Below are 122,898 nucleotides of genomic sequence, written 5' to 3'. Positions count from 1 at the left end.
AGTTACCATACTGGCAAAGCTGGCACCTTGGATACAACTTTAGGGATAAGAAATAATGGCCACAGTAGCTGCCTGTGGGATCAGGAGGGGAGCCATTCCTGACGGAGGAGGGGAGCCATTCCTGACGGAGCAGGGAAACCCAACAAATATTCATCACCGTCATCTAAGACATGAGGAAGGAATGCTCTCAGCAGCTTAGAAAAATAAAAGGAATATCAGAAAGTATTTAATAGGCTTAGGGCACTAATTGGCATTATATTTAAATATTCTTTATGAGGAAGAAGGATTTGAGTAAGCACAGTTCCAGCCCTCCCTACCTGTCTGCCTGGCACCACAGAGCTTTCATGGCAGAGAAGACAATGTTTTAGCAAAGCACAAATCTTATTTCATTATTTCAGTAACATTTAATATTTGGTAACAAAATATCCTAATAGAAGTGGGTTATGTTGAACAAAGTATTTCCAAGTAGGCACCACATTTTGTGGGCACACTGCTGCTATCTGGGTGTGTATTTATACAATCCTCAGATTTCAACCAACTCCCTTGGCAGTCAGCACTAAACCATCCATGAAGGTAGGGGGAACCCGTGTGATCACCTGGGGACTATGCCAGCACACATCTTAAGAACAACCAAAAAATCCAAAGCAAACCTTACAGTTGCATTTTTATTCAGACATTTTCCAGTGATAGCTATTAGGCTACAGTTTTTATGATGCATACATTTACTAAGTACAACAACAGACACTACAACAGATCAGAGTTCAGGTCATTCTGACAACGTTTTGGTTTTCATCTATGTACTGTAGTGGCATCGAGTGAAAAACCTATGTTTAAAGGCTTTTATTTATCACATGAAGTATCAGCATCTTAAAAACCCAAATGTTTATTCATAGTTTTTGCATGGCATTTGAAATGTGTTCAGTTTAAATCACAAATTACACAGACCTTCAGATTGCAAATGCTGGTGTTTCCAAACTGGAAACTAATGGTGGTGGATATCAATCCACCTTTCAACACTGAGGTTGATCTTATTTTTTTTCCTGTGATAGAATTGATTAATTGCATTTAATAAACTTAAGCACTTCCATGTTTCATCCCAGGATGCAGTCTGAGAAGCAGTTTTTCAAAATCTGGATAGAAAATGGTGACCTAAATATCAGAATAAATGATCACTGGAATAAAAATATGCCAAACTGAATGAGGTAATTATTGTGCAAAATCTCTGGAATAACTGTATATATTTCTAAGGGGGTCACTGACAAGTATTTTTCCAGCATATGATAAAATCTCTATCATAGCAACAGATAATAAATTAAAATACAAAAAGATATGTCCACATTAAAAGAGTGTAATGATGATTTAAAGGAGGGGGAAAAAAAAAAGGTGTTAAAAGTAATTCTGCATTATGTTCCATGGCTAAAGAGATAATTAGTCCTAAGGTGAAAGATATATTATACATTGACACTAAAATTTTACTTCTGAAAAGTGCATGTAAAATACTGCCATGTAAAACGTTAGATGAATTACCAACTACACATCTATTCCAACTTAAAAATATTTTCCTTTAAAACATGTCAAGCAGCATATACTTTTAATGTGATATAAAAGTAATACCAGTCAAACCACTGAGTTTAAGAATAATACCTACAAATTACTGAACACTACTTTCTTTAAGGAAACAAGATACAAATAAGGCTTTTTACAGGTAAACAAACTTAAAAAATAAACAAAAATACATTTAGCCATACATTTAAAGCACACTAACGCTGAAGTAGTGGATATGTTTCCTGATCTACAGTATGAACATACTGTAATGCCAATTGTTTGGTTTTCGATGGGAGAAAAAAAGGGTAGGTTAGCATGGTCTCACATGCTTTCTTTTCTGACCTTGTTACTGGTTACATTCTCACAAGTACAGTACCCGGTAACAGTCTACATGATACCTTCTCAGAGCCACTTGGCAGTAGCCATAGCTTCAGAAATCAAGTAACATTTGAAAAAAAAAAATGAAGTGTTTGGTATGCCACGTACAGAACAAGCTAAACAACTTAGCAAAGACCATTCAAAACATTTATGCAGTGCAGTATAAGGTTCTCAGAAGTACTGGCATGATCCATCAAACATAGTATGGGGCATACATGTTTGAAAATAAGATGACATGAGCATCTTAAAATGATACTGACAAAGTTCAGGTTGTCTTTACTACTGATTTTAGCAGCCACACAAACAGCATGTCTACCTCTCAAGTAAAACATAACTGAAATGTTTCAGCCTGCTTAACAGCAATAATTTTCTATGCCTTTGCAGGCAGATTAGTACCAAATAGTCTAATAATGTATCTCAAGATTATTTCTCAATATTAAAAAAAAATTATGTTAATGCTAAGTTGCTAATTATTATAATACATAAAAAATATTGCACGATGCAATTGAGCAATGTGTGTGGCCTTTTTTTGCATGTATATTTGTGCCATACACCATAAACTATCTGTTTTAAAGTTCAGAACTGGAACTTTAAGCAAGGCGTCTGCTCTTACATTGCACATTGTGAAATGTGAATTCTAAATAGCAGATCCAAGATGTGTGTGAGAGAATAATCTTTCCAGTAAGATGTGCAATATCCAAAATAACTCAGTTTCTCATCATGCACTCTGGATCTCCAATCATTACATCAGCATGAATCATAGTCAAATGACAGCATCATAGTCAAAACTTACTTAACATTCTTGCAAGTCAACCATTCAAAGAATGAGAGCCTTGGGCTACTGCAGAAATTTTTTATTAAAGGTTTTCCTCTCAAATTCCAGTATGAAAGAATATTTTCTTCTTCTTTTTATTATTTTTTTTAATTTTATTTTTATTTTTTGTTTTAAGTGGCCACAAACCAAAAGTATTTATGCTCAAAATATACACTGTGATCTCTGGGTTCTACAAACAAAGAAGAAAATCTAAATAAATACTAAAATCATTATTGACTTCTGTTAATTTTCTTCAAGATGCTGTATTTGTAGTTAACTACTTCTAAAAATAACTAAACATGTAATTACCAGTGTGCTACTTGTGCTTAGTTACCATTTTCCTCTACAGGTGTTACTTGATACCATTTGCAAAAATCCAGTTAAAATAACAGACTGCATCAGACTATAAATAAAGTTGACAACAAAAAATGAAGTATCTTATTTTTAGTGCTTAGCATGATACTGTCATACATTTGAAAGAACACAATATGCAGCAGCAATTTAGTATGCTTGGTAAACCACATACTAACAAATGAACACCTAAGTTATAGCATATAGTGAGCTATAAGACCTATCACTAGAATTTATGTCAAACTGACATAAATAAGGAAGTAGTTTAAGAAATAATTTTCTATATTGCCAGTTTGTGTTTCTCCGTTCCAGTTTTTACAAATTCAGTGTAACAGGCTCCCCAGTGACTGTGTATTCTACTACAAAATGCCTTACTTTTAAGTCCTCCATGTTCAGGGCTGTGACTGTCCCTGTTGGTCCCTGCCTATGAGAAAATTACATATGGAGTTTAATTTACACTATTTAAATATGTTACTAAAGATCTAAAAATGTCTCTAGACTGCTGAAGACACCATTTTTCTCCAAGCTCCATTTCCATATGCTGGAAATGTATGGATCAGTGATGTCCTCATAAATGTAAAGACTTGAACACAAATTTACACCTTTCTATTAGCTTTCAATCTGTGGTGCTGTTGCGTAGTTTTCCAGCTACTTTTACTACACACTTGGGCATTTTGAGACTGTTCAGAAAATGTGTTTTCAGTGGCTTACTGTGTTTTAATGGGTAAAGATACCAGGCAACTGATTCTCCATCTAACACTGATGGCACATCCTTGGGATCAGACACGTGATATGAAGCCCAGGCCTAAGCTGGCTGGGATCTGAATGGTTTCTAAAGCTAGAGATGATGGATTAAAAGGGAAAGTAACAGGAAAGATGTGTTTAGCATCCATGAGCAACTGAGGAGAGTCCTTCCTGTCTCGGAGACGCATCTGCAAAAGTAAGAAAGCAATCACATTAGCGTTTAGCATGGATAATAACCATCTTGCAAAGAGGTAGTGTTTCATCTGTGCTTACAGACACATGAGTGTACACTTGGAGAGTTGGCATACACGTGTTTACATACACAGATGTGTAAGCACAACACTCTGTCACCTTTCAAAAATCTAGTACACACTGACAGGGGAACTAACATTTTCATGCAATAAATTGCAGTCGCTTAAAATTTTTAGGACTGACAACCCCTTTTCAACATAGCTGAAAAATGATAGCTAAAAAGCTATCAGAATGTATTTCAGGACGCAAACTATTTTGGCTCATCACACAGTTTCTGAGAAATGGTCAGAGGACTTTCGATTAAAAGATGTAACCATACCTGTATTGTACGTATAAATGACACCAAGACTCTCTCTTCAAACTCATTAACTGGAGTATACAAATTCAGAACTTTTACAATCTGTGAAGAAGAACAAACATTTTTAGGTTCACTTTACTGATGCACCCATAGTTAATAATAATAATAATAATACACCTTTTAAGTTAGCTATTTTAGTAACAAAATTATGTACAAGTATTTGTTATTTTTTGCTTTACTGATTCATAACAGAATTCTATCACCTGCTTCATGCTATGTTATGTGACTGCCTCCTTCAGAACATGTGTTCTGAAGCATGGTTTAAAAAAAAAAAAAAAGTGGAACTTCTCTGTAGAAAATCTATGCTTTTATAAATAGAAGTCTTCATCTGTTTCCTGAGATACATTGTATCCAGCTAATGGATACAGTAACTTAACACTTTTGTTTGCAGACTCTGAGACAACATCTCTGTGTGAACTGTCAATTAACTGGATACTAGCTCTGATGGCAGAAAGATTATTTCCTGGTACCCTAGGCAGAGCAGTCTCGAGTACAGAGATCTCTTTGAGTGAAGAGTTTTCTCCAAGGATTTTCACAAACTGAGAGACTATGCACAGTACTACACACTGCACAACCTATTGAGATTCTTCCCTTTTCTTCAAAACTTATCTTGAACATCAGATCTCAAAAAGGTCTGGTCCTTTTTTGACTCCTCCAACTTAATCTAGTTTAGTTGTACAAATGCAAAACAAAGTAAGAAATCCTTGATCCATGTATGACAGTAGTGCAAGCAGGCAAAGCAAACACCATCAGAGCAGAGGACTGATCAAAAATGACAGCAGAACAGACAATGAGACTTTGCCTGATTACCTGGGCAGTAGTCAGTGCATTGCACATTGAACAAATGGCTTCTGCATCTTCATCTGTTTTCTTTTTCACTTGCAACAACTGTGCAGCCTGGATAAGGGGTTCAAGTGTTTCTTTAGCCCCACTATTCATCAGATTTTTATCACGAAGCCATTCTTCCAGTTGACTCACATTATATCTGTACAAAGAGGTAAGAATATCAAGACATTAACATGTGGTTATGGCTAAATCAAAACTACAGGCAATTTCTCCTTGCCAGTGTTTCTTCCTTGCCCTTAAAAGCTTTTCTTTCACACTCATCATTTTGCCTTCACACTCATACCTCCCATTTAAGGCAGGAAACTTTGTTTTTCAAAACCATTAGAAAATATGACCAAAGACTTTCATTACCTATTTTTTTCTCATATGCTTCTGTTGCTATTAATTGTAGAAATGTGATAAACGTAGGAAGAAAAGCAAATGAGATTTTGTCCATACAAATATAGTAAGGCTTTCCATTGTGACATGACATGAGGGACTGGAAGGCCCTGGCTAATTTCCTGGCATGTGCCAGTAGAACACATTTGGACAACTGATGGCAAATGCAGGAACAGAATAAGATGGCTTTACTGCAGGATGCAACAAACTACAGTCTGGATGAATACACCAGGTATCCACTGCACCACTGGCATACAAAAACCAGCAGGCATGGCTAAAAGCTGAGGAAGCATCTACTAGCATTTCACATACAGTTCTGACTCTTGCTTGATTATGAAATACTTTTGTTTTGCTTCTCTGTGTAGAAAAATAAATGCTCCAAATGTATCTGCTATTATGTTTGGCTGTATCAAGAGTTCACCAAGATTTCCAGCAGCACATTCAAGAGAAGTATGACATGAGCTCTCCCACCTTATCTGCATTCCTTTGCTCCATGAGCACATGTCCTTGCGCAGAAGAAGATTGTTAAGCGTTACAGCCCCAATGATGTAGAACATCTGCTTGACGACCTGTTTGATCAGCTCTGGATCCATTCCATGCTGACACATCACTGAATGGAAGGAGTTCAGCTGCCGAATGATGGAGTCCAAAGTGTAGGTTCCTTCATCAGCAATGCTGGATGTTCTCTTCCGCAGCCCTGTTGGTTTCACCCCCGAGACACCTTGGATAGTCTCATGCTCCAGCATTCCTGAAACTACATGTGATTGATGACATTATTGTAACAGCTGAAACCTGCTGATTCATGAGCATATTAAGAAAGACAACAAAACATTTACACAGAAAGCGCAGGCTGGGCTTTCTGCTGGCCACAACATGATTTCCAACAACTTTGTGCCACTATTTTTGCAAAATCTACATATGCAGGGTTTTTACGAAGATTTGGGCACTTGTGTTTGAAAGGAAAGTCTAAGTCTAGCCCAGTAGCAGAGTCAGCAAACTAAGAGCTCTTCTATTCTTCTAAATGTTGTGGCCCAAAAGCATGATGAAAATCTGTGTAAGAGTACTTTCTGACAAGAAAAATCGGAAGTAATTTTAATGAAAACAATCTCTCTGAGCATCAGCTCATCACTACTAGCTATTTCACTACTAATTTCCATGGGATGTTTTCCAACAAACAGGGCGACAAAATATCAGACTATCCCAACAGTTTCTTGATGTAAATGCATGATTTACATCAATTTATTCTGTCACTGCCAGAAGAATCAGCCACTGCTTAGCTTTCCCTCTAAGCCAACCTGTCTAGTGTAGTCCTTGCCACCTGTAAACAGAATACCAGAAGAACCACTAATGAAACTCTACTGGTTAGAAAAGAAATACAAGATAGAGTATATTACCACCATCACAATTTTCCTTTTGGTTGCAGAGTGAGAAGTGTAAGGAACTCAGCCTGGCCTTACCAATCATTGGTTGCAGAATGTTTTCCAACACTCGGACAAGTTGTTGGTAGATCTGAATAGCCAAGTCACTCAGTACTTGTCTGTATTCCGCTAGATCAAAATTGGTGAGGCAGTGTTCGTTTTGACGAGGTGTATTATGCTTCATAAAGCCCTGAATTCATAAAATAAGAGAAATGACTGCTTCAATGGAATACAGAAATATTACACAAACTCAGTATTTGGTTTTTTGTCATGACAAAAAGGACAATACTTCCATAATAATAGCTACAGCCCCTCAAAACTTTAACTTCTGATTGAGGCTAATGCTAGGTTATGCCATACTATGGTTGAAGGACTGAACATGGCCTTTTTCATAGGAAGTGCAGTGAATTACTCCTAAAAACATAGTGGTAGCAGCCAGATTCTTCTACTTAAATCTGAGCTGGCACTTTTGGGAGCACAGTGTTACCTAGCCTCTGGGCCCCCAGCCTGCAACAAAAGGAAGCTGGTTCAAATCTTCCCATTCTTTCCACTGATGGCATCACGATTATTCCAAAAACGGTAGTCATTTTAAAAGACTTTGACTAGATTTTGAGATAAATCAGGAATTTGTTAGAGAGTAGCACTCAATACTCCTATTGTAGAGCAAAAGAAACCACTGAGTAGAAGCACTGCTTACCTCTTCTCCACTGTATTGCTTCAAGCAGTGCAAAAATCGGCAGGTGTTAGATAGCCAGAAGGACACTGTTTCAAAGTCTTCACCTCTTTTCTGATGATTAAAAATAAACACATTCAACAGACTAGCAGGTAGAATAAACCAATAAATTGTTAGACAATATAAATCATCTTGTAGCTACTCAGATTCCGATGCTTTGAGAAACTTTGTGTATTTCAGTAACATATTAGACAAGCACAGATTTGGGCAAGATACCATTAAATGCCCTCCTTGTTTCCTCTAGTGTTTTGCAAGAACTTTCAGAATATGATTTCCTCCACAGATATGATCTTTCTGTGTTTTACAGACCCATCCTAACTGCTCTGTGCAGAAATCACAGGGCAATGTGATTGTGCTTCCAAAACAGCCGTTCTGTGGCACAATAGCTTGTGAAGGGAGGATGGGAATGATGCAGAGCCAGCAGAAGGAGCAGAGAACAATTCGGTTTTGATGAATGCCACATCATAACCATTTTGGCAGACTGATATGGAAGAAAAAAGACAAACCCTAGTAATATACAGCACATGTATATTAGTATATGCTGAGTAATTAAAATTTCTAGAACTCTGTAGCATGCGCTGCATTCACTTAAAAATGTCCAAAATTTCCTATGAACATTTAACCTCCTGCAGGATCATTTAATAAACATTTTTTTCAAAACATGTAGGCTTGATTAAATGCTTGTCTTTTGAGCACATCTGTCTTGTTTAAAAAACAAACAACTTCATGCAGCATGAAGCATATTTATGCTTTAATAATGCCTTCGAGATGCCCCTGGCCTAAACTCTCCTAGGCAATTCATTGCAAAGACTTTAGGCAGTAACAAATTGCCATCAATGTAATTTGGAGGAGAAGCAAATAAGGAAACCTGTGAACCAGAACTGCAAATGAAATACTTCAATTATGCATTCTGGTGAAGATTAACAAAGACTTTGACTACATGCAAAATGTTATAAACATAGATTCAGAGGAGGAAGACTATTTAACATAAAAAGAAAACAGTTCCTTTTCCACTAATTCAAACCATTTATGGTATTATATGGATAAAATGCTATGGATTATATGGATAAAATCCCTTGCTTGTTAAGACAACTTTTTTGTGACTTCAGTGGAAGGAGTTTACTAATCAGAAATCCAGAGTAAATTCATTGAAAGCCTTTTCCTCACTCCTCTACCATAAAATCAAAATAAAGATTTAAAATCAAAAGAAATATCTAAATTAACATTTTTCTAAACCAAGCAGACTAACTAACCTTCAACACTTTTTTGATGCCATTGATCGTGGAAGTCAACAACGACCGCACTTTTTGGTCATCATTAAGGTAATCCGCATGGCGTACACACATGAACAAAATATATGCTGGCAGTCCTGGAATCAGGTTGACAGCTACCCCACGTGGTTTCAGCTCTTGGGAAAAAAAAACACACATGGTTTTTAAGTGTAAAGTAATTGGACAATTTGATATGAGGTAGCTGTGATTCCCCAGTTAACAGTACATATATATTTATATAATATGGCCAGTGAAAACTAAGAACAAAACTAAGAATAGCCGCTTTCCTGGCAAAATATCAAAACAGAATAAAACCCCCATAACTATCTGCTAAAAAAACGTGCAGACACATTAATGCTCACCAGGAAAGATGATTAGATTATAACAGACACTTAAGAATTTTAGATAAAACGAAGGCTGCCCAAACCAAAATAGGCTATTCATCTCATAAAGCAAACTCTGTGTTCTTGTCATTCATTTTTCAGCACGCGTGGGAGCAGAGGAGGCCACAAATGAGAAAGACGCTTACCTAAAATAAGATTCTTGACAAGTTTTTGTTCATCCTCCTTCTTATATTCCAACATCCCTTGGAAGTCTTTTTCTTTCCGTGGAATGTTAACTGGACGAATAGGCTCATCAATGATTTGACCAGGTGATATGTTCTCCATCTGGCCCACTTCAGAGGGAAAATGAAAAGAAATTTTATGTTTCCAGTGAAACTCAATGCATAGCAAAGGAAACTACATTTCTAGGGAAGAAATCCAGCATAGACAAACGTGGGGTTTTTTGGTTCAGGGTAGTACTTAACAACAAAAATCCTATTAAAAAAATGATGTTGATAAATGTATCTTGGAATGGCATTCTTCCTCTGAAGAAGAATGGAAGTGTGTGAATAGCATCCATTAATACAAACTTACTGCCGATTTCCTAGATTTTATCACATGGAAGGACAAAGGCAAAGTGATAGTTATTTATCACTTAATCCCAGACTCATACTGCAAAGGTCACCATCAATTGTTCTGCACAATGGCAGAATATTTTTTTAGGTGGTATGGAATATGGACTGTTCCCTTGGTTACTTTGAGTCAGCTGCCTTGGCTCTGTGCCCATATGACCTCCCACCCCAAGCTTACTGAGGTAGCAGAGAGGGACAAAAGAGAAAGCCCTCACACTGTGTATGCTCTGTTCAGCAACGGCCACACACCAGTGTGTGAACAACACTGTTTTAGCCACATGTAATACATGTGTAATACACATGGACAAAACTAAGTTTTCAGAAATGTTTTCCCACTCGGTATTGGGTATGAATACTACTGTGATCTTGTCCACAGTAGTAACCAAACAATATCGAAAGGCTTTTTAAAAGCAAACGTAGTTTGAATAACCTTTCAGAAGGATGTACGAAACATCCACCTTGCTACATACAGTGCCTCATGGTATCCTATTCAACAGCTACACTCCACCTGATTAGGTTGCATGTTTGTTTTTGAAAAGCAGAACTCAGCTTCTTCCCATGGAAGCTACACACTCTCCCGACAGCCCTTCTTGCTGCATGCAGTTACAAATTACTGCACATCCTGTAAGTGTGCTAAATGTGTGCACCTGTCCAGTGGGAAAGAGAATGCAAAAAAACAAACTGAAGCTCAAGGAGAGCTCCCATCAACTAAAGGATAATATACTCCTGTTAACCCAGGTTTAACCTGGTTCTTGTTACCACTGAAGACTACACAGTCACTGCTTTCAGTCTTACTATCCAATAAAACAACTGATTAAGCTGTAAGCTTGTTTCTGCAAAAAGCAGATGACAGTAAAAAGCTTCTGAAAGGTTAGGAGGACCAGGATTATTTTTAAAACGAATTAATACTTAAACTTTATAACATTTTTAATTGTTTTCAGCAATTAAAATTACTTTATTTATGCAGAGACAAGATAAACTCTCAGTCTCACCAGTTCTAAAACCCTAAGTCAACTCACACTGATGCTCATAGAATTCTTTTAGTCCATATCTCAGCATACTCATATTCAAATTTGGCCAGCAGCTCCAAAAGGAAATATCAAGCAGAGACAGTCTCAGCATTTTTTGCTCCACAGAGAAATTCACATTCAAAGGAAACCTGGGTAAGTTACTTCTGCATGGTTCATATTTAGTATTGTTTTTGTCTTGAGAAAAGCAGATACTGTCTTTGAGTATATAAACAGCACAGGTAACATTCCCTTATGTTCACGTGATTTCTACCTTCAGAGAAACATCAATCTTCTTTACACATCACTTCAAAATATGGCTTATAAAAGGAACACGCTGAGCTCTGAGTGTACCTCCTGTTTCTGCAATCACTTAACAAAGGCTAATGCTACTGAAGACTACATGCCCTCCCAACTGCTAAAACTGGTAGATATGATGACAGTGGGATCAGAAAAAGTAGACCGAAATCTTTCTCTCAAAACACAAAAATACCTTCAAGTTCACCAATCTTCTTAGTAAGTACTTTCAACTGTTTCTTTAACTTGCGAACAGTCTTGTCCTGCTTTTCAAGCTGCTCCATTAAATCCTGTAAAATAAAATAAGAAAATGATTAAGTTATGAGAAAAATCCCATAATGTGTGACAGAGACAAAATCAGTGCTGTTAGAATTACAAGGCAGTGAAGAAAGCTGAACAGTGGTGCCATCCTCTGGCTAAGGTTTGCAAGCTGGTACGCTGCCTATAACACAGGACAAATACTGCAAATGTTATTAAATTGTGTGCAGCATGACAAAGCTCTTAGGCAGGTATATTCTGCAGACACACAGAGCTAGGTTGGTTCTTGTGGCAGAAGACATTTTGCTACAAACACATCTCCCTAGTGCTTCCTCCCTGCCTTTTCAAGCGCCTCACAGAAATAATTTTCTTTATTATTTAACAGCTAGCCTGTATTTCTGCATCATTTATTCATGCCTTCAGGACTAACTCCTTATTCAGACCTATCCATTTTATAAGATGACAAGAGAGAGCTCTGCAGAAAGACCATAAGTTGCACTCAAATCTACCAAAACCTTAGATCCAAGCATACGTTTCTTGCGATGCTCTGCCACTTCTCTATTTCTTGCTGTCAGCACATTTCCTTACACTGAAACTAGTGTCATACACCCTTTTTATTCTCTACCTGAAAAACATCTAGCACCCAAAAGTCCTACACTTCCAATAAACGTATATTTTTCTCCCCAGAAATCTATTTTGGAGTAATTCTGTGACCTATGATAGTGCATTCATAAAGTAATCATGTAATTAAAAAAGGGGAAGTCTTTCTGAGGGAAGCAATACCTCAAGCTCAAAACACCTGAAAGTCGTTCCAGGTTAAGGGTCTGAAAGCAGTTTAAAAGAAAAATGCTCTTTCATAAGTGAGACTCTTCATGGCACTGGTAAGAATGTAAGGGACCATGAGCTCCTTGCATCAAAAGCATTATCCGGGAAACAAGACTTTTTAGTGCAGCATAGGAAACAACTTAGAATTAGGAGCAAATTGTTCTTAATTATGTAGGAAAGTTTACAACCCAATATAAAACATTTGAGCAGTAAGCTATTAGGCCTGTTGAAAGAACAGAATCAAGGCCATTGTTGACATTCAAAGTAGCATTCGATTTTACAAAATAAATCCTCTTAAAAACACGATACACTTCTTGTCAGATATAACTATTTCTCCTGGAATTAATTACAAAAAAATACATTTAAGTCCAACAAACTGTTTCAAATGTACCAGTGAAGGGGTATGAATTCTGAACAACAAGTATTCAAAGTTCTTTCTATGATTCCTGCAAATAAATTTAACAGATTTCACATCTTATTACTTATGTTCTTTCAAGCTTACATATGGTGCTCTCTCTAATTATTATGGAAATACTATTTAAAATTTTATCCTCCATATTTTGCATTCTTGAAAAAATATTAAAAGGTTATGTAGTTTGATTCTGATAGATTTATTCAGTCCAGATTTAGGACTGAAGAGAGATCTACGAACAAATGCAGGCTATGTCTGGACTGCAGGTATTATCCACCTTGATAGGCAATTATATGACCAGGTCTCTGTTTTGCTGGGCTGAATTTACATGTATCAAAGTTTTAAACCAAAGAGTGGTTCTGAAAATTTAGCATTATTTACATCATGTACAGTATTAAGCAATATTCAAAAAGAAATGCTTTGCTCACAGTGCAAGCCATATTAGTAACAAAACTGTGCATCAGAAGGAGACACAGATTACACAGAGGACACTAAGACTAACAAAAAAAAAAGCAGTGAGGGAAGTCATTGGCATCGTGTAGCTCTCTGAAGGGATTTCCTTTGAAAGAGAGAAAGAGGCAGCCTGGTTTTCAATTAGTGCTCCATAAAAAGCAAACAAGACAACAGAGAAGCAGGATTCACGTGATCTACATACAATCATCCGTTTGTAAAGTGAAATCCGGTACGATTGATACTTCTTGGGATCATCTGCATACAACTTCTCATAATACTGTAAAAATAGGTACAGGATTGTTTTGCCCTTCCCTTTGAAACTTCAGTAAGCACTATATAAATTAAATTACATTAGATTAAAACAAGATCAAAAAGCTCTAATTTCTAGGTAGCCTTGTCCTTAGTCATGGTGTTCATGACAGCCTTTCCAAGAGAGAAGTTGGTGTAGATGAGTTGCAGGACAGTCAGATCTTTTAAAAACAGACAGTAGCTAATACTGTCAAAACCTGGAATATCACCTTTGTGAGAATCTCGTCAGGACACTGGTCTCATGCTAATCAAGATGGAGTTGCAGTGAGTGCTGCAGTTCTAATATCACATCTGGCATGCCTGTAAATTATTTCCACTCTAAGGCTAGGAGTGGACAAGAAGCATATACCCAGCTTGGAGTGGACTTGCAATAGTCAAACATCAGAAGTGAAATACTAAGGAATGAGTCTATATTTAACAAGTAAAATCACATTTGCTGTGGTTGAAAATAAAGAGAACTTCTCTGGGATGTAATTACATGACTGCGTTGTCTTGGGAATGTGGAATGTGATGAGTAGGTCTCTGGGGGGAAAAAAAGGGCTAAATTGTAACAAATGACTAAGCAGCAGGAGGGAGCTGTCAGAGAAAACTCCGCCATTTACTTTTGTCAGTGGAAGGCAGCTGCTGCTGAGGCAAATGTATTTTCAATCAGTTATCCAATATCTGTTAGCTGAATTATCTGATGCTTTCCTCAAAACCTTTGGCACTAAGACAAGAGCCTGACAGTGCCCACTTCTGTGACAAACAGGAGGAAAGACTACTTCTTGGCTTGTTTAGAGGAAGTAACGATAGACAATAAGCTAGGATTTTTCTTCCTGAAGTAACATGGTTCCCTTTACCAACAAATAGTGATAAACCAATGATATTCCAACAGCAGCCTCTTTGGAAAATTTCCCCAGGAATTAAATACCCTGCATGTGAGGAATATACTCCTTTGTGGGAAAAGGTAAGGCCTGCACATGAGGAATATACTCCTTTGCAGGGAAAGGCAAGGAGTTTCACCCAGAATTTCCTTCATATTACTAAGTGCTTCTAACCATGTTTCTTTTTCTGGTACTACTTATTTCTCCAAAACATACTGAATATCTGGAGCTCATAGCACAGTGGATTATCTGTGTTGCTTCAGGGAGGGAGAAGGGAAACAGGAAGAGAAGTGACGTTAAATAGTTGAAGAACTACATCAGAGTTTTTCAACGAAATGAAGAAACGAATATATTTCAGAAGAAACAACACTACTTGGCATTTTTTATGATTTCCCTGGATATCAACATTCTATGTAGTGATTAAATTCAACAGTTGAAAGCTGGGATTCACGAGCTTTCTTCATGCCACAAACTTCGACCAAACTCCCTGAGACATTATTACTTCATCAGCAATCTGAAGTCTCTCTGTAGCTTACCTACAAAGGAAGAACTGCACTCATGAAATTTTTTGCAGGAGGCTGCCATCTGAAAACTGGTAAGAACTTAACAGGCACAGCAAGTCTCTTAGTCCCCATGCCTGCTCCTGCGGCATCATTTCCCTTACCAAGTTCTCATTAGTCAGTCTGGTGATCTCATGCTGTAGGCTGGCTTCAATGCGGGCCTCTGGAGGCAGCTGCAGATTCTGTGCTAGGAGCTGCTGCTGGCGATTGTTTTCTTCCTTCAGACTTTGGATCTCACCTCGCAGTGATTCCAGTTCATTCTCGTGGCTCTTCTTCTGTGACTGAAGCTGAGACTCCAGCAGCCTAAAGAAGTTGAGCAACAGTTGTGTGAACATGCTTAGAAAGTTACATCCCCAATTCTCCAAGGGAGTATAAAGCTTTAGCTGCTGCTCAGGAACAATTAGCCATGGCTTGCAAAGGAAAATGAAAAAGGCAGAGTACTCTTTAAACCCTTCAGTATGCCTTCTAATTAAATTAAGTTTGCAGGATCAAAAAGTGGAGAGAAACTAATTGTGACACTCCTTTGCATTTCCTTTGTGATTGAGCACATACTGTGTATGGTGCCACTGCAAACATGCAGCGACAAATGTAATGCTGTCTTCACAGATTGTCGCTGTTTTTAAAGGGGCTTTGAAGAGGTTTTACTTCTAATTAAATCAAACAAACTGTGTAAGATGAAGAAGACACTGTTCACTTAAACTAGGACTCTGCAATGTTAACAAAGGGAAATCTTTTCAGAGTTAGCTCTGTTCAGTTAGAAACCATTTAATTGCAAACGCACATAAATAATCTTTATTTTTACATTAAAACCAACACTTTACAGAGGGTTGTCATTAGTGTAGGAAAGGTTAGCAACAGAAACCAAGCTCAGGCCTGGGATCCAGGAGCTCTATTTTATCCTGACAACTGATTCACTCTAATCCCTTGAGCACATCACATCTCAAACTCTTCTCATGTGAAATTGGGATAACAAGCACCAGCCTCCTGCTGAGCAGTGCTGTGGAGATCTACTCCTGCTTGCAAGGCACTGTCCAAGTGCTCTTACTCATCACTTCATACATACACACACAGGAAGTTACATTACTAGTGACTACTAGTGTTTAATTAGACAATCTTTCAGGGTTTAAATATGCATAAGGTAGACACATTTATTAGTAACACGCACGCAAGGGCAAATAGCCATTTACCTGCATTGCTCTGTCATTTAATAGAAAGCTTCTTGTCTCTATGGTGCTAGGACCAGAAACAAGAGGTGCAGAGCAAACACTCACATCCTGCTCTGTATAACACTTGCTCTATGTTAGATCTTTGCAGGCTTACAAAACAGTGTTAGGTATAGAATTTGTTAGCACAAGAAAAGGAAAGACTTTAGTTAGCAGCATTCATTGCAAAATAACTCCTTCTGCAGTTACTGCTGCCAAATGTGTGTACTAAGAGCAGCACTGGGAGTCTACTGAATTAGCTGCCAGTGCTGGACTAGGAGCCATTCTGGAAGTCTGGGACACGTGTTGATAGGGGGCCTAGACGTGCAGATGTGCTCTGAGCCAGCACTGCCTTTCCTAACAAGGCAGATATTGCCTGTTACGTGACCAGCACACAGTCTTTGCAGAGATTGCAGCAATTGCACTGAGGCTTGAACAGTGCCACAATGACCTGAAGATTACTTCTGTTGGTTGGTTGCTTAGTGACTTACATTTTGAATCTGGCACGAAAAGATGTGGGACAATAATGTTCAATTTACTGAACTTGAGCCACAATAAGAAGAGTGAGCCTCATAACTAGGTGCAAGTTAAGAGTATGCCGAAGCTACTCAAACAATAACCTTTTAATTACTAAGTACTTGAGGCTGAAAGCCTGTAAGGTGCATTCATTTTGATACCCAATATAAAGGGAGACAAGTAACACATGGTTACAAATCTTTTCCATGTGGGGAGCTTCTGGTATTTTAGTCTACTTTTGTGCAAGTTTTCTTATGAATTATGTGCTAGTTGTTGTGCCATCATAACTTTTTAAATGATAAAACTTGACAAGTAGAAAGGTTTGAAGACTAAGTTTGACAAAACTCTTTAATTTGTATACTTAGTGATGAATTTGTTTCTAACAGTTAAAGCCATACTGTAGCTAAAGCAAACCCATAGCAAGGGGCACAGTCAGCTAGAAAGGAAGATGCATATGAAGAGGAAAAAAACATTCTGAGAAGTCTGGTAACCTGTTGGCTTGTTTTAACCCTTCATAAACCAGCCAAAGTTCTCCGTCCTCATTCAGCATATGATAGTCCTGGGGAGATTGCCTTTCAAAAAAAGCGTTTAAAAAAATACAAGAGATATGTGATGGTGATGAGATGACATATTAAGGACATTACACAGTAAGTTACAGTTACTATAAAAGAAAACCAAAAACCGGTCTGAAAAACCTTAGCAAATTACTTCTCTTGTTTATACATATTGCTTCTTAATGAGGAAATTATCTTCTTGATGTTAGCCCAACTGGTTACAGCATTTCATGCTGTTACAATAATAAATCTATTATGAAAGATTATTGTGGGCACTGCTGGACAAAAGGTAACAAACCAGCATGGGGAATGGCACCCAATTTGAGCAATATAACAATTAAAGGCTAAGAAGATTCACAAAGCTTGATTTTTGCATTTCTGCATCGCCTCCTAATCCTATCAGATATTGCATACCACAATTTTACTAATCAAATAAATTTAGAATCCCAGCTATAGGTTTTTTCCTAAGTATCAAAACTTACATGGATGAAACTTACTGCATGTGATACACACAGTGTATGTCACAGCAGACTGCCACAGATCATAGGTTAAAGAAAGAGAAATTGTACCTGTTTGTTTCCTTCAGTCCAATATATGCCTGTGCTATTTCTCCTTTGTCTTTCATCTTTTGTACATCCTCCAAGAGGATTGTAGCATCTGTCATGGTATTCTGGAAAAAGAATGATGATTTCCAGGGTAAATTCAACAAGGCAGTTGTTCTTTCAGTCCATGTATTCATCACTTTACCCATGTTGAACACTAATCCTTGAGCAGCCACATTAAAATTAGCGTACCTGAGCAGGAGTTCAGGACAAAATTTCTATTTCATTTAGTGTATCTTTTAAAATGAATGCATGCAACATGGTCAAATATCTGTCTGTCTCATAAGCAGTACATGTGTTAACCTCTTTCCATCTGTTTATTGTGTCAAAGGAACAAAATTTATTTCAGGAAATTATGAATTTGTATTTTGTTTCAAATTACCAGGAACAGTTGCTAATACTGAAACTGAAGAAGTATAATTTGGCAAGCTTAATTCTACTAATATTTCTTAAACACAGCATTACATGTAGTCCTTCAAATCTCTTAAGTAAGATCTATTCCTCACTTCATGTTTCAAGCAGTCTGGCAAAGCAGGAAGTAATTTACAAGGGCTTGAGAATTTTTAAGTTAGATACTGTCACAATACAATTTTTTCCCTGTTTTGAATGTTTACTTGGCACTTTTGCTTTTTCTTCATTTAGCCCTGAAATACTTAGCAGATGTTTACAGTCACCTTTGCCAGTCTCATCTGTGTCACTGCTGTGGAATAATTACAGTAGAACCATAGGACTCAAATGAACATACGAGGCAGAATTCTGATTTTTTTTTAACTTTAAAACTAATCAAATGTTATTTTCCTGAGTAAAATTTTGCAAAGTATTTGCAACTTTATGGACATAAAATTTGGAGCCTAGGTCTCTAAGTATCTAGTATGATTTGTACTACCTAGTATGAAAACCAGTAAAACAGATAAGCTCCTCAAAAAATTATTCCCAAAATCCTTATGAAATCTTTATGATTTTTCTACTATTATTTTATTACACAGTTAAACTGCTGTATCTCACCTACCCATCTACTGACATGAATATATTTATTATTTCTGTACTAGTGAAAAGAAATGCTAATTATTATCACAGCTTCACAAATTTCCTACCTGCTGTAGTTGTAATATTTGAATTAACAGCCTTCATTTAGAGCCAGGTCAGTTTCTCATACTCCTAAATATTATGAATTCAACTATATTTTCTTACTAAACATTGAGCAATTCCTATCTAATTGCTATAGTTTACAATGTGAGTCTTCAATGTTTGTTGCATGCCAAAGATAACACTATAAAGTAAAGTATTTCTTCATATCATAAACTTTTTTGTGTGTTACAACTTACGGATTTTGCAAATTAACAAAGACCTGATTCCTGAATCACTGTGCTGCTCTTCACTCTACAAACACAGCCAGCAAGACACATTGATTGAGCTGACTAGACCAGTTCCTGAGTTTTTCCTTTCATGTTCCGGTTAACACAAACCAACAGTTCAGAATTGCTAAATCTGCTTGTTTTGAAGTAACTTGTTCCCTTGCATGGTGTGGGAAGATGGGGATGGAAGGGACATGGGATAATGAGAAAGGTTTTTCAGTAACAGCAAAGTGCAAGAACAACTTAAAATGTATGTAGGTTACTGAGAGGCAGGGAAATGACAGCTCCAGTACTGTTCAGGGGTTTTTAGCATTTATGAGTTGTGGTTTATAACTGTAGAAGAAAATGTGTACCTTATCCTCCTGGCAATCATATTGGTAGGCAAGAAAGAAGAAAAACAAATCATTAAAAAAAAAAAAAATCTGTTTATGCTGCAGCTGCTCAACCTAACAAGCAGAAGCTATCTGCAAACTGGCTGCCAGCCACCCCACAGGTCACCTTCAGATTTTCCCCATACTGGTAACTGCTGCAAAACCAACACTTGTATCCCACCATTGCTGAGAATAAGCTTCTCAAAGATTTACTTTCAAGTATTTTTTTACAATGTTCTAAACATCACAGAAATAAACCAGGGTTTTTTGCTTTATGAATAATCACTTAAAACAAGGTATGTTTTAAGTCTTCATGCATCACAGACTTTCAATTTATTCAGGACAAATATAAACATAACGTTGCAGTAGCAAAGGAAAGATGACACATCTGGTCATTCCTTGCTGTGGTTATGAAACACTAGATAGCTCAGTTCAGGGGAAATGGCTATTTCCTGGATTTATGTGATAACTTTTCAGGTTGAATGACTCTTATTTTCAAAGCTATTACTTCCCTAAGTATCTCATCAGAATTAGAGCTTTTTAGAAGATGTGCCTTTCAGTGGTTGTAAATCACCCTTCTCAGCAAAACCACATACCTCCTCTCAAGCAATAATATTGAATTTATCTATCTTCATAGGTCATCTTTATCAAATGTTATTGATTTACAATCATCTATGACCCTGCAAGGATTTAAAAAAAACTGCTCCTTCTAACTCCTACTGAACTATTAATTAAAAAGAATTCCTGAGTACTACTGTGAATTTTTGCAGTAAACTACATACTCACTAGAGAAATGATACTACTCCAAATGAGAATTATCTGTGCACTGTTAAAGGAGTCTGTGGAGATCCTGGCTAGACCACTGCTATGACCATACCAGCCTGGTATGATCAGTATGGTAACTTTATATGAATGCTGGCAGAGAAACCCCAAACTGGTTTATTAAGAGAATCTCCCATTTTGGATGCCACAATTTGTTTACTAACAATGGATCAATGGATTACACTCAGAAAGGCTTTCAAACCTAGGCCATTTTTTCTGCCTTCTCAAACACACTGGTAATTAAATAAAGCACATCAGTGATGCAATGTAACTTTATTACACAGTGCACCTGCACAAATAATTCACTGCATTGTTTACCTTGGGTTGAATAGCCTCTTTCTGGCTAACAAGCTGAGACCTCAGGATGAGGACTTCTTCCTTGCGTACTTCAAGCTCTTCACTTACTGAAGTCAGTTGGTCCAGGAGGACTCTATATGCAGGGGCACCAGGAGCAGTTACCTCTGGAGATCGTGTTTCTGTGAGAGCCTTCTGCAGCTCATTCAACTCATTCTTCAGTTTTTTGTTCTCAGATTCAAGCTCCTGACGCTGCAATAAAGAACAGGGACAGTTCTGTCACACAGGAGCATTCCAATGTGCCTATAAACTGCAAGTACAAAACTATGGATAGAAAAGGTAAAAACAATGAGTAACTGCAACAAATCCACCAATCCCTCCCGTTATCACTGGCCTCTTGAATACAGTGAATAGAGCCTGGGAGGATTTGAGTAACAGGGCTAAACTTTTTTCTGAAGTGCAAAATCATGTGGATCATACAAATTTGATGGAAAAAAAAAGACAGTTTTTTTCCCCTCTTATTCTCCCTTTAACAAAAGAAATAAAGTTCACAGCGAATAGTGGTCAGCAAGCTAAGAAGTTTCTGCATCACTAAGTAATATTAGGAAATACTTCTAGTTTTATTGGTCTAAGGTATGCATTTATTTAAATATGTGTTTGGAAAAGAGGGTGTTTGGGTTTGGTTTTGCAGCACGTTACAATTTGGAATTTACCCCAAGGAGTAAATTACCACACTACTCAGAATTTGGAAATTAAATGAAATTACTATTTACAGAAGTAGGCTAAATATAAAAGGTAACAAACATACACAAATACAGACATACATACATAATTAAACAATAACCCAGCTACCCCCCTGTGCACAACAGCCCAGACCCTCCCTTTACACTGCAGCCGGAAGGCCACACTGCCTTACCTCCCCCACTGATAACCCAAACAATGGCCAGTGCAAGAGAAGTGAAAGCAAAGTGCAGAAGGGAGCAAAGAGGGAAAACAGTGTAACTTCAAATATATAGCGTTTGCAGATGAATGGGATGGGATAAACATGTTTTTTTGTAGTATCTTATCCAATTCCTCTGGGATTGTCCATCCTCCTAAATTCTGGAATTCTCTGGAAAACTTTTTATTTATCATACAATATTCAAACTATAACAGAGGGCTACATGTATCACTGTATTTTTGCTGAAATTAATTTGCAAGCTGTAGTAAACTTTTCAACAGAGAACTCCTGGTTTAGGGGATCTTTTTGTTCTACAGCCCCAATTATACATTCAGTTACACCTGAAAAAGGGTAATCCTACAAGAAAATGATTGCTGGGGATTTTTTGTGCTACTTTCTTCAGCTAATATTCTGAAACAGGAGGGATGATGTAATTTTCTATGCTAACACTACAAAATAACAGCAACCTCCTTTTTAGAATTACCTTGAGTGACTCATACTCCAACTCTGCACCTCTTATTGGAGGCCTTTCTTCCTCCTGTAAAAGAAGGAAGACAAATGTGAAAAATAAAAAGCCAGTTCTTTCTATTCCTTAATTTAGTTGAGGCAGGAAAATGAAAGGGACTTGAAATTGTTTTCCTGTAAAACTGGAAAACACTCATTCTGGTACTGCTGAGTCCTTTACTTTGAATATTGGCATTGTCTTCTTTCATTTACTTCTTAATTTATGTCACACAATTGTTTAATCTAAATAAATTAATGTCACTGGAAATGAAACAGAGCAGGATGAATCCCAGGATGTTCAAGAAATTCACTGGTGGAAGAGTAATAAGAAACTTTTGCCAAAGCTTGTGTCATACCTTTATAAGTAGTTAAGGAGATGAATCAGAGAAGAATTTCAAATCAAATCTATTAAATACTTCTAATCCCACTGCTTTGTCTCTGCATCCTGTTTGAAATACTTCTTATCTGCCTAAAATGAACAATCTCTCATTCTCCCCATCATTTAAGCATATTTCTGTATTGCTATTCATTAATAAAAACAGCCAGGTTTGGGTTTTGTCTTTTTTAACACAAAGTCCAAGCACTTTTTGTTTCTGTTAACTTCCAGAGGTTCTCAAGGACCTTGGAAAACTAAATAACCAGTCTCTAGTACTAAGTACCTGGCATAAACCTTGATGTTTAATAAAGCAAGTACTAGATGAAGATAAGGATTTAATAAAAGGCAGTCAGCATTCACACAGCTACTATTTAACAAGGCATCAGCATTTGTTCAGCTACAAGGAGTCCACCTTAGCTTTAGCCCGGAGAGCTTGTTCTTCCTTTCTGTCCAGTTCATCCTGCAGGGATTGCTTTTCTTGCTCCAGCTCTGTAACCCGTTTCTGCAGCTTGAGGAACAGAGACATATCCAATGGTGCCTTTTTTTCACTTGGTTCCTGCTTTAGAAAGAACAGAAGTAAGTGAAGAGGTATTCCCCTTCCCCAAGGAAGCACTACAGTGAGTAAAGATGGGAAACAGATTGGGGAAAGAGAGGAATACAGAAATGTTACTTGATTCTGAGAGTTGACTATCGACATCTAAAATATTTCATCAGCTGTCAAATGCTATTTTAAAATAAGATCTACTAGTATAAAACATATCTAAGACTAAAGCCTAGCAAAAGAAAGCACTAGCGACTACCTAGAAGACAAGAGGTCTATAATGAAGCATACCTTTTATTCTTACTTGTTTGGAGGAAGAAAGGAGAAAAAAAGTCTGTGGTTAGACTCACCTAGAAAAAACTGCCAATAGAGGCTGTGGGGTTTTTTAGTTTTTAATAATTTCTACAGTAAGTTTTTCAGCTACAGAGAAATCTCTCTGCTGGTTGTAGATTTAGTGGTTAATTTAGCGGGATGTGACATAAAAGATAGGTACCAGAACATAACACTTTAGGTTTTTTCCTTTTATTATCCTAATTATCCATCCTGTTCTCAGCACTTTTTCACTATTTTCTGGGCAAGGACCAGCATTTGTAATCTGAAGGTGCATCAGAAATTATCCATCAGCTATTTTGTACTTTATGTAGCCATAAGATCAAAGCACTTATTATGAAGTGCACCATAAAATTTTGAAGCCTAGAAAAAGAACTAGAAAATTAATATTAATGACCCGAGTAGACAAGCAAGCACAGCCATTTCCAATTAATCTCTTTTTACTCTTGAGGGAAAGAGTCATAAACCACACCAATAGCTCAGAGGAAAAAAAAAAAAAAAAAGAAACTTTTGAGTTTTCTGGGTTTATAGGTTTGTATTGAGATGGACCCTGTTTTTTTAATGTAGTTTTGCATCATTGATCTATACTGCTACTCTAGAGTCAAACTAAGAGTTTGAAATCTTAAGGGGTTAAATAAATACATATTTAGTCTTCTCAGTGCTGCCTTTATTCACACTCATGTGAATTGTTTTTTTTTTCATTTATATTCTAAAATCCAAAACTGGCTCTAGAACTGCCATTCAGTAAGCCTGTTAGCCAAAGGAAAAGACATTTGGCTCATATGTGCAATCCAATTACATATAGCTGCACTGTCTTCTTCCTGATTTCACATGAAGGTAGGAGCATCCTTCTGAAAAAATCATGCAAGGTGAAAAATGTAAGTGGGAAGGCAAATTATGAAAGAGCCCACAGAGAATGTGTCAGCATCAACACGTCAAGATGTCTGCATCCATAGTAGAAAATTTTCTGTGGAGGCTTTCAAAAACAGTTATGACAACTTGCAAAAAATCAGCTGTAGAGATAACTAACCTTGACAGAGGGTAAATGGAGTGAGCTGTGCCCTGGCTCACAGTTAAGATCTCTAGAATGCACAGGAAAAGCTTTGTATATGCAAACTGCCAAGCAGTCAGACCACCAACTGTATAGCTATCTGCTGTGTTAGCAGTCCTGCTTCTTTGGGAGGGGCCAAAGCAGGGAGTTACCTTGGAAAAATACTAAGGATGGCTGGAGTTGCACCACAAATTACTCATTATTATTATTATTATTATTATTATTATTATTATTATTCATTAGCTGGATCAAGACAGTCATCTTTCTGAAAGCTCTTAAATATCCTGAGACTGGTATCACTGCACATGCAAAGGGATAGTACATTCTTGGAGTTTTATTTATCTCTGTGGAACAGAAGAAAAATGAATCTGCACAACAATGTGAGGTTCTCTCCCCTAACAGGGAACTCATTTCATGTAGCTACTAAGAATGTGGATAGCCATCTTGCCACTTTTAATCCTTGAATGTATACAGACTTTTCAGTAAGTCTCACTGGTTTCCTGTGCTAAAAGAGTGATTGTGCTTACAAACACTGGCAAGCAAATATTTTACAGATGTAAACTCACTGGATGGCCAAGTATCTAATCTGTATTTACTGTAATACAGAAGAATTCAAAGCATACTTTCACAAAGTCTTTTTATATAAGACCACAGCTAACTAGAGAATGAGATGTTTTCATAAAGGAAATTGAAAAAGACAGATTTAAATCATCAGATATCTCAATATAAGGATAGGCTGTTCAAAAGCACATATGAGAAAAAAAAGACTGAGTTCAGGCATTGTCAATGAAAAGTTGTAGGGCTTTTTTAGCATTACCTCCATCCTCACTGGTAAGTCATCTGCTTCTGTGATCTCAGAGCTAAAAGTATATTCAGATTCATTGCTACTGTGAGTTGAATCCGTTCTTTTGTGTCCAGGCTTGGGGATGCTCTGGAGTGCAAATGAAACAAATCAATACCACTATATTGTTTTTCCTGTGACTGTCTCTTCACTGCTTCTAATTTAGATTGTAATATTTGTGTTATTTCACAGCTATCAAAACTTAAAAGTAAATATTTTTAATTCTTTCATGACATGTAATGTCATGAAAGATGAAATGTAGTTCACAATCAAATCTATGGAGACACGTCAGATCCTACACCATTGAGTACTGCTGCAGAAGGAAGAATCAAGCAACAATGCAGCATTTTGTGGGAAAGAAAAGCTTGGAAGCACAGGCAGCAATTCTTCCTGACATAAAATATTCCTAGAACTACTTAAAATTTAGTACTGGATGAATGCAGTACAAACAACGCCACCACATGTGAATAACATCAGAGTAAAATAAGGGTGGCTGGCAGGTGCAATACCATGGCAGAAACTGAGCTTTTGTCACAAACAGGAAAATTAAAATAAAATTTTAAGGGAAAAAAAATCAACTACAAATTTTAAATGTATTTGTTTTGCCTGAGCAAATCTAATTAATCAACATTTAAAAGGACAAACCTGTGGTGGTTACAGGTCACCACCACACAGCTGACACCAGAATCAGTTACTAACTTCTACCACTAGATTCTGCCTAAACACATTTGTGAACAGCTTTTGATTTCTGCTGTTTAGCCACTCACCACCATTAAGTTCATTTCATCCTTGAGATCATCATATCGCTCCTCCAAACGGCTGAATTCATTCAGCAGGTTCTGGTACCGTAACCGTTCATCATTCAGATCTAGCTCTAGCTGTTTCGTTTCCTCCACTAGCTTCTTTTCCATTGTTTCTGCCATGGAGAACAGAAACCCAAAGTGAGAACTTCAGTTCTACCTACCATGCAGTACATCTATCCAAGGTGCAGACACAAAGCTGGTGAAACGCTTTGCTGTTTGAAACTGGTGTGTGGTATTTGTGCCAACATTAAGCCAGACATAAGAAGGCCCAAACCCTTATTGTGGTAACTACAGAAGGGTTCACTCAGTCAAGTCAGTTATTCTGATGGTGTCTTGCATTAGTAATTCAAAGAGAGAAAGAAGGGGCATTAGCCATGTTCTGCACTATGTGGAAAGCAAAATGGAAGATGCTCTACACTTCAAGCTTGCTAACTCTCCTCATCACAGCTGCCTCCATCACAATCTTCACGCAGTCACAATATTGCTGCAGTAGATTAAGTGCATTAAATATCAGAGCCTTCTTACGTTCTACAAAAAAAAAACCATTTTGTAACAGTCACCTCACCAAAAAGACCCCAGACCCTTAATACTTCACAGAAACGCAAACTAAATAATTCTGATGCATGTGAGTTCTTAAAACAAAGAAATGAAACTATTATAACTAAAATGGAACGTAAACTAAGGCAAAGTAGTCCAACCTGTGCAGTAGAGTGTGGCTTTACAAGGTAACATGATGTAGAAAACCTGAGTGATGAGAACACAGCCAACCTGTTATCTCCCTCGCCTGGTCATGGATGCGGCGGTTCAGCTCCTCCTTTTCTGTTTTCAGTAATGTGTTCTGCTCTTTTAGCTCTGATACAAGCTACAGAGAGAAGAAAATATTTGACTCAGAATGCAGTTCATCTTTCAGCAGCAGCTCTGGCAGCAACAACATCCTTGTTGAAAGAGTTTAAGTATTTGAACTGTTCTTCAGAGAATCAGTGAACTAAGTTACATCTTCACTTCTGAAATTACATTTCTGAAAGTCCCACTGCACAGTCCCCTGTATGTTCTGCTCTCCATTTCTGATCAGATGGCAGAACTGCCCTGAAACACTGTGCCATGGTATTTTTCAGTGAAGTCCAGAAGACGGAATTTATTCCTTAAAGCAGCAATATTCCTACAATAAGTACAAATGTATAATGCATTGCACTGGGTATACTCCATAATCTAACATCTTGCCTCTGCCCCAAAGTTGTGCCACTTTAACCATGCTCAGGTTTACCAGTTACTCATTTGTCTCCAGTGATGGTTACTATGCATTTGCTTTGCTTAATCAGTTAGTATTTTTCCTTATATTTATCTGATCTTGAAATGTGTCACTGCAGCATTGCATAAGGATGGAATGGCTCTCCCTCTATTCAAAATCTGCACCATTATCTGCAAGTGATCTTGACAGGAAAGAACCTGTTTGATATGTTCATGGTTAAAGCAAAGATAAGGGGTTACTCAAAACCTGTTGAACTAGACAGTGCACAGATACATGTGTTTAATAGGCTATCTGCTTCAATTAGGGAGGATATAAGCCGGTAGTTTTGAATACTGCATATGGTACAGATTTCTGATAGGGGTGATTGCACTCTCTAGGTAGGTAAGATGATTTCTTTTTATGAATGTGCTACCTCTGACTAATTGAGGAAGATTAAGTATTTGGCTCTGCAAATACTCCCAATACCTGAATCTGAATAGATTTAATACACATATTTACATATGATATACAGACTGAGTATATTGCTCTACCACAGGTGTAGTTATTTAGGTATCAAGCCTATTCAGGATTGTACATGTATAACATTGCTGAAAACGCTGTAAAAATATCAGGCTTGCAACTGAAGCAATTAAGCCTGGGCAAAAGCTGAGTTGACACCAGGCCTCTGTAAATCCCCTCACACATCTGTGACTGCATACTTGCCTGCTCAGTTTCATGTTTGTATTTGTCTGCCCGTTCCTCAATGGTCTTCTTCTCAGACTGAGTTTGTTGCAGCTCCTTCCGGAGCTTGGCGATCTCCTCCTGAAGGCTGATGACACGGTTGGTCGCGTTCTTGGCCTCCTCCTCACTCATCCGAAGCCTTTCCACATCACTCCGCAGCTTCTCTGTCTCAGTACTGTATGTGATCTCCAGGTTGCTCAGCTTCTCCAGTAGAGACTTGTACTCTTTGTTCTTGTTTTGCAAAACACAACACAGGCACAGAAATTTGTGAAGCAGTTCTGGTTTAAGGGAGCCTTCTAGTTCCCTACAGAATATACCCAGACACAGGAACAAAAGAGCACCTTCCCCATTTCAAAAGACTTTCAGTCTGGTTTTGCAGAATTGCTTAACAAGGTTAGGAACAGTCCAGTCTCTAAGCCTGCACATTACCACCCCCAGTTATAATCAGACAGGGAGCCCACATACATCAAACATGATCACCTCACCTTCCCCTTGAACAGAACAACTGACCTGCTTCAAATGAAATATTGATTTTAAAGCAGCAAATGTTTTCTCTCAGTACTGCTGAGAGGTACAGATGGATGCTTTAGTGTTTCACTTCTGCTGCAGCCTTCCTTTCTCTTCTACCAATGTTCTTCAGAACAAAAGAGAACTGATACCTTACAATGAAAATTCAGTGCATTTTTCCATGAATGCCCCCAGTGCTACAGAGGAAGGTAATATGAGATTTCACAGAATGACAGAATGCTTTGCTTGGAAGCAATCTTTAAAAGCCATCTAGTCCAATGCCCCCTGCAGTGAGTACAGACATCTCCAACTACATCAGATTGCTGAGAGCCCCATCCAGCCTGATATAGATGTTGCTGGGGATGGGGCATCTACCATTTCTCTGGACAACCTGGGCCAGTGTTTTACCATTATCAGTGTAAAAACGTCTTCCTTTTATCTACTCTAAATTCCCCCCTGCTTCAGTTTAAAACCATCACCCCTTGTCCTGCTAAAAACCTTGTCCCCGTCTTTCTTATAGACCCCCTTTAAGTACTGAAAGGCCATAATAAGGTCTCACTGAAGCCTTCTCTTCTCCTGGCTGAACAATCCCAACTCTCTCAGCCTGTTCTCACAGCTCCAGCCTGCTGATCGCTTTTTTTGGCCTCTTCTGGACCTCCTCTAACAGATCCATGTCCTTCTTGTGCTGAGGGCTCCAGAGCCGACACAGAACTGCAGGTAGGTTCCAGCACAGAGGAGCAGAATCCCCTCCCTCAACTGCTGACCATGCTGTGTTGGACAGAGCCCAGGATACAGTTGGCTTTTTGGCCTGCGAGCACACATTGCTGCCTCATGCCCAGTTTTTCATCCAGCAAGGTCTTCCCTTCCCTGAGGGCAGGGGTTTTTTACCTGCTCATCAATTTTTCGCTGCAGCTGCATGATCTTGTTCTCCAAGCCAATGTGAAGCTTCTTGTAGCGTTCTACAGACCGAGCCTCTATCTTCAGTTTCTTTAGCTCCCTCTTGGCCATCATGCGTCGGTAACAGCATTGCAAGTAAACAATCGCCTTCAAGGTCCTACGGTAGTGCACTCGAGCCAGCCAGCCTCTTATGTTTTTCTGAATGATAATACACTTGTGCTCCCGAAGCATCTACAGGGCAGAAAACACACCACAAGGCATGTTAGAGCTGCAGACTCCACCTGCTCAGTTAAACTGATTCCATCATGAGAGGTATAAAGGTGATGCACAGATAGAGGCACCTTAGCCTGAGAAACTTCTAGTGGAGAGTAACAAGAAATTAACGTGGAATTAATTTAACACACACACCACCACCCCCCCCCCCAAAAAAAAAAAAGAAGGAAAGAAGTAAAAAAGAAGATAAGAATAAAGTAGATGACAAGGAATAAAATGGAAGGAACCAGAAGGAAAAACATGGAGAGAGAATGGAGGCACACTGAAGACCCAGGCATTCCTTTGTGATGATGTCAGATCCAAGCTAATTACAAAAATATATGGTACTTGTTGGAAAGATTGTAAATATAATTTTTTTTCTACTGCATCTTTTACATTGAAACATCTCAAAATCATTGACATGCTACATAGGATTCATCAATATGAACCTTAAAATGCAATGCAGCTAGTCCAAGCTAGAACCCAGAGGAGATTTTAGCAGCTATTAAAAATAGCAGCCAGTCTAGCTGACCAAGTTACTAGTTCCAGTCAGTAATGAAATAAATACTTCTGTTTTGAGGTTTTTGACATATCTTAGACTTACCATCATGGAATAAAATAAAATCTCCATTTATTCTATTTGGAAAGTTTATATTGTAATAATTTAAACTTATTTCATGAAAGACATTTCAATCATAGCTTTGAGGTATTTAAAAAAATCATAATAATTTTAAAAATTTAATATATAGCTAAAACCAGTCAAGAAAGCCAGCAACCTTCATCAGTGTGATAGCTGGGCACTTCCACTAGGAAGAGTCTACCACTTTTCTTTGGATCCTTCCCCCATTGATTGAATCAGAGATCTTCTAAGTCAGGAGTAGCTGAATCCCATCCAACCACAGCTATGCTTGGAGAGCCTGCCCAAACCCAAAGGCTTCCAGAGCTCTGAGAGTTTCAGAGTTCACTTAATAAAGCTTCTGCAAATGAAACAGTTTATTTTAAGGAACAAAGCTGTTTAAGATCTTATGCTACTTCTTCAATTTAATAAAGATCATATGCAGTTCATATTCTTATGCTGATTTACCACAAAGCTGATAAGACAAACCAGTACAGAAACAACATTGTCATTTTCTTCATGCTTCTTAGCAAATGAACTGAAATGTGTTAGTGTAACATTTCCACATCAGTGAATTTAAAAGGTTCACTGGTGAAGATGTAAAACTGTAGGACATGCAAACTTTCTCCCTCAGCATTTATTTTTGCTGAACAACGAGACTCGAAATACCAGCACTCAGTCCAACAGTATAACAAGGTAAGGAAATAGCTCTCTCAAAAGTACCACAAGGTCAAAAGCCAAAGTCCTGACTGCATGTCATGCAACTAGCAGTCCCGCCTCCTGCCTTTTCCTTACATGCTAGAACAGGCTACCTGTAGGTACCTGAACAGCTCAAACACAACTAGCTTTCAACAACATTATCACCTCAACTTTGAAAGCAACCAGTCCCATAAAATACCTCCATTGTCCAGGTAATGTCCTCATCTGCCAGTGAATCCTCACACCCATGCAGTCCAGTGAGGAAACAGGTCACTCCAAAGTGAGGGCAGAGGATCAGATGAGTTACTTAATTTACCAGCTATTTCCCAGGAAAGCTTCTGTGAAAGCCATGGAGAAACTAAACTCCTTGTTGATCTGAGAAGCACGTCACAATGTAACCTCTCCCCATGATGTGTGAAACAGATGATTCAACTGTTCTAAATTCCTTGGACTGGTCATGTGACTACAACACATGCCCTCTCTCTGACAACAACAGGCACCTTTCACAACCCTGATGAACAACCTGTGCACCATGTATTACTTACAGAGCCACCACTCAACCCGAGCATGCTGTCACAGGGCAACCTTTCAGTTTCACTCACTGGCTATCAACATGAACTCAGAACAGCCCTGTTTACTTTCCCCTGGCAGGCAGAGCCTGTGCTTCTCTCCCTGTTGATTAGCTTTAATACAGTTCCACCTTAGGAGGACAATATATAAGCAGGACACCACAGGTGAGCTTGTCAGAACTTCATGTGGTACCACCACTCGAGAGCAATGCTGCCCGACAGGCAAGTCTGACCACCCTCTACAGAGACCCCTCCAGAAATGTGACATCTCTCTTCAGAGGGAATATAACAGGTTTATAACCCTGTGCTACAGGACAGGCAGGTGTGCAATCCTCACACAACTAACTTCAGGCACACAGAATCATCTCCCATTTTCCTAAGGATGGCTTTTAGTCCACGTACTGCTGTGACCTATGTTTCACTTAGTTGCATCTGTCAGATCACTGCTAAAAATACCACCATACCACACAAGGTATGGTGAAAATGTTAAGAATTCCAACAAAAAGGCAAGTATATATCCACACCAAAGAACAGTCAAGTCAATCAGAGGGATCTTATTACTTAGAAATTCTTCTCAGGGTTTACTTTTTTCCTAACTGCACGGTGGTATTTTATTTGTGCACTGTACATAACAGCATCCCCACAAAAAGTTCCGATTCCCAAGGGGACGCTAGGATGCAGTTTCATCCTGGAGGTATATGGAATTAAAGCTAGAGTGAAGAATCAAAACATGATGGTTTCTTACCATTTGGTACTTGAGCCTGACCATGTAACCCCTTAGGAGAGCCTGAAGAGCAATAGTAGCATCTTGCATGCGCTGGTATCTTTTGCGGACCACATACATGCGCTGGAACTTCTGAATAGTGATGGCAGCCCGTGTTCTCCGCAGGAACGTGGCATAGCTAAGCAAGAGAAACATTATACTTAATACCTGTGATTATTTTCCAGTGCTTGAATACTATTTATTTTTCTACATCCTGTAAGTTGTATCCTCTTACTCAAGAGCTACATTTTCCACTTCAGGTTCTTCCCAGTTGTCACTGATCCAGCATATTTACTTGCTATTCTACTGTACAGCAGTACAACAAAATGACAAATTAACAGAAACCTTGCAAGGTTTTACAGGGCAACGTTCTCACTTCCTCCAAGAACTGTGTTACAGAACTGACAAGATAAACTCAGTTTAATTTGTCACCAACTTTTCTCCAGCTATAAAGCTATTTCCACTATGCCACCTTCATGATCGCCTAACTTCAACTTGTAGAAAATGCTTTTTTCTTGGCCCTCTCAGCAAGACAATTACAAAGCATCTTGATGTAATCCTCTTTCCAAAGGCTGATCCTTACAGTCTTCATAATCACCTTGTCTTTTGAACTATGTGACCTGTACTCCTGCCCCTTTCTCTGGCCTATACATGACCACTCCTCAGAAGGCAATCCAAACAAATGGCTGTGACTGATGTATCTCCTTTCACAACTGCACCCTGGATGAGGAACAGTTTCTTCAGGAGGACAGACAGACCCAGCTAGGAAGGCACATGGAAACTGGACAATAAGGACTCAGCCAAGAATCCTACTTTACCTCACTTGCAACGTATCTCATAGTACTCTTTGTACTCTGCTCCTACTAATGAAATACTGTTCTGAGCATCATACAGCCCAGGGTGCTACTGTCCTCTCAGGAAGGTCAAAACCAGACAGGACAGACACACTCATTATATTCAATTTCCTTCATTTCTTTGGAAAATCATTTCCTCTCAGCCAGTATAGAAAGGAGAGAACAAATGTCTCATATTTAAATGTCCTACTTAAAGGGATGTGAATTGAGGCTACCATTGGTTTTCCCACAGGCGCTGCTTACCATCGTGCTTGGTAGCCTCTGACATATCTCTGGATGGTGATGGCAGCCTTCCTCATACGCACGAACTTCTTCCGCATCAGCCAGCCCCGGATTGTCTTTTGGATGCGGATACAGGCAGCTCGCAACTTATCTGCCCTTATTTTTTCCAGATAGGCTACTTGGCCAGCCCGGAAAAATATTTTTGTCTTACCAAACTGGTACTTATCCTTGTCCTGTTTTCAAAGGTAAAAAGAGAATCAGTTACAGCATTAAATGTTAGTGAAGAAAAAGAAGAAAAAAAAAAAAAAAAAGAACCCCCCCCAAAAAAAAAAGAAGGACTAAATGAAAGTACAGAGTACAGTTAGTAAAGAGGCAAAACTATCTGCATAGTATTTCAAGTAAAACCTGGACTTCAATTAAGTAGTGGAGGAGAGTATTTTCTGTATGATTCTTTTAACAAATCAATACAGTAGGGCCACAAGCATGGCCTAAGGGAGTAACGTGAGATTTCTACCTAGACAAGAACACCACACAGATTACAAGAGACGTGGAAGGCTACAGGAGGTGATGAAGGAGCCCAGAGGATGAAAGCAACACAGCACATGCACAATTTCCTGCTTAAATTGTAGGTGAGCTCTCATCTTCAACCATATTACAGAGTACAAATAAAACAGCTGGGGCTTCAAACATGCATGCATCGTCTACTGCACCAAGATTAAGTCAGAAAAAAGCATCTTGCTGCCGCTGAAACATCTCTGAAATGTCAGAACTAAACCAGAAAGAGAACACTATTCTGTGTTTTATAGGCTGTGGTACTCCTTGGACAAAAATACTGAGAACATAGAAAGGTACACTGAAAAAAAAAAAAAAGTAATTTTGTGGATTGTTTGATGTTGAGTTAAAAGCAACAGTAGCCAAAGAGCTACAGCTTAGGATATATTTAACAGCAGACATTAGAACTATAAATACGGACACAGGCAGGTAAACAAAAAGACTTTAGCTGAGTTCACCCAGTGACACAGAATTTAAAAAGCTGAGCCCCACCTGCCTGCACAGTATTGATTTTTTTGTTTCCATAAACATCCTAACGTTGGCATTGCACTTAGGTAAGGTGAGCTTTCTGGCTTTCTGTCTCTTTCTTTTCCTACCTGACACTTCTAAGTCTTAATTAACCACCTTCTACTGAGAGCTGGCTGGAACCATCCCTTGAGAGACTGCCTGTCCTCTGCTGTTCATTGCTGCTTAAGAAATCCCAAGAAACATCTCAGCTGAGGTGCAATGCCAGTGGTGTGGATGGCATAGCTCGGGAATGTAAAGCTGCAACTGGAGGCAGGAAGCAACGCAAGAGGCTGCCAAAACGTGAGAACAGCGACAATGCTAAGCAGGAAGACAATTCCATGAGGATGAAAGGAGAGAAAAAGGTCAACTTCTGCACAGGATCTGAAAAGGAGCAGTGTGAAGGACACCAATATACACAAAGACAGAAACACTTCCACACTGGAAAACCTCCAGATAACTATACCTTCCTTAAGGTGTGGCTAATGCATCTTGCTGTTAAGCAAGGTAAATGCTCACTCTCAACCCATCCACATTTAAAATCATCCTGTCCTGTGATACACTGGGAAACTCTAGTTCCTGTGCTAATATTGGTGGTTTAGTGCTTTGTACAAGTACTGAAACAATGTGGCTACAAGGGAGTAAGGGAGGCTATCTTTACTCCTTCAGATCCCACATGCTCTCAGCACTAAGGCTAGTACCAGAATCAGCTTCTCCAGGACATTTTTACACGTCTGCTTTCGGTCACTAAGGACATCTCTCTGCTTCATCAGAACACGGTAACGGCTGAAGAACTCTTGGTACGTCCACCTGTCCCAAAGACAGAGTCCATGTCAATCCCAAAATTGAGTAATTCTCTTAAAAAGATCTGCAACTGAAAACAAGCTAAAAATCTGCGAACACACCTGGAGGGGAAGCCAGCTGCACTGATTCGGATGGTCTCCAGGACACCACAAGCTCTCAGCTGCTGCACTGCCCGCTTTTCATCAAATCTACATAGGAACAAAAAGAATCTGTGGGTGTGGGACTCATTTTGCATTACATGGGGCCTCTGCACACACCCAGGACAGGAGTGGCACAGAGAGGAAGCAGGGGTGGGATGTGATGGTGGTTAACGAGTTCAGTTAGTGCTTCTGCAACTCAGCAGTAACAAAGGACAGTCTGCCTGGGGAACTGTCCAAGAGCATTGTCTGCTGCAAACTGCTCGTCCTGCTGCTTCCCACTGGCCTGCCCCACAGCCATGGGTGTCACAGATTTTAAGCAGACTTTTGAGAAGTGCTCTAAGCAAGTTCATATATGAAAAAAAAGGTAAGAAGTAAGACATCAGAATCTGTAAAAGCGAATTGTAGCAGATGTCAAATGAACTGTGCTAAATGCCAGTCACATTTAAAACAGCTAGCACTGAAAATGCTGCTTTTTCGTCTCATATATCACCAAAAAGCCAAAAAAACCCTGTCAGGAAGTATTTCACCCTTTATTCCTCCCAAAATATCACCTGCTGTTGGTACACATACAGATGTATAGTGAGTCCATAACACGAGAAAGATGACAGAGAGCTTCACGCCTGAGCGAGCAAGGTTCAGCAGAACCTCAGTGCTCCAAGGCCTCAGGCAGCTGCCTCCCATGCACAGGCTACAGGAACCACAGACAAATCAGCTTACGTGAAGGGAAACTTGAAGTCGTTAGGCTTAATACAGCGCACGTAGTGTGGAGTTGTAGCGTTCAGGGTTTCCATCAGCAGATGAAGAGAGTTTCGAAACTTTTTGAGAAAGAAAAAGGGAAAAATATCAGGGAATAGCCTCAGTAAGCTCAGCCATGTTGGAGATAATCTCAGGAAGCAGACATAAGGGATATTTGCTTATTTGTAATAATGCCTTTGGTAATAAACAACAGCTTGGTTTTGTTATGCAATAGATTTTAGTTTCAGATGCCATCTCTGGGTGAACAAACAGTGAGACTTTTAAATGTTAGGCTTTACAGGAATAATGCTCCCATACCAGCATGTAATAAATTACAAAAGCATGGGATAGAGACTGAGTTATTTTCAGCTTCTGTTTCATCTGCCCTAATCTTTGTCTAATCTAATCTAATCTATTCATGACTAATCCCCATAGCATATTACTAACTAGACATTTGATTTTAAATAAATTGTAAATAAAATTTAAAATCAACAGAGTGGTAAAAGAAAAAAGCTATCGGTGTCTTCAGCTCCACTGATCCCAATGTCAGACCTAGAGAAGTGAACTTTGAAAGTCCCATATCCAAGAGTCTCATGAGATTTACTTTTAAAGAAGTAAGAGGACCACAAACACCTAACATACTGTAATAAATCCTTCTAACCACAGAACACCCTAATAGATAAAGAAAACTATGAAAGCACATCTTAGATGCTTTAAATATATTGCTGTGAATTTCCCTCTTTCTGTTGAAGAAACAGAAGGTCGTCTAAGACAACCTCTATTTCAACACTAGCTACAATAAAAATCACTTTTGCGTTAGCTTTCTATAAATTCACACGTGAATATAAATGGTTGATTGACAGGAGCAGTATGACAACATCCCTATCACTGCAACTCATAGTTCCAGCCTGACAACAAAATTGTGAGGCCTCTACCAGCCTCAGATTACTGTCTGTCTGCAAAATCAGAAATGAAGTTCATCTTAAAAAAGATAACTGTTCTTCTGCATATACTGCAGAATGGAATCTGTAGCTGGTACCATGAACACATGCCAAGCAGATTTGAATTCTGTAGAGCAGCATGAATAACCATTCATGTTTCCACCTATAGCTTGACACAGCTTGCTTGGGAAAGATTAGAGAGAAACTATGAATATCCAAATCAAACATTCTCTGAATTCCCTGATTTTCACTTAGCCATGTGACTGGTTCATGGCACTGCACAGACATTGTGCTAACATCTTTTTAGGGGACTGACAACCACCCAAAACAGCAGACAAAGCCCAGGCATTTTTGGTGATTTTATCAGAACTCCAAGCACCCAAGAGATGTGGCTGGTTCATCTTCAAGAAATGGCAGGGGACCCTGATACAAAGAATTTACAGTCCCTGACAGCTAATTTATATTCCAGGCTGTCCTACAGTAATATAAAAAGAGTTACCCACATAGACTTCCTGGAAGCCGCAGGCAAAATAAGAATGCAAAGTGGTACAAGCTGGCAAGTAGATAAAATCTGAGTACTGAACAGTATCACAGTGTATCAGAGGTTGGAAGCGACCTCCAGAGATCATCAGGTCCAACCCCCCTGCCAGAGCAGGTTACTTAAAGTAGTCTGCACAGGAATTCATCCAGGTGGGTTTTGAAAGTCTCCAGAGAAGGAGATTCCATGACCCCCCTTGGCAGCCTGTTCCAATGCTCCGTCACCCTCACTGTAAAGAAGTTTCTCCTCATGTTGAGGTGAAATCTTCTACGTTCAAGTTTGAACCCATTGTTCCTTGTCTTATCACTGTGAACACCTGAGAATAGCCTGGCCCCCTCCACTTGAAACCCACCCCTCAGGTATTTATACACATTTATGAGATCCCCTCTCAGTCTTCTCTTCTCAAGACTAAACAGCCCCAGGGCTCTCAGTCTCTCTCCACAGGGGAGATGCTCAAGTCCCCTAATCATCCTCGTGGCTCTCCATTGGATTCTCTCCAGCAGGTCTCTGTCTCTCTTGAACTGGGGAGCCCAAAACTGGACACAAGATTCCAGGTGTGGTCTCACCAGGGCAGAGTAGAGAGGTAGAAGAACTTCTCTAGACCTGCTGGACACACCTTTCTTGATACATCCCAGGATCCCATTGGCTCTCTTGGCCACAAGAGCACATTGTTGTTCCATGGAGAATTTGCTGTCCACCAGCACTCCAAGGTCTTTCTCTGTGGAGCTGCTTTCCAGCAGGGCAGCCCCTAACCTGTACTGGTGCATGTTGTTATTTCTCCCCAGATGTAGGACCCTGCACTTGTCCTTATTAAACTTCATGAGGTTTGCCTGCACCCAGCTCTCCAGCCTGTCCAGGACACGTTGGATGGCTGCACAGCCTGACAGGGTGTCAGCCAACCCCCCTTCTAATCTACTTCTGGCACATATAGATGGTTATTTTGTGTTTAGCCCACTGATAACTGGAACCAAGTTTTCTGGGGACCTGAGTCCAACAACGTGGCACACAATCAAAAAGAACCAGTGTAAGATTTTCAAAGCTCCTCAGCACCCAGCATGCTAAATCTATTTTGAAAAACTTGAGTTTTGGGTTTGGCACCACATGAAGAACTGAGCTCCATAAAACTGTGACCTAAAATGCACGAGTAATTAGGATGTATTTGCTTAAAACTGCTGTAAGTCATAATCAGATGCACCTATCTCAAAATCACAAGGGATCACAAGAAGCATCCGCACACCTTGAGACCTATGAGACAGAGAGAGGTTGAGGTTATTTAATGGAGCTTCATCTTCAACTCACCTGATGTCCCACAGTTTTCTTATGCTCCTTACTGGCTTGACCTGGCCTGGCCTTGGCTGGTTTTACAGCTGTCCGAGACAAAGGCACACGCCCTGAAGGGGTTGCTGATGTTGGGCTGAGGACCTTCTCCTCATCCTTGAATAACTCTGGCAGCAGCTTAAACTGGTATAACAGCAGAAAAAAAAGAGGATAAGAATCCAGGAGTGATTGTACTCATTTGTGCTTAAGGTAGGTCGAATCCAGGCTCAGTTTTTGTAAGCACTAGGTTTTTCTTGAAATCCATGTGGGGACAAATGCAAAGAAGCATTCAAGCCAGTAGGATAGTGAATGGGCCATGACTGAACACTTGAAATTCTGTGGGTTTGATCAGTGAGTCTCCTTCTGAAGATAAAATTCTGATTTTTTTTTCTCCACAGAGCCAGCAATAGCTTCCATGTGAAACTGTTAGATACTGAAAGCAGCTTCGTAAGTACCAATTGCAATTATATATGGCTGCTTTGATCTAAGAAGGAAACAACAGGGTCCTCTCATATTCCAGTGGTGCATCACACTCCTTTGAGGTTGAGAAATATCTAGGACACTGAATATGCCAGCAAGCAACAAAGAATATTCCTGCTTTATCACTGCAAATTGTAATAATCAACTTAAAAGAGGAACCATCAACAACAAAAAATTAGCCAAATTTATCTGACTGAAGATCTACTCTCAGGCCAGTGGGAGCGGAGGAAAAACCTGAAACATCTTTCCAAACATCACACAGGGCTGCTGCTTCTCTTTTTCCAACAGCTACAGAATACACCCATATATAATAGCTGCTTTGAAGTAACTTATAACTAAAAATAACACCAGTAGGTCTTTCTACTCACAACTACAGCACTTCAGAACCATTGTAAGAGTAAAGAAATCTGAACTTCTCTACCTGTCAATGAATAATCTTTTATCTAGCATCTGTGCATTTTCTCCCAAGAGATAGGAGCAATTTTCAGTACTAGAAAGTGCTTGGGCTAAGTACAACCTAAAAAATAAAAAAAAAATGGGTTTGCCTTGTAAAACTTGGTGAACATGCACAGTATCCAATGAAACATGCTGCACAACAAAATGGTACTTGTGCTCTGTGGTTGTGCCAGATGGACTAGCAAAAGGCATCAAATGTTCCTCAGTAGCTCCCAGCACAGCAGTCCAGCATAATGTAAGAACTATGAATGCTACAAAGGTATCTTAAAATCCTGAACTAAAAAAGGAGTATCACAGCTTGGATTTATCTCACCTGAGTTTGCTGGATTAGGAACATGATCACCTTAGATTACCTCTGTAGCTGGTGGAAGAATGACATTTCCAGAGGGTGATTTAGCCCATCTCCTTCCACTGACTCAACAAAGAATTCAGGACAGCTGGGCCACCACCATCTCACTCTGCTAGCTGCCCATAGTCAGATGGAGTGAGTCAGTATGCACAGGCATCCAAGCTACAGCCTTTTCATCCCATACAGAAACTTCCTTGAATGCAGTCTGCTTTGTATGAAACTCCTGGTGTTTTCACACACCAGAGGTGGGAATGGGGTCCCCAGGGTCTGGATTGCAACCGGATAACTCTTCTAAACTATCAGTAAGTAAGTCTCATTCCTTTTTTCCAACCCTGGGAAAACCTGCCTGTAAAATTGGGGAAGTGCATTTCAAAGGCACCATTTTCATAGACACTGCCTCAGTCACTGCATGAAGAAGAAAGGAGCAATGTGTGGTTAACAGGAGAGCATTGCTGAGATGATCCACGCTGTGGGGACATTTTTGTCTGGATTTGGGGTTTAGCACCTTATCAATTTTCCTTGTTTTGCAGAACAGGAGGAGTGTTCAAAGAAAGGGAAAACACTGATCAAAGGGCAGATAATTACTGTGGTAGAAAACAAGTAAGCATTTTTACCCCTGTAATTTCTTTAGACAACAGACATGCTGCTAACAATCTTACAGATCATTTCTTTCCATACAGAGCCACAACAGAAGATTTTAACATCATGCCAGTAGCAAGCATAAAGGCTGAGGACTGTTGTGTCGCTTTCATGATACATGCATGGAAACTGAACTAGTTCAAAGAGGTCCTGTGGGCTGACTTATAGAGAAGGCCAAAATAAATAGGTAAACACAACAGTGCCTGCCAAGAGCAGTGTGTCATGCACTGTGGAGGGCAAAGAAGCATTCAAGCTGCATGTGAAGAGTGGACATGGGCAGGATGGCAGATGATGCATTCCATTTAGAATTACCTTCTGTTGAGTGTGCACAGCAAACCCAGAAAAGAGCAACAAAAAAAAAAAAAGATAAAATGAGAAATGCAATCCCACTACAACTACTACTGCTGGAAAATAAAAATTAAACATTCTTTTCTGGAAAATCTGTTTCTTCACAGTTTAATTTTTTTTTTTTTTAAACACTGGTTTTAGTAAAACTTACCTTTGAAACCATTTTGCTTCTTAGTGTTTAGGCTGAATTGACTCAGTCTGCTGAGCCTCCCTGAGCTGTTGTCATGCTCTGATGGCAGCTATGTCCCTTCCTCAGTAGAGCACCTCCCTTGGAGCACCCCTGTACCTCGGCCCTGCGCAGCACACTGTCATGCTGTGGTAGAGCTGCAGCCACCTGCCTCTCACACACACAGCACCTGACTTCACCCAAACCACTTCTCAAACACTTCTCACATCAGAAAGTCTGCTGTGGTTTTTCATTACGTTACATGTCTGAATCATTTACCCTCATATATCTGCTCAGAATAGAAAGAGAAGTGAAAATTGTTGGTTTTCCTGATAGAACAGCATCATTTTAAATAGAATCATAGAATGGTCCAGACTGGAAGGGACCTCCAAAGGTCATCTAGTCCGACCTCCCCGCAGTCAGCAGCGACATCCTTCACTAGGTCAGGCTGCCCAGGGCTTTGTTGAGCCTTACCTTGAACATCTCCAGGGAAGGGGCCTCAACCACCTCCCTGGGCAACCTGTTCCGTTGTTCCACCACCTTCATAGCAAAGAACTTCTTCCTGATACCCAATCTAAACCTGCCTTTCTCTTATTCGAAGCCATTGCCCCTCGTCCTTTCACTGCAGGTCTCTGGAAACAGTCTCTCTCCATCCTTCCTGTAGGCCCCCTTCAGGTACTGGAAGGCTACTATTAGGTTTCCCCAGAGCCTCCTCTTCTCCAGGGAGAGACAGCCTGTCCTTAATACCCAGCTTCCTGGGCCATTACAGCTAGCACACTCCCCACAGCACAATGTCAAGTCAATTGCCTTTACATCTCAGAAAAGCACAACTAGCGTTTTTGCCATTAAAAAAGGCAGACAGTGCCACTGAAGGCCTGTTCTGTAATATTTCTTCACACAGTATTTTTCAATTCAGATGTTATCTTTCTCTCACAGATATCAAGAAGGCAAGACTCTGTAAATTCTGGTTTGTGTCCTTAGGGTCTATACATTGCATTCCTTTCTTCATTATGCTTCTGGAACAGAACTTGTTTCTCCTCCAGAAATTTTTTGCTCAATTGTCAGGCCATAAACAAGCAGCTTCTCTTTTCAGATTACAAAATTAAGGGCTTAACTGTTAACCCTTCTTATACTAATATAGTATCTTAGAAGTCCTTGATGCCTTTACATAAAATACATTAAAATTTTGTGAAAAGTAAAAACAAACAAACAAACAAAAACCCAATCAAAAAAACCTCAAACAAACCCACCACAACCCCCCTGAAAGCAAAACCACAACCCCCAAAATCAAATCAATAAACAAATAAACAAAAAACCCAAACAGTGACTAAATACAGACTGATATTACATGGAGCAAAACTAGGTTACAGGACTTTCTAAATTCATAAAAACAGCTACATAAAATACAAACTATGTTCAATTTCAGTTGTTCTGATATTAAGGGTGCCAAGGATTAAGGCTGGGTAGGCCACTACACAAACAGACAGATGCCATTAACCCCTCTCCCTTCCCAGAAAGGAAGAACAAGGAAGAGACTTACAGGTTGGAAAGACAATCTAAAACAGCTTTAAAGAACATTAACAATTAAAAAAAATTATAATAATATTAACAAGAAAATTATGAAACGTATACAAAACCAATATTGAACTCCCCCAGAGTCAAAACAGGACTCAGCAGGAGATAGGAACCGGATTCAAGAACTGGATTCAGGAACTCAGGGATTGTGATCAAAGGCAGAAGAACAGAGTCCTCTTAGTACACCAGCCATAGAAGACTTTGACGCCTGTGATCCCTCAGCTGTATACTGAGTATGACAAAGATGAAATGGAATACCTTGTTGGTCAGTTTTGGGTCATTTATTCTGTCTGCTCATCCCCACAAGTGTGAGTTATACTTATTTACAATCCTTTTACTTGCAGCACCCCAACATGGCACACAAGATTTAGCAATGGCCTTGATCTCCACAGGAGCAGGCATAAGCAAAAGCCTTTCTGCATACTAAGTGTTAGTAGTAACTATAAACATCAGTGTTATTGCTTCTAGAAGCAGACACTGCCTGCAAAAATATGCCATTAACTTCAGAAAGTGCAGTCACGTAGAAGAGAATGAGCTGAAAAATAAAATCACTGAACAGAGAGTTGGTTGTGTTCTAGCTCAAACCAGGACAAAGAGAGAAATACTTCCCAGGTTTATAAAAAATGTTATATGATACTTAATTCAAGGATTCCTAATTGCAGCAGAAAAACGTAATACTAACCTTACTTGATTTTAGGACCTTAATTTGTTCTTCATAAACTGTGTCTTTATTCTTTTCCAAAAAGCCTTCACATTGATATTCCACCTGAAAACCATAATTTTACAAAAACCTAAGTGTTAAAATTATTTAATAAGAATATTTTGCGTATAATTCATCAGCTGTAACACCCACATTTAAAACAGGTAATTCTTGTGGATATTGAAAATATCAGCTCCCAAGTGCACCCTTGCCGAATACAGACTTTCCTCAAAGAGGGAATACATTTGATCATACAGAAATTATGTGAATGCATTATAACAGATATACTTCTCTGCTGAGAGATGCTGTGCTACAACAGCATGATAGAATGGTGACAGTAAAAGTGGAGAATCAAAGCATGTGCTGAATATCTCCTTTGGCAAAGCAAAAGGCTGCAAAACTGTATGCAATCCAGATAAAACTGAGAACAAAGTACCTCATCTCATTAGCAAAGAGGCAATAAGTAGATCTGCCTGTAGCATATGAAAATGCCTCATTTGTACTCGGGAAACAGTATTTCTACCAGAAGCAATAAAGAGTCTGAATGTTGTGGCAATAACACTTCTCTATTAGGGCTACAGAGTTGCCTGGACCAAAGAACAGCTAGAGCATCAGAAAAAAACCCATAGTATTTATTTCACTTTCCTAATTCAATGCTGAACAAAACCCACAAATTATTGTCAAAAGCCTGTATCTTAGAATCTGGTGTTAATTAACCTAAGTGTGCTAACTCTCACAAAGTGTCTCACGCTAACTCCTCAATCTTGCAGCAGCAGAAGTGCAGACTCTAAAATACAAGAGCAGACCTCCTTAGCAACTCTGTTCTTTCAGAGCAGTCAGACAGACAGCTGTTAGCAGCCCCTCTCCCAGTGCAGCCATTGATCAGTGTTTACATGACAACACAGCCCTAGATAAAAAACAGGTTCTTGGGGAGGAAGAAGGCAGGCAAAGAATGTCTATAAAGTCTCTCCACAACTGAAGATCCACTGAACACCACCTCGGGTACCATTAATGTTCTCACTGCCACGAGAGGGCAGCAAAATCTTTGCCTTCTCCCACAGAAGACGATCCGAAGGCATAGCCCTTACTAACCTGCCAGCTACAGCACTACTTTGTTTCCTTCAAGATGTCTGTCTGTATGCATTCAAGCTCACAGGGAAGCACAAATGCTTAGCAACGACACATCAGAGCTTAGAGCTTTGCCAACACCTGCTTGGAGCTACTTTTCCCTTATTTTGGCACTCAGCCTAGGTGCAGTGAAGCCTTGCTTCCAAATATCAAAGTTTAGCCTAATGAACAGTATGTGAAATATGTATGAAATCCTTCTTGTTCTCTCATCCACCAAATAAAACAGAACTCATGAATCCAAACCAGTACAGAGATATCCTTGCTGCTTTCATTAAGACTAGACTCAAACCAAACAGGATCCTTCTTCTTGGTGTAAATCCAAGAACTTGGGAGAAATGCAAGGGAGGCAGATGAGGGCCTCCAGTCCCCAAGGCAGCACGTACAGACCTACTGGTAAGAATCCCACAGCTTCTCAGAACTCTTTTTGACAAAGCTGACAATATTCTTTGTATAAGGGGACAATTAACTTAAGCATGATTTTAAACTTGTTTATTTTAAGTGGAGGAGTTGCTCAGTTTGTTGATGCGTCCTGGGAGCTGAACAATGCACACACTCCACATGGATGACCTTGTCCAGCTTCCCTCCCTCCCTCCTGTTTGCACATTAAGATGACAGCAAAACCAACATCATTCTGTTGTTGCTCTGTATTTGCAGTGAGATACATGATTTGTTATTTTGTGTAATTCCTTAGTATAACTGGAACTGATATAATTATGCTGTGAATTACATGCACATTAAGCTCTTATGTTTTCAAAAAGAACGGTTGGTGGTTACAGGACGTGACAGGAGTCAGGAGCTCTTGTTTGTGTTCCTGGCTCTGCACAGCTGCCAGGTGAACTTTCTTCTCCTGCTTGAGTGTACAGGCAGGCACATATTTTGCAAGGAGCTGAGTAGAGCCAGGGATGCCACTGCCCAGTCACTGCCCACACCAACCACCCACCCTAGGATCCCCTCCCATGCACACTATCAGCAACATCATCCACACAAAGAGGTACTAGAGGAAAAGTCCTTACCTTGTCAGCAAAGTGCTTGATGATAAAAGCCTTATTTGACATACGTGGTTTTTCAAAGAGGGCACATTTATTCAAATGAGTATTGTAGAGTTTTTGGGCCCAAGTGTCATCTGAGCCTTTTGGCATCTACAGAAGAGAGGACACAGTCATTCATGATGTCCTGAAAACTTTCAGTACCAAAAGAAACTAAGAAGATGGGGAACAATGTTTTGTGGTTTGTATTCAAACTTCGACGCCTCAGGTTCCAAGCACTGCCATAAGCAAGGAAGCCAGTAACCATTTGCCTTTCTAAGAGTCCAAACTGGGGCAGCCAGCTGCAAGTGTACCTGTTATGTGGCACATCTGACACTAGTAACACTTCCAGCATCACACATCTGAAGGCAGGGATCCTAGAGCTGCATTGTGGGACTGAAGAGCATTTCAGCAGGTCAGAACTCACCCACCATCATAGAGATGGCTTGTGACACCACATGATACACAATAACCCCAAGACGGGCTTCCCCTCCAGTAGAAACCACATGCCATCCCCTATACATGGCTTGGCATTAATTAAACTAAGGTCAAAGACAAAAGGTGAGATATCAAGTGAGAGGCAATTTGGAGAAATCTGACATGACCAAAGAAAGTGAAAGTTGCCAGAGTCAAAACAAAGGTTGATCAGAGACCCAGAAGTGGACACGTGATGGAGAGGAGGAAGAAAAAAGCATGACTAAACCCATTTTTTCTCTTCCTGTAATTGTCAATTCTGTTTGTACAATCTCCAAATCCTTTTAATAGCAGAGTGTCAAAATGATGGCTGTACATAGATGACATTTCCCTGTGTGGCCACAGAAGCAGGACAGCTGATGACCTCTTTCTTTACGGAAGCTCTTGAACACACACCTTGCACTCCTCATCCAACAGATCCAGAATTCCCATTTTGGCCTCTATGAGGTTGATGCAGGGCTGATTGTCATAGAAATCAATCAAGGTCCATGGTATTTCTTCCTTCATATATTCTTCTTGTTCCAGTTTAAAGACATGCTATAGGGCAAAAAGGAAACAGGGGGTTTGTGAAATAAAATGTAGAATAAACACATCGAACTCTCACTTGAATTCATCTTGGCACACTAATCCAGGCTGTCAAGTTGACACACTAGTTCAACTGAATAAACCCTTTAAGATGTAAGTGCATGAAAAATAAATTAACCTTTTTCCTGGCCTAAAAACAGAGACTAAATTAAAGTGTTCATCCATAGCAAATAAGGTCTGTTTTCTCCCATCCTTTTACTATATTGTCCCACAATTACTGTAAGCTCCTTTTTCTTATGAAAAAAAAAAGGCAAACCAAGCCACAAAACCCAGAAAAATCCTCAAGTGCAAGATCAGCAACTTATAAAGCGGGATGTGCCATGCATTTATGATTTTGAAGTGATGAATACTGATCTATTTCAAGTAAAATTTCACTATAAATACTTCTGTATTTCCTTGTAAAAGAACAGAGCTCCATTTTCCCTTAAATGGCTGTTCTTTTCCTAAGATGACGCACTGCATTAAAATATACTCCTGCAAAAACCTGCAAGAATCACTCTAGGAGCATTAGTACAAGAAATTCTTCAAGCAAAATTCTGTGGAAGATTTATCTGGTATGAAGATCAGTAACAATCTATGTATGTATTCAACCAAAAATATTATCACAAAAAGCCCACATAGCTTTAATGAAATGTGCAGAGGAGATGAATTAAAACTTGAGGAAAAAAAAGATTATGCTACACAGGCAAACTGTGGTCTTAATAGCATGAGCACTTTTTGGGTTTTGCCATAAACACCTGGAATGGTGGAGCTGCCTCTGGAGCTCAGGGCACAAGCCCACAAACACCAGCTTGCAGCCCTTTGGCACACATCTGCCGGACAGCAGAAAACTACCCTGACAAAACGGTTTATCCCTTTTATTTCATTAGCCTAACACCATCCTTTCCAGAGCAGTGCTCCGTAATGGTGCCCGTGGGAGCCATTCCCACCCCAGCGCTTAACGCCTGCATTACACGGCGAGAGAATTCCTGATGGAACATCAACAGTAGCGTCGTACCTACAAGTCATACCCAACCTAGGTCCTGCAAGAAAGCATAAAACCATTTCTCCTCTGTGAGGCAATTGCGTGGTGAAAAATGTCTTCACAGTTAATCTCTCTCACAGGCTGTGGGTGGTCAGGCAGCAAAAGGGTGGCCAGGCAGGCTGAGGAGATGAGAATGGCAGCTGGCTAGTTCCCCATCAGCTGAGCTCAGGGCACCCTGGGCCACACATGAAGACCTGCTGGCTGCCGCCACAGATACAGGGCTTTAATTTAAAACAACCTCCACTCTGTGTACCTCCATGGCAGCCTGCAGTGAGTTCACCTATACCAGTACTGGGTTTGGTGGCTTGGCCAGGCATCAATTACAAATGCCCCATTGCCAAGTCCTTCATGAGACAAGTGCTTACAACAGCAGCACCACAAGGAAGTGAACACAGGGACAGTGATCTTAACTAAAGAATCATAGAATGGTAGAGGTTGGAAGGCTCTAGTAAAACCCTCTTGCTAAAGCAGTTTTGCCTAGACCAGGTTGCACAGGATCATGTCCAGGTAGGTTTTGAAAGTCTCCAGAGAAGGAAGCTCCACAACCTCTCTTAGCAGCCTGCTCCAGTGCTCCATCATCCTCAAAGAAGCTTCTCCTTATGTTTAGGTACAACTTCCTGTGCTTGTTTGCCCATTGTACTACCACTGAGCACCACTGAAAAGACACTGGCACCATCCTTCAGAGCCCCACCCTTTAGATATTGATAAGCGCTGATAAGATCCCCTCTCAGTCATCTCCAGGCTAACAGTCCCACATCTCTCAACTTCTCGTTGTAAGAGAGACAATCCAGACCCTTCACCATCTTTGTAGCCCTCCATTGGACTCTCTCCAGTAGCTCCCTGTCTCTCCTGAACTGGGGAGACCAGAACTGGACCCCGTACTCCAGATGTGGCCTCACCAGGGCAGAGTACAGGGGGAGAAGAACCTTCCCTCAACTGCTGGTCACACACTTCTCAATGCACCCCAGGACACCGTTGGCCTTCATGGCCACAAGAACACACTGCTGGCTCATGGTGAACTTCTTGTCCACCAGGACTCCCAGGTCTCTCTCCACGGATCTGTTTTCCATCCAGTCAACTCCTAACCTGTACTGGTGCATGGGGTTAATCCTCCCCAGTGCAGGAAAACCTTTACAATTCTTACAGCAACTAGATTTTTGATGCAGAGCTGAGAAAACTCCAGGATCCCTTGTGTTTAGCAGTTACGACATCCCACTTTCGCAGCTGAACCCATTTGTAGCACTACCAGCACAGAAAGGGCACACCAGGACTGGAAAGCCCAGCCTCCGCTCCAGCACCCAGCTTACTTCCCGATCCACATCCCTGCCTGGGAGGAAACATGGTGCAGGAGGATTCGGTCTTTTGAGCACACGCTGCCATGGAGCTATGTTCATAAGGAGAGTTCAAAGCTATTCCCATGCTGCAGCACAGCCTAGCAACAGACCTGGCAGAAATAACTTGCCTCATCATTATGCAGGTAAGATATATAATTACAAACGTCACTAAGGCTGAGGAGAGAGGGAGAATCATGATCTCTCTGGAGGAGGGGGAAGAGGCGTCTCATGCCACACGTCCATCAACAACTTTGGAATGTGGCTGAAAACCCTCAAAAGATGACACCAGGACAGGAAGCATGAGTGGCAGGTTCCCAACAACAGAGCCCTGCTCTCTGCTGCCTGCACACAGGCTTTTGTTGGAGGTCATGGAGGCACAGCAAACTCCAACCTCAACTGCGGTGTGTCCTCACTGACAGGCCATCTCTGGTCTTAATTGCCAAGCGCTGCTTCTGTCTTATAATTGTTGCTGTGATCGGAATGTCAAATAGTCCCAGAGCAGTGGTTAGTCACAAAATCTATTTCTAGGAGATAGTCGATCTCTCCCCATCCCCCAAAGCCCACAGCCAGGACAGCTGGTAATAGACTGAAGGAATTCATCGCAGCCACTGGGGACCCAATTAGCAGAATGGACTGGGATGAGGGGAAAGGCAAGAGGAAATGCCGGTCAATTCCTACTTACCATATTGAACTGCTGCTGCAGTTTTTCGTTGGCATAGTTGATGCAGAACTGTTCAAAGCTGTTGATTTCGAATGTCTCAAATCTAAAATAAGCAGATCATCAAAATTAGTAGTGCAGTGAAAAAATAACCAGATTAAATGACCCTATAATTTTTAATTCCCTCCCTCCAGTCACATTCATTGCATTATTCCAGACAGAAACAACCTCAATCAATCAGTGAAGCACACAGAAATGGCAAATGACAGTACATGGGCAATTTGGTGAAGTTTCCTCTTCAGGCAGGGATGAGGAACACAAGGAAGGGACTAATGTTCCTAGAAAGCATGTTAGTCATCTTTGTCCCCTCTAAAGTGCCACAGTGGAAGAACCATGTGTGATGGTTTTAAAGACTGTCTTTTCAATTTTTTCTTCTCAAAGTTCAAGCAGAGAAAGTGTGATGGTTTGAAACTGTCTTTTTAATTTTTCCTTGCAAAGTTCAAAACAGAGAAAGTGAAAGAATGTAAATAAGTCACTATTGGGTGTAAGAAAGCAAAATAACGATTGTCTAAACACTTCCATTGGATAGATAGAAATGTTTAAGAACTATTACCCAAAACAAAGCAGGCATTCGGCACATTCTGCGTTCTGCAGTGGGGGCAGTTGCTGGGCTGTCTGGCTGCTGTTTCTTCTTCTCTTCTGGCTGAAGATAACACGTACTGACCTTGGCAGCTAAGTTAACAACCTTCTGCTCTAACTAAACTCTGCTTCTCTGTCCAGGGGGGTCTGGGGGGGAAGCTCCTGGGAGAGGGAGGCCCCCTTTGGGAGGGTCCCCTTGGGGGGGAAGCAAAGGGAGCTTGGTTGTGCTTTTCTATTGATTGTATATATTTGTAAGTGTTGTGAATTTTGTATATTTGTACATATTCATTGCATCTCATCTGCTTGTAAATACAGCTTTTCATTTGCTTCCAGACTGAGCTAGCCTGGTTATTGTTGGTGGGGGGGGGAATTTCAGCTCACACCGACACAGAAAGCTAAAGAATGTAAATAAATCACTGCTGGGTGTAAGAAAACAAAATAATGATTATTCTAAACACTTCCATTGGAGAGATAGAAATGTTTAAGAATCTTTACTCAAAGCAAGGTTGGGGAGTTCATGGAGTCTGACTCGGCTTGCTTGCTGGGCTTCAGTCTGGCTGCTACTTCTTCTTCTTTTCTGGCTGAAGATAACACACTGACCTTGACAAGCTAAGTCTAACAGCCTCTCTCTCCTTCTTGACTCTCTGCCTTCAGCCAGGGGAGTCTGGGGGGATTCCTTCTGGCCGGGGGGGAGGCCCCTTGGGGAAGGCCCCATGGGAGAAGCAAAGGGGGCTCGGTTGTGCTTTTCTGTTGATTGTACATATTTGTAAATGTGGTGAATAGTGTGTATTTGTAGATATTCATTGCATTTCATCATAGATTGTAGATTTGCTGGTAAATACAGCTTTCATTTGCTTCCAGACTGAGCTAGCCTGGTCACTGTCAGTGTTGGGGGGGATTTCAGCTCTCACACACTGTTACACCATGAGATGCCAATTCCCTTGTCACTTTCTCCAGTGCAATACATAAAGGAACTACCAACAGCAAAAAACTGAAATCTCACTATAAATGTCAAACTTGAAAGTCAAGACAAAGATCTTAGACAGCATGTCAAAACTAAACACCTACTTCCTTCAGCATAAGCTGCATAAGCAGCTGCTAAGGGCTTGGGGTTTTATGTATTCTACGCAGCACTGCATGGTAAAGACAAAGATACTTTGCAGTAAGATAATTACATAGGAGTCATCACACCTCTGACAAAAAGACTCACCCATAAATGTCCAACACTCCAATGAAAGAATGCTGTTTTACAGTAGCGTGAAGGGCTTTGTTCACATGATCTACAATCCAGTTGAAGAGATTAGCATAGATATGTTTGGCAAGTGCATCTCTGGCATTGATGGCATGAAGTTTAGAAATTGGCTTGATGTAGGTTTCAGTGGCAGTTGCGAGCTTCCTATGGCAAAGCCAGTGGGACATCTCTTCATACTCCACACCCATGAGGTCACAGAAGATGGTGAGGGGTTCATGCTTGGGCTAATAAAAACAGCCTCATTAAGTCGTGAAACAGTATTATTATTAGCACTCATGTAATCATAAGAACGGCCTACCTGCAGTGATCCAACAATAAGCAGCATCAGCAACTTCCTCAGCTCTTTCTCCTTCAAAACGTAACAGGTCCCCTACCCACTCATCACCTTGACATTGCTTAAGTAAGTTGGTGAATCAGTTTCCTGAATGGCATTTTACTATACTGGTGTTCACCAGTATGACCCCCACAGTGAACCTACGACCTTCACAAAAATGAATCACCTAGCTTCACAGGGATGGACTTAGTATTGAGAATTCTTCTAACTGCCTGCCTCAGTTTTCAGTGAAGAAATAGAGAAATGCAGGACAGAACAACAGCTGTGTACCTGGGACAGAACGGTCCAGTCTGTCCCAAGTACCCAGCTCCTGAGCAATGCTCTCATCTGCTCAGATACAACCACAGCAGGGAGTGACAGGCCATGGGGCATTACAGCCCAAGCCAAGAATGAAGAGGAAGGGCTTCAGCATTCTGGTCTCAGTATTTAACATACTATTTCTCGGTAAATTCCGGAGATAAATATTAGGAGATTGGAGAACTTGATTTATGTCCTCTAACTCTCAAATCAGACTGTACAAGCAAAAAAAATAGCCTTTGTTTAACCACCGGGTAAAATCAACTAGCAAGGCTTGCACACACGGATTTTTATGCAGTTCTCAATGAGTTCTGATACTATACCTCACCACTAACAAGCAAACCGAAAGCTAGAAATTTAGGACAGACAGGTCTTGCCTCCTAAGGAACTCCCCTAGTGCTACTTCCTCATCACATTCACTTTGCACCTGATAACAGCACACTGACAAGCAGTGTCTTGATGAGGACACATTACAGCGGACTGTTACTACATGCTCAGTAGCTTGAGGGTACATCAAGTTTATCTTTCTATTTCCACATCCTTTTGACTTCTCTGGGGCTTCTCGCAGTCCTCACAGCATACAGGTCCCATGGCAGCGCTGTTACACTTCCAAAATCCAGTTAACCAAGAACGTTTTCTTTCAGTTCAGCCATACCACTTTAACTCGGAACATAGTAATAAAATAATAATAATAACGAACACTATACAAAAGAATGCCACATTAGGGTTACCCAAGCTGACATTAACCAAACTGATTCATTCATGCAGCACCATGAGGAGCCCTTTGTTGAGCTTCCAGAAAAACCATCATTGCATCACCACACCAGTGCTTCCCAGGCAGACCAATGTGCATGGCAACAGAGCTCTGCAATGACATAGCTATTGTCAGAGAACAGCACAGCTCAGGTAGCAGATTCCACTGAGCAGACATTCACTGCCACCTGCTAGATGTTTACCATGTAAGGATTGGATTACAGAGGAACTTGTAGCTTTGTACTAGCTCATTCAGTGGGATTCCTGCATTGGAGATAACCATTATGACTCTGTCATATTTTCATCATGTCCTAGCTCACCATGTCCTGGGCTCATCAGCTTCCTACTTCTGATCATTAACTAACACTCTCTTTGCAGTGCAAACCCTTTTTAAGACATATCAAAATAAACCAGACTATTGTTGTGGTTTCACAGCAGCTTTCCATGGGCAGCTGGCGTTAGTCCAGGCACACTGATCTGCGGCCCAACAAAGGACCTGTCGTCTCAACTGCAGAACTGGCTAGAGCAAATTCTTGAGAGAGCAGCTGACATTAAAATGAGGGAAAAAACCTACCTTGAAACTGTTGCTACTGTTTGAAGAGAGAAAGATGAAGGCTGTGTCATCTAATGGTAGACATTAAGGAAAGGTCAAAACAGAAACTGGCCACTTGTGAATCCAAGGAAGAGAAGAGTGACAAACCAGATCTTTTTTCAGTAAGAAGCCTTGGTCCTCACAGAATGACAGTTTTTTCAGATCAGACTATGCAGTCCTCATTACTGATCTCCACAAAGGTGGAAAAGGACTGATAAACCCATGATACTTAGATGAGTCAAACAAATCCTAAGTGTACACACTATGCTCATTTCTAGACATCCCAGAGGACTTCATGAAGCATTTCCTTTACAGTTAGTTAGGCCATTTGGGCATTAAGTCAAAAAATAATCCTGAAAGGCATTTACCATAGGCAGGGATTGTATTCATGTGGGAACATAAAGATCCAGACATCTGCCCAGGACTTCAAAGCTAGCCTGGCCTGGCAGACTTTTCTAGGACCAATCAGTTATGCTCTTCAAATAGAATTAAGGCAGCCACTGCTACAGGACTGAGAGTACTGTCTAAAGCTTCTAAACTAAGAAGAGTTGAATCCATCTGCAAAAACCCACAACTGTTAAAATGTTAACAAAATACACAAAAACGTTGCCTGTGTTTTTATATTGTCACTCATCTTCAGAAGAGGGCCCTGCAAACAAGCAGAAAGTAGAACTGTCCGAGTAGGAACCATGCCCTTCAGCTCATCTGCTACTCACAGGAATAGTGCAGCTGTCAGAATCCCGAGATGCAAACTCCACGTTGCCCAAGTGAAGGATGCCAGCAAGGATTCGAAAAATTCCCATCTGGTAGGTATCACTAATCCCTGAAAAATGTTAAACAAAACTTTTGGAATGGGAAGAGAAATAAAGAACTGTGTGCTGCAGCTGACAAGAGAAAAAGTAATGACCACTGCATGGTGTTTTTTTCAGAGACTTTATTTAGCATTTGACAGTCCTGCTTTGCTCCACTTGCAGAAAAAATATTTTATAACCAGATGCAAAAAAAGCCATTGCAACAAACTGTTTAATTTGCTGTTTCAAAGTGTTTTTTCAGTGACCTCCAACACTGTATATGCTACACCAAGGGAATCCACCATTTGTGTTCATACAATGTGTGTTTCTCCTGCACTAGATATGCTAATTCCACTGCAATTTAAATACCTTCTTAATGTAATTGAAATATCTCAGACCTAAAACTCTCCTGTTTTTAAACACAACGGAGTATAGAGAAAAAATAAACAATGTAGAAAATACATGCTAATATATTGGATTTGGGACACGACTGTGTTTTACAAATTACCTAGCAAAGTGCAGGCCTGCCTGGTGTTTACCATTTCCTTAGCGTCATCAACACCATCAATCACAGGGCTTCCACCTTGCTTTGTATAGTAAAAGGAATTTGCATTTCCTGTAAGAGAAAAAACAAATCTTTTACACACACTAATACAGAAATTCACAGCACATCTCTAAAACAGTGTAAATATGTCCTTCTGGCTCATAGGACCCACCTATTCTAGAGAAGAATTTTTTCAAGATTTAACAGTGCAAATATGTATTGTTAAGCTACCTGGTTCCTACAACAGGCCCTCAAGCTTATTCTCTCCTTAACCTTGGTTAAGGCTTCCACACGTGTGGAATAATCGCTTTGGAAGAAATTGCTTTTCCAGTCTGAGGCAACCACCCAAGTGGTAAGCACAGGGTTGACAGCAGCAGCACTTTGGAATGATGTGGCAGATATTGTTATGCTATTTGTGCATCAGGATATTTAAAAAAAAAAAAAATTCTGTTTTGCTAATTTTCTTCTTATTTCTAATTTATGGTCTAGTCTATTCTTACAAGTATCTGTCAACACTATAGCTGAAAAGTTGTGGGTAGAGAACTGATCACTTCATACCACTCTGGGGACAGCACTGGGCTCCACTGGGAGAGCAGTAGCTCTCCCGGGTGCTGTGTAAATTCCTACAGTTTCAGTGGCCGTGCTTCCAGCTGTGGGAACAGACTCCTTTTCTTCTGATCCACCACGGTTTCAAGAACACTGAAAGACGAGTCTGCTAAATGGCTTCTTTAGTTCTAATTACATCAGTTCCTTTCTTTCCTGTGTCAGCAGATGTGCATCCTGTATGTGCCAGGCTGGCACAGAAGAGCAGAGAAACACTTTAAAACCAGAATGGTGTTTTAGAAATCAGCACCGGAAGGCTGTGCACTTTTCCCACTATGAAGCTAACTTTTAAAAATACAGAAGAAACATTGAAATTTATATTGAATTTCTAAAATGATGAGGTGATTGCCTGTCTTGAGGACATCATGCTTTTCTCTTACAAAGTACTAGTTCTTGCTAAATGAGAAACCTTTCCTTTACCAACATTTTAATGTGGAAAATGAAAAACATTCAGTTGTCAGTTTTGTGATTACCACAATAGCCAAAATGGTAAAGTACTTGTTGTTAACACCCCAAGTGAAAGTATGCAGATGCAAAATAAGCTTTTCAGGGGCTTATACCACAAATGACAAAACTGTCTAGTAGCTAGAGTCATAGAAAAAAGGTTTTCAAAGACCAAGAGAAGAAAATTTCACCCTTGCCACCAGAAAGCTACTCTGAAATCCAGGACATCATAAGTTTTAATGATTACAACTGCAATGTATTACAGTACACTGAATTAACAAACCTGTTACTTTCATTTTATCTAAAAACCACAAAGTCTGAGATCTAACATCTTATTTCTTTCAATATACTTTAGTACTTGAAGGACTTAAAGTTTAGAATTTAAGAGCTGGCAATTCTTATCTTGGTTCCACGGCTCAGAGATGCTGCTTTATACCTCCAATTGCATCACACAAAATACATGGATTTCATACCTAATCGCAGAGCTTTAAACTCAGGTAATGCTGCAGAGGCACAAAGTTGGTAAAAGATGTGGTAATTTCTCTCCTCTTCTGCCTTTAAAAAGAAAGGAATTGATTATTTTTCACAAGTGTCAGAAACATTCATGAGTAGAACAGAATTACTATGTTTAATGCCTTATCTAAGAAAGAAAATGTTAAGAGCATAGAAGCTGCATGGAAAAAGGAAAGATAAATCAGCATCTCTGATTTCCTTCTTGATTAATTTAATCCATTTTCAACAGCCAGAAGCATGCAAATATTTTCATTTAAAAAAATAAAATGTATTATTTCACTTTGAGAACTGTGGATTACTATTAAATATAGATCAGGATTCTATGGGTGGGTATAATACTATTGTAAGCACAAATTCCTATCTAGTAGTGCACTGAAAGAATTTCATGTTTACACAGCCTTTTTATGCACATTTTACAACTACAAATAATTCACATAATGAAAGGCTGACCTTGTTTTCCCTTTCTCCCCTCTCCTCACATGTACTATATAACAAATACACTCTCACAGTCATCTCTTAGGAGAGAGAACTAATATCAGGAAGCAACAGCTTTTCTTTTTTTAGAATAGTCAGTCTAATATACAATGAGAAGATTGCATCAGTATTACCTGAAACACCACTCTTGATTTTTCCAAGAGGTAAGTTCTCATGTTAGCACCAATGATTCGATACCTTTTATCAAAACCAATTTCAATGTATTTCCCAAAGCGACTGCTGTTGTCATTCCTTGTAGTTTTGGCATTTCCAATAGACTGAAAAGAAAGGAATACTGTAAAGGTTAAACAGCTTGTAGAGATTATCAAATCTCTTTAATTATCTACATAGCTCATAAACACTTAACATTAATTTTGCCTTGGTTTCAGAATAATCAAGAATTTAATACAGAATAATCTCCACCTGGTCAGCAACTTACATCAATATGGTAATTTCATTAACACAAGACTGGGAGTTGGTCTTCCTAGCAATTATTTCACTTCTACATAGTCTAATTTTCCAGCCAAAAATCCTTCTTTGCTCTCTGAAGTGTCTTAAAAAGAATTAGAGTCTAACAGAATGCTCACATACACCCGGATTTCTTCTAAGGACTTAATAAAAGTATAATAGTATGTTTTATATATGTGCAGTACTTGCAACCTCTGTAAATCTACCTATCATATGCTCACAATCCAGCAAACAGTCCCTCTGTTCTACCTGTCCAACAGTTTATTACTATTATTGTTACTACTCTATAATCAACCACATTTCCAAACTACTTCTGCAAACATATTATTATAAAATATTTACTGTGTGCCTAAACATAATAAAAAATGAACATGTACAGACTCATGTAATTTTCCTGAACCTGAAATCCTTCCATAGCACCCTGGTTACTGACTCAGAGACAGTCTTCAATGCTGCCCTATATGCCTAACTTGCTTAGATTAACTCAGTACAGCTTCACACACAATAAACAATATTCAATGTATTTCCTCGATAGTATGTGGTCTTGGGACACCCAGGGCAAATCATGACTGTAGTTCTTAAATGATCTTGGTGAACCTCTGCCCTTACCTCATCAGCATTAGCATTCACTTCACAAGTCCCAACTGGATAGATCAGAATTCAAGGCATGAAAATCACAGCACTCTGAACTTCAAAGAAAAGCATTTTCTCTTCTCAATTAGATCAGATTTTAGACATTATATAGCAATACATCACCTATAAGAATCCTGAAGATATCTCTGTATCAAAAGGATGTTTGGAGTAATGCAGACATGATACAGTGCCTTTTATCACATGCCACTCTGTATACCTAACTCTGATGTGCCCCATAACTAAAGAACACAGAGTCCTATCCGCCTCCTAGTTTCCCAGTTCACACAGCCACAGCCATCCAGAGTTTCTGTACTGAAATAAAATTTGGGAACAATCTAGAGCACATTGCAATGCTGACTATGGGCACTCCAGCTCTGTAAACAGGACCCCAGTGAATCGGGAAGGGTACAGCACAGGAGGTGGGGATGAGACTTTCCGAAGCCCCATTAGAGCTGGAGCAGTGGCAGCAGCAGCAGCAGATCTGACTGAGCAGATGTCAAAGTGGGCACCAGATGAATGGCTGCTATAAACACCACAGGAACAAACTGCATCTCTGAGTTCTCAGAAATTCAGAATTCACTCCAACCAAACATACTCCAATCGCATTTATTCTGTTGTAAAATTATTGCTATTGTGATTTTGGTGGTGGTGGTAGCAGCATAGTATTACAGTATTTTTAGAAACCAATTATTACTTTGAAAGGTATTACTTATAAAAACATTCAAGAAAGTCTTTGCTATTTTAAGATTGCTTAAGAGCATGTACAATAACAAAGAATGAGAGGCAGGAAATTACATGTAAAGATGAGTTTTGAGTTTTAAGCCTTGACAATTTCTACATTTGCAATAGGAAAATTGTGTATAGCCATCGACCACAAAACTAATTAATCAAATAGCTGCTAGAAAAATATAGTGCTCACTTGATGTTATGGAGTATTTCATAAGCAAAGATGATGTGAAATTCTGACACTAATGATGGTAAGCTCATAAAATACTGATGCTTAGGTTGTCCAAATAGAAATTTACAAAAAAAAAAAAATACAGTATCTTTTGCTCCTAAGATTTTTACAACCTACTCAGCAAATTAGGAGTTTCCCATTTCCAAAACGAATCATTCAGTTCCTTCCTAATCTACACAGGTAAATTTTTGTTTCTATTGATTTATCAGGTGTATAGTTTAAAACATTAATTTTACTGTCCTAGAGTCTGTTTCAACAACAAATTTCACAACACTCACTCTAAAAGCTTACTTGAAGTCCAAGCATTTGAACTTAAAAGGATAACTTTTATCCAGTTATAACAATGTTTAAAGTAAGTGAAATTTTAGATATACCCAGCTTTATGAAATTGCTATTATCTCTAGAAAATAAAAGTAAAGCACCACCGTTGTTTTTATCAGATAAGAAAAGGTATGGATGGAAAGTTTTAGTCCTCAGTTTAAATTTTGTTGCTTTAGAAATTAGATCAGACAATTAACGGTGAGTTGATGGCCACTCTTGGGGACATGGGGTCCAAGAGGTCAGACAGAAGGATATTTGGTTTAGATTTTGAGACCAAACAAAAGAAGTAGCACAGGGAAACCTGTAGAAAGTTTGTATTTCACACAGCAAACACACAGCAAAATGAAGCCTCATCCTGCAGTCTCCTACTGCGGCTGTCACTTAGCAGACAGGTGGTGAAGATGTGGCAGCCTGCTTGGCCCCAAGTACCACACCTGTGGTATGCAGAGGAAGGCACCCCTGGTCCTGTTAGCTGTGCATCAAACCTCAACGCAGCCAAAGATGGTGTGAAGATTGCTGCAAACCATGGGAGCAGTGAAGGGAGTACTCTGCTCACACCTGTGAAACTGACATTGCTGCCCAGGCTGCTCCCACTGGGGTAGGTGCAGCTCAAGGCAAGGCTTAGCTCTCCGGATTTTCTCCCATAACTGGACATTTGGATCCCTCAGCAGTACAGCCCACCGCCCATCATGGCACAGCTTCTTTTATCCCACCCAACAGTTTCAAAACACCACACAGCACCACAAACCAGGCACAATTACCTTGTGACAGAACACACACAACTGTGATGGGGCAGCTATAGTTTGAGTATCATGAACTCCTCATGCCAGGAGGAAAGAAGGAATAAAACATAGTTCATTTAAAAAAATACCTGAGAAAGAAAACAATGGCACCATTTTGCATTTCACATTTCACTGCACGCACTCCTTTTACTCCTGTCTATCCATTAACATTTCATGCTATTGCATAAAGATGCTAAACATCTCTGAAGGAATCAGATTGTCCTAAGCATGTTTTTAGGTTCTCCATACGTATGCGCTTCTGCGTGCCTATGGACAGCGCTACTTCTCTCAAGAAATTCCCCTAAGACTGTTTCTCTTTGATGAATCATTTCTTAAGCCAGTTCCTTAACTTCAGCTACAACTTGAGCATATACATATAGGCAAAGACATAGAAAACAATTCAGGTGGGCCTAAGATATGCTTTCCGCTTGGCCATAACATCAGAATTACAGCATCTCATGAGCTTCCTGGAGAATAGAGATCTTGAAGCAGGAGGGAGCTATGATTCTATGTTATCTCATAGTCTATTGTTACCAGCAATGCTCCCAAGCCAATGGTTTGGGAAGCTGACTACAGTTAGTTACAGAAATTTCCAGAACTGAAACATTAGTCTGAGCTAATTATAGCAAAATTATGTCTTATGTCATGTTCTCCCCTCTGAAAGAAATTATGTACATCTCATGTAACTTTGCTTTCACAGTCTATCTTCCCTAATCACATTCCCTAAAACTGAATATTTGCTTTACTCAACAACTCTCTTCAAAGTATAGTCTACCTGCCCTCACTGTATGATGTACATACAGTGGGAAAGATCAGAATTTTTAATATTCTTCAGAATTTTACACACTCTTCTGCCAGCAGTTTTGTTACTACCAGTGTTAAAAAGCTGAACAGATTTAATGTAGTATTCATATAAAATTACTTTGTTGTGTGAAATACATTAACACTACTGAAACTTTACCTCCCATCTTCTCTCAGTCTTTCATAAAACATTACACAAAATTATGCCTAAAGCACCTCCTGGTGATTGGATTTTACACAACATTTTGACATATATTTCAAGGTTCTTTGAGCCTTAGAAAAGTTTGGGTTGCCTTTTTTATCGAATGGTTATGTTAGTCTCAGAATAACAACTACAGCTGGAGGGTGGGGGTTAGTGTGGTAGCTGTCTTACCTCCATAATGGGGTTGGAGGCCAAAACTTTCTCCTCAACATTGGCTTCACTGGCAGATCCACTGACGGTGGCAAAGTACCTCATGGCATACTTGGCAGAGACGGTCTTTCCAGCTCCAGATTCCCCACTGACAATGATGGACTGGTTTCGCTCATCTCTGAAACACAAAGGTATGTTAACTGCCAGCTGTTCTTTCAAGGACACTTATTTTTCGTGTCCCAAACTTGGCAACAACCCTTCCACCAGCAATGTTAGCAATGCAACAATAACAGAAATGCATGTGGTAGAAACAAGGCTGTTAGTGCCCAAGCTGCTGGGAAGGCTGATTGGACTGCCTGCAGCCAAGATCCTCAGTCAGGACTGATGCTGCTGCAACAGTCCAGCCAGCCAGCAGAGCTGCTCCAGAGAATCTGGCTACAGTAAAGTACCTGTTACCACTATTCACTACGTGCATCTGCGCTAAGGTGGGGGTGTTTGGGTGGGGGGGAGGAGTAATTGAATGTATTGAAATAGTTTTGTGAGAGATGTATTTGGATGTTGAAATGAGGTATGGGTTTGATTATATTGGATGATGATTTAGGGGAGAAAGGTGAGTAGATATAGGGAAATGTGGGGAGGTGAGTTTTTGGATTGATAAGGATGTATATTTTGGAAGAGAGGTTTGTGTAATAAAAGAGGGTTGTTGAAGAGATGGGGTTTTTTGGTTGAGAATGGAGTGGATTTATTGGGGGAGAGATAGGAGATTGTGATGTTTAAAATTATGGTGGTAGATTGTATATATAGTGGTTGGTTATGGGGTTGTTTGGTGATGGGTGTGGGGAATGTTGAGTGAGTGTTTTAGGTAATTTATGGTAGGTGTATGAAGTTGGATGGTGGGTAATTTGATTTTCATGGGTTTTAGGGTGGGGGTGGGGGGGGGTGTGAAAGATAAGTCGTGATGGGGTGTGATGTTTAGATTTACGGTATATATAGGGTATGTGTAGTTGTTTGGTATTTGTTTAGGGTGGTAAATTTGAGGTATGTGATATGAGGGTTATATGGTTTGGTCTGAATTTCAAATGTAATGGAGATAGGTATGATATGTAAGGTTAGGTATTGTGTAGGGATGATATCATGTATGGATGGATGAGGTAACTGCTGTTTGGAGTTTAGGGGTTTGGTGTTTTGTAGAAGGGTTTTTAGTGGGGGGGGGAGTGTGGAAAGTTTTGTGTCGGAATGGTGTGAGGGGTGAGTGGAGAGGGGGGTTTTTTTTTTTATTAATTTTGGAAGGAGGAGGTTGGGTGGTTGATTTTTGGTATGTAATGGGGGGGTGTGATTGGGGGGTAATGTGATGTGATTTTTTATAATGATTAAAAAAATATGTTTGGATATTGTACATGATGAGGGGGTAGGATAGGGAATATTGGAGGGTTGGGTTTGGTTCAGCTGGTTATTACATCTTAGCTAATGAGTGCAAGGTGGGATTTGTTTAACCCAGTGAAGGCATTAGTTGAAGCAGATTTTCCACATTTTGGTAAAAGGAAATTACTTGAAATGGTTGAGTGCTGAATTAAATTGAATAGAAAAGTGTTGAGAAGCTCAAAGCCACCTATTTTTGTGTTCTCAACTTCCATTTAGCACACGCAATAGGCGTGAATGACTACAGCACAGTTCACACGTTCACATATGCCAAGCTGTCAGTCTCAGTGGGAAAGCACAACCACTTAGCTCGACACTGGGCTGTGTGCACTCCAGGTGACAAAGACTGAACTGCCAGAAATGCCAGCCTTGGCCACAGGAAAATGAAGACACCCATCCATGAGACCTCTTCTTACAGAAGCCATCAAGCCTGATGTGCATGCTTCTGACGGACATCTGTGGTGCCAAGGCTGGCTTGCAGTAGTGATTAAGGTTTCCAGCTGGAAAGGCAAGAAGAAATACTCCCCCATTTCCCTTTCCAGAGTCCACTGTCAGTAGAAAGATGTGCATGAAGGACAGCCTGCAGCTCTGCACGTCAGGAGGTGGCTTGAGTTACACAGATGCTCATGGTCAAAAGGAGCACTAGGATGTGGAAAAAGTTCAGTCAAATGCATAACATCTAGGCTTAAATGAGACAACAGATAACAACTTTCCTCTTACACAGGCAGTTCCTGCAGTGAGCCAAACCCAATTGCTTCACAGGACTGGCAGGCGCTGTATTCTTTCATTCCTTCTGTGTGATTTCAAACAGAAAAAATCCTACCCTGTACCATTCTAAAATATGAAACTTCTGGTCTGCTATCAGGAGCTGCCTAACACAGGAGATGGGCAACAACATAACAAGCCTTTCACTTGTAGGTGACAGGCTCTGTTTCATGTATTAAATATCTCTAAATATATGAAAACTCAGGGAGCTCAAGTCCTATGAAATGTATACTGTAATGAGTAAGCTTATTATTTTTAGCTTACTTCCCAAGGTACAGAAGACTTTCAGAAACCAAAGTAATGCAGCCTCAGTACCACAGACTTCCGACAAAACAGTCAACAAAAAACTAACACTGTTGCCAAGAGAGGAACATCAGAATAAAGGTGTCCATTTCTACTATCACATTCCTGAAGGATGTGTGAAAGCATGGAAAAGAGCATGTTGGTTTTGCAGTCCCTAGTCCCTCCATGGGAGTGGTAGGAAACATTAGGCTCTTAGTGAGTGCTGCAGAGGAGGAAGCTCCATGTTTTCAAAGACAATAAGGAAAAAACAAGGGTGAAATAATTTCTCCTTAAGAATACTGTTTCTAATTAACCTAGAGTTTTCTTTCCCCATGTCATGAGATACAAAGATGTACCCTTCTCCTTAGGACTCAGTCATGTGCTCAGGAATAAAGGATCCATTATCCCATTCCTCTTCATAAATTCTTCTAGACAAGATATGGCTGCCTCTGTGCAAGCTGAAAACATTGCTGCCATCTCTTCTGCAATGAATATTTGTGTTTGCAGCAGCCACAGCAATAACAAGAAACAAAGAGCTCACTCATTATCTGCAGCAGAGTCCTCTCGCTTCGCCCTGCGAGTGCTCCATCCATGATCACAGCCACTCTTGTCTTCAAAAGCACATTAGTCCATTGTTTTGCTTTAACACACTGGAGTGACCACCCTCTAGCATATTATTCTTTCTGCTTTTTGGCAGAGAGAATGGAAGACACAACAGAACACCCGACATCACACTTGACGTTTGAAGAAGGAGAAAGGAGAGCATAACACCACACTCCAAACATAGCAGCAGCAGCAGATGAGCTGTTACTGCCATGATCCCAGGGAAGACTTGGTCCTACTACAGGCAGCAAGACACTTAGTCTTTCAAGAAGGAGGGTGGGGTGCAGTCCTGACAGGAAGCTGTGCAGCTCGGCAGAGGGCTCTTTTATGTAGCTAAACTTTAAAGAAATACAGTGCCACACCGAAAACAAAATAACTAAATAGAATCAAAATATCTTAGTGCATGAAATGTGGTGAAAAATATGTTTAATGGTTTGATACAAGCAATGGTCTGTCTAAAATGCAACCTCTGCTTATGCCAAATGAAATGTTCATAATCAGGCTGCATTAAAAACAAAAAACCAACACAATACCAAAGTAACACAAAGAAAAAAAATCCGCAGAAACTGCAAGTAACCTTGAGATCTTTCTCAGGTATAAATAACACCTTTGGAGTTATTTCTAGTTAAACCACTATCCCCCAACCTTTGACCTGGCATTTTGAGCACTTAATATGTCACTAGTCAGAAGAAAAAGCTATGATTAAAACTTTCAGCCAATGAAACAAGTAGGGTAACCATGTTGTATGTGACATCACTTTGCAGTCTGATGCTACAAGCCATTATCCATGCAATCTTCATCTTCTTGGAGCTTTTTCTCTGAATAAAGCACATAATTAGATGATTTTTAAATTAAGATTACTTCTGAATGGAGGGAACATTTTAATTATGCTTTTAGAAAAAGAAACCGAGAGACAAAAAGTGGAGGAGTCCTCTTCCCCCGAAAGGTGGGTAACGACTGCATCCTATGATACAAAACTACATTGTAAGGATGCAATACTAAGCCAAGTTATTTTGAAAAGAAATGTCTGAACACCAGCAGACTGAAAGATTGACTGGACTTGATTCAGAAGTCTTCCATATGCATTCCCTATACACTGAGAGTCATGTGCGGTTAACAGCTACTACTTAGCAGTAACACACCATACAGTCAACAACTGAAAATTCAAAATAGTGTTATCTATCCACAAAAATAATGCTGATGTCTAACTTTGAATATTCAGATCCAAGCCATACACAACTCCACTTCTCATGACAAGTAACAGCTACAGAAGAGCAGTAAATGTCACTAATTTTTCATATCATAATTCCAGTAAAGGACAGGAACAGATTCACGCACAGGTTGCTAAATTTTTTTAAAACAATTTTGCTTTACCTACAAAATTTTGTTGACAAGCAATATGTTCATGAGGAAATTTACTGGCAGAGTGCCAAAACAGAATAGATATAGTCTTAACTAACTCCTGGAATCTTGAGATTACAACCTATCTTCCAGCAGAGAATTTTTATAATGCTTTGAAAAACCATTGTGAAATTCAATACTGAAGATAGCTTCTGTTCAAAGGAGGTTCAGCACTGGGGAAAGAAGAACTCTACAACTGATCTGAGACACCTTTCATGCAGAAAAGGATTTTTCAGAATATGAATGAAGTAAAGCACAAGAAACCAGAAAGCGGTTTAACAAAAAAAAGGTTAAACCTTGCTTAGAAGATCTGAAAATAAACCTTTGCTGAGAGTGGGCATATAGCTTAATGTTAAATAGCATTGACTACTACTAACTTTAAACTTTTTATTTCATAGAAATCTAAGAGATGCTTTCAGAAGGGCTCAGAATGGAGGGAATGCTACTCCCACGAGGTCACAGCTGTCAGCTGCAGTGGAGGCAAGACTGTCACCGGGCACCTTCAACATGTGCAGACTGCTGCAGCAACACTGACCAATCACTGATAACTGTCATTATCTCAGACAGCTTTTAATGATTTCAGCATAAAAGAAAAAATACTGCAAGAAATGAAACATTAAAATTACTAACATTAAACGCAGAACTGTTGATTTTCAAACCATTTTAGTTCCCTGAGACCACTACACCCACTGAACAGAACAGCTGACTGTGCCACAGCCACTACTTCCACAGCAAACTGTCCAAGCAGATCAGAATAACTGAGACATGTAGACTGACAAATCCCTACAGATATCTTTGTTTACCTTCTTCCTCTTTACCAATAGAAAATCCCTCTCTGAAGCAAAAAAACTAAACCTGTTAAAAACTTATCCATCAAATAAGCATTTCAGAGGAGATTAAGGAAGCCCAGAGCTATTCAATTTAATCATCAAAGCACACCATAGTTTTTGTGGTATTTTTGCTTTCTGTGACTGGTGCATTGGATGTATCACTTGATCCTGTCTTTCAGATTCATGAGTCCACAGCAAATAATATCAAATAGAGGTATGTAAGCACACACACCACAAAATCATCAGCCTGGGAAAACAAACCAAAAGAATGCAGAATTATTGACATCAGCATCAACATTCATACCAATCCATTCATACACAAGCCACCTGGCAAAACTGTGTCATTAACACTGATTTGAAAAGATTCTGATATGGACTTTGAAATGTTTGCCTGTGATGACCTACTTCAAAGCTGAGTTGTCTCGATGCCATGTAACATAGATGAGATTGGCTGAAAAGATCAGAGTGAGATATCCTTAATATAAAATGAAGAGATCAAATAACAGAGCATTTTGATGAGAAGAACATTAGTACTTACTTTGCCTTTGATCCTAAATCATCTATGTTTGTTAACCCTGAGGACACTGCCAAGGTGCTGATAGTTTTAAGGAAGCTTCTTGACAGGGTGGTTTGAAGGCTGCCACTTCAGGACATCATCTTCCCTCACTGCTTCAGTACTAAGAGGTTTAATTAAATCTACTGCCTATTTTTATGGAGTTAATACTGGTTTGTTCATTTCTTTTGGAATAACAGGTCTAGGTTATGGCTAAGGGTATCAACCCCACAGTGTATGACAGTTTCTATTTTTATTTAAATCAAACCAGTTGGTAAAGGCAGCAACCTTCAAACACTGAAATCTCCTCCTGCTTCAGTGTAAGAACAAGAACACAATAAATAGCTTTTATTTAATCTAGCAGTGACAGTCTGGTCTGCTTTATCTCACTGCTGTTCCTTTACTGCAGTTCTGTGGTAATAGGTAGACTTGTAAGCTTGGAATTGCTTTACATTTTCAAAACTGTGAATTTTGACTGATCAAAGAACCTGACACAAACTCCTAGGGAAGGAATCTGCAACTCAGGGACCATTTGGGATAGAGCCTGTTCTCAGCATACACACATAATTACCACTAACATCAATGTGTGTCATGCCTATCAAAGACAGAAAGGGAACTTAATGATATGTGACCCTATGACTGAGTTACAGCAGCAGGGAAACCAATCCAAGAAAATAATTTTGAAACTAATGACATTGCTGAAAGGTCACACAGGATTTGTTCTGAAATGCTGGCAAGTTTGAAATTAGCTGCAGATACTCTGACAGCCATAGGAACCAATACAAACCTAGCTTAAGCTAAGTGACATACTTTACACCTTACACTACAAAGCAGATTTCCAAACTGTGCAAGGACACAAGTCCATACATGCAGCTGGCAAACATAACTCTGACCTAAGCACACATACTATTTTTTGCAATCAACTTCCCAGCATCCCTTTTGCATATTTGTGACAGCAGTGACCAAAATAACCTCCAGTATCTACAATCAGGACATCCACACATCTTTGAATCCGAGAGCATGACCAAACAGATCCATTTAATAAAGATCCTCTTTCCCCTATGATGTAACTGCAACAAAAACAAGAACACAGAAAATTTTACCAAAACAACTTCCGCATCGACAGGGTGAAATAAAAGAAATTTATGTAGTGCATTGAAAATAAAAGCAGTGTAAAAGTGCTAAATATCATTGTAACTGCTTTATCAATGTTCCCAAAAATCTTAGAATATTGATGTTATATGAACAGATATAAATATTTATACAAACAGAGATAAATATTTAATGCTCTGCTTGTTCCAAACAACTTTATTCAGCCTTGGAGTAATTACCCACAGAAACAACTTTAAACTCCTTTCCTGTGAAAACCATCTCCTTTCATCAGGTTATCAATATAAAGTTAAGAGTTCTCTGTGGCATCAGTGAGCTTCACAGAAAGCAGCTTAATGAACTTGTCAACAAATTCAGAAAGCAACTTCCCACCCAGAAAAGGCCAGCACCAGCAGGCTAAAGGGAGCACTGTCTTCAAGGGACTGGGGTTCTTCCAGCGTAGGAGGGAGGATACATAGCAGACAAACGCAGAATAAAGTAACAGAAGGTCAAATACGTGGTAGAAGATGAAATAATAACATTTTGTACACCTCATCTGAAGGCTCACTAAATAGGCATTTCCTAAAAATACCAGTGACTGTAAACTTGAAATTAAGTATGTCTGTATTCTTTTACCTAAAGCACTCTTCTTTTTTCAGCATGAAATGTGGTTTGGGAGAGATACATGGACTTCTTTGCAGAGCTGACCAGCCTGTGTGCTCCTCACTCCCCTGCCAGGGTAGGTCTCAGGTTAAGTCTTTGGGCAACTGTGCTCCACTTCTGTGTGATGCTTCCACTGTTACAGCTATTTGCTTTTCTCTTTTCACTTACCCTAAAGAGAAAGGCAGCTGTAAACCCCATGAGCCCTGTAAAGTTTAACACAAGTCTGTGCAATATATTTAGCTTCACCTTTGCCTAAGTGTGGTGTTGTGTGGCAGCAAACAAGGCTGTACATGTTCAGCAGTACTTGTTCAGTGCAAAAGCCTTTGAAATTCAGCCCAGGGTGTGCAGCATCTGTTAGGAGCCATTATAAAAACTGGCAAGTCTACAAACCCAGGATTTGCTTTTCAAAGGGAAGCAATGTAGCTGTTCAATAAACAAATAAAAATTCATTCAGCAGTTTTCTAACACTCTTGGACCAATCAAGAACAACCGCAGCCAGGTGCGGGAAGTCTTCCCGAAACCTCTCACATCAAGGGCAAGAGGCAACATCTTGCCATTTGTCACTCTTCTGAACAAAATATTATAATTACAAAGTTCTGTGCAGCCCAAAATAAGTTCCGTTATCCTTGGCTCTTGGCCTCTTTAAGATGAGAAAGCACCCCTGTTTTGTCCTTTTACTTTCCAACTGCTTCCTACAGCCCACTTAACACAAGCACATTTTTCCATTCTTCTTAGGTAGTTTCTAAGCCACCATCCCTGGGAGGTCACCTTCCTCTGGAGAAGTATTCCATATAACCAGACAGCACCAATAAATGCCACCCCAGCACTCTGCCTTCACCTGTACTGCAGGAAATCCTTTTCCCTCGTTTTTCAAGCTTCCTTCTTGCAGTGCTTCTCTGCACAGCAGCACAGCCACTCCTTCCCCATGGAGCCACGTCATCCTGGCATTCCCAGTGCCAAAGCTGCCAAATTCACTTGTATTGGCACATCCCAAAAGGTGAGGCCTGACACAGATAATTATTTTTTCCACCCTCAAAGGGCTGTTGTGTGGATTACAAAGGTAACTTTCGCAAAACACCCAGAATTGCAAAGTACTATGTAAGCACTAAGGGTTATTAGACACTGAAATGTTTTGAATCACTCTGTGCAGATGTGATGGGGGGTGGGGAGGAAGAAGAGAAAAGTGAGTTACACAGCATTATGGCCCAGGAGCAAGCGTCACTTCTTCTGCACAACAGCAGCTACACTTCCTGGTCTGTTCCACCTGCACACCCTGTACACATCAGCTTATTCTGACTGTCTTGATTTAACACGCTCTTAAGACTTGACACAGTCTGGTCTTCAGAGATGCCACACGTGAAGAATTCAGAGAATTGTTCAGCTGCACCCTGAGTCACAACAATTGCTTCCAACTAAGCAGTAAATTAATTCTTTGCAAAACCACTCATTTTTAATAAGCATTAAACGTTAGTCCAACAAAAAAACATGGACTTCAATCACATGTTATATATATATATATATATATATATATATATATATATATATATATATATGTATATATTTCCAGTAACTTTTTTAAAGCCTAACAGCATTTCTAACAAACATCTTCTTTGACCACTGGGCTGGAAAGCTCAGCACCTGGGGTCAGCTCTGAGCTGATCTAGACATGGGCACAGCACACCCATTTCTGCCTTAGCTGTCTTCTGTAGAAGCAGAAATTCATGTATTAGTATTAGAGGAAACAGACTTTGGTGAACGTTTGCAAAGTGTCTGGAACACACGAAGCCTCCAGTGAAAGCAAACATTATGCAATACGTTAGCTGGCACAGAGACCCCTTTTAAAGCTGCGGGAAACGAAGGTGAGCAAAACATAGCATCTTACCTTTTGTGTGCTGAAAACGAATTAGCTTTGGGAGGATATGATCAGGAAACTCACTTAACTGTTTCACTATCAATTCCATATTCTATTCTCACATATTTTATTGTCAAGCTGGTGTGATCAAACTACTGGCTCAGGATTTTTCATTCATGGGCTCTATGTCCCACTTTTGCTGCCTTGGTGAACTTGCCAAAGTTGCTCTTCCACTTTCTCATGTCTGTTTCAGCTTACAAAATGGAAATAATGACACCAATCTCTTCTGTAGAGAACTTTGAGATCTGCTCTTGGAAAGTGTCAAACAAAAATGAGACATAACCTGAATTTTCTTCAGCCTGTTCCAGCTGAAAACACTCTGAAATACCTGAAGTTCTTAAACATCATTTGGTCCTCTTCCACAACAACTTGGTAAAAAAGTTGTGCAATACTGTGAAACCCAGAAGATGTAGTTTTTTGATGTGTTGTTCCTTTTTTTTTTAACAAGTCACACCACTTGCCATTTTAACTGTATTCAGAAAACACAGTTCCCAACTGTACAAATGGCAAAAGGTGAAAACATAATGAATTGATAGTTACATCTCTCAGCCTATACAAATGAAGAAAACTGAGATCAGCACATGCTGCAAAATCATGACAGATTGCACTCTAGAGGAACACAAAGATGAGCCAGCACTATGCAACTGATTTATCTAGGGATTAGTCAGAGGTCACTCCTGTAACAGTTTAGGAAAGCTCATTGCTTAGCTGCCAGCAGGACACCTCACATGAACTCTAGCTTCCAGCTATGACCATACTTAACCCTTTTGTTGCCTAAAAATCACTGCTCATACATGTAGGTCCCTGATATTACAGTGAGTAGGTTACCCCATCTGCTGTCAGGTGCCCATAATATCATAAAATGTCAGACCCAAAGTATCAGAGACTATTCCAAAATCATCTGTTCTCTCCAGAAAGGATAATTTCTCTTTACTTTCTAATTTTAACAACAGAGCTCCAAAAGTACCATCTCTTTTCAAGGCAGGTATTTAATCTAAAAGTCATGTGTCAAAGCCATAAGTCAAAGGAGGCCATTGTATGTTTGTAGAGTGCCCACCACAGCAGGCTTTCATTTCATAACTGGACGCAGATCCGTAACGGGTTGTTAATCATACCCCTCCCGACTTCTGCCAGCAGAGAACAGAGTATCTGTTTATCACACACTCAAAAGCAAAGCAGCAGCTGATCAAATGTGCATTTTTGTAAGAGAACATCATCTTGAGAAGCCCGAGATAACTAAGGACTGTCAGCCAAGGTGCTTTCAAAACACCTACCCAAGAGCTCCCTAAGCTGCCTTTTGAACCAGAAAGTAACAGAAAAAAAAATCTTTCCAAAGCTGAGAGCCATCATACATATGCTAAAAATCTGACAAAACAGAGAGGCAGCCTGCTTATTGAAGGTAATTTAATCAAAAAGATACACAGTAACATCAAATAAATCATTACGCTTTGTCTGAACAGAAAAAGCAAAACTGCTTTTGAAAACTGATGTTTTCATACACTGTTACTTCCCATCCTGATATTCACTGAGTTTTATAGAGGTCTTGCCAGTATGTAATGCTGTTTGCAAATCTTACTTTCAACTTGCTCTTTGCCAGATAACTTTACTACTTAATCAGGAGGCAATCTCCAAATTAACTTTATTAAATTGAAAAGCCTGCAGTATCTATCATTAACCACGAGTGGCATGGAACAAACCAGACAAACAACATGATGATAGAAAAATAGATTATCTTAATTATAGCAATACGCCCTTACCAGGCAGGGAAAGGGAACCTCTGTAACCATGATTTAAGACTTCTTCCTCTAACAGTGTTAGGAAACTGATAATCTTAAGTCTCATACATTAAAGCAACTGCTAACAGTTTCACAAGTATAATCATCAACATATCCTCTCACTGCAAACCCCCCAGGAGGCTTCTAGCAAATGGTACAAAGAAAATGATGGTTACAATTCCTGCTAAAGTTGTAAAACATTTCAAAAACTTTAAAATCTAATACTTTCCAATTGATGCTTTGCCTCAGTTTTAATTGTTACCACAGAGGGGCGAGTGCCAAGAAGCAAATTCTTCTCTGTTAACAATTTGGAAATGCTAACTTACAAAAGCAGTATGCATCGTAGTTCAAAGGGTTCAACACATGCAAGCACCTACACTTTGACAGTACGGTTTGTATTTCTGAGACAAAAATAAGTTCTTCAATAATAATTTACTTCTTTTTAATTTGCTTGTCTGCCTTAAGCATTGTCCCAAAGCTGCTCAAATGAATCAAATTATCCATGAACAATACATTGACATGAGAAGAGAGAGACCTCTGAGCACAGGTCTCAGCTCTTTCCAAAAGCACAGCTTATTTCTACAGAACTACAGCAAAGCCCCCAAAATGCCCTGCACAAAAACCCATAGCAAGGGGAAGCCCCTTGAACAGGACCCCAGCTGGCCAATCCTGTTCCCTCCCACTGTGACACACCTGCAGATGGATCTCCTCTCATTCCGACATGGGATGAGATCTGCTCTGGAACCCTTACACCTGCTGTCTGGAGCATCATACAACCCAAACCAACACAGTTCTTGGTAAGTAGGAGGCATACACAACCCTAAATCTAACACAATTTAAATGCAGTTGTAAAACTAGTTCACTGCTTATTTTGGACACAGCAGAGGGAAAGTGTTGGAAACAAAAAACATCAGTCTGTGCAGAGGAGTGGTAGGAGATAGATAAAGAAAGGGGAAAAGGCACAAAGATACAGACGAGAAGGGAGGAATAGAAAGGGAGAGCAGAGAGAAGTGGGGGAAAAAAGAAAATAAATAATTATCCAAAATGGGATTACTCTTAATAGAGCTGAAGTGCACATTTTCTTGTGCTGAAAAAGACATGAAGCAAACAGTAATCACTTATGTCACTGCCAGCTATGGATAAACACATTAACCCTCTGCTGCAAACCAGTGACAGAACTGCGGCTGAAAGAGGAAATGGATGCCCAGATGAGCACACCACCTCACAGTCCATACAAAACACTCCATTTGGTTCTCTACATAGAAGATTTCACATGCAAAGGTATCTTTATGTGCTGGTTTGTACTGCAATTAATCTCAAGTCATTGCTGAATATCACTGTTCATGCACAAGCCATGTATGAGCTCCATCCCTGTCATTCCAGAGCCCATGTTTTTGCACTGCATCTTTCTAAAGACATAATGCAAATATTCAATGTATAATTCAGCTTTCTTGATTGCTGTCATGGGGCATTTCCTTCAGCTGCAGAAGACCACAGAGATAATTTACTTACAACTACACACATGGAAGGAATTTCTCAGTCAGAGCAGATGAAGTAAGGAAGGTGGCAAGAAAAACTCTAAATCATTAAATTATAAATTAACAAGGTGACTAAGGAGTAAATATTTAGAAGAGCTCACTGAAGCCTTCTGGATAGGAGCATCATGACTAATTATTCCAGTGATCATTAAAACATGGAGTTAGGAAAGATTAGAAACAACAGAAAAATAAATCTGATTAATTACATGCATACATGCAGATTAATGCCCATATTAGTAGCTACCATATGAATATTCACTGCAATTATTAAAGCATTAAATAAATCATAGACAATCTCATTTGAATCTTTAAATAACCAGCTTCAGAAATGTAAATCTGCACATTTTTTTCTTTAATTTTTTAATTCAGGAGTAAAACGTGATTTGTTCAGAGTATAGGAAGTACCACTGAAGCTAAAGGGCAGGGAAACTGATTAAGAAATTAGAAACAGCATTAGAAAACAAAATCCAATGAGCAAACCTAGTATGTCCAAGTGACAGAAAAGTTCTTAAAAACAAACAAGCAAAAATAAACAAATAGAGATAAAAGAATATAAACATTGGGAAACTAAATAAACAATGAAATTGTTACTTCAGTGTAGAGGAATTTGTATCACTTGAGCTGTGTGCTCAGAATTCATTTTACACCTATGAAAGTACTGTCAGTTATTCATAAAAGGAAAACATGTTTATATCATGTTGTAGATGCACAAAGGAATTAATTTGTTAATGAAAAAGGATTATTTAAGATAATTTCCATGCTTATATAATTCCTTGTTACTTGTTTCTAAAAGCAATGTCTGCTGCATCTTATTTGTTGCTATTCAGGACAGCAGAATTGCTGGAGGGTGCAGCAAGAGCTGAAGAGCAGGCAATTAACTCAAAAAGGAAAAACCACAGCAGAAACTCTAGCCAAAATCTTAGTCCCATGCCTTCCTCTGGCAGCAGAGAATACAGATGGTGTCAGGCAGAAACCTCCACTGCACAGACTTCACCTGATAAGCACACAGAATACAGACAATCCAGCAATTTGAGACTGCAGCACAGGTAAGAGGTAAGCCCACTTCAGATAGTGGTTAGAGGCAGCCAGCAGAAAGAGATCCTCCTCCAACCTCTTAATTCCATTCCTTAAGATCATAAATTGTGGGAATTTGGATTGCATCCATCTACCCATCACTGACCTATAATTGCAAGTCACTGAAGTGTTCCTCAGATGCAAAAGAAGGCTAATAAATTCTTATTTTTTAGATCTTTTAGAGGGACTTGAGTACCAAGACTGTTTAAAACAAGTGTTTTAGACCTGTAAAACAGCAGGGACCTAGACTGACAGAGCCACAATGCAGATGAGACTGTCATAACACAGAGCTTTGCCTTTGTATCTCCATATCAGATTATGTCTGTTTTCCTAGCAGAAAGGAAGTGAAGTGAATATCTCTGCCATTCACCAGCACAGATGTGGGGTGTATTTGAAACACTGGCTATTTCACAATTAACCTAAGTCATGAAATGTTGTACTGTAACATATCCGATTTCTTTAGACATTATTTTTTACCTGGGTATCACATATCACCATATTCATGCACACAGCTAACTTCATAGCATATAGAACATTTTATTCATTCCGGCTCTTACATGAATTCAAAGATGAACATTTTATCATTTCCAACCCATTCTCCCCTTGCCTCCCCCTCCTGCACCGCAGTGTGAGGGCCGCTGCAATTAATCTAGAAATCTGACACAGTTTTACTTAATCAAATTGATCATGGGCTCTATTGTCAACAAGGAAAATTTGTACCAACAACAGCTTGCAGCTAACCAGTGAGGGGACCATCATGTTAACCAAAGACCTTACAGTAGCTCAAAAGATCTTTATCCTAGAAACGAAATATTTCAAAAGCTCCTCAAATTGAAAGCCTCTTGGGGTAAAAGGGAGGAAGTTTCTGACAAGCATTCTCCTTGGGTCACAAGTTCATTTTTATGCAATATTTAAAGAAGAGAGGATTTCCTGCACAGCTCTTACAGTGTGCTTAGGGACCGTTTTCAGGCACTCTGTGCAATTGTCCCTCTGCTCCCTCTTAATTCTAGTCAACAATAATCACAGGCAAATTACATAGCTGGGACTTTACCAACACAACTAGGAGCCTCTAATAGCACTCATAAGCTGAGTGATTTTTTTTTTCTGTTGTCGCTATCATATATAAATATGAACAGTTCAGAATCTGGCACTTTTCTCTTTAAAAATCCACTGACAAATAAAAAGTATCTCCACATTTTGTCAAACTAAAACAACAATCTTATAAAGCACTGGGCTAATTTTAGGCCTAAATACTGATAAGTTATGTGACTATTCCTGTTACCTATCAGGGACTATGGCATTCATATGCTTTACTGTTCACCAACTTAGGCAACTTGTCCTCTTGTGCAATGTACTAAAACATGAACTAAAACTGGATAAAAGACAGACCTTGCAAAATATTTAATGAGCTGTAAATTAAAGGGAAGGCGAAAGAACAGAAGTCTTATGTCTTCTTTCTTCTAGAAAAGCAATTATTTCAAGACCCATGGTCTACAAACCTGGCCATCTGCTTGTATGCTTCCTCAGCCACTGCAAAGATATGTGGATCCATATCCCCCATATTTTGGCCACTGTAGGCGTTGATGATATCTTCGCCATAGATAGGCAGTTGTTCATAAGGATTTATGGCCACTAAGACAATACCTACAAAGGAAATTAAACAAAAGAAATTATTAATAGCTGTTTCAAAATAAACTGAAAGAATATTTTAATACAAACTACTGTTCTAACCTAGACAAGAATAAGGATCTGGTATTACTGATTTAAACATATTCCTTCTGACCACAGTTTTGCATGCAAAAATAGTATCACAAGAGTTTACTTCCACCCTGCTTCAGGAAACACAGCAGGAACAGCATTTTACTCTTTGTCTCTATCTGCTTTTTCTAAAGCTAGTATGCACAAAACAACCAGATTCAGAGTGTGTCAGCTTGAAATACCACCTGCTCAAGGCAGTAAACCAATGAATGTGCATTGTTCCTCCCTGTGTTTTACTGTGAATTATGAACAATAATGTGACTTGTGAATTATAACTACTGCATGGCTTTGCTAACTGTCAGTGCAAATATGTGAAAAGGGTTAACACTTCAGCCATTATGCTGTGCCCAGGAATAGTAACTCCAGTTTTTGTAACAAGCAACAAAGTAGAGTCATGGTGTAATTTGGATTCCAGGGCATTTCTGCCAGTCAGGCAGGACAACCTCCCGCTCAAAGGGATAAAAAGAAAAATGCATGTAAACACATTTTGTAAGGCTGATGCATAGCAGTAGACAGTAATATTAGGAAATTGACCTTTCAAGATCCCTCACAATCCAAACCATTTTATGATTCTACGAAATTAAGTAATTACAATTCTAGAAGGCACCATAAAACCCTCATCTTACACATCCATGTTTACAGCTACTTAAATCTTTCATTTTCCTGGTTTCCACTTCAATTAAACATATATCTGCCTTTTTAAATACCCCTCACTACTAGAGCATTTCTGAATTCATGCCATCCTTTTACTCTCCCTGCACAGCAAAGCTTAGTTTAACTCCTTACATCTTTCCTAGCCACAAAGTGAGATCTCAAATGCTTTGGGTATGATTTGCCTTTTCACGAGGAGTGATGACTGCTCTGGCCACAGGGATGATTTGACAAAGATTACTTATACCTTTCTCTCCTGCAGCATTTACAACAGGTAGGGAACACTTATTTGCTCCTTGCAGGGGTGAAAACACTGATCACTGTCACATGAGACCCAGCTGTGCCAGGCAAACTGTGCCCTCTTGACATGGCAATTCCTCCTCACCTTGAAAACGCGGTAAGTGGGGGGGGGGGGGGCGGGGAAAGAAACTCTAATTTTAACTGTGACCATTTCAAAAACAGGATTTCTTCTTACACAAGTATTTTAGCACCTAAAAGCAACAATGCAGATACAGATGGCTGCAGAGTGACTACAGCAAGTATGCTACACACACTCCTTGGACAAACCATTTCTGAAGAACCCACACGAGAAGCATTTCCACAGCACTCAACTCATTTCTAAATTTACCCAGAAATTCACACGCATGCACAAAGACTTCCTCAATGCAGATCCTAGCCCTGTGCTCTGTGCAGATCACAGTGTTGTGATATCTAGCTAAGAAATTTTCCATGGAAATGCTGGGAGAAGGGAAGTGAAAGCATCCACAGCCTGGCACTGCTGCTGGGAGAATAATCCCATTTTTAAATCCTATCATGCATTTATAGATCAAGCACAAATATTTAACAGTAGAATATTTGACAAAGAGATATGAGACATCTCAATCTTTCCTCAAATCTGTGGCAAGTTTTATAGCTAGACACACCCATGTCAGCAGTCAGTGTTTTTCCATCAGCCCTGACTTCACTGAAATGACTCAGGAGTTTGAGTGAAAACTCTCTGTTAAAAGTTAATGCCAAGTTCTAGCGCCGCACTGATAAGCCAAAAAGAAGAGAGGGGTTAGGAAGGAGAAGAGATCTCAGTACTAACACACTCGAGGAATGTTTTGGCATTGCTCTTTGACATCTGTCCTTTGTAACTGTGTAAAAGTAGTAAAAAGTTAAGCAAGGCCTCCTCACCACTGAGCCGAGCCTCTCACGCTTGCAAGTCTAATCAAAGAGGCATTAAAAAAAAACCCTGTATGAGGCTTCAGACAATTCCCCCCTGGTTTTGGTTATGTTGGCAAAAATAAACCCTTGAATTCAAAACAAGAAGCTGCATGACAAGTCTCCAGCATATTAGATCACTCAACTTCAGTAGCAATCTGAAAAAAAATCAACAAGCGACTACCATCCGGAAATATCCAAAACAAGGAATTCTATGCCTTCTATGAAATTTTTACATCAGATTAACATGTGTTTTCATTCCTGCAATTACACTACACTGAACCTTAGCTACTCTTTTTGCCAGTCTTCCTATATATAATCAAAATAAGTCTATCTAATTCTTTTATCTCAAATATATTCTCCTATCTGTGATAAAGTGGATATTAACATAAATAACTTACTATAGTTTGCTCTCCTGCACAGCAAGCAGTACTTTATACATTTGAACTAATCAGCAGTATTCACTGAGGTTTCATCACAGCCACAGCAGGTTTTCCATGTAAACATTCCAATTTTCCTTTGTAATTTTTCAATGTCCTTCATTTATCCTCCACTTCCTATTCCCAACACTAAAGCAAAGTTATAAATCACCTCTTAATTGCTGGTGAAAGGCTGACTTAAAATCAAGAAATCAGGAAGTTTTCTGTTTAAAAGCTTGGATTGCTTCAAAAGTGAAATTTTAAATAATTTAATATCCATTTGACATGTTACACTAAGACAGCATGGTTGAATTCATTTCTATGGCCATGGACATCCATCCATCCCAGTTCTAGTTCTGCTGGTTAAGAATAATGTTACCATAATTTTCTTGGTGGATTAAAGCGGTTTTAATCTCCCTCAGGCTAAATCAGATGGGTTAGATCAAACCACCTTCATGGGGCATTTAAACTAACCTGGCTAATGTGTGAGTCAGATTAAGGAGGTAAATGCTGTTCCTTCTGCAGACAGAGCTCTAAGGTAACCACATTTGCAGGGGGGAGGTAACTTGTACTCAGGATGGGAACTGATAGGGTGGTTTGAAAGGTCAATGTTTATGGCCAAAAACCAGGTTTTTAAAGGCTGACACACCAACTTTATGTTCCTTAGCTTTTAACAACGTACATATGCCTACATTCCAAGCTAATAAATCCTCAAGTCACCAGGCAGTGTTAAACCTCCTTCACCTGGAGTTTGACCATCAGGAACTCCCACAGGACTGGATACACATGTTTATGATAAACCCACATGTGGCTCCCAGAATCATCACTTGAGTTTTGGTCAAAAGCAAAACAGCCACTATCCCTGGCCCTTTTGCAGACCCATCCATGAAGAGCTAAAGGCCTTCCAGCCCTATGAGGGCTGGAACTACAAAAGCAGCCAAACCCACAAGTATAGCTGCACTAGGAAAAACATCCTGTTTTCATGTTTTCCCAAATATGAAACTAGCAGACTTCAGAAAGCCTCTTAAATGATGCCAAACACAAAGCATGTTTGCAAACAGCCAGGCAGGCTGTTATGGGAGGGGCATGGTGCTAGCAGTAGGCACAGGACCTTCAAACTCAGACTGAAAACCTCAGGCCATGAGACTCCAGTTGCACAAAAGCCTTTTCACAAAATGAATCCCCATCAAGAGCTTTGCCGTGGGGACACTAGGGAGAGAAACACAGACAATGTCTAGACTGGGGGCACTAAGGTGGTTTCCCACTGCTGGAACCAGAACATTAAACCCCAGCAGGGGCTGCCCAGAAAGGCTATGGAGATCACTGCAGATATTCAAATAATCAGATACTTTGGTCCAAGCCCTGAGCAATCTGATCTGGTCAGACCTGTTTTAAGAAGGAAGCTTCAATGAGACCTTCCAGAGGTATTTTCTAACCTGAATTATTCTGTGACTCTGTTCAAGCTCTGACTGCAGGATAGGATGAAATGTGGGTATGAATCATCTCCCACTCCTACAGGAACGAAGGTTGGCTGCATCAGTGGGTGACAAATTCTGATTCAGTCCCCTGTGGTCTGGACACTGATGAGAGCTGGGCAGGGAGCAGATGCAGTCTGCTGAGCATCCAGCAGATTAAAAATAGCTGGAGTGAGCAAAATGTGGCAGGACATTAATGCCTGTGGTCTGTCCATCACAAGATGTTCAACGCATTGGTTGTCTCAGCTCTCCATACTCATCACCATGCATGGAGCTATAGCTGAGACCAGAAGAGGGAAAATCTAACCCTTGGCATATTCCATATGCAGACCAGGATAGGACAAGGCTTCCACTGCAAAACACAAATTCCTGCTTCAGATACCTGCAGCCATGATTAGCTACTGTCAAGGGCCACCTTACAACATGCCTTTCCTACTCTGTACTTTGCAAAATGGCACAAAGTACAGTGAAATTATGAACAGCATGTCCAATAACATGTGGTAACATCAAGAAGGCTCAGTATACCCTTGTTTGCAATACCAAGAACCAGGACTGTCCTACAAAAGCCTGATGAGAGATAAAGTTAAATTGCATATTAAAAAAGAAATCACAAGGCATGTTTTCTACTGATATAATCTGGACTACAAGGGATACACAAATTCACTTACTGGAAAAAATGGGTCTTTGCCTTAATCAGTCAATTGCAAGAAGAAAACTTTCAGTATCTGGTTTCTAGCAATATCATCATCGTATTATGTTCTGTCTTAATTCAGTTTAAAATGTAAAAAAATCCAGTAATGACTAAACTGTTTCTTATGCAGTAGCACAATGTCCAAAGTACAGGTAAACTAGGCAAATATTTGAAAAATTCACAAAGTTTATGTACATTGAAAGGTTACATTAAAAATCAGTAATGTCTTCTGACTAAACACTGCAATTTAAAAGAAATACATGCACACAGTAAAGAGAAAAAAAGGCCAGAACTATGAAATCTAAATTTTAAGCTTAAACTATCTCACAATGTTTCTTTAAAATAGACCACCCAGCTGCAATTTTGCACTTACAATTAAGTGATCATTAAAGTAACTTCTCCCCACTCTGGCCACTGGAAATTATCACAGGCAACAACTTTGGATAATCTCTAGTCTGAGTTAAATAGCATTTTTAAACTGAGATTGTTCCTAATTGTGATAGCTGCACTGATTGGAAAATATGAAAAAATAAACTGATATCTTCCATACAGAGATGGAGGAGCTCAATGAAGAGGTAGGCAATCATATCTAGGCAATAAATTCACCAAAGAGCAGAACTAGCTTCCTGCACCTGCTCCACATGAAGCCCTGCTCCAGTCCACACTTATCTAAGCAAGCTTACAGGGAACACCAACCAGCCAGGAATCCCACTGGCAAAGTAAAATTGCTGAATACGCATTTTAGAAATAGAGTCTATTGGGAAGGTAGAGGAACACACAGCAAAGTCAGTTTTCTATGAACCTTAATACTTTCAAGTCCACTTGATGCACATAAAGTCCATAAACATTCAGGGAGTTTTGAAAGAATAACCCAACATGCCCTGTCATTAAACGACTTTAAGTTCAAAGCAGACATGTCAATAACCAACTTTCCTTTTCCCATCTAGGGCACTCTCTGCAAAAACGATGGTATGAAAAGACAGTACTTGCCACAATAGGTATAGATTAGTTTAGAGTCTATAAATCGAACTTTGAGGTTGTGTAAAACAGCAGGTTCGTGGAGATAACTGAGCGCTGTGAGGTCATTTTCACCAACAAGTATGTCAGGGTTTCGCAAGGGTGGGAGTTCCTTTGTCTTCGGATCTAGGCAGTACTCTAGTTCCTGAAAATCAAATGGAAACACGTTGAAAGAGATGGTGTTTAGGGTTCCTCATTCAGCCTCTCCAACTGCTCTTCCCAGCAACACAGCCTAAGTTACACAAAACACAAGGCAGGAGTTAAATTATCTGATGATTTGACTTTGCAGTTCTTTCTACAAAAACGTCATTTAAAATCTCTCAAAAGGGTTTTCTAGATGCAATCATAAAGCAGTATCATCTTTTCAGACTATTACTTAAGCAAACCCCTTGCTTTTGCTGACAAATCTTTTTATTAAATAAACCAAAACATATTACATCCCAGCCATGTTTTCCATATTATTTTCCTCCTGAGCAAAGAAAAAGAAGCAGATTCCCATCAGGCTACAGCCAGCTTCATGCACAGTGATACAAGAGGAACACGTTGGCAGAACACACAAACTGAAAAGACGCAATTTATAATTTTTGAAGGCAAAGATTAATATCCAATATAGAGGTCACTAGAACTAAAATGATTTTGTTTACCTGCTACTTCCTTGTCCCCACACAATGTGGCTTAACTGGCAAACACCCCCATTCTGCTACATGCAATGTGCAAGTTCACAGCATCACCACAGAGCCTGCAACATGCCAGGGGGAACATTCATCTCGTCTGATTACAAAGGTTGTACTCAGCTTGCCATATAAGAAAGGTGAGTGAGTCAACGAGTTACTTCATTCAAGAAAGATATTTTATTTAGAAGCTATTCTATACTTATAATCTGTTCTTTTTACTGAATTCCTAGGTAGGCTTCTACATGAAAGTAGGATCTAAGTTGTCCCTTGGTAAGAAAGAAAGAAATTAAAAATAACGGTTTGACAAACTGCACTAGATCTTTGGTTTCCATTCAAAGATGTGAGGAATCATCATTAAATTAAAATAATTTAAATGGCATGAAAAAAATGAAGAGGCCTTCACCAGAAGGATGTAAGCTTTTCACAGACATGTCATCGTTTCTCTGTACCATATAGAGCATTATTTTTGTAGTGTCCTTAATCCTTGCCCCTTTTTATCTTTATTAATCTTCTGATGGTTATGCTTGACTTAAAAATCACACTTCTTTCTCTGCAACACTGTTCTCCTAGCAACACTGTTCTCACTGTAATAACAAACCAGGGTTATATATTTAACAGCATAAGTAGAAAAAGATGATGAACAGAGTAAGCAGCTGGAGAGAAGCAACAACTGTTTTATTTTATTTATTTTTAAAATCAGGCAAAATGGATTTTTGCAACAACACAGTATAATTTATTACACCAAAAAATGAAAATATTGCTGGCAGTCAAGGGACAAGAATAATTGCACATACATAAATACAGATATATTTTGACAGCACAGCTTCTTTTGTGAGATACATTAGTCTCTGATCAAGAACAAGAACTATCAGCTTAAGAACGATATGCAGACCTACCTTGCCCTCTTCAAGTCGAAGCTGGAGGACTTTGTCTCCAGGTTTATAATCTTTGATAAGTTCTGCTGACTTCCAGACCTCCTCTGAATCAGGGATCCAAACCCTGGCATACTGCAATACAACAGCAAAAGATCAGTGACTTCTTGTTGCAGCAGTACACATCAAAACTGCCTTATTTTTTCTTTTAAATACATATTTAACAACCAAGCCCTTAAGCAAGAGACATGTTGATTAGAACATCTGAGATTAATAAATTGTCCTATTGATAACAGGCTACACAAGCTTTATTTCAGCACCCACACAGAAAAAGGCATTTCCCATGCAAAGTAACGTTCCAACATATGCACTCAGTGATGAAAACCTACAAAGAAAAAAAGAAATAATCTGTTTTCAGAGAGATCAAAACCTTAGGTATCGAAGAAATTACTTGCAATAACTCTTCTGAGTAGGTTCTAAATGCATTTGCTGCACAATATTATATAGGTTTGGTTTTTTTCCTAAAAGAACACTTTAGCACATCTGTGTTAATTCAGGCAAAGCTACCTGATCTCAAGGGCTAAAAGCTCTTTCCTCTGTAGCTGCAAATAGGGCATGTTGAAAATGGATTATCTCCAGAATGTCAAAAGAAAAAAAAATTAAAATATTTGGTTGAGAAGGCCTCCAGATAATAGAAATAAAACAAACCAGCACTCCGGTTAATTAGTATTTGAACTCAAAGTTTATTCATAAAAGTAACCCAGAGCAAACATATGACTCATTTTCAAAAACAAGATGAATATTCATACCTTTGAATGAGTGAAGATATAATGGTCATCTCATATTAAGGAATCAATTAAAGGTGTATGGAAACCATCTAGTTACTTATACAGTTTCATGTACATGCAAATACGTGCATATGGAAACAGCTCTTGAGTAACACAAGGAAAAGGCTATGACATTTTTAATAAATTAAAGCTTCTGAACCAATGCTCTTGCAATGCCTAGAGAGCACTGAGATCATACCACACCCACCACACCTTTGCAAACAAAACAGCTTCTTGGCTCTAGAAGTGTAGCCATGTTGCAAAACATTCTCAATCTACTAAATTATTTCAAAATAACTGTAGTAATGTATTTGTCAAGGCATGGCGTTTGATGGCAGAGAAAAGTGCATGTGGTCACACAGCTTCATCACCTAATCTTACACAACTTAATTTTGCATAACACCTTCTGCCTCAAAGAACACTGAAGCTTTTTGGTTTGGTTTGGTTTTTTCCTTTTATTAACTCAGTTTTCCCACTGCTTAAAATGATGAACTTCTTGTTTCTACTATGGATTTTTTGACAGACCAAACACGATTCTGCCTTCTTGTAGCAAGACTGGAAACAATACGTTCAGCAAAGGCAGCAGGTTGCAGAGCAAGGCAGGAGGAGCCCCAGCCCCTGGCCCAGGACAGGGACATGCACCCTGCCTAGCTGGAGGATGTCGGGAAGGCTCCGTGCCTGGAACTCCTGTGAACTTCTCAAAGCAATTTGCTTTCCAAATCCAGGATGCTTCTCAAGAATGGTGCATGTGAGTAGCTTACAACAGCCTAGAACATCAGTTTTTGCCCTTAAAACATGCTTCAGCCATTAAAGCATTGCTGCTGCCTTCATCTAGAAAGCTCCCAAACTCTTGGAAAGCTCATGCCATACATGTGAAACAATTCTCTCTGCCAAGTGAAGGGACAAAAATAATGAAATTAATAATTTTTAAAATCACTTTCATTGTTCTCACTATAGAACATGCTATATTCCCACACCAGTTTATGCCAGTTGCAAGAATCTACTATACACAAAGACAAGAAACTTTGTCCATTGTAGTAAACACGTAGGTTTGCTGGGGTTTGGGTTTGTTTTTTTTTCCTGTGTGCTTCACTAGTTTCACATATATTTGTTATTGGTTTTGGTACAAAAGCACAGTATAACTTTATTACCTACATAGCCTCTTCCCCCCTGACATGAATATTGAAGAATTATTTGAAAAATGAATGGCCCCTAAACCATTCTCCAGTATGTGCTCCTGCCATTCAAAAGAGCACTGCATCTAACAGCAGTGGAAGCCAACAAAGACGACCTGAAGCAAACAGAAAGTTAGCAGTTTGGACACTTGGGCTCTAGCTGGTTTTCAGCCCTGCTGTATCCGCACCTTTGAGGCTGAGAAACCTCATTTGAGTTAAAAAGAAGGTGTGTGCTAACAAGTGCACATGCCAGTGCAAGTACAAACCGACAGAAAGTGCAGAATAATAAAGGATGTGCCAATAGAGGTGCAGTATTAGAGTGCTACAGTATCAGAGCTGAAGACAGAAGTGTACCACGCTTCGCCCAGCTTGCCTCCCACCTCATCCCAACTATAGCAGCAGTTCCCCATCCTCAAGATTTCTGATGGGATATTGCTTCCCTCTCATCATAGGAATTAGCAGAAAGAAAAGCAGATGTAATATGAAAGAGTATTTAAATGCTGTCTAGCAAAACAGCTAAGCAGGCTGGTCTTCTCTAGGCTGCACTAAGTTTGCTGATGTGCCTTGCAAGACACAATTGCTGTTAACTTCAGGCAGTGAATGCTGCACAGCAGTTTCTGTCTAGAGAAGGGAAAAAGAAAGCAGAAAATAGATCACCATAGAAACTGGGTTACTACAGACAGCTGAACCTTCCACACAGCACAAGCCTACAGATATTAAAATTATTCTATGAGCCCTAAGCAGTAGCTTTTCATCTCTAGCATCATTGCCTGGCTTTAAATACTTGCCAAAGAAACACCTGGTAAAAAGAATAGGTGGGAGGAAAGAGAGAGATGTTCCCAATTATAAGCATTGAATCACTTCACAACATTCTCACCTCATTAATTTAGCACAATGATTTGCAAAATCAAATCAAAATTCTATTTTTCTTATAATGTTGATGTTAAAATCCCATTGCTGCTTAGCCTTTAGTGGGATTCAGTTCTACAGCAGAAAACAAAGCACCACCACTGGCAGAAACAGGACCAAAGGCATCTCTCTTGGGAAATACTCTACTACCTCTACTATTGATCTCTCTTTATTCACTGGAATATAAAAGCAAGTTTATGGCTACATTAAGACTAAAATAAACTTCTAGAGACATTGATGCACAAATTAGCCTTCTAAAAAGGGAAGGAAATTCTAGCCTAAAAATGATAGTAAATTCTAAAATCCTATCACTGAAATGACAATTAAAATTATGGCAAGAATCAAATGAACCTTAGTGAAATTGTGCCTGATTATGATCAATGACTATATTACTCTTTGCAATGCAAATTTTGAAGCACCAGAACAAAAATAATATGATTTAGTCAAGAAAGAGCAGTGAATTAAATTTTAGACAAGTGTTATTGCCTTTTGTGTCACCCCAAGTTCTACAATAGTGTTACCTGCACGTCATATTTCCATATTCCCTGTAACAAGCTTAGCTTTGCTACCCAGGTACTAATGTTGTGCTTTCTCTTCAGGTATGTTTATGGCTCAGCACTGATGACTTCTTACTGTCCTCACTGGGGATTTAGGACTGGAAGAGGCATGAGGGCATGCAGCCCATTCTCCCACCCCATGGCCATACTGGCACTCTGGGAGGGAGGCTGCAGCCAGCTATCTTGAGCCAAGCGTTCAAAAGACCTTCACTTATTTCAAACCAGCTGGGGTTTTATTGTTTGTTTGTTTGAATCATCAGAATGAAAATACAGGCACACAGATGAGATTCCCTTGAATTCAGAAGGAAAAGAAATCACTACAAGCATAGTGACAGGACTATTTCAAAACTAGGTTTCTTGCCTAGGCTGTCTTCCACCACATGGAAGTGTGGAATCACCATACTCTTTTCAAAGGAGGACGTGTTGGACTGGTGAAAGGCAGTGGCTTAGTGATATCTGCATAGTGACTTTAAAAGAGTTTGTAACAGAAAAAAATACAGGGAAAAGCTTTCTTTTTTTACTAGATGCTCAAAAAGCTAGCTGTTTTACCATGGTTCTACATAATAAGAAAATATGGGAAATCACAGTATTGTTTCACACCACATGATTTCATCTTAGATCACATGAAAAAATCATCAGACTGTAACAATTATCTATCAAATGAGACCATATGACTCACAAAGCCTCTCTGCTGAGATACTAACCTCTTGAAGTACTAATTGACATTGCTGACAACGGAATTAGCCATGCAAGCAGCTCAGCAGATGCTTCAGCAGTCAGAGAGTTTTCTACTTCCACTGCACAATCATGAACACTGCAGAAAGAGATAACAGCTATCTTCCCCAGCTAACAGCTCTTTATATAAAAGCTGAGAAAGTTCATGAAATTATCTACATCCTGAAAAGAAAAGGGAAATTTCAACTCATAAAGAGGTGCCCCTCATTTCTCAGCAAGATCTACCCATACAAGTGAACTTCTATGATTCTCACTTCAGCAGAGGTCATCTATTTATTTACAGACAGTCTCAAAAATTAGTCTTTCAGGTGCTAACCACAAAAAACTTTCCACAGACACTGTCTCTCTCTCTTTCAAGAGTGACCTTGATTTTGGGTAGGAATAAAGCAGCTCGTTAATGTCTGGATCAAAGAGATACCATCAAATACAGCAGCTCTAGCTGAAGAAGCCAATAGAACAGCTACAGCTGGTTAAAGTCAAACACAAATCTGACCAAAATCGTTCAGTGTGAACCTGCTGCTAACTGAACATGTCCACCAGGAGCAAACAGGCTGCATTATTAGGCTAGAAAAAGTGTTTATGCTAGCAAGGCAGAGGAGCACAAAATCATGAAAGTTCAAAATGCAAACTTAATAAAAAAAGGATTTCTGAACTGTGTGATCTCCTTGGATGGGGGTGCTCTGAAAATTTCTGCCATCTGTCCCGCAACACACAGGTAGTCCCCCAAAGATGCACTGCCTTCTCATTACCTGCTGCAGCTTGCAGTCGGAAAAAAAGACTTTACTCTCCTTTCATAAAAAAGCCAAGAAACTAGGGAATACTGGGAAGCAGGTTTCTGCAAAACCTCTGACCAACTAATCTAAAGTAGTTTTGAGGGAAATGGCATCATTAACTTTGCAAAAGAATCAAAACAAAAATTATTGATTTTCTTAAAGGCAGTACCATTCTTTGTGCATGGAGCATATTTTCTGGTTTGTTGCTCAGCAACAGCCATTTATATACCTCTTGTACAGTTTAAGGCCTGATATTTAGAAAGAATTAATTTAGAAATACATGTACAATCATTTATATCATGACATATAGTAGGGAAAATACATGTGATAATTTGTATTAATGTTTTATCTTTAAAATAATCTCACATAGTTTAACTAATTGGAAGATCAAAAGACCCATGTTATTCTCCCTCATGGGAATGCCCTGGCTGGCCACACATGGAATTCCCAAACAGTGGCCTGGGGACAGTGGTGACCCAGAGATACCACCACTGTGAGCTTTCATACCACTGACAATGGGTTTGCCAATTTGGGTCAAAGTGCCTGCTGTACTCAAAGACCAGGCAGGTAAGGCAGCACATCCTTCACCACACACAGAATCTACTGGAATTGCAGCTCAAAGAAATCTGTTGTACTTGAGTACTTCACCTATTGTATAAATATCCACCGCATTTGAATCCAGCTGCATCCTTCACTATGTCTCTGCTGCTACCACAAGCCTACATAGGGCAACAAAAAGTGATGCCCCTGAACCACTGTTCTTGCAGCTTCCCATCTGCCATGGGACCCTCGTAAATCACCAGACATCATCAAACCTACAGCATAATAACCTACAACAAAACCCATGTGAAACAGTAGGACTCCTGTCCTACTTGCTGCAGTACACTATTCTCACTTAATTCAGCACACTTCTCAAGAAATGTTCATTTAAAGCAAACCAGGCTTAAAAAATATATTCAAAGAAAAATCAATGTTTACAAATATTCTCAGTCTTGATTTTGAGACTGTCAAAGGAATGAACATGGCTTTGAAAGATCTTCAAAAAAAAGAAGGTAATTACAGCTAGATCAAAACTACCACTACTTGAGACTTGGTCACTACTTGAGACACAAACCCACTGAACAGCCACAACAAGATCAATGAAAAGCTGAGTATAAGAGTGGTGCCTACCCCAAACTGAGCAACAAGAAAATATTCTGGCTTATGAAAAACTTTGTTTGGGGTCATATCCTCACAGAGAGGCATACTCTGGATTGCATTTTGATCCATGCCACCAAAACGAAAGCCAACACTGTGATTTCAAAAAGGCATTAATTATAAATCTGCCTTAAACCACCTAATTTATCCAGTCTGAAAAACACGTTACAAGAGTTGTAGAAGAGTGGATACGAGAAATTTAAGGGCAAATGAAGCAACTAGAGCCATCCCTGAATACTAGCTAATAACATATGTTGCATTGAAGAAGGACTATTAGGAAAAGGATGCATGATTTCATCTTTGTGTGCCTATAGTGAATGTTGTGGGTGTAATACAAAAATATGCCTCAATAAAATTTCAAAATCTCCAATACTTAAGGGATACAAACACACAAAAAAATACTCATCATTTCATGTTTACCTTCACAGCTGAATTCATGTCTGAATTTAAGATCCAAGAAAATAAATACAACGAGGCTGAATGGAACAACTGGTTGTAGGGGTTTTAGCACCAGTAAGATGATGCAAGTCACAATACAGACTTCACAGCGTAATTAACTAACTGCTGGAATAAGCATTATTTCCAAACCATTGGTAGAAATTTAGTCAAGCCTTTAAACGCTTGATGTCACACAGTGAAACACTGATTTAATTTTCCCAGGTTCTTAAATGGACTGAAGATCTTACAGAAGCTTTTTATACCTCTTCCCCCCAAAGCCTGGAAACCCCACCCAGAGGAGGCAGGATAACTGGATCATTTCTCGCAACACGCAGCGCAGCCCAGGTTTCGCTCGGGGACAGAGGGGTTCATAGAGCTGGCTGCAGCTGGCTGTTCATCCTGGGTTCATACACACAGAAAAAAGAAGCGCTGCCTTTTGTCTCGGTGTTTCTGCTTCAGCACAGAGCCATCTGCATCACTGCCATGAGACTACTTGGTGTCTCTAGCACTCGCTTAGGCAGGAAGGGTAAATAAAGGGCTGTATTGATCAGACAGATGTGCCACGCTGTGCAGTGCTACAGCACTCGCTCCGACACAAGTCACTGAGAAAAAAAGTAGTGGAGCCATAAGGGATCATCTAGCTCAGAGGTGAAATAAGGCTGAATTTTCTGGTAACTGTAAAGCATCTGAAATATGAACAATTGCTGATTTAACAGTGAAAGCTTAATTAAAAAGGTAAATATGAACGATACTTGGCATAAAGTTTGAGAATAGGTAAGGCTGTACTTTTCTGAGTGTCTTTCTGTAAGGCTGAGTTCAAGTCCAAACAGGATTCTTTTGATTTTACTTAATCCCAGATCCCCCAAAAAAGAATGCACTGAAAGTAAAACACTTACTTGAGGTTCCAAAAATCCAAAATTAACTGACTATTTTATGTTAGAATGACACAGAAGCCTCAGGCTGAGAGGCAGTTATATCATTAAAATAGAGCTTTTACTGACTTAGCTTGAGCTATTCAGGGAAAACTAGTTTTACTTAGCTAACCAGAAACAGAACTCTGTCATTATGGCAAACTCCTTACCACAGACACTTTTCTGCCATATTACACCAGCAACCTGACTGCAGTGAAGCACATCTAATCAAGCTATATTTAGTCCCATCATTTTTCCACCAGGAATTAGCAGTAGATCCCTGCAGAAGGAAACCAGAATGACCTGGTGTGAATGGCCTGGCAAGCTCTAACTCAAAACCAGTAAGCAGAGTCAAACCTTCCAAAGAGCCCTCCCAAAGTGTCAGGGGAAGCTGTGAAAGCAGAACTAGGGTTAATGGCCACAGCCTTGCTCTCAGAAACTCCCTGGTGAGCGCAGCTGCATTTCTTCCACTGCCATCTTCAGCCCTGCCCTCGTAAATCCCCCAGTGCAAAGCAGGCACAGGAGTTGCTGGGTGCAGCCAGGCAGACTGGTTGCAAGTACTGATGGGACCCCAGTGTCCAGCTCAGCTCACTAGTGCAATTCTAGCCTTGATTAGCAAGGGAAATTACAGAAAGCACCTCTGAATTGGGACGGGGAGTGAAATTAGAATCTTTCACACTAGCTGGAAATCATATACCTTATTAGCCTTAGAGAAACCATTCACTCCTTTTCTCTACAAGCACTATCTGTTTTATCATTTGTAAGAAGTTTGTGTTGCCTTTGTATTTCCGATATATAAGATTCTCAAGTGCACTGACATCAAATTCTAACAACTTTTGAAAACACTTCTCATCATATGAGATTTTCCTATGGGAGAAAATGTCCAAAACAATGAAATGGTCTGGCATTTTTGAAAGTCTTCCTTATGTATCTCCAGATCATAAGTCAAAACTCTACTTACCCAATAGGTAATAAACTATTATACTAATAAGCTACTATATGCTTGGCTATACAGTCATCACCTAAGTTAAAAGCAAGAAAACAACCAAACATACTCTACTTACTTCAACGTACATGTAGTCTAAACCATCTACTTCCATTCCATGTGTCTTGTAACACAGATTGCCAGCACTTGCAGAAGCAGTTGATGTTTCCTTTCCAGCCAAAATAGGCTCAACCTCCAAGGAAAACTGTTCCATATTTCTTGTATTGGTATACACTAACTCATAATGCAACTTGGAAATCTCTCTGGTTGTCTCAGCAAAACAACTGAGGTCATCTGCTTTAAAGACACTTATGAATAACCCATGGAGGCTGCAGAGTGCAACGTGTGACGAGCCATGTTGGGGCAATGAATTCCTGCATTGTTTGACCAATTCATAGTATTTTTATTTTATTTCTCTGGCTCTACAAAGAGCAAGAGTGTCCTCCTGTAAATCACAAAGTAATCACAAAATTCTCTTGTGATAATCAAATTAGAAGAACTCAAAGACACCGCCAGTAACTGCAGCAAGACTTCATGATTTTTCATATCCAAAAAAGAGACCATATGGGTAAGAAAGTCATTGAGATGAAAAGACTCTGCTCCTCTATACTTAGAACTGTCAAGCTAGAAACATGCAGTTTGCATCTAACCACACTGCAATCTCAGGAACCTTGACACTACAAGTCACATGCCATATTTCCCCTGTATTAACTGCTACAAAGGCAGAATGAGAGCTCTTCAAAGCAACACTGCTTTAGCCTTTACATTTAATTTCAAAGTGAGGGTTCTCAGCAGACTTCAGTGTAAGTAGCCTGGAAGGGTCTGTTCTCAATCATCTTCACTGTCTCCCAGAAGCTAAATAAACTCAGCAAGCCACTTTCTGCTAATTACCAGTGCCAACTTTTATTCTGTGAATTACCCTGACAGTTTTACCCACAGCTCCACCTGAAGCAGAGTTAAAAGGCAAAAATGAAGACTTGATGAGCAATGGACAGCTTTCAACTTTCAGCAAACTGTGCAGGGGTAACAGTCTCAAAGACAACCCTGCAGGCACAGTTTATTCTGCTTTGCTGACTGCTTCTCCTCCAGTTTAATCTTCATACTGCTCCCTCAAACCCTTCAGCAGCAGCATGGTGACTTCTCACTCATACTTATTTATCTCATAGAATGGTAGGGGTTGGAAGGGCCCTCTGGAGATCACCCAGTCCAACCCCCATGTCAGAGCAGGTTCACCTAGAGCAGGTTGCACAGGAAGGCATACAGGTGGGTTTTGAATAACTCGAGAGATGGAAACTCCACCACTTCTCTGGGCAGCCTGTTCCAGTGCTCTACCACTCTCAACATAAAGTTCCTCTTCATGCTTAGATGGAACTTCCTATGTTCAAGTTTGTGCCTGTTACCTCTTGTCTTGCCACTCACTGGGCACCACTGAAAAAAAGATGGGCCCCACCTCCCTGACATCCACCCTTTAAGTATTTATAAGCATTGATAAGATGCCCCCTCAGTCTACTCCAGGCTAAAAAGCCTCAAGTCCCTCAGGCTTTCTTCATAAGAGAGATGGACTAGTCCCCTAACTGTCTTCACAGCCCTTTGCTGTACTTTCTCAAGCAGTTCCCTGTCCTTGAACTGGGGAGCCTAGATCTGAACACAGCACTCCAGATGAGGCCTCACCAGAACAGAGCAGAGCATGAGAAGAACTTCCCTTGACCTGCTTGGCATGCTCTTCTTGGTGCACCCCAGAATGCCATTACCCTTGTTGGCTACAAGGGTGCATTTCTGACTCATGGTCATCCTGTTGTCCACCAGGACTCCCAGGTCTTTTTCCACAGAGCTACTTTCCAGCAGGTCAGCCCCTAACCTGTACTGATAAATGGGGTAATTCCTCCCCAGCTGTAGTACCCTACATGTGCTCTTGTTGAACTTTATAAGGTTACTTTCTGCCCAACTCTCCAGCCTGTCCAGGTCATGCTAGATGGCAGCACATTTGCATTAGAACTCACAGATACATTAAAAGTTGGGTCAATATCTGCAGTCCATACACATTATTCAATAGGAGCAAAGTCTTTAAACTTTACCAATAGTGCTTAATGTTTCCTGTGCTTACCTTCCAGCTGCTTAATGCTCAAGACTCAGCAAGAAGAGCACTACTCTAATGTAATCACACCAAATACTGATCCTCTTTTTTAAAAACAAACAAACAAAAAATGAAACCCACACCAAAACCAACCAACCAAATAAAAACCATAAACCTTTAAGCCAGCACTGACCTCTTCTTTACATTTAATTTATATACAAACATACTACAATATATAAAACTACTAAATATTGTGATTAACCAAGAGTAGGCAACAAGGAATGGGTTATGACCTGGACGGCCAAGAACAGGAAGACCCCAAACTCATCCAGATCATCAGCTCACTTACTCTGGTGCTTTTCACATGTGTGCAGTGCTGGACAGTTGAGGTTACCTATCCCATCCAGTACTTCCCACTCAGGCCCTGAAAGTGGAAGCTCCTCCTGAAAATATACTCTTGCTATTAAAATTGGGACTTAAGTAGACAGGTTCTGAATTACTGCAACCCTGGACACACAGAGCTTAACACAAAGAACCTGACAATTCGATATCCCTAGGATATTCATTTGTTTTCCTGCACAAATTATTCTGAGCAGGTAAATGACAGCAAAGTTACTTCTCTGCAATAAGAGGAAACAGAGAACAAAAGGACCAATCTTTCAGGTTTACATAAAATTAAGCAATGTGATTACTCACAGGGAATAAAGACAAATTTTTGCAAGATCAGGGTTAAACAAACCCAAACAACATTGAGAACAAGTAGGAAATGATGCAGTCCTAAGTACAGGGTGGCACAAAACACGGTATTGGCATGGGCAAGTGCTATGCTCTGCCAGGAAAGTCAGTAAAAGCCTTGCTATTAGCCTTGGTAAACGAGGCCTTAGCAACCCAATCATACAACTCTCCATCCTGGATGCAGCTCAGAAGTAAAACAAATAAAAGGAAAAAGGTACTGCACAAAGAGGCTTTAATTCAACATAGCTGAGTTTTTTCTAGCTCCTATGACCTTTAGATAACAGGTTTAATTTTGTATCTAATGCAGTTCTACTTACTTAAAAGTTTTGATACCAAGTTAAACCAATCAAACTCTTAAGAGCATCACCCCCAAAACAAAAGCATACATCTGTTGAGGTGTACCATGAGCACGGTTAAGGTCTATGACAGTAACTTAAGCAGAAAGGTACAGCTTGAGGAAAAAGTCCAGGTCACAGACATAATTAAAACTTCCAAGACCTGTAGGATTATTCTGTCCCTAACACTGTATTTTCTGCAACAAAACCACCTTTCATTGAGGGAAAATAAGAAGTTCTTCCTTGCTATTTCAGCAGCAGAGAAGACAAGCAGAAGGTGCACAGTGCAGCTCCTACTCGTTCGAGTAGCTCGCTAGTGAAGCAGCAGAAACAAAAGCCTTGCTCAAACACCGTTTCTTGGCCCTGGGCCCAACAGTACAAATACTCACTATCAGAGTCAAGCACAATACACGCAGTAGTAAACACTGCTCCACTACAGTGAGCACAAAATTAAATCAGCGATAACCTCTGCACCTTCAAGCACATGAAAGAAAACTAAACCAAGTAAAGGAGTTCAGACTCTGCTTGTCCCAGACTTCATTCCTGCAAACCAAGCTAAGATGATGTTAACCAAGAGGCATAAAATAAACCATTAGCTCTTATTTGAGGAGGTCTTGCTGCTTGAGAGATCAAAGTGAAATGAAATCCATCATCTTGCCCCTAGCCAAGATGCCTTTCAAATTAGCAGAGTCTGTAGGTATGTATGCTCATATATACATGCAGGTGTCCTATCATCAAGACTTTCAAACAGTTAAATATTTGTTCTGTGTATGGTTTGTGTTTTCAGGCAATGAAACCTGACTTTAGTGAATGCCCCTGTAGGACACCTCAAGTGGCTAGCTCCTCCAAGGGATGCTGCATAGGCTGTTCTGACTTGCCAGAAATCCAGACGCCCTCCCACTGGTACCCACAGGACAGCAGACTTGCTAACTGTATGCTGCTTTTCCCTCACAGCAGAAACACTATGGTTAACCTTACTATCATTTCTTGCTTTTTTTAAATCCTATTAAAAGTAGACCATCCAGAAACAGTGGAACCTTGTGATACTGGATTTCTGTAACTTCCTCCAATTCAACTGGTTCAATGAGCAAATTTCAATAACAAAAATGCTTTCTATGGTCCTATGGAGATTAAACAATGAATCTTATTAAAGAAAGACAAATTACTTTGTTATTAGAACACATGGAAAGGATTAAAATCCCAAAGGCCCCACAAAGAGACCCTAAGAGCCAGATATACTTGCCTGACTGTCTATCCCTTCCAACACAACCTGGAGCTACGTGGCTCACCATAACACAACAGTGGTCATTGCACACATTTCCTGACATAGCAGGAGCACAACAGCATTTCATTTATTTATCGGGCACTTGCTATTAAATCATTCCAACAGAAACAGCCTGCAAATAACCAGAGGCAGCTCAATGGACAGCTATTATTCTGCGAGGATTGCTGATGAGTTTGTAAGGGATATCACATAATCCACTATTATTAAGTAAATGTTTTAACCTGACACTCACAAAAAATTAAAAAAATAAGACCAATTATTATAAATGAGGCCTTCACAATTATTCTTTACACGTAATAAAGAATTCACACAACTTGCAAGATTAGGTCTACAGCATACAAATATATATTTTATTTTTTAATATAAAACTGTGTATGATTTCTCCCCTGAAAGTAGCTTCCAATGATGCTACACTGTCAAGCGTTTCATTGGATGTAAAATATATATTAAAAAAATTATTCATGGGCTGCAAAAAGCTTTCACGAACAGCTTGTTCTCTCTCTGGCCCCACCGCCCAGCCCAGGGTGGTATCGTTTCCTCCTCCGGACACACTCAGCACCCAAGGGAGCAGCTCTGGCACGGACTGGGCTCTGAATCAAACCACTGCTTGTCTTGCTTCCCAAGGCTCACAGCTTCTTTTAACAAGGATGATAGATTGCTGACATGTCACAAAACTGCCATGAGAAAGCTAAGAGCTGTTTCAGTTTCTCAGGCTGCCGTGGTTAGCATTTCACTCCAGGAAATACTGCTTTTTACAAAAAAAAACATAATAAAACGTGAGACAGTTGGGTATCTTCAGTTTAAAGGCAATGGGAATCAAGTTGATGCACACAGCTGTGAGCTGTCACTGGCAGAGTGGTCATCACGTTTATCTCAGTGCCACAGCAGGTCCCTGAAGCAGAAGAGCAACAAATACCACCTCTTCTGCTGCTGCACTGATTTTTTTAGAAAAGGCAGAGATACAATTAGAAAACACTGCTAAGGCTCACTGTCATTTGCAAATGCTTGAAGTACATTTGATCTCTGCAAACTCCTCCATTCTGAACTGTTTGAGTCCAATCCAGAAGCAGAGCAGGACACCCAGGTTGTGCTGGAGATGAACGACTCCCATCCCTGCACTACTGGGTAACACAGGTCTGGAAGAACAGAGCAGCTGACTACTGAGACACTTTACTGTTTAGAAAACACATGCAATAGTTTGACCATTCATTTACAAGACTATATCATTAAGGCTGCTTTTTTAACCCTCAAGAAGAGCCCACTGATCATCTCAGAAATATAGAAACACAGGTATCTTTTCTCTCATGCTCAAGTTGATTTTTGCTGTATTTTCCTCCCCATGTATCATTAACATACCCAAGAAGAGCCGTAACCTGGTCAGCATCTGCCTTTTGCCATTTTTGCCTGCAAGGACCCATCAAAACTGAAGGGAAAGACCAAGTCTCTTAATACTCTGGCTTCACACCCAAAGCAGCTGCATGCAGACAGCCCAGCAAAGGAAGAAAAGGCTCCCTGCGACACCAGCTGGGACTACAAATGAGGGCTTTTGTTCTATGCAGTTCCCTCTGATACTTCCCTAACTCGATTTACTGCCTATAAACCCTCAAACTGAACCATTTCAATGAGCAAGCTGAAGGTCAGCTACTGCATTCAGTTTGTCCAGACCATGCTCTCTAGTGAAAACTGTTTACTGATTCCTGTGTTCACAGAAATATCTTGAGCTAGCTATATCTAATCTCAAAGACACTGGAAAGGAAGGAACATATTAGTAGCACCAAGAATAAAAATAAATGAGTGTCTTACTGAACAGATAGATAAATAAATTAGTGCATTGCACACAGCCACACAAAACAAACAAATCTCAAGAGGGAAAAGCAGCAGGCTTATGAAAGCACAGCATGAAACAGAAACAACTCAAACCCAGGGGAAAAAGAGGATGGAAATGGAGAACAAAAACGACTGAATTATATCAACTTTTCACACTAAGAGGCAGCATAAACAACTGTCTGATCTACTTTGAAATTTTCATGTACAGGCAATGAAAGCATGTGGTAGGGCTTGGTTTGACACACATGAAACTCACAAAGGTCATGTTCAACACAAAATGTGGTGGTTCAGCCAGCACGGAGAAGATGAGTCTAGGCAAAGTGTTCTCACTTCTTAATTTAAGAAGATTATACTTAACAAAAGCCAATTCATGGCCTAGATTGTCCCCAGATTTTCATGGTTCAGCAGAAACAGGTATATATCTGTTCTTGGTCAACAGTTACTGAAGTGTTGAGCAACTACATTCAAGCACCATTTAGCAGGTCTATGGTGATTCAGGAAACACACCTATATTCTTCTGTTTGTCCCAAAGACAAAGAAACAAAACTTTCAGAAACAATCTTACAGCATGACCACCAACCTGCTAGTGATAGATGTCCAACAGGACAAGTTAAATAGAGCTCATAGCCATAACATTTTAAATAAGAACACCTGAGATGCAACCCATGGAGTAGTTTTAAACCTGAAGCTAATGCCCTCAAGCAGTCTGTATTTGCAGCATTAGCAGACACAGGAATACAAATCCCAGCATGGTTTGGGCCCTGTAGTTCACAACTAGCTTGTGAGTGGGCTAAAATAAGTCCTTTAACTTAAATTTCAATTTCCAAATTGACTACAACCATGTCCAACAAGAAGGCTGTCTATACAGTTACCAAGTTTAAATGTACACCTGGATGAATGAAAGGAACAGGATTCTCATAGGAGTGGAATGACTTCTTTACAGAGGTTTCTTTCTAACACAAACTAATTTAGTTTGGGAAAATAAGAGTTTCTTTATGCTATTTTGGGATGGCACAGGCGCCTGGGACAGTGTTGGGACAAACATTTTTAAGCTGGCAGGCAAAGAAACCAAATTTAAAGGCTTAATAGTATATGTTAGCAAGACTAGACAAGCTGAAGCATGCAGCAGAACCCCACTTACACAAATAGTAGTTGGAAATAAGACTGCTTCTCCCCTTCTCGGACAACATTTGAAGAGATGCTAACGCTTCTTTGCAACACTGGTCATCCACTCATGAACATAATTTTACCAACTCCTGTTCCAAATAACTCACATTAACACAGCTACCCGAACAGCTCAGGCAAGCTGTGATGTGGGTTTCCACTGGGAGAGGGGAAGAGAGCCGCCAGGTTCTTTGCTTCAGGGCACACCCAGAGTCAGCAACAAATTCATACTCTTACCCTGCTTGCCAGTGAGGCATCTATGCCATAACCATGCTAAGTGTTGATGCTATACTAGAAGCTCTGCTGCTTTAAGCAACTGTCCTGAATAACAACCCTCACTCTGCCTGCTATTATAAAAAAGATGTGAAAATCGCTCTTTCTGTGCCTACATAAACCTCTAAAGAGGAGAACAGCCTGTGGTGTGAGTAAAGCACAGAAGCAATCTCGCTGGCCTCCGTTCCCCAGCGAGCCCCTACTGGAGGATCATCCCTGCGCTTTCCAGACTCTCTGTTTGCTCTTTTACCTGTGTGCTCTGACCCTACATCCAGCATTTGTTACTTAATCAAGGATGAGATACTGAATGGGATTTAAACAGTGTGATGTCTTTACTTGGGGAAAAAGTCAGCAAAGAGGAAAGACAGCAAAGTCAGTCTCTAACATCAGTAGCTTTCCCATCCCAGTGCCCAGTTCAGAGCCATCCCTTTCTCAGGAACTACAAGGTGCCCTGAACTTTCCACTGTAACACAGTGCAAAGAGGCCCACATTTTTGGAGCAGCTTCTGACCAAAAGAAGTGCATTCTGACTCAAGAAAGTGAATTCAAGGTCAGACAGGGTTGGAAATTAAAAAAAAAAAAAAGTATTTCTGCTTAATTCTCTGTAAGACATTTTCCTTCCATAATAAGAACATCTACAGAGAAAGATAAATCAATACCTTTCCAAAAGAGCTCCTTACCTTGGAGCAGCTCTGCAGTACCAGTTCTCTCTTGGCCAGAATGCTCATTTTCGTTATTGTGCAAAGGCAGTTAACAGAGATACGCTTCTATGAGACTCAAGACATAAAGATGCCTCACATTAATTCATGTATTTATTATTCTTTAGGGGGTGAAAGTGTGAACCTCACTTTCTTGCATTCACTCTCTCCTATACAAATACACTATTCAGATATGGTCAAGCCTACTGACGGGATTGTCCGGTCTGATTTGTACTGATACACAGTCAATGTGCTGTCCCTGGCATCTACAAATAAGGTGAACTATTCATGCCAAAACAAAAAGGCTGTTTCCTTTCTTTTCTCTCCTCACACAGTGAGCTAGACCGGGGCTAATTTTGGAGTTATATTATGAAGTGGCTCAAGGATACAGACAGCATGGCCTCCCATAAGACACGCTTTGACAGAGCAAGCTTTTTCAAGGAAGTATTTGGACTTTGCTATGCTGTACTGTGGTGCTCAGTTCTGGTGACCCCAGTCATCCCTTCTGCCCTTAAACATCTGTGGTCTGTCATTCATTTCAGATTTCTGCACTCAACCAAGGCAGAACAATGAAAACAATACATTGCTAGTACGTGAAATACTTTCTACAGCTTTCGAGTTGCAGCTTTTCCATCACCAAGATGCACAGGGCAGCAACTGTTTCCGGGTACAAGCTGATGAGATGCGAACACACAAGACTGAAAAGATTAGAAAAATGTCTGCTTGAAGAGCGTGTGGGAGCCACACACACCATCACTGCTGACTGCGGGGCTTCTGAACGAGTGCCAAAAGAATAACTACGATCTAAAGGTGCAGCGTCACCCAAAGGGTTAGTCTGATATCAGAGCGTTGTAAAAGGTGTTCTACGAGGAGCGGGACGGCGTTTCTGAAGATGACGGAACGGCACAGAATGGCTGTTCTGACCCACAGCGCTTCCCGGAGAGCGCCGCATCACTCCCGAGCTGGCGGAGCCGCCCCAACCGCCTGCTCCCGGCAAGTCTCCGGTACCCACAACGGGAAGGGCGGCACGGCCCGTTCCCCTGCGGTGCTCTGCGGGCGGACGCCGCTGCAGCGGAGCTGCTTCCCCGCCGTCCCCCGCCCGGCCCAGCACGGCGGGCAGAGCCTCTCCGGGGGGCGGCGGAGCCGTGACTCACCGGGCCAAGAACATACCGGCGGCGGAGACCTGCCCCCGCACCCCGCCGGGATGCGGGTCGATCATGGCAAGAGGCGCGGACTCCCGACGGAGCCGCCGATGACAGAGCCGGCCCCTGCTCGCGTCCTCCCTTCGCTCAGTGAGGGGAGCGGAGATGCCTGCCCGGGCCGTGCTCCCCGCCTCGCCCGCCCCCGCGCAGCCCCCGGCCCCGCCGCCGCCCTACCTTTGTGTAGAGCTCGGAGGCTGCCATGGCGCAGGGCGCAGGCGGCCCTTCTGCGGCAGCCCGGCGGCGGGAGGTGGAGGCGGGCGGGAGGATGCTCAGGCGGCGGCCCCGGCGCGGCGCGCCATGTTGCTACCTGGCGGGCGGCTGGGCTGCCGCCGCTCTGTGCATTGTGGGAGCGGCGGCCAGGCGGGCGGCGCGATGCCTCCCACCGGCGGGCGGATGGTCGGAGCGACAGATGCCCAGGGAGCGCGCCGTACCGCGGGGATACCGGCCTGGGGCCCCCAGGCGCCGCCCGCTCCCCGACCCTCGAGGGTCGCGGACCAGGTTCTATGAAGGGTGGAGCACCGGAAAGCAGGGCAGCGGGAAAGCCGCGGCGGCTGCCCACCTCCCGCCGCAAGCCCCGGCTCAGGCCGCTCCGTGCAAGAACCGGTATTCCTCCCGTCTCTCCTAAGCCTTTTATTCTTCTAGACTGAACAATTTACTCGTCTCTTCATCAGGGGCGTTCATGATTGTTGTTGGTTCTCAGACCCTAGGCTATGCAGCCCGGGCATGGCCAGGAACCGGGGACAGATCCATTCCTGTCACAGGCAACTTCTCAAACACAACAGGAGCGAGTAGCCTCACCTTAATGGACTGACCGCTGGGTTACAGTCTACTGCAGCCTCTGGCTGAATCCCACCTATCCAGTTATCCCCAGTGTATATTTCTTAGTGGCAAATGCCAGCTTTTCATGATTGGGTTTTCTGATTCTGATCCCATCCTTCAAGCTGTTTACAAGCTACTCCGGCTTGATTGTATCTTTATCATTCAAACCACTATTGATAACACTGAGCGCAACAGAGAGCCCAAAACAGTTCCTTCGATCACCTGTCACCAAGAAATGAAGGTACACGTCTGTGAAAAGTTTAACACCTATGTCAAAAGGGAATGAAAAGCATAATCCATGGTCTGGCTAGGCCTTTATGAATCATTAAGGGCTGTTTTTTTTTACAGCTCATGTTATGGCAAGAGTTCTCTTGACAGCCAAACAAGCTATTTCTTCTTGTGTTTTCCTTTTTCACCTTGGGAATGCATCCTACCAGCCTGAGTAGTCTAAAATACAAACCAAGTTTGAAACTTATCTTTGCCACACTCTCCACCAAAGTGATTTTGATTTTTCAAGCGCATCTTAAGTGCATCATCTCTGCAAAATCCAACTGATCAGACAATAGTTCTGTATTCAGTGGGCAGTATGTGTACTATCCCTGAAACGTGATGTGACTATCAAAGAAACAGAAAAATTTGTTCTACAGAGAAAAGGTGCCATGAAAGAGAGGGGGGACCTGCTCCAAAATCACTCCTCAACTTAGTCACAGACAGAAACAAAAATAAAGCAATCCTGGCTCCCAAAAATAAATGCAATAGCCGTACTTTACTGCTGCTATCTGAAGGAAAGGAGATAAAGTAGCAAGTATGAAAGATAGTTAAGATGAAAATGTGGAGCCTTAACTGGAGTTGTTTTAGGTGCAGATATAAGGTCTTCCCATCTAGTAAACTATGGTTAGTAAATTCAGAAAAGATGTTAAAAAAATAATGATCTTGATTTTTCTGGGAGAGCTCAGAGTTTAACGGGAATTAAAAATAAATACTGTCCTTCCCATGTTCTGCTAGCATGTCCAGGATTATCAACATGCCTTGGAGGCTCACTCTTATCAGTAGAATAGGACATCTGCTCTCAGTCCTATAAAAAGCCTGGAACTGGTTCCTGGTAACTGCTGTCCAGGTCAGTGGTGAAGTTTTTTATAAGAAGTTTGCACAGCTGATGTTCATGTGTACACTATGGCAAAACAGAGATCTATTCTAAAAGCTGCCAGTCAGCTTTCATGTACAACCCAAAACTGACTTGGGGTTCATTTGACAGTGTGGTCAACCCCCTTTATCTGGCTTAATCTAAGATTCTGGATGTAGGAAACACAGAAATCTTATAGTTTTGTCTTCAGACGGGACCTGAACCTCCCCTCTGTGTGCTGTTTCATATCTGACATTTAACACCCTTTCTTCAGGGCAGTATCTATTCTAAATTCAAAGAGTCTCATCTCAGGAGTTTGCTTGCACTGTGGATTACTGTATCAGCCATTCACAGATGGAGCTCAGGAGCCAAATGTAATTATAAGCCCCAGCAAAAAATAGATATCCAAGTCCAAAATATACTATGATTTGACACAATTTGCATAAAGCAGGATTTCAAATCTGTCATTAAGGACAGGAATTGGGGGCACTGATGGTTGCCAAGAAACAACCTGTTTGCAATGTATCTAGACTGACAATTATTACTTTAAGATGCATCTCCTGCAACAAACATTTGCTGGCAAGATTTCCAGATGTCCTATCTTGCAGAGTATCTTTTCAAAAAGATCATTTGTGGCATCTGATTTCAGAGCATATACATGCACAGGGGCAAGGCTGTCCCTATGTGCCCAAAACAAGTCAGTGGGATAGGAGACCAGCCTGGCTGAATAGGACAAATAGAACGAAAGGAGAGTTTATGGCTTTTGGAAGAGGAGGCAAGCCTCTCACGAGGACTATAAAGATGTAGAAAGGGTCCACAGGAAGAAAATTAGGAGAGCCAAAGCCCAGATAGAACTCAACCTAGCTACAGCTGATAAGGGCAATAAAAATGTTTCTATAAATACATTAACAAAAGGAGGACTAGGGAGAATCTCCATCCATTACTGGATGCAGAAGGAAATACAGTGAGAAAGGCTGAGGAAAAGGCTGAGCTGCTCAATGCCTACTTTCCCTCAGACTTTAGCAGTAGAACTCTGTTCCCTGGACACCCAGCCCCATGAGCTGGGAGATGGGGAGGGGAAGCAGAACAAGGTCATCACAATTAAAAAGGAGGTGGTCAGTGACCTGCTACACCATTTAGATGCACACTAGTCTAGGGGGCTGGATAGGTTACACCCAAGAGTACCAAAAGAGTTGGCAGATGCACTCACCAAGCTACTTTCCGTTGCTTACTAGAAGTCCTGGCTATCTGAGGAGGTCCCAGGGGACTGGAAGCTAGCAAGTGGGACACCCACCTACAAGAAAGGCTGAAAGGAAGATCTAGGGAACTACACACCTGTCAATCTGACCTTGGTGCCAGGGAAGATCATGGAAAGATCATCTCAAGTGCCACTATGCACCATATAGAGGACAAAGAGGGGATCAGCATGGGTTTATGAAAGGCAAGTCCTGCTTGGATAGGAAGGCTTTTCTGCTTGGAAGCCTTCATCAGAACCTGATCTCCTTCTATGACAAGATGACTTGCCTAATGAATGAGGGAAAGGCTGTGAACATTGCCTACCTGGACTTCCATGAAGCCTTTGACACTCAGGAAAAAAAACTGGCTGGTCATGGCTTGGATGAGCATATGCTCTGCTGGCTAAAACACCATCTGGACATCCAGGCCCAAAGAGTGGTGGTCAATGAAGTTAAATCCAGCTGGCAGCCAGTCACAAGTGATGTCTCTCAGGGCTCAGTAGTAGGATCACTTCTGTTTAACATCTTTATTGATGATCTTGATGAGGAGTTAAGAGTGCAATGACAGTTGATTATTCTGTTAATACTGTCAAGGGAAGTTGACAGATTATCCAACCACCTTCCTTTTTTAGTAAGAGCTACAAAAATGCTCCGCAGTAAGGTAGAAACACTAAACCAAACTGAAATTTGTTATTAAACTTAAGACAAAATCAGAAATAAAAAGTACTTAATCTTCCCATTTTAAACCAGGCTAATAAACATCCATCTGAAATTGGTGGAGGTTCTGTCAATGTTTTACAAAGCAGTAAGTGAAGAGACTTCTGTGCCTGCTATATAAATGCAAGAATATTTATCAGGAACATGTATCAACAGCATCCTTGTTGTAACAAAGATGTACTGCCTGAGAAAGACAGGGACAATTTAGTCATCTGTTCCTAAAGCTTTTTCAAGCACATCAGTTGAGCTCAAGGCTGTCTGCCTCTGTGGTAGCAGTCCAGAAACATTTCCAAGATAAATATTTAATGGGAATAAATGTTTTAAATACACATGGAAGTTTTCAGATTTCAAGTTATTCTAGATCTATGGATGCTAGAAATGGGGATGAAAAAGCCAAAGATGTAAATCTGAAAGAGGGTGGCTCACCTGTATTAAAGCAGGAATAAATAGTCTAACCACACATTCAGCTCAACTCCAAGAAAACAAACACAAAAAGCATTCGTGATTGTGTACTCCCCGAGTCTTTCTTCCCAAGCTCACAGAAAGCCCCCAGCCATCAAACAAACAAGGCACTGCAGTCTTGCCCCCCTCCTGAGTATCATGGGCATGTTATCCGAGCACAGCCACTAAATGCAAACCCTTTCTGAGCATAGATCTGTGCAACCAACCATACAGTCTCAGCTCTAATTTAGGGAGTAAGTTTGTCCTTAAAATAGTTTGTCTTTGCCCAGAGTTCAGTGCAACTCCCCACAAGAGATTCAGGTATGTTACTTTAGGTAGTTAATGCCAGTGCCAATGCAGCCTTTGCACTGCCTCAGCGTATTTAAATGCTGCTACTTAAACTGGACATCTTTCTCCTGTTTGCTAGAGATGCAGAGTATAGGGGACATTAATATGATGTGAGTAACTGAGCTCATTGTGTAAATAAATATACAACACTGAAGTGCCATGGCCTGAGCCAAAGCTGAACTCTAGATGAGCAACCCAAGCAAACATTAGATATCATTAGTATCTGCTCATTAGTGGAATATGTATCTATTCATAGTATATAACCATCAGCAAAATATGCACTTGGTAATGAAAAATGTAACCTAGACAAAATACAATTGTGAGTGTGGATGAGGCATCATGACAATGTATTTAACTTACCTTGTTTAGCAGAGTATTGAGGCCAAGTAAGCAGTGTCCAGCCTTATTTGGTAAAACATCAAGGCCCTGTAGGCAAACAGCCTTGCTTGGTATCAAAACTGGGAGATTTTCAAAGGTCCCTGGCCCTGTTGTGAAGGATGGGGTCAAACAGATAGGCACTCTCCCTTAGTTTTTTCCTCAGACCCTGGTCAGGCTACTGAAGAATGAAGCCAGGTATTACTACACGTGAACTTATATAAACTTGTTTATTCAACAATATAAACCCCTCTTGCAGTGACTTTGGAAGGCTCATCTCAGTGGACACACTGCACAGGACTTCCCAACTGCCAGGACAAGTTTTCCAAATCCTCACTGTAACCAGGGCTCCCCAGACTGCAGATCTGGATGATAAAATATTAAGGCAATTGGTGATGTATCTATCTTAACCATAATAGCTAAACCTTATATAGTAATGATGAGGTGCATTACCCTGATACATCTTATTCTCACTTGCTTGTTCTTCTGTTTCATATATAAGATAATTTAACTTGGAAGCCACAGACAGAATTCAAAGTAAAACAAACTGTCTTATTTGATTATGTGAAGGTTGATATTTTCTTGATTTTTTTTTTTTTAATCCAGAAGAACCTCTTGATGATTATTAGAGCCAGAACCTCTTAGAAAATCCCAAACAAGAATCTTTTCAGTTTCTACCTGGAATCCCACCATTCAGCAATACGCATATGGATCTTGAAGTTGCATGAAAATCAGCACCTAAGTCACAGTCTGACTATGAAATTAGCTGGACTTTTTCCAGCAGCTGGCTCTCTTGGAAATGTTGCCATACTCAGGCCAACAGCCCACAGTAACACAAACTTCTATATGCCAAGCTAATTCACAGATACCACCTTCACTCAGTGCAAGGGACCAAAACAATCACCTGTTACGGAGTTTTCAAACAATAAGCTTTAATTACCTTATTAGAAAAATAAGCACTGAAATATATATAAATGTGATTACATTAAAGTAATTCTGTAGTCTAACATACTAGAAACCAAAGCCCAGTCATATTTTTAATGATACAGAGTAGTGAGATTTAGGGTTTCGAAATTTTCCAGAGAGAATAGTGAAGTATGCAGTATCTTTCAGGAAACCACAGTAAAGACAAGACAAATCTCCACGTTGCAATAAAAACTAAGTAGATCAATTTATTCTGTATACTATACAATGTGTAAGTTTGTTAAGAACAATTGACATTTTATCACCTTAACATTTTGACTGGGTGTAAGTATGTCCAACAAAATGTACTCCTGTGGCCTTTGCACAAACACTGTCCTACTACATCAAGACCAATGAGAAGGAAGCCTTTGGTGCTACAGATCTGGGGACATATCTGTAAGTTTGTAATTAATCCACTTAACTATCTCAAATAAAATATTGGTGCTATCTGCTATTAAAAGTCTAGATGAGTACTACTCTAGTAACTAAACACTATCTATTTTTAAAGGCAAGATATGAAAGGGACTGCCAGTCTACAGTGTGGGCAGGTTTTCTTTGAAAAAGGCAATTATCAAATGGTAAAACTCATATAATACATTATGTACATAAGTTTGGGTAGCTGAGTTATCTTGCTGGAGTAAGCTGAAAGTAAGCATCAATTTGCAGTTATGTCTGATTTATTTGACTTAACTTTTATACAGTATATAGATTCAAAAAAGCTGTGCCTGCTGCTGAGGTCTGTCAGATGTGAAGGCTCATAATCAGTCATTGACCTAGTTAGTATTACAGTACTTCAAATATACACATGGATAATATATTCATAGCTGAATTTATAGTAACCTTAAGAACTGCAAGTCACTGAGTGAACATCGGAAGAGCTTGTGTTGTCCAACCAGCAGGACAAGCTTGAGTTGTAGCTGAGTGGAATGTTTAAATTTAAATGGCTACTTTTTAAAACCTTCCCAAACATCAAGGAAGCTCACATTACGTAAGCTACAGGATAGTGGCACCAGACAACACACAGCAAGTCATCTTAATTTGTTCAAAATTCGTTTCAGGCCCAGTCCTATCATTATGTTTCAATTTCATTTATGCATACAAAAATAAAGAGGGATTTTCACATTAGGACAAACATCTATAAAAAGCAGTTTGCTTCAATATATTCAGTATTCTCCCAGCCTAATTTCTTTCTTGAAGAGGTCAAGTAAGTCCATTTCTTCAACCATTCTGCAAAAAATCACAAGTTTTTGATAAATGACAGAGCCCTTTTAATTACTAGGTAAGGGCTGAAAAGCATTCGGTTAGATGGAATGATTTCTCTGAATCAAAGACATTATATAGACACCAACATACTTTCCTCATGTTCTGATTAAAAGTAAATCAAAGTAAGATTATTTTCTCTTGATCATTTTCTTACGTTTGCCTTTAGAAGAGCAGAAAATATGGGCCAGTGTTCTTTCTGACTAGCAGTCCTTTATCATGTAAGACCTTTCTGAAGATGTTATCACAAAGTGCATCCTTCTAAAAAACATCTGAGTGTTTTCTCTTATAACACCTACATTGGTGCTCTGCTTTTAATAGACTGTTTCAGAACTGCTTCTTTCAAGAAAAAGATATTCAGTAAACTGATCTAAAATTTGAAGATTTTATTTCCAAAGAACCTATATGAAAATCAATTGCATTATAGGTCATACTGCACTTTTAATATTCTGATTGCACTGAACAAACATGCTTTTAAACGCATCAGATTACCTGTCTAATACCAACTATGCGTTTGGACAATCTAGTACTTAACAATCGGCATCATAAAAATGAAGTTTGTTCCTATTTTCTGACATGAAGTTACCTATTTCTCAACCACATCCAGTTCTTTGTCTACCCAAAACCAGTAATGGGCTACCGTATAACAAAGAAAAGGAGATTACTACTTCAGGAATCCAGAAAAAAAAATAATTAAAATGACACCCTTCTGCTTTCAGAAGTCTAAAATAGCCCAAAGACAATGGCATATAAAACCTTAGCAAATCTAGATTTGGTGTTTGCCACACAGGTCACTGGACGAAGCATTTCAGTTTTAAAAGTTTAAAGAGCTGCTGAACAGAAAGGGCACTTGCCTCCAAATATATGTACAAATTCCAGATTTAGTTCTGAATGTGGGACATTGTTGCGAATCAAAATATACAACTGCAAATGCATAAGGTCAAGTCAAGTGTAAGTGAAGCATTTCACAAATTTCAGGTACACAATTTTTACTTTCAGTAGCAAGATTCTGGGGCTCTTAGTTTCCGGACAAGACTTTGAAAGATACAGAATCACTTGTGCTTTGATTGGCACATTATCTGCTTTTTAAAATGCAAAACTAATAAACGTTTGCAAAAGGTTGTGCAAAACTATTGTATTTACAAAAATGGCACAAGAGTGAATTCAACAGTCTATGCACATGCACACTTCATTCACATCTTCAACAAAAGTGTGTCCTAAGCTACAGAACTGAAGAGAATACCAGCTTCAACAGGCAGTTGTCAATAAGCACTAAATTCACAAGAGTTACACCAGAATGGGCAAATATTGCCCAAGTAAAAACTCTATTGTTAAAGCTGAAACAGGTTTAAGGCCGTTCAAGTTCAAAAGCAGAAACAAAATTCAATCAGAGCCCTGTCTTTGTTTTTATACATGCTTCACCATCTAGCAACTTGTGGTCTAAACCTCTATTTGAGACAACAAACCCAAACACAGAAGAAAAACCCAACACAACTGGAGGTTATATTAAATACAAATATGCTGTAATTAAGATGAAATAACAAAAGCAGAAACATTAGAAGTTGTAAAACTTGCGATGTCACTTGCTGGAACCAGTCCTACACTAGGAAATGGGCAATTATGTACATTTTCAAGTAGATTACATTGCTCTAACCAAACGTGTCATTTTTAATCAGTGCATTGTTCTCAACTAGTCCAAACACTACATGTTTTACTCTTAACGGTACTCCCTTACAATAGCAGCACATGCTATCGCTACCTGCAAAGCTGTCAGTCTCATGACTTAGTGTAAGAAAGAAAAAAGGGGATGTCAGGGTAAGAAATAACTATTAAGGAGAAATAACAGGAATGAGAATAATCATGCAGTTCAGCTGTTTTCATCAGCCCGCCAGCTTGCTAGCAACAAGAGACGGTTTCCGCTGAGGAAGATCCTGTGGAGTAGGAATATGGTCACCAGTGACTTCTGTCTTGTCAGGAGCTGCAGTAGGCAGTTGCTTATTCTTCATCTTTGCTTTAGCCATGTTGTAATCACCAGAATCAAAGTATTTTTGCTAGAAGACAAAACACACATCTTATAAGCCTGAAAACTTATCAGATAACATACACTGAATTACATGGTTGAATAGACTTTACATTTTAGAAACAGGTATAAACATCTTTCCAATTTGGTAATATAGATCTACGTTGATTAAAATATCTTACCAAAACTATCAGGCACACAAAACTAAACTCTTAACAATAGGCAAGTATCCAGTTAAAGTTCTACACACACATTAAACTCATACTGTATGTGAACTTCTTTTTTGTCACAATTTTCCCAAGCTCTGATCTCCCTGAAGTGAAACCTCTGGGTTGCAAACTTCATTGTGGTAAACAAGTTCTGCTACACAGAATAACTAAACAATGCAGGAACTGAAGCAGAAGAGTCTATCATATCAGAAGATCAAAGTAGCAGGAAACTGCATACTAAAAAAAAAAAAAAAAAAACCTCTATCTGCATATATCAGAAAAGTGAAATTATAATTCCTGAAGTTCCCAAACCAATTATTTAGCGAAGTCATAGGTACCATGCAGTCCTGAAAAAGTACTGCGTGAAGAAATTTTTACCCCATGCTCCAGGTTTCTTTTGAATACAAATGTGACTACATTAAGTCTGAATTTCTAAAACCTGTTCTTAGCATTTAAAAAATTTATTAGCATTATCCTTAAGTCTTTTATGTTGTCTAGGTTTCTCAAAATATTAAGTTATCTATGGATATTAAGGCCAAATTACTGCTATAATTTATCTGTATCATGGTAAGATAAGACATGGAACTTAATCCAAGGTCTACATCAAATCTTCAACTTCTCATTCACACATTTTTCAGGAACAGTTTATTTTTTTACCTCTGACCATGTGGTCTGCTGATAAGGTACTTGTTACCCATGATTTGGAATAAATACAAAGCCAAGCAAAATTAGTTAAGATTCAGTAAGAAGATGTACACTAGCAACTGCTGCTTACGACAACAATCATCCCTGAAAAGAACACTCCCTCATTAGTTCTATACAGGTTTATTCCTTAGTTGGTTGAACAACAGCCATTACTACCTGTAATGTTTAAGTGCTTCCAGGTAGCATATTACTGCCATATTCTTTTATTTTGCATTAGTACTAACCAGCTGCAAAACGTTCCGTAGCAGTAGTTGTTAGAAGTAATCTGAACATTTTACTTAACAGGCTTTTACTTAAGTGCAGGGTGGCAAGGTTGTTTATGCAAGGCTTTCTGAAGAAGGTTTTAAATGTTCCCTGCAAGAGCCTTCAAGTTGCCAAATCTGTTCTTCCATGAAGAAGCACACCTGAATTACACACTTTTATCCATAAACCTTCCCAATTCAATCCTTTTGGCAGTGTCATCACAATTTACACCACAATGTTCTAGCATTGCATCTGCAGAATAGACCTCATTATAACAATCTCATTTGTAAAAACGCCTTAATATTTTTCCCTTCAAGACTGAAGCAACCAAAACTTTTAAACAGCATCTAGATAATAAGAGAATTGCTTGGTCTTTCAATGTGTTACTGCTGTTAACAGGTTATCTATTTCTATCCATGTAAGAGCTCCAAATAGAATCCCTCTGCAGGAGTGGGATGCAGCATGGTTCTCATCTACTTTTATTAGAAGAAAGTGTGCTAATAATGGTGTGTACACCCAATGTAGAACATTTCTGCAGAGCAAATACCAATGGGCAGAACGTGTCCTGGTTGCCAAATAAGAAAGACTGATCTACAGATTTTGACAGTCTAATACATTTAGACTAGCTGAGAAAGCCTACCATCTTTCATGCATTAGATTATCAGGCCATTTCTTCCTTTAAATTACCCCTGTATTTCCCTCTCATTTACTCTAGCTTCTCATAGATGGCCTGTATTTGATCACCCTTTGAAAACTTTACTATGTCTGCCCAGCTCTCTTCATGTGACAAACCTATCCTCACTATTTTCAGCTTCAGCAATCCAGGCAGCCCAAAGTACACCAGGTGTTTATATGAAGTAAAGATGCTTCCTCATTTAAGACACTGAGGACAATCAACAAAAATAATTTAAAAAATTAAATGGAAGAATGTTATTACCACCATATCAGGAGTGGAGAACTGAAGAAGGCAGATTATGAACTGGAATCCACAACTTTATTTCACCTTCCATGAAAGTAGCAATTAAGATACCCACTGGTCTACCTCTGCTTGAACTTGAACATACAGGCTGCAACAACTTTGCATTAAATAGTGCTACAATCAAGATGAAGATATTATACAGATTGTTACTGTCAAGTTTCCTCACGTGCACTGAGTGCAAGCAGTCACAACTCCTTAATGGCCATCAATCCTTAGTAAGTGGATGGAGGTCTGTTCTCCTGAATTGTCACCACAACACGTGTCTATGTCTAAATATATACAATGAGGCCACTGAAGTCTCGTTTAGGCTGCCTTTGACCATGTAACAGCATAACTCACAAAAGGAGTCACCTATTCTACATACCCCATTTCCAGCAGCCATTAAGTCAGTACCACCTACGCTCCAACTTACAGGAGAAAACTTATCCAAAAAACTGTCAACAGTAACAATTCCCAGAAGATATTACAGATAGCACAGAATTAGATCAGCACTGAAATCCAGCAGCTGGTTTGCAAAGGATTTATACCTGGAATCACTGCATGCACTCGAAGTGCCTAGTCAATAGTAAAAAAACCCAACAGTGTGACAGAAAGGAAAGCACCATCAGAAGCAGTGGATACTGGATTATTCCTAATACTAGGATTATTCCAAGAAAAGAGTTCTAGTATGCCTGAAAAGCATTACATAATCACTTTATGAATAATTAAACTAAAAGAAAAAACAATTGAATAACTAAGAAAATAGGAGACACTACTTAAATGTAGAAAAAAAACACTGAAATATCAACTCTTCATTCTTCTATCATTATTTTTTGTTTAGGGTGTATATTCCGAATTACTCTTCCATTCTCAAGCCACTGATATCAGATGGTGCCCGGTGTAACAGAGCAGACACTAAGCTTTCAATGTGCTAAACATGGATAGTAACAGCAGACATACAATTTGAGGACACAAGAATGGGCAAGATAAGACCAGTACAAAACAAAGATGACATTCATGTTTGACATGTTTTCATGAAATTTATCACAGCAACACTGCTAAAAGGTGCAGTGGAGTCATTGAGACTACAAACAGTTATTCTGCCAATTTGACATTTGTTCTGTGGAAACAAATTCCTTTTCCTTGAGCTTTCACAGACAAGGTTTAAATTCTTCAGCACTCTTTTACTCATGCAAAGGCCTGTGAAGTAGAAAAAAAAAATCACGGATACAGGAATTTGGAATTTCTTGCCCATACCCTGTGGACAATAAAGAACTTACTCCTTTTTGAAGCCTCTTCCTCAAGAAGTCTGAGCCTCCTGGCTTCTGCCCCAGATGAGGATATCTCGCTTTCAATTTTGCTTCTTCAACTTTTTCTGGACTGATGACCTTATCCTCCATTTCCTGAAAAACAATGACCAATGCTGTAAATTAAATATATAATAAAGAACAATTTCGGCAGAGTACCTTTGCAGGTAACTCACCAACATGCAGATTGCTGCTACCAAGTGAATATCTAAATTATCTGAATAGGCAGCTTCATACAGCCTCTCTCAAATACTGACAGCAACCGTAGGAGTTCAGCCGCCCATCTTAGATACCTTTCCTGGAGATGTGTTTGAATCTAATCAACGCATTTATCTTTCACATAAAAATAGTCTATACTAAAATTAAACTATTCCATTTGGAGGGGGGGGGGGCCAACACGAATAAGCAAATGACCAATATTCCTTTGGTCAAAACAAGGGTTCCACTAAGAACAAACAAATGTTGAAAGCTGGTCAGGTGCTTTTTTTCAACTTCTGCTTGATCATTAAGTTTCACAGACATACTAGCACTGGCATGGTCACAATCTATTTTGTATGACTGCTCCAATGCGTTCGTATTCACTGTGAAACAGCGTTAGGATTAGCTGAGTCTCAAAAACATACCTGCTAGCCTATTAAGAGCAACAATATTGCATTTTTTATTCATGCCTATAATTATCCTAAAATTATGATGATTATGACAGTTGGATAGTGCATTTGTGTAAAATAAAATGCCTATTTTATGAGTATACTGTAAAAGATGAATGCTCAAAGTAATCATTTGACAAAAACTGCCACAACCTGCAATTGGTACATTCAGTCTTTCAATACTGACCTCTAATTTACGCTCACCTGTTCCAATTCACATAGCATTTGGATGTACGAAGTATAATTTCTTCTATTAGATCATTTCTAAAGTATCTTCCATTCAAAAATCTTGGTTTGCTACTTTCCAGAATTTGGCCAAGGTAATTTTTATTTTTTTTTTCATGCAAATCATTCCCAGTTCAGGGAAACTATATACTGATTTGCACTGACTGGTGTAGTTCTTGAATTGTTACCATCTGGAGTCAGAGAGGCTTTAAGGCAGGAAAGAAATACTGCAACTGAAGTCAGAAGAGCCTCACATTGATCTATGACTAAAGATTATGCAGTCCCTTTACGCTTTTCCATCCATGTCATCATCCTTTACATTGCATCAGTCCACATGACTGCATCTGCTCCACATGAACAGATTACAGAAATTAAGTCCACAAAACAAAAAAACAAACCACCACACAAAACCAACCAACATACAAACCCCAAAACACGGAAGGTTTTTTTTGATTCTGTGGGTTTTGTTGGATGGAGTTTTTTCTCTCTTCTTGGACTGCATTTCATTTGGATCAGTTTCCACAGCCTGGATCATCAAGCAGCTGCACAAACAGGTATGTTATGACAGCAACAGGGAGGACAGAGGAACACCAGCAGCTAAGAGCTACTTAAGCCAGAACTGCCAACAAACTAGAGCCATCACACTAGCCTATGCCGGTGCTTTCTTGTATCTCTTATAAAAGGTTTACATTCTATAACATTCAACTCCTTTCTGGTAAAAAACCTCAGAAGCAAAGGTCATAACAGATTCAGAACGCTGTCTAGTTGCTCCATTAGGACAAAGCATGTCACAGACAACAACGGCAATCCTAATTAACGGTTCTAACAATGAAAGACAGAAATTCTCTTAGCAGTTTAAGAGAAATTGCCATGAGGACATGAAACAACACTTTGTATCAGATGAAAACAGAGCTAGGCAATAGAATGCAAAATACAAATAAACAGAACGCAAAGCTTCCCCAACACTACAGAACATAGAACTATACTATTTATCAATACCTAGAATCACACTAGCCAAGACCAGTTTTATTGTGTTATAACGTTGTTCTCCAGCTACTGATCTTCCTATTGTGTTTTATTATCATGCCAACACTGACTGAATTTTTTCAAAAGCAATCCTTTCAGCTAAACTCTTTCAACGTCTAATGCTGAATCACTGGGTACTCACTATTGAGCCAACAGACAAAGCATTTGAGGGGGGATGCTTTGCCAATACTAACCAAAAGGAGGTATTTTTAAGGGCAGAGGGCCAACAAAAATAGCTTATATAAATACCTATTCACAGTGCAAAGGAGACATTTATGCAAAGTCACAGGGCTGAAAAATCATCACACAGCAGACAATCAAAACACAAAAAACACTGTGTTATGCATCACTGCAGCTGATCACTTCCTCTTGATGACCAAGAACAACAAAGACTACACAAAACAAATTTAAAAAATTCAAAGAGACTTAGGGTGTCAAACAAAACCAGATGATGGCAGGTTCAAAACATACTTAAGACAACAGTTCTCCATATAAAATATAGTAAAGCTGCAAAACTCCTTGCTGAAGGATACTGGGGATGCCAAGAACTTAAATTGATTCAGAAAGCAACTCAATGTCTTCATTCCAACTCAGAAAGCTTTTAAACCACAGATTGCTGAGGCCTGGGATAGTTTTCTGGGAAAGATCACTTCATGCACATCCCAACTTTATATTCTTTTCTGGACTAGGTAGTATTGAGCACTCTTGGAGATGTGTTGCTGAGCTACAAAAGCTTTAACCCACGATGGCCAGGTTGTTCATACATTTACAACATGCTCCCTTGAGTTACAGAAGCAATAACCAGGTGACTAACAAATGATTTGAGGGGGTGGAAAAAATGATATATCACGCTCTTCTTCCTAGTGACAACCACAAAATTCTTCAGGAATTTGACACAGCTAATGAAGCCTGCTTACTTCATTAAAAGGCTCTACAAGAAAGGCAGTAGTTGCCTAACTCATTTAAAACAGTTTTTGCTTTTAATTTTTATGGCGGTACTAGCCATGTAAAATTCCATATCCACTTGCCAACAAAACAGCACGGCTAAAAAAAGAGCCATCAGTCTTTTCAAACTCTGGTAGGAAGAGCTCATCCTCATTAGCCAAAGATATCCAACTAAATATAAAGCATAAAACGTGAAAAATATGACAACAGCATGACTCCACATCAAACCAATGTGGCGAAAGCCAGTCCAGAAACAAAATGCACCACCTCTAACAGCTTCCTGAAAAAGAGAGACTTTCAAGGCAAAAAGAGCATCAGTCAAACTAGCTTATGTTCTCCAATATCTAAAGTTTCTTTGTTGATGAACTCCCCCCTGCCACTATCCTGAGTTTTCACACGGCAAACAGGAAATGTTGGTCTTTGGCAAGTTTTCAATTCATATCACTCTCTTGTTTAACACCACCTTTCTTGCCTAACACATACACAAGCTTCCACAGCATGTTAGAAAAGACATCTGATCTTGAAAATGCTACCTCAAAGTTCATGCAGGGGCTTAATCTTTTTTAAGCATATATATGAATAAGTACTGTGAAATGGGTTGTTTATGTAAGGATTTCAGAGCTAAGCATTGACTGAGTCAGTCTTCAATTCTGCCTACCCAAATAAAGTTTTAGTGAAGGTTAACATTGAAATGCCATAACAGCACTGATATCACAGTATTCTAACAGGAAATAAAGCAAAGGTTGATTTCATTGATGTCATTAAAATTGTCTTGAACACATCATCAGATTAAAACTGAATTAGCAAATCAGTATGAGACTCCTGTCTCTCAAATGAAGGGGTCATTTTTAATGCAGTGCATTAAGCACCACGTTCAAGACTTCAGTCTGAAACTCAGCAAAATCAGCCGCAGTCACCTAACTTCATTAGAATACACAAGAAGACATCACAATAAACTTGCCTCCACATGTTTTACTATGCTCTTATTACAGAGCTATTCTAGGAGTGCTACATAGGATTTACTTTTATAGGCTTTGAGCATGAACTGTAGCCCCAAACATTAGGAACAGCTACGGAATACAATTTAAGAGTAGATTAGACTTGCTATGGAAGCTGGTTCTGATTACTGCACCTATTGAGAAGGTATCATTCCATATTAACCCCCGAAGCTCGCCTACTTGTATGACTAACTCATATTACAAATAGTAAATTATTAAACAAAAATCTTGACAGCTGAGGTAGATAAAGCTACCTCCTTCAGTATCTTTCAAAGCAGTACTTGTGTTTCATAACTGCTGCCTATCAGAAATAGCTATAGAGATTGCAACTGAGTCCACATAGCAGCAAAAATAAAACTAAGATGGCATTTTAAAGCCACAACCGAGGGAACTGGTAGTAGCACACAATCATCCATAGAGCCAAATTCCACATAAAAAACTATAAAATTATTGAAGGGGTGACATAACAATGCCCACAAGATAAACCTGTAAGTTATTCTTTCTAAAAGAATAGGCCAGTCATGGTGTTTTGGATGTTTTCTCTCCTAAGTAACTTATATTAAGAGCTAAACATTTTCTATAAGTGAAACAAAAGTTTAGGCACAGCATTATCGTTGTTTTCCAACTACTAGGACCGTAGGACGAAATTCTTTCCCCCCAGGACGCCCTGGAAGGCACAGCACTCGGCGGAGAACGGGGCCGGGGCCAGTCGAGGAAGCAAGGAAGCGCCATTAGCCCGTACAGGCCAGAGCACGCCAACAATTTACTAGAGAACAAAAATTCTGAACTGTAGAACCCAACATGGTGGTGCCGCTCCTCCGCCTCAAACCTCCGCCAGCTGCGAGTGGCAGGGTCCGCGCCTTCCCAGCCGCCTCAGCCGGCGACGTTCCTGGGGCAGGCTCCCGGCCCAGTCCCACCCGAACAGGCGCTGGAGGGTGGCTAGAGACAGCCAGCCGGCTCCCCCTGCCCTTCTGCAAAGCGGTGGAAAGGTCGGGGCGCCTTCCTGCAAGGGCCGCTACTCCTCAGGAGGCTCTGAGCGCGGCGAAAAGAGGAACCTGGCTCGAGAGACACTGCCTCAAGAGCCGCGGCGGCCCACGAGGCTCCACCAGAATAGGGAGGGAAAAGCACGGCCGTGGCGACCCTACTCCGCCTCAGCGTACAGATGGAGACGAGAGAAACCCCACAGGTTTCCTTCCGCCCCAGGCGGGTCTGCGCGAGGGCTGCCAGCCACCTACCTTCTGCTCCTCGGCCGAGGCGGGCTCAGGACTCTCGGCAGACATGGCGCCGCGACAGCAGGACGGCGGGGAGAGGACAGGAGAGGGAGGCGCGACCGCCGCTCCTCCTCGCAGCGAAGCGCTTCCACCACCTCCCGCACAAGATGGCGGCTGCTCGCACGACGGCGCGCCGGCGGGGCCAGACTTCCTCCGCGCTCAGCCTCCCCAACGGCACGACTGCACTCGCGGCGCCGCTCAAGAGCCTTTTCCGGTCCTGCCCATGACGTCACGCCCGCAGCCGGGCACACTGGGAGGCGTAGTTCGGCGGTTCTCGTCCCTCGGCGCCTGGCCGTGCGCCGAAGGAGCCCGGGGCAAAGCTCCTACACCGTGGCCGGAGACACAGCTCCCCCGGAGGACACAAGGCCTTCACTTAAAGTACGAAGACACAGCCGTTTATAGAGAGCTGCTCGCCAGAGCGGAGGACGGCCCAGCTGCAGGGGGCAGCTTGGGTGCGGCTGTCCGAGGCCGTCGCAGCCCCGACCCCTCACTGGCATCCCCACAACACCCCAGTGCCGAGCTCAGTCCCCACCCCGGGCGTGCTCCTGGAGGTCTGCCAGCGCAGCCTCCGCGGCCTGACAGCAGAATAAAGGGGGAAAAAGACCTTTGGTGCTTGGCTAGTATTAGGTCTTCTGGCTACTTCACAGGCCAAAACATGAGGAACAGAGCCCTAAGCAGTTTTACTTGAGGATCTTTTTTCAAATCGAAGGCAGCAGTTGACACTGTAGGGCTCAGGATCTGAGAAAGTTTCAGAGAATGCACTGAAACTTCACAGCATGGTATATTAAATTATATGGAATGTTTTCTTCCCTCTCCTACATTTCACTGGTGCTGGGCAGAACAGTTTCATTGGACCTTCCTGAACTTTTAAGAATGTGAAGGAGGACTGAAAAAGCTGTGCTGGGTTAACACAGCTCCCTCTCCCCCCAAAAACTCAACCCATTACTCACAGTTAGTTACTAAATCTTTAGGGGTACCTAAATACAGGGATTATGTGAATAATAAGGTATAGATTTTAATTAAATGAATGTACAGGCCCATTTTTCCTGCACAAAACCTCTTTCCCTGTCTTCTTGCACTGGTTTCCCACGATTTTGACCTCCAGCCCTCCCCCCATGGCGTATCACCTGCATTCACATGCTCTCTGGCTCAGAACCAGCACATGCTTCCCACCCTGTATTTGCCATAAATGGGCATGGTGAAGCACAGCTCAGGAAGGATGGGCAAGGACAGGCTTTGTGTGGTTAAGGTCTAGAAAAGAGACTGAGACAAGTCAGAAAAGTCTTTAAAGCAAAACAAGCTGTAAAGACAATTATTTTGCAACAGCTGAATTTTACTAAAAGCTCCCCAAACCAGTAGTTGAAAGAGTTTTGGGGGACAAGAGATTAATCAGGAGCCCAGGACTGGGTAGTAGCAGAGAACTCAAGCAATGAGCATATCCCTCATTCAGAATGGGATACAGCAGAGCAGATTGCATTGGCAAGGTCTTTGTCATGAAGGTAGTGGAGCACTGGCACAGGTTGCCCAGGGAGGTGGTTGGGGCCCCATCCCTAGAGAGGCTCAACAGGGCTCTGGGCAATTTATCTAGCTGCGTATGCTCCTGCTTACTGCAGAGGAGTTTGGACTAGATGGCCTTCAGAGGTCACTTCCAACACAGACCATTCTATGATAGATCATAGAAGACACTACAGAGTATTTTTTTCCTAATGATAGGAAAAGCACTAACAGTAGGTGTGCCACCTTTACTTCTAGCAATCCAGAGACAAATGGATGATCATGAAAAGGATGAAGTTCATAGATTTTGAAAGGAAGCAGAATAGCAAAGCACTGACACCAGACAACAGTGTAACCCTCAGGAATTTCTTTCAAATCCTGTAGGAAATGAATGGAAGGGAAAATACAGTTTTGAGGATTCAGCAGTTCCTTTATGAAATTCATTTTTTAAGGAAACAGTGTAAACTATAGAATGCAGAGGAGGAAGAAGTAAATTAAGAACCTCTGGAAAATCACCAGTTCTTCAGTGGCCTCAAATACAAGAAAGCATACAGAATCTAGGTCAGGTTTTAAGGGATCTGCATCTAAAGCAGATATGAAGACAAAGGAGGCAAAGAGTCATTAATGAAAATTACAGAACAAATCTTGTAAAGACAATTCATAATTAAGAAACACAATCACTTTTCCTCAACAAAAAGGAAGCAGACCACATGGAGAAGTGGGTGAAGGTGACTGAAGTTCCACATGACTCTGTCATTACTAGGGCTTCTGAGACTTCCCTATGCAAATTAGGGACACATACCTGGATGAAACTTTAATGTTGTGGATGCAAGTTTTGTTGCACCAAATGTTCAAGCAACAATATTGTGCTTAGTAGGGTTTCACAAAGGGCTTCCCAAGTCCAATATTGCTCATCAGTTTCACTGGTGACACAGAAAATGTACTATAGATTTCATTAATATTAGCAAAGAGAAGCTACAAGAACACTAGAAAAAGATCAGATATAAAGCCCTGGGTAGTGGGAGAATGCAATTCAGTAATGCAGGAAAGTTACCATGTAGGGAACAAGCAGGTAGGACACCTCTGTTATACTGGTTAATAAGACAAATGCAAACTGACATCTCCTGATACTGAAAAAATCATAATAATGGGATGTATGAGGAGGACTTTAATCCACAAAACTTACCAAACAATCCTTCTAGTCTAATTGGTACAGAGAAGCCCTGCTTGGCACACTTGTGTTCAGCTTGAGGCACTTCAATACAGATTCAGACCAAAAGAAGCAAGCAGAGACATAATGATGAAG

At 40.2% G+C, this 122,898-nt stretch overlaps 2 protein-coding genes across 2 annotated transcripts; both read right to left on the bottom strand.

Moving 5' to 3' along the window:
- Window positions 1-3,867: 3,867 nt before the first annotated feature.
- MYO5A (myosin VA) lies at window positions 3,868-92,965 on the bottom strand. Its single transcript, XM_054388226.1, is given in 44 exon segments — window positions 3,868-4,020; window positions 4,404-4,484; window positions 5,253-5,427; window positions 6,138-6,420; window positions 7,124-7,274; window positions 7,782-7,871; window positions 9,071-9,225; window positions 9,618-9,764; window positions 11,544-11,637; window positions 13,498-13,572; window positions 15,132-15,330; window positions 17,237-17,317; window positions 17,869-17,969; window positions 19,610-19,618; window positions 20,768-20,995; window positions 22,168-22,221; window positions 22,976-23,122; window positions 25,303-25,416; window positions 26,094-26,242; window positions 26,898-26,991; window positions 28,081-28,329; window positions 29,494-29,733; window positions 32,384-32,540; window positions 33,499-33,710; window positions 35,235-35,343; window positions 35,439-35,525; window positions 36,195-36,292; window positions 38,991-39,152; window positions 42,820-42,822; window positions 43,704-43,787; window positions 45,863-45,988; window positions 46,745-46,885; window positions 49,974-50,055; window positions 51,799-52,064; window positions 54,533-54,639; window positions 55,116-55,223; window positions 56,672-56,753; window positions 57,320-57,463; window positions 61,522-61,678; window positions 76,904-77,048; window positions 82,592-82,763; window positions 84,189-84,299; window positions 92,751-92,929; window positions 92,932-92,965. Coding segments are annotated over 44 exon segments (5,835 nt in total).
- Window positions 92,966-110,722: 17,757 nt separating this feature from the next.
- On the bottom strand, window positions 110,723-120,193 carry ARPP19 (cAMP regulated phosphoprotein 19). The gene is made up of 3 exons (XM_054387841.1): window positions 120,063-120,193; window positions 114,960-115,082; window positions 110,723-111,595 (listed from the first exon to the last, which is right to left on the bottom strand). The coding sequence occupies exons 1-3, from the start codon at window positions 120,105-120,107 to the stop codon at window positions 111,425-111,427; spliced, it is 339 nt and encodes a 112-aa protein (XP_054243816.1). The 5' UTR covers window positions 120,108-120,193; the 3' UTR covers window positions 110,723-111,424.
- Window positions 120,194-122,898: the final 2,705 nt, after the last annotated feature.

The sequence above is a fragment of the Indicator indicator genome, chromosome 16 (genome assembly GCF_027791375.1).
Source record: "Indicator indicator isolate 239-I01 chromosome 16, UM_Iind_1.1, whole genome shotgun sequence".
Classification (NCBI taxonomy): domain Eukaryota; kingdom Metazoa; phylum Chordata; class Aves; order Piciformes; family Indicatoridae; genus Indicator; species Indicator indicator.
Note: the sequence above shows the minus strand (reverse complement) of the source record. Positions and strands in the feature narration are given on the sequence as shown.

Excerpts from the sequence above, each read along its gene's own strand:
- ARPP19 (XM_054387841.1), bottom strand. The coding sequence starts at position 120,107 with ATGTCTGCCGAGAGTCCTGAGCCCGCCTCGGCCGAGGAGCAGAAG. Across the intron at positions 115,083-120,062 it reads CCTCGGCCGAGGAGCAGAAG|GAAATGGAGGATAAGGTCAT; the intron begins GTAGGTGGCTGG and ends ATTGTTTTTCAG. Across the intron at positions 111,596-114,959 it reads GGAAGAGGCTTCAAAAAGGA|CAAAAATACTTTGATTCTGG; the intron begins GTAAGTTCTTTA and ends TTTGTCTTCTAG.